Consider the following 139988-nt stretch of genomic DNA (forward strand, 5'->3'; position numbering starts at 1 on the left):
GTGTGCGTGTGTGTGTGTGTGTGTGTTGAGAGGGGGAGCTAGGCTGCTCTGCTATTATGTACTTCAAAGGTCTCTGAAGGCAGGTTAAATGAAAAGCAAATGTGTTGCCCTGCTGCTCAAATACCTCAAATGTTTTAGCAGGTGCAAGCAATGAAGAGGTGAGCAGTGACAGCGGCGTGCACCTTGCTAGGGAAGCATGGATCCTCCCGATTGGTGGGGCGGGGGTGGGGGGGGCAGATAGTGTACGCCCGGTGAACAGGAGAGACAGGTCCAGCCCGTGAGGTCGAGCTCTGCTTAGCGTTCTCGCCACCAGGACTAAGTGGAAAAGGCAAGAGGATGCAAGTGATGAAGGTGTTAGAGATGGATATGTCTTAAAGTGATAGTTTGGAATTTTGCACTACAACTAACTTGTGTCAATGGATTGTGTCAATGTGTACGCTGTTTGAGTCGACCCAAACTGACCTGAATTATAACCCCAGATCCATTCCGGTGCTTAGATCAGGACTAAATTGTACTCAATAGTCGATTACAGGCCTGTTTTTTTCCGCACTTTTTCCATCTTCAGCGTTTGAGAAATGAACAAAATGTCAACAAATACCTCATCTATCATGGAACTAAATCAAGAAGTTCAGTATCCTGCTTCAAAATCAAATAATTCCAAAGTTCCACCTACCGTTGTTCTACCTTTATAGATATCATACTCGTCATATTACTGATCCTAACCTCCTCCGGAAGATAGATGTTCCTACTCAATGACACTATTAAACATATGGCAGATGTAACAGTTTAGAACTAAATGGCAGTAACATAAACAGGGCCGTGTTTACATGGGTGCTGATGTGCTCGTCCATGGCCTTCCCAGCGCTCTGATTGTGCTTTTGTGTGCATGCCAACGTGATCTCTGTTGCAGATGGTCCAAATCAATCATGTTGAAATTAACCTATTCAATATCTGTAAGGTCCATTACATAACGACAGGGCAGTGATTACGCATCTCCTTCTGGCAGAGCAATTACCTCAGCTTGGTTCATTATCACCTCACAACATCACGAGCTCTCTGCATATCAGCACAGACAACACAGCTGTATGTGTCTTAGTGTTGGGTCACCAAACTAGTCCGCTGTACTAATGCAGTGTAATTTGTTCATTATAAGTGTTAATGTAAAACGTGTGAGCACTGATAAGCACATTTGTGATACCTATTATTAACACGTGTTTGGATTCTGGTTTATTGGCAATCAGACGCATGGAAGAGATTTCACAAAGCACAGGGGCTTCGGCTTTACAGTATGTGGAACAGAGTGAAAGCTGGTATGAGGGGACATTTTGTGCGTTTTCTTATTTAACCTCATGTTTATAGTGTTATACAGTAAGTATGTGCTGAAGACTGAGGTTCACACCTACAGAGATGCAACAAGACAAACACAACGGTCTAGACATGCACTGAAAGCATATGTGTTTTGCAGGCCATGGGTGTGGCAAGCTCAGGCTGGAATAAGCTGGCCAATCAGAATGAAGCAGGCATTTTAGGAGCGAGCCTAAATTGAGGCTGTTCCTGAGGCATGTTTTCACCCAGTGTGAACAATGGTGCTTGTAAATCTTTGGGTTTTATTATATGAAAGTATGGTATGATGTTCAAAATCGGCTCTTATAGTTCCTTTTAAGGAAAAACAGTTTTTCAGTGTGTTGCTGAGCAACACATCATTATGACAAATTGTTTTGATTTTCACGTTACGATATCAAGCTGAAATCACATGTTAGAAAGATCTAATTAATGTCCCTCAGCATGGCTTGGCGTTACAATACTACTACAATTTTCCAATTAATTCTCCCCAAATCTTTTTGCATTTATTGTCATATTCAGACAGTTTAAGTACTATTTGTTTTTGGAGTGAACAAAAGAACTGAATAAGGGAACAGAATAATCTATCATCATGTTGACTCAAACTATTTGAAACTACTATTTCATGATTACATTGAAACACAGTGAATTATTGCTCAGCTTGATTCATTTTGTTGTTGTAATGTGTACCTCTGTTGCTTGTATGTCTATTAGATGTTGGTAACCTACTTACAGTTGTTGGCTTTACTTGGCTAAGGAGGAACATTTTCCTGAACAATCAATCAACAATCTCATTCACTAAGCAATTATTACCTCTCCCAGTCCTCTGTACTCATTACTTTTATCTCCTCTAAGGTGTTTTAAGACAAATGACTGGCCAATATGTTTTTATGGTTTCCATTGAAGTCTCTGCCAGGCAGAACAAACGTTATCTATTCCTGATAAATGCTCCGAATGATAAATGCTGAGGTTTTCTTACTCATAGTTTGCACTGTGTCTGAGCCGAGAGCCATTTGTAAAGCCACATCCAAGGTGTACAGGTGTCGATTAATCCTCTCGACATTTTCCCAGAGACGGTGTTTCATTCATATTGACATTCTTGTGAGTGGTATGGAAAGGAAAGAGCGGCCATGGCATTTTGTTAGTGCCCCAGAAGTCAGACTTTGAAGGGCTAGCTGCTGTGTTGGCCTACATTATGGAGTTTATGGCTCCGTCCCTGACCGGGCTCACCACACGGCAGCCTCCTCCAGCTTACGCTCGGTTTGCTCCCCACAGACACAGACGCGCTCACATCACAAGAGCTCGGCTACAGAACAAAACGAACTCGTAAAAATGATTGAAGAGGCTCGTCCAGAGTAAGATACATTGACTGATGTTTCCTTTCTGAGCACGAGCTGCCTCTGCCTGAACCGTGATCGCATTTGTGTAATACCATTTAATATTCTGCAACATTAGACGGAACTAAAAATAGTCCCGGTCCTGAGCCAGCCAGGGAAAAAAAGCCACAGCTCGCCCACTCCTTTCACCCTGGGAGCTGGACACACACACGGTGGCTGCCCCCGCTGCCTGCCCCGGTGGAAAGGCTTGGTTTTATTGTGGTTATGTTCTCGAGCAGAGCGCTAATGAGTTGCATTACTCGGCACTGCAGCTCTGACATGGTGTAAGTGTGTTACACTGCGGTCGACTCCACACTGAGCCAAGAAGAGAATTTCATGGTGGCGGTTCAGCCACAGATAAAGGCTTCTATTCATTAAAAAAATAAACACGGGGAGAAAAAATTCACGTCAACACATTATTGACATAAGCCCCCCTCGCCCACCCCATCTTATTATGACTGCTACAGTGATGTTGTCCTCGGAAACTCAGATGGAGATGAACTGCTAACCAACTAATTTAAAAGTTGTGTCACGTACAGTGGGAGCAGTTTGTACTTTGACAAACTCCCAGCACATCACAGTTAGCGATATAACCAGGCGCGCACACACACACACACACACACACACACACACACACACACACACACACACACACACTATGCATTCAGTATTGATATCTTAGTGCATCAGGTAAACACATCCGACCATTCAGCTGGATTGTTCTGAACAATTTGTGTGATCGATGCCCCTTTATCCTGAGCGAGGGATGTGCAGTGGAGTGTGTGGAATATTATGCAAACAGGCGTCTGCACCAAACATTTTTTTTCCTTTTTTGAGGGTCAGATTGAGCGTTTGTTGATGGAGCATCAAGAGGAATCTTGGCTTCTGCACTTATCTGGTGCGAGGAGTGTGGGGTACTTTCCTCCCGCTTGCCTCCATTTCTCCTCTATCTCTGGCACCAAACTTATCAAAATAATGTGCAGTAAGATCATTTTTGGCTTGCGCCTGACGAACTGATATAAATTTCAATCTGACTCCGACAGAAGTTTTCATTTTGCCAAGAGTGCAGAAAAGAGGCGGGTGTTGTGTGCATGGGTGGGGGTGTGTGTGGGGTGGGGGTGTGTGTGTGTGGGGGGGGGGGGGGGGGGGGGGGGGGTACAGTCCATGTCGTGTGAACACAAGTTAAAACGTTACTGTAGGAAAAAATGGAGCCGGCCAGAAAAGGTTGTTTTCAAAAAGCGTGAGACTCAACAAACATTTGCACCATGAGTCAATCAGTAAACCGTCTTCAGCCAAAGTGTTATCGACAGTCCCAGTTTAAGAATGACTGTAATAAGATTGTTATTATTATTATTATTATCATTCCCACCTGTTGGGAAGCGCTCCAGGTTTTCTGTGAAATTACCACGAAAGTAACTTGGACCCGAGCTCCTCTCTGACACGACTCTGCGTTTATCAGCCATCCGCCATGCAGAGGCGGAGACGAAGGTGGCACCATTCTCCGGCTGAGGATGAGTCTCCGCGGCGTGCCATCGGGCACCCAGGTCCAGTTTGGCACCGCGTCAGGAGCCGGAATCTTGCACCCTCATTACACCTCAGCCACTCTAATTACAACCTGCTCAAGAGCTGTTATCCTACACCCGACGGTGACAATGACAGCGCCTCCTCTTAGAGGCCTGGCCGGTTTTCTGAACCGAGGTCCAATGGGCAACACAACACCCCTGTAAATAAATGAAGGTGCTGCTGCAAAGACACAAACCAATTACGCTCTAAAACCTGTGATCTGTCCAACACAAACATTTGCCTCTACGCGGGCGCTTATGAGGACAGGGAATCTGCTTCCTCTTGTATCCCGATGAAGATGGCGATCACGGTGATGATGTTTGAATGCCGTATATTCCACTGGAAGATGATGAAACCGAGCCGAATTCTTTTTGGCCCCTCGCTCGTTTTCATGGAGGAGAAATCCATTTACACAACAGGCAATGAATGCTGCTGTGAATGTGTTCCACCGCGTCCTATCACACACACATTATTGTTTGAGATCCTGTGTTATGCTGACAAATCCTCTCGTGGCAGCAATCACCTAAGCGTCTTCCATGAAAGGGATGTACATATTCCTCCACTTATTTCAGAATTTATTGTGTTCGTCGTTAATCCAAAGATGGGTTCCTGGTGTAATACCCGCCATCTAATCATTCTTAGCACTCTGAGGGCTTGTTAGACAAGATCCTGCAGACTGTAATTGTTTTGTCAGTTGATCCCATAGAGAGCGGGAGACAGTGGAATGTTATTTTAGCATCAATAATATTAATTATAGCTATATAAAATTGCTAGATTGGTGCATTCAGGATGTAGAATTTGGATCAATGCAGACGTCTTGCTCGTTCATGATAATAATGATGGTACTGAATAAGCGTATTGTTGTGACCCAGGAGCCCTGTGACTGCCTGCCTGCCTGCCTGCCTGCCTGCCTTGGGTCCTCGCCGAACCTAAACATATTACACAGCATAATGCCTTTATGGAGGTCCATATTAGGCTGTGCAGAATCTTAAAAGGTTTATGACGACCATTTAGCATCACGAGAGCGAAGCTTAACATGGCCATGTCAAGATAACATGGAAGCATCCGTGTTGTTTTCATTGGCTGTCAGCACAGATTTTACACCGGCTGCAGGGAAAAAAGGGGGCATGTGCGCTTAAGATGTTCCTGCACAGAGCTGTCACTGTGGGAGAGAACGGCTGAGGACGGCAGCGGCAAGAAATAGAATACTAGAGACAGAGAGCTCTCCTGTCCAAAAGGATGAGAAGGAAGAATGGAGCAGAGTGGATAATTTGACTGGAGTAGGGGGATAATACAGGAGCAGTATTTTATTTGATGTGGCAGATCGTCTTCTTACGCGAGCCTCATTCACTCTCTCTCTCTCTCTCTCTCTGCTCTCTGCTTTGGGAATGAGTGCAACGGGTGAGAGCGGCGCTGCAGAAACTAGGTGGAGCTATTGCTTACATCTGCATCCGCTGTGCAGAGGAGCCGGGGCCAGCAGAGGGGAAGGGAAGGGAAGGGAAGGGAGGGGAGGGGAGACGACAATGTTTAGGAAATGAATGCAGTGCAGGGCTGGGTCACAGCCTGGAATAACACCTCCGGAGTTCTACAGTGAGCTGTGCACCTGTCACACGGGATCTAGAGGGTCTCAGACCTACAGCTTTAGGCCTGAAGGAGGTAAAATATGAGAAAATATCAGCTCGGGTTTGTTCTCTTTTATCGAATGGTTTGCGCCTCCACTCCCCTAAAGATGACACCCAAAAGGAATTAATCTATAGGGAGATTGTGTTGCAGTAATGCTGAGTTGAAATTTGCAGACTAAATTACTCGTTGGCCCTATCTCCCCCATCGCCCATGCATCATAAAAGCAGGGTTTAGTGTGAGATGAATAATCTCGCTCCAGCATGCCTCTCTTCTGCTGCTCCCCCTCACACCATAATCGTCAGAAGGCGAGCCAGCTTAGTCAACCCTGTGCTACGGGCCAGGATAATAATTGCTGTATTAATTGGTGTTGTCCAGGCTAGACAGAATATAAGAGATCCCACTGGGGCTAATAATTAATGTTTTTTACCCTCTCTTTCCTCCTGCTCTACCTCCACCGCCCACATATCCTCTGTACTTCTCTGTCTCTCTCTCCTTCTCTGTCTCACTGTGAGTTGCGAGATGGTGATGAATCAGAGGAGTATTTTTAGATAAGGCAGTGGTCAACAGCGGTATCGCCAGTGCTTATTATGTTTATTTAGGTTCTGTAATCTGTTGCTGCTACAGGATCTGGATACCATGTCTTCCTGGTGATTCACAGGGATGAGTGATCATGATGAGGCCTGTTCCAAACCGAGACAGAGACCTGGAAGGTGCTCATTAGAGAGCATACACCCATTGGATTTATGATGTTAGTATTATTTTAGTATGACTTTGGAAGAAACTGACAACAGTATCAGGAAAAGACCCTAAAATGTAATGAGTTCTTTCCTGGGCCGTCCATCAAGTTCTGTTCAAGTCGATCAGATTCACATTTTTAGCAATGCTGCCAATACGCAAACATAAGAAGACGCTGGCAGTCTGGTCGGTTATACAATATTGAGTAAAGTAAATAATACAGCGTGTAACGTACAGTACAGTCTGCACTATATATTAGTTGTCTCTCTCTCAACCAGATGGCTGGTGTACAGCTGCCCCTCCTGGTGTGAACCTGCTTGGGTTTCCTGTCAAAGGCCAGTGACTCAGTGTGTGTGAGCGGAGAGGAAAGCGTAGTATGAAAGGCGCACAGGAGCTCATGACACTTTTATGCAGCCATCCACCTTCAGGAAACAGATAATTACAGGCTGCAGCATGAGCTGTAGTATCATGTCAGAAAGTACAGTGACTGCACAGGAGGGCTGAATGCGCCATTACAGCATGTGTTCCAATTGTAAAATGATGATTATACTCTGCGAGCCTTTTAATGACAGATATGGGGATTTTTAGTTTTGCTCAGCCGGTATTTAGCACATATCTCAGTGTGGCGCTTTCAAACGCATCTCACAATTTAGCAGGAAGGGATCATTTTGGAAGTAGTTTAGAGAAAATAACCTAATAGGAATCTCATAGAGGTATTTTGACAAACTCCACCACATGCTGTGCCACAGCTTTCCCTCCTTTCTGTCCTTCTTTCCACTTGCATACAAAAAGAAAATATTGAATGGTAAATGAAATGACCCTTCCTTTTTTGGGGCTTGATTGAAGGTCATTCAGACATGAGTACCTGTGCTGTGGAGATTAGGCAGCTCTGTATTAAGAGGCTTCATTACAAGTCATTTAAGGTCATATCTGGCATGTTACAGAGACCGTCGCTTAAACAACCTCCCTGTTGTCCTCTGCCGACTCTATTTACCATACGCCTTAATTGTAGCCTCCGTCTTAATAAGACCCAAACCAACTGGAAAAAACAACTCCTCTGTAACGACGTGCAGAGGGAATTGGCCAGGCCGCAGCTTGGCTTCACAAACGGGCAGGGAATTAAGACTTTGTATGGGCCTGGCTTTAACAGCCATGAAAGGGTTATTTGACCATCTGCTTTAATTACAGGTACTGACACACTCACAGGCTAACGCCTATGTGTCAGCCGTGCAAAGGTGCAAATTAGGCTCTACTTGAGATGGATCAGAACGCCCCAAATCAAACTAATGACATCAGTTGGTCCCCATCAGGCACAATCAACTGAAGTGTTTGCTCTAATCAGCGTAAGCAGTACTCTCATCTTTCTTTAAATGTTCTCGTTTACAAAAACAAACGGTGGTTCTTGAATATTTTTTCGTGTCCCTTTTTATATTGAGGAGAGTCTTGAGTTAGAAATTATATAAAAATTTAAAGAGAAGTTTGAAACCTTTGATCCCTGGTCCTATAAATACTAAACACTTGATGTGTTTTCCCTAAATGTGAGCTCACTTTCTTTACACCCCTTCATCCGCCTACGCTGCATGAGGAACGCTTGGCGCTACATTACATGTGTACACATGTAGACTCCGTCGGACAGAATGTTGCCACCATGATTGGTATTTCAAAGGCAAAGGTTTATGAAGCCTGCAGGGCAAATTAAACAGCTGCATTCCCGACATGCCTTGTTTTGCAAACGTACTGGCAGTTAAGTTAATGGGAGCCTCACGTTCGAGAGAGTTCCCGGTTTTCAGCTTCCTGGTTTCACTTGATCTCGGTCAGAGTCAAACTGCATCCAGTTCGACTGACAGTTTTGGCCCCCATAATGCACCTCACTCTCTCCGCGCTACAGCGGCGAAGACTTCCTCGCGTTCCATCTTCAACATCTGCAGCCGAGCCGCCACCTCTGCAGAGGGCACGACACAGGGGAAACCTACAGTATTACTTTTCACTTTTCACCCGTGCTCACCTCTGACTCATGGGTGTTACCGGCAGTGAACTATCAACTAATCAGCTTTCCACACATATCTGCCTAACGTCGACAGTTTGTCGTCTTCTGAGTCCGAGGAGAATGGAGTGAACTCTGCCGCACTTAAATCAAGCCGTCATTAGTGGAACAGATTGTCTTTTCTTCCAGAGCCTCTGTCCTCCAGATAAACAGGCCTGAGTGCTGACATATGATCCCTTCAACTAACACAGTCCATCCTGACCAACTGATGGGGGGAATAGTAATCAGGCGGGCAGTCACGTGGACGACACATTATACTACCCATAGGATATATACGTCTCCCAACACCCGGGTGGAACTCAAAATCTGCTATTTGTGGCGAAAATGTTGAAAGAATATTGACTACAGGAGCTGAGATTAAACTAAGCAGCAAAAACGACCGGGTGTGTTTGGTCGTCTCTCACCGAAAACTTTGTAATGCGATTTCTCGACTAACAGAGCGGGAAATCAAAAGGGTGGGGGGGTAGCGGCGGCGGCGGTGGGTGGGTGAGGGGGGGGTGGCTCTTGTTCTTGGCAAACGCTTCCTAATGGTGTGTTTTGATCCAAGTCAACGTCTGTCTTTGTGATCTGTTCCTGCAGGAGCCCGGTGTTCTGTCAGCCGCCCAGCCCAGGCAATAACTGTCATTAATTAGTCTGATAAATTACGTCCAAAACAATGACGTGTTTAAACGGTCCAATTTAGCTCAAATCCTAAATGAGATATTACATCAAAAGGCAGCCGTTTCTCTCTTTTAGCCCATTTAAAGAGGCATGCTGCCTTCCTGAAAGCATTTTAAAGGTTATGATTTCCTCAGATGATAAAGCAGTACCTTTTAATGAAATTCTAATTAGTAATTTCATGGACTTTGTTACTAAGCATATCTGATTAGTGCACATTTTCACAGCCCACTTTAATTAAGCACACTTACAGTACAGTTTCAAACATTCCCCCACTTGAAGATGGAGCTTAGTGCATCAAAAAACTCACTTTGTAAATACAAATGTTGCAATTTACGGATTTAATTAGATGGCATATAAATCATTTTGTGTGTGTTTAGGGAGGAATTTGTTCCACTTCTTTTGCACGTGCCCTTGAAGACAAAACATTGCGGGAAGATAGTGTTCATATTACCTGAGAACATTTAAGGTTATTATGACACAATTAGTCCACAAAGCAATGCAGAGGTATTTTGTATTTTCCACAGAAACACATAGAAGGAGGCGTCATGGGTTTATCCCCCTGACATGTTTCCAAGCAATATGTACAATATAATCACATTACACTTTTCTCAAGAAGGTTCCATGTCTCCCATCCCATTTTGTCAAAGTCAATTACACACTGTTGGTGTGTTGCAGCTTAGGGACCGTTGAGCAAAGAGCCCCGAGACATAATCTGATTTCACTTTCATTCAAATCGTTTTCCACTTTGAGATCTAATCCTGGTTTCATAATATGAACTCTGACCTCGAATATCGACCGGACTGCAGTCAGTATTTAATGTTCATCACAGCTCAATGTGGGAGTCTTCCCCTCACACTGGAGTGCTTTTGACATAGCCTTCACCCAGCTGCCCCCACACCGGGCCCCTGTGGACCCTCTCAGGTCCCTAACCACACAAGTGTTTCCACGGTGGCGAAACAGTTTCAGTCTGACTGACATCCCGGTGTTGGGGAACACAGTTAAAAAAGTGCACGGAGCGTGACAGACCACCTTGGCCCTACCTCCTCGCCCCATCTCCCCTTTTAAACACGGAGTCCACCCTGTCAAGTCACATGCCGGAGCCGTAATTTAGACTAATAATTACCAGACATCACCACAATGAAACATCAGTGTCTGAACTTCTTTGGAGCAAACTGAATTTTAATACATTTGGAAAAGGTTGGCCGGAGGCAGGAACCCCGCACACTGGGAAAAGGCAGCGAACATGTGGAAGCACTTTGGGAAGTGATAAATGATTTGAAATCCACAGCGTCCCCGAAAATGGAAATTAGGGCGAACAGGTGTTAAATGGGAACCACTGGTGCATTTAGAACAGGGAAAGAAAACGTCCCGGGTCTTCGGGGCCAGATGTGACAGGGGCCGGGCCGGGCCAGGGAGGGCGTTGGTGAGTGGTCATGGCCTGGGGTGTGTGATGTGTGGAGGCCCCATGTGCCTGACCTCCCCTCCATGGAATAACGGCTCACTTGTGTCAGCTGTTCTGGTTAAGGGGGGGGAAACATTAAGCTCAGGCCCCCCAACGTCCTTACGAACAAACTGCAGGACAGCAATTCCCCCGCGTGGTATAAATAGCAACATTATCAATTTAGCTTTAATTTGCCTTATAGATAATATGTGTAGAGCAAATTTAGCTTTGATCTGCTGTACTTGTGAGGTATTGGAGCGTTAGAAGATGATAATAGCAGCTTCACTTGGCACAATCTCATCACCTCTGGCATTATTGCTAATTTGTATGGGTGCCGTCTTTAACATGGTAATTGCCATAAATTGGAGCTTTATTCACAGTGGGTCAGGAAATGGCCAAGTATAACAGCCATCAAGCGGGGAAGACTAATTTTCCCACTGTTGTGCCGTTCTCCAACTGGAATTTTCGGGCCAAGTGAGCCGGGCCATAAACCTAAATGCCCATGATTTCATTCACATCATGCCTGGGGTCTGTTCACCTTAGGGAGCCATTTTAAATGTGATGAGTCATTTACATTGTCAGAGATAATGAATGAATAACAGAAACGCGAAATGTTGCCTGCTCGACTGAAAATAACTCTGATTCCAGTCGGTAAGAGGAACGCCGGGTCAGGTTTCATTGTTGGAGGGACAATGAGTTTTTCTCTAATTTTGGACCTCAGTCTTAAGCACTGACGCAGCTGACAGCGAGACACACACCTCCTCGTCTAACCTCACGCTCACACACAAACACACACGCACACACACACACACACACACACACACACACACACACACACACACTGGCACAGAGCAACACACAGCTTTTTCCTCTGTCCCTGTCAGTCTCACTTTCACTATATTGATTTTACGGAAAGTTTCTCAGACTTTCGCTGAATCGTCCACTTGTTTTAGCTCGAACCCCTTGGATTGTTTTGTCCCAGCTGTCAAAACAAGAGGAGTCAATATTAGGCACGTTTGCGGTCCCCGGTGATGTGGATGATGTGCTATGTATTGCCTTAACCTGAGACGCTCCCAGAATGCATCGCTCCAAGGAGCCACACAGAGCCGGAGAATGGACAGCTGTTGGGACTCGTGGTATTTCAAATGTATAGACTTCATACTAATGGAGTGGCATACTGCCCAGATGGAGCTTAATCCTATCTGTAGATCAGCATAAGTTAACCATTTCATTAACCCTGTACTAACCAGTGCTGTGGGAAGGCTGCGAGGCTGCATTATTTTGCCATGACACCACTGTATGGGAGTTTAATTGGCTATTCCATTAATAACACGGCAAACTAATTTAGCAGAACCTGTCCTCTTTAAACCGCAGGAACAAAGAGTAGGAGGGTGGAAATCAATCTCAGCTTTGTGCCTGAGCCACTGACCCGTTCACGCTTTGAAGATTGTTGCTGTAGAAAAAAAAAAGCATCTGAGAAGTTATTTAACTACAAACAGAGCCTACCTTCCCCATTCCAGCTGCATAATCAGGCATAATAAGTGACTGCAAAGGTCCACTTAATGTATTTCTAACACTGGAGACCTGCTAATCCTGTCAGGGGGAATGAAATGGAGGGGGGAAACCGTGTAGGAGCCCAGCCATGGAGCTGAGCATTTAACTCCATAACCATGCAGGCAAATGCCTGGGCGCCTTTCACACAAAAAGAGAAAGAGAGGGAGAATAAGCCCAGCTTCATATTTCAACCCAAAGTGGGGATCCATTTTTCCGCTTTAGTGGCCATCGAGGAACAGTGGGAATAACAACAACAGCAGCTACGGCAGAAACAGCCTGTCTCACTGGGCTGAGTCCTCATAAACCTGCGCCATTATCACTCTCTTTATGGGCCTTTAAATAGAGAGCCCTTCAGATCAGCCGTGTGTGCTGGGCGAGGTGCGCATAGCCCCCCCGCTCTCCTCACACATTGGTTGCAGGCCCTTTAATGCTTTTTGGATGGGAGGCTTTTTGTCGATAAATTTGACATTGGGTTTCTTCCAGGAATCAAGCGTTTTTACAGCAGCTATCTGTCCTTGCTCATCTCCAGAGCTGGCTGTTCCATCGCTGCTCTAATCCTCATATATGGAGAACACCCACTTTTAACGCCAGCGCGTCGACGCTGTGCTCGCAAATGGCAGGGAAACAATCAGACGGAACCAGAGGAAAATGTTTGAGCCTTCAAGCAAGAACGCGCTGTGAATAATAGAAGCATAAAAGGGGAGGAAAAACAAACAAAGAACCCCGCATCAACGAACACACTGCGACTCATCAGATAGGCCATTTTCCCCAGCTCTGTTTGTAAAAACACCTTTTATGCTCGTCTTTGAAATTCAGGGCCCCATTAACAGTTCAAGCATATAATCACATCTCCGTAATGAGGTATTAATTAAGCGAGGGGCATCTATTGGCCCACTAAACAGCCCCATAAACAATTGACAGGAGATTTGTGATTTTTGACTCCCTGACACCATTAAACAAATCAATATTGGGTTTTGCAGACATGCTCTCCGGCTGGCTCTCCCTGGTCTTTGCCAATCAGCTCTGTGGAATACTAATGAGGGAATTAACTGCCTCATATTCTGCATGTGTCCCATCAAACAGATCCTTATCAAGTGAGTCTCATTTGCATGGAAGAAGACTGCTTTGTAGGTAAAGATTTCACAATATGTCACTCATTATGCCAGCGCACCCCACCCAAACTCCTTCTCCTGCCCCTCCACTTGTCTCCTTGAATACCCCGCACAAACAGACACACACACACTCAGCCATACGAGTCATATGCATTTGTGTTTATCCTCTTTTTTTCCGTGTGATATTTGTCGAGCCGCTCTTACACCGTGTTCGTCTCTGAGATGAAGGCTTCCATGTTGTCCTCCTTGTGAGCGCTGCATTAATCTTGTTTGATGAATATTACTAACGATGGTTTCTTGTTATGCTGATTCGTCCAAATCTGCTTTTCTCTACACTCTTATTCACTCTAAAATAACAGGAACGGCTGTGATGACAGCTAGGTTGACCAAGAATAAAGCTTTGCACATGCGTAGGGATTTGACATAGTCGGTACCACATGTGCTTCAGCTAAGGGAATATTGTGTTTGTATTGTGTTTAGAAATAAAACTTGTTTAACAATTTAGACTTATGCTTTCAATGATTTTAGAGTTTAGAGCAAATTTGAGAAACAGAAATCCCCCCTAACCCTAAATTCTTAAAATCACAAAATGATTCATTCATGGTCCTTTAACATGAAATTATTTATTGTTAATCATTATTTACAGTCAGTGTTTGTGTTTATGGCGTGAACACAGTTCAGCATCCAGTAAGCATGAGGTCCCTAATGAGGCTGGCATGTTGGGTTGTTAGATTGGAAACATGAACTTATCTCTGGTTTTTAGAAAAACTTGTTATATTGTTATATATGTTCCATGATGATTCTGTAAGAACAAGCCTTGTGATGTTAAATGTGTAAGTGGTTCCAATAATAGAGATGTTCAGTGCTTTGCTGCGCTCACTATGGTCACATGATCAAATGGCAAACAGCTTCATTAGCATGCTTGCGTCCCACTTCCTTAGGTATGAGCAGGTGAGTCCATAGGGACAGAGTGTCTAATTTAATCCATCTCAGGAGTGCTCTCCACTCGGCTCAGCCCACTGGAGTGAGTGACAGGGGATGGCCTGTTGTCTCTGCGCCGCGTGTGTGTGGCCGCGAGGCGGTGAGTTAATGCAGGAGATTGACTCTTAATTGCGGCGGGGAACGTTCATCTTTTCTCATTAATGAGACAGAGCCAGGGCCTGGAGATTTTCCCTCATCACACAAACACACTCCTCCACCAACCAGGTTAAGTGCTGTTTGGATTGCTGGCCTCCCTGCATGGGATTTCTCTGGGCACTATGTCTCAGGCTGGGAACATGAGAAAAAGAGGAGACGAGAGTGAAGGCGGAATTAGGGGAAGAGGTTTGCATGAGTGTTTGTGCATGTGTGTGTTTGCTGGAGTTGGGGGTGGGGGGATTCTCTGAAGTGAGGCAGTCACATGTGTGATATGAGTCCAGAAGAGGCAGATCTCCAACCAAGGGGCTGGCGAAACCTCTTCATGGCGTCTAACGAGGCAGATGAGAAGAGCATTTATGGGATCATGTTTCATTTGCATTTTGTCCAGCCTCCAGATCAAAAGACATTCTTAATTTGAGGGCTGCACCAATAGAAAGTGAGTGTTTCCTGATGGATACAGATGTTGTGGGTAAAAGCAAAGCGGAGCAGAGGGAGGAGAGGACTGGAGCAGAGCTCCAAGTCTGTCTAGCTGTCTGTCTGTCTAGAGGTGGGGGTTAACCTCCACCTAAAGAACGACCACTGGTTCCCCATGATGCATAACCGTGGGGGATTAGAGAGCACAAAGCAGCAGACTGTTTGGTGGAGCACTAAAATGTGCTCCTCTGGGGCTCATTGAAAAATGATTGCCGATTAAGTGTTTGAAGTCTGCCAAAGACGAGTGTGCGTTTTTAGTGGGATGACGATGAAACTCTATCTTTCCTGCTTATGCAGGCAATTTTCCCTCTCTTTTTCCACTAACTGTACCATGATGTGTGTTCTCTTGTCGCGCCTGGAGTTGAGGTTGCCAAACTCATTTCACCTCTAGGACCCCAGCTTGACTGGAAGCCAGACAACCCAAAGTGATAAGAGTGAATTAAGCTGTTACTCTCCAGCAGGAATGTTATTATACCTCCAGAGAGAGGCATTGATTTCCTTATGAGAACAACAGGTGAGCCAGTAGAAAATAACTGGAGTTTATACCTAAATAACAGGTAATACTGAGTCTAAAGATAAAATTATGTGTATGGTAATGAGGCGGATAAGCTTTCATAACTCAGCTCACACATGATAAATTGGGTCAAGTCCTAATCCCATATTTAGTTCACTGTAATAGTAATGATTTCTAGTAAGTTTTACTTAAGGATTGGGCTTGTTACAATATTTATTTTTGGATATGATTTACTGTACATGCTGTTTCATATTTACAAAGGCTAGAAAACGGTACATATGATTATTTCCTACATCCAGCTACATCATGATAAAGTACAGCTTTGTTCTAAGTGAGCAGTGATGCTGGGGTCAGTCAAAGTTGCCCTCCAAAGGCATATGGAACTGTGCTTCCTTTGATTAATTGAACCTCTAAGAAGACTAATACACCCGAGTGAACTGGAGGAAATAATTTGTGCGCGAGACAATGTAGAGAGTGATGACAAACATAGCTTAGTGTTTCCCTGGTTGCACCTCAATTCCCTGCAATGTCAGCTTTGAAACTCCGGCACTCCTCAATATATTATCATGTTACACTCATTTGTTTTCATTATTGCATCAAAGAGGATCTGGTCATGCAGCGGCCATTTTCTGCTGTAAGGAGGCCTAGAGAACAAATGTGACTCTGGAGGCACTTTGGGGTTATATAAACAATAAGGAATCTGCAGTTTAATAAAGGGTTAGACTCACATTCTTATGTTACTACCTAAAGAGAGGAACAGCCACTGGACTGCAGGGTGAAAAAAAGGCTCTGATGAGGGTTAACATTTGCATTTCCACATGAAGTTTAAGTTCATTCAAAGCTACATGCACTTCCTGTTCCTTAGTATTTCTGCCACACTTGAAAGCAGCGCGCTCCCCTCAGCTGTGTTGGTAAACAAAGGCAGATTTTCCATTTAAAAGCTGTAAAAGGAGCTGAGCGGGTTATGTTAAGTAGTCTCTCAGAGAGGCTGGAGGGCGAGGGGTGAAGGGAGATGCCGGCCCCAGCGGACAGGTGGAGGTAAGCTGAGCTCCATACCACCCAAGGGGAGGATGAACTTGAGACGTGTCCCCGACCGTCCTGCGAAGGTGGAGGTCAGCAGACAGCCACGCTGATCAGCAGTGATGCCCCAATCAGCAGGAGGGTCCTCCTTCTGCTTTCTCCCCCAGATGAAATGAAGCCCCGCAGCAGGCCGGGTCAGACACAATTAGGACTCATAAAATATAATCAAATCCTCAAACGCTGGGCTGCAGTACTCGGGTGGTCAGGACAGAACAGAGCTCATCTTTGTGCTTGAGCTTTTCCTCATGCGTGAAACAGACACACGTTGTTCCTGTGACAATCGAACCGACCCATCCTCCCTCGGCTCTGGAGAAACAACCACCTTCATACTTATTGCCTCCTTCGCTGTTCACCGTTGCAATTAACACAAAGTATTGAACAGGAGGAAAGTATTAGGCACATATGTTTTTTTTTAAGTGTCACAACCCCTGCGTAGGCTCACTTCCACAACGTAGGAGATGTGGGCTTTACGTGCTAATCTCTGTAAGGCATCGGAATATGGGCGATAACCATCTGTAAGCCCAGAGGTTATTTGTTTTCCAGCAGCATCTCTATCTAAGGCCCATTTATTGTTTGTTGTTGAAATCCGGTAATTAAGACAGCTGCAAATTTGTATTTCTGTTGTCTGAGGCCTCAGGCCAGGATTAGCAGCATTTAGCATTGTGGAATGTACCACCCCCCCCTCAAATAGGGAAGATAAAGAAAAACATGGAAAGATGAGCATGTGTAGTTTACACACAGCAGAAAATGCCGCTTGATGTATTTATGTCACCAGTCAAAATGAAATAATAATTATTTTGACAATGTTGCGTATAATGTAGGATACATGTAACAGTGTGTACATGCTGTATGTGTGTGTATAAGAATATGGTTAGGTATTCAGTTACGGAAGAATCATTCACACCCTTAAGTAAAAGTACTGATATCACTGTGAGAATACTTCCTCACATAGCTCCTGTCAAAACTTTACTCAGGTAATCTTTCATTTGTCATGGGAAAATCCTGTATCTCCAGTTTGGGAATTCACCTCAGTTAAGAATTGAAACCCTAATTTGCAAAGTATCTCATTAAACTCTGAAATGAGCTGAAGTAAAAAATGGAAATACTCCCAAGCTGCAGGAGTATCTTGATAGAGTTGTGTTATGCTTAAAACACCACTAGATAATGAACGTATTGATGTGGAAACGACAGAGAGGAAATATTCACACTTCCTTCACTTCAAAGCGTAAAACTGTCATGAATCACCGTGAATCTTCAGTGAAACAGTAACAGCTTCACCTGTGCCTGGATTGTGGTTTTGACACCAAAGTGACAGATGATGCCACAAGGTATTTGGAACGGCCTGTGCATTTTTACACCCATTACCTCGGTATTTACAAGAGCACGTCAAGCATGAACATATTTCCCATTTCTGCCGTACAACTTGAACAAAGAGTTACATTATGGCTCAGGAATCTTTTAGACGTTCATGAGGCCTTATTTGCCCAAGGCTGCACCCATGGGTGACATCTCAACTCCCTGGATTATTACACCTGCCCGTCAAGCCTCAGTTCTTTGCCTCTTGCACAATGACAAACACAATACCGGCCGTCTTCGGCTACGACCCGCGGCACAATCGAGCTTGCCGAGAGGAAGTTTACTCTTAAAAGGCGGCGCGTTTGAAAGCAGATGGAGGCGATAAGGCAAATCTGAGCAGGTAATAAGTCATTTTAACTGATTCATCATTAAACTAGCTCTGACATACTGATATCCACACTGATAATATCTGCTACAAATTATAGGCTGTCTAAAGATCAACTTTATGGGTTCACTGATGTGACAGTTAAAAGATGATGAGGCTTCAACTCTTCGTCTGTGTGATCCCCCAAGCTGCACGCCGGTGAATTATCATATTTTTCAGCCACTGCCCCCGAGCTGTTAGTCCAGTTATGGTAACTATGTACTCAATTTGTACTGTTTGTGCAGGCAATTTAACCTAGTTTTTTTTTACCTGTCATGCTTTTTCAGACTAACAAGGACAAATGCTTTAATGCTTTAAACGCTTTCAAACCCATAGGTAGAATTACATTTGATCCTACCTTTACCCCTAATAATCAATTTTAAGTAGGGTGTCTTCACTTCCTGGACGTCCTGTAGATGCAGTGGTTCTTCTGCATTGGTTACAGGCGCCTGCGTGTCAGAATACAGGCAGGAAGGAGGAATAACGCATGTTTACCAGCTTCTGCTATAATTGTAGTGAAAGTAAAAGTCTGAATGGCCGTGTTGGCTGGGCGCTGAGTCGTCCTTGGTGCAGCTGGAGGCCTTTCCAATATGAGATGAATGGAAGATTGCAGGCAGTGGGAGTCAAAGCTTGGCACGCTCCGATAGCCACATACAGTTGACGCACTGTAGCAACTTGAGCAGGTCAACTGTGACGAGAGATGACGCAACACAAGAGAAACCTGAGATCAAACAATATCCAGAACACAGATATACAGTTTACAATTGCAACACTCAGTTTACGTCCAAAATGCATCTTTATATGATCTCTAAAATCAAAATGATACTAATTAGAATGATGCATTTGAAATGACTGCAAGAAATGACATACGTGATCTCAGGGCAGCAGAAGGGGAAGACTGGTTGCAGTTTGTGTCTCATGTGAGCAGATGAGCGCATGCATGCAAGGTAGAGGGTGTGAGTCAGAGGAAAAGTTTATTTTTCCTGCTACATTCCTCCACCTTAGCTCTGTCACAAGCTATTTTCTGCTCCACTGCAAATCCTAATTGATCGAGCTCAATCTTAGCTTTACATTACATGGGGAGATGACATCATTTGATACTGATATTTTGCAGCGCTCTTGCCGGCTAATGTTGTTTTGCCAGCTTTGTGGCAGCACACTGTCTAGACAAAAGCATATGTACACAGAAATAGCGAGTATAAATGTTTAGACAATCATTATTTTAATTTAAAAATTTTAAGGTTGACTTACCTTGGGGTTGGAAGGTGCCAGTCATTGTTCAATAGTGTCAGTGTGTGTGTGTGTTATGCTAAGGCCTCGGTGATTTCGTCTCTCTCTCTCTGTCTCTCTCTCCAGGCGCTCACATGCTTGAGGAGATTAAGTCAAATGCGAGGAGACAATAGTGTAATATATTAGATAGGTAAAGATCAGGCCCAAGCCGTCAGCTCTGGCGTGCCTCAAAGCGTATTGTTTCAGTTCTGAAGCAGGGATGAGAGTCATTTGGCACGTTTTCATCTCTGTGTGTGCGTATCTGTCATTTCTGACAGTTGGCTCACTCATCGCATAATCTCGGGTCAGGTTTGAGACGAGTGTAGCCGTTTTTTTATCACACTAGAAGCAACACTTATTCAAGACAAACATGTAAACACCTTCTGCACAGTTTGTTTGCCTTCATGTTAAAAACTTCAATTCTACAATCATTTCTTTTCAAACATGTTCACACCATTATCAGATTGACATCCGTGACACAAACTGACATCGTATTTAAAGTAACAGACCTTTATTTTGTGATTTTCAGTCGATTTATTCAAGCATGAAAAACACTCGCTTTGCATTCTTCTCTTTTTTTAAGCAAATTAAACAGGTTGTGTATATTCAGCAAACAGACTCCTATTAATTCCCTGCACGTGTAAGTTAAAGCAGAGTACGGCACGCATGTAAACACGCCGACGCAACAGCAACATGCTCAAAAGGTTACTGTGACCTTACTCATTACGGGCTCATTACGTGAGTTCTGATAGTGTACACATCTCTGCAGGAAACTAAATACTGAGGATACTATGAGGATAAACCTAACTTCAGCTGAATGTATGTTTTTGTAAAGACGCTATGGACCTACAGATTCTTCAGTCTTTGTTTTCACTTCACCACTTCTTCATCCCAGAGAGATAAAAAGTTGAAAATAGTAGAAAACATATTTCCTCTAGATTAAAATACAATTTTGAGGTTAGAGGCTTGAATTTTCTATCTATTCTGCTACATTTAATAGGGAAATGTACTTTTTGTTACATTATTGGTACATTAACATTTAACAGGTTAGTACCTCAATAACCATTATTCCCAATAAGTGAGTTGACTTAGAAGCTCAGTGAGTTCACCTCCTTTCCTTATCTCCATTTTAACACTTTAGTTTTGAGCACATCGTAACGTGTTGAACTGTTGCTTCCAACATACCGCAGTCTGTCTCTCTTTTTTAACAAGACAATTAAGACGCCGTCAGACATCGGTCACTGCAGGCTTTATTGGCGCTCATGTCCGCGGGCTCGTCCTGCAGCATCCCAGAGGGGACGCTAAATCAACCTTAAGACCTGAGACTAGTGCTTTAACCCCTCCACTACCTCTCCCTGCGGCTCCGCCCCCTCTCCCAGCTTTGTGCTTTAGACATTCACTAATAAACAACAGGTCAGCACCTGTAATGGCAGGTGATTTATTTGACCCCGAGCTGAGGGAAGGAGTGAAGGGGGGGTGGGGTGGGGGGGTGATCTCCTCAGCCCTGGAGGCCTGGAAGTTAACGCCCCCACCCCTGCCCTCCACTGTAAAGCACTTACGACTCACTTCATTCTGCCTCTCGTTTGACTGTTTTCTTTATTCCCCCAGTAAAGACGACAGAGTCATCCCCCCCTCCCACACACACACACACCCCCCGTTTATCACCATGAGCTCATAAAAAGCCCGGAGGATGAAATAATCACTTATATTGGCGGAGGGGAGGGGCGGAGGACGGTTTGGGTGTACGTCCCCAGTGTGTGACATCACTGCTGCTGACTGCGCCGTCCCTTCAGCGGGCCAATCGCAGGTGACCTCCACCTCGCCCGGGCCAATGATAAAGGATTAAAGCGCGTTTCCCCTGCGTTTGTCCAGTGGATCGGGCTGATCAGACAAGGTACAGCGCAGGATGTTGTCCAACGACCTAACGAGAGCAGAATTATTGAGTAACAGGAAATTAAAAAATTCCTGCAATGCCGATCCACCACTCGGAGCAACTCTTTCACAATCTGGCCTGTCCCCTCTCTGAACTCAAGCAAAACATCGGGGTTTCCATTTTTTTGTTGTTGTCCGACATATTTCCAAGTCGGGAGGAAGGATGGAAACAATAGCAAAGTGCCTTCACACTCTTATTGTTCCTCGCATCACGACAGACTCTCATTTCTACTTGCGGTATCGCAACACACACAAACAAACACTGAAACAAAACCCACCTCAGCCACAGCAGACCTCCCAAAAAGACAATGGAATGATTGCGTTTAGTTAAATTCCAGACTCTGTGGTTCATCCATGTTAGGTATTTACTTCCTTCTTCCTTCTCTCTTTTTCCAAATACAGATTCTGTAGCTCTCCCGCTGTTAATTCCCTGCATAATAGACAGGATAAAGACTTTAATGTTCTATTGCCCCAAATCTCTGCTGTACAATTTCGCTGAAATTTCATTCAGCGTCTTCCTCGTCTGCTTATACAATCACAGAGACAGAACCAGTGTGCCACTTAACAAATTTAGACCTTCATCATACTTCTAAATTAGCTTCTGTAGTCGCTGAAGGCCGCCCAGGGACATCCACAACCTATAAATACACACTGAATGTTGTGTTATTTTACTCTCAGTTCATCAAAAGCAGTAAACCTCCATTTTACGTGAATGAAATCAGACAAAGAAAATGAAACACACCCTGAAATGACCTCTGAGTGAGACCGCACGCTTTCATGTGGGCGTAAGTGTGAATTAGCTAGACGCATTACGTAACCACCTTTAAGTCAGAGCGGTCGGCGTCTGTGAGAGTGTAAGCAGGTGTGACTGTAAGCGGAACAGAAGCGTCAAACCGCCACCGCAAAAAGCCGTGTGTTAGAGTCCGGGACGCTGAGCTTTAAAGCTGCACGTAAAATATTAACCTACGGGAGGACAAATTAAAGGTGCATTACTTTAGATTTCAGCAGCATGTGGGAACGGTTAATGCGGCGCCGCTAATGTTCTCGTTAACGCGGCGACCGGGGAGCGAGACGATGGAGAACACGGAGGTCTATTTGTTAAAGACGTCGCTAGGTTGCAGCCGGGGGTTCGTACGCGTTCCATCAACTCCGCATCGCCTCAGTCTAACCCCAAACAGATCAGGGTCAAACAGAGCCGGTAAATATTTCCCAGCGTTTGTTTTAACCCCGGCCTGAAGCGCCAGATGGAGTTTTGCTCCAAGTGAGACAATCCAGACAGCATCACATCGCAGGAAAGTGTTTAATTTAAAACCGTTTCCTGTGATAGTCGACATGCGATAGGAATAATCGTGTTGTTTCCTTGTTGTGTCTTTGACATTATACACATCAGTACGTATCACTTCATTTGCCTTTTGAAAGGAAACTAAATAATTGGGCTTTTTGACCAGATATGTGTCTGAACATTGTTCCCATGCAGCACCTTCTCCCGTCTCCCAGCTCCCAAACATCCAAGCACTTTTTCAGGAAAGGAACGTTCTGGGGACTTAACAGCAACGTGAGCGTCTTTGTTGTTCTGACAGTGTGGGAATCTGATGACCTCATCCAGGAGCTCATCAAACTGAATCATTCAATGGCCCCATTTTGTCCATCGCATCGGCTAAAGCTCATACCAACTAGTGAAAGTAAATCCAACCCTAAGCTGTGATATAAGTAGCTAAACTCAAAACAAGCAGCGCTCTACCTACTGTTGCAGTACATTTAATAGAACCGCTACATGCTGTGCTTTATAACAAATATAGCCGCGTTTAGCTCTTGCACGGACATTACATCATCATCGGCATAATTCAGTTCCATCCAGATAATCACATAATTTCTCCAAGAGGGTCTCAGAACAAGTCGCCACAGTGAACTCCTGACCCCAGCACCCTCCCTGTGTGAGTATTATGGACGTAACACACCGATGTTTCCCTCCGTTACAAGCGTGCGAGTTGTGTTTGAAAAGGTAACAAACCTGCTGAGGCTTTAATTCCACCGCTCTCTCTCTCTTTCTCTCTCTCTCTCTCTCTCCCTCTATCCCCTTTCCCGCCGCCTCTTCATCTGCGTGAGCGATGGTTCAAAGGGTGACTCTCTGACACGGCATGTGATCTCTCCTCCGTCCTTTATCTGCCTCCCCACATTAGCACGTAAATGAGGCTGCACTTTGGGTTTGGGGAGCTGAAGCGTGCTCAGTGTAAACAGGAGTTGTTCTCTTATCGTTATTGGACAGATTTCTGACACCCAGCACCTCAGTTTCATTAACATTCAAAAGGGCTCCGGTTTTGACACCGCCTCTGTTTATACAGATTTCTGAATACTTTGCAGTGGGGATTGTATACGAAACACTGTAGACATAGTATCTCTGGCGAGTGAAGTTACGCACTTCCATTTTGTTGACCTAAGGATCATGGTATAGGCAGGATGATTGTCCCTCTCATGCTGAGTGTTACATTACCGTTTAAAAGCGTAGGAGCGTATTCCTGCTACATAACTTAAGAGGGGACAGTGCAACTCTGAAGATCGTTCGCAATAAACGATCACATTAAAAACCAAGCTTTGAGTCGAAGTAGGATGCTACATTGTAGGTCTAATTAGCTACAGTGCTATATTTCAATGTGGCTCGCATATCGGTGTTGATGTGTATGCTGGAGTGTGTTCTCAGGCCTACAGTGGGGTGACTGCAGGGTCCTGAAACTCCATTGTGATTCAAGCAGAGCTTATCGCATGGGAGAGAACTGGCAGCCTCTTAAAAGGTATTATATGTGCTCTCCTTCTCCTTCCCTCTGTCTGACAGGAGCCCTTGGGATGAAAGGGAAAAGCAGTGGAAAAAGAGACATCGGTTCCCGACATGGGGAAGTCTTTGTTTCTATTCTCTCCATCCCAAGTCTCTCCAGGAATCCTAATTTCCACCATTCACCTACGTATCGGCAGATAAAAGCTGGTTGAAGGGGGGGATTTCCTCAATTGAGACAGCTTGTAACCAGTCTGCATAAGGGGAGCAGCACAAAGCTCTGGAGTGAGAGGAGGTTGGAGCACAGATTTCGAATCGCTTTGAATTTGAACACACTGGCGAGCGACGCTTGTTCTAAAGGACGTTTTCACAGAGGCTGATCCGGAGAACCTAACCGGGAATCACAGAGCGGTGACACATGACTTAAGAATCTCCACGAATCCCAGATTATTCCCAGGAAACATCCACGGCCGGGGTGATGTGAGACTGAGAGCTCGATAGCCTTCTGTCTCACTATTTTTGTTTCTTGAAACCGCTCTTATTAAGGCTGCGGTCTTTCCAGGGTGGGGGTGGGGGCGTCGCTCGGTTGGTGATGTCCAAGTTCAGGCGATGCCAGGCTTGGCAGCTGACATCCTTAATGCAACCGCTTGGCATCCGAATGAAGGGGGGGGGGGGGGGGGGCGTCCATGCCAGTCTCTGGGGAGCGGGAGGTGTTAACTTCTAATGGCTTTCTCTGCCACAGGCCTGACATCTGCAGGGCTTCCAGAAAAGAGAGCGAGGCCTTTTTGAAAAATTAATGGAGCTGAATGCATCTCACAGCAAGGAGAGGGCTGGATTAATCAGCACATTAAGGGCTAGCTCCGGATTGGAAATAATTATGGAAGCTGACAAGGTGCAGAGGTGCCGGTGCCAGCTCCTTTCAGGAATGCATTTTAAAAAGCAGTTTAAAAAGCCTTCAGATGTTGGCATTATCTTGCGTGACCAAATTAGGAGCAAATGAGAAAAGTTTATCTGGCATTTTGGAGTATTGAAAGAGCTTAGGCTTTATAAATTATACAGTGTGTGTTTGTGTATGCGTGTGTGTGTGTGTGTGTGTGCGGGCGTGTAAGTCTGCAGGCGTGTGTGCGCAAGCGAGCAGATGCGGCGGGAGGGGGTGGGGGGCGGGTGGGGGGGTTTGCAATTGGGGGAAGGGATGCAGGCAATGAGAATTATGGGTAAATCCTTTTTTTGCTAGAAACACCATAGGTTTCAGATAAAAAGTGGGTGGTTTGTTTTTTTCTAGAGGGACTGCACAAAACTTTAAGGGGGATTAATTTAAATGGGTGCTTGAAACTATCATACTGTTTGTGCAAAATGAAAAGTGGATGTCTTAACAGGCTGAAAGAGCCCAGACGGTAAACTGATTACCGTTGACCACCCATGAAAAGCATGAAGCGAGGGGAGGGAGGGGAGGGAGGGGGGGGGATAAATGATTTAATAAGCGGCATGTTTTTTTCTGCCTTTCAGAAATAATCCTGTATAATTTCCTGAGGAAGTGATAGGCCCCGCCGCGCATTACAGTTATCATTAATATTCACCACATTCAGACACATTTAACGTCTGTTTCAATCTAAATAGTATCAAGGTGATGCAAGCCGTGTCAAAGACCAGACCTGCTTCTGTCAAAATTGTGGAACCCGCCGACGTTTTTTTAATTTCCATTTATGCAGAATGTGATCGCACAGAAACGACTTATTTTTCTCGAGTGAAGGAGAAAGCGTCGGATGAGAATCGGAGCCATTATGGAAACGTGAAGAGAATTAGCGTGAACACAAAGGCATGAATGCAAACTGTGGCCATTTGATGAGTTTATTATCTGGACCAAGGAGTTGTGCTGTTTGTTTTGATTAGCATCTGCTTGTTTGTTTGTTTGTTTGGGTCCTTGCAGCATCACTCAAACAGAAATTAGTAGATTATTACATACAGTATGGGTGCCGATCCAGTTTTCAAAGTGATTTAACATAATATTATAAAATCAGGCCCATCTCATGATCGACTAGCTTGTTCTAGCTCTGAAGAAAGACCTAGTAAAGGGCTGAAACATGCCACATATTTGACATATAGCAGAGTTTTGTGCTTCAGTGTGTTTGAATATCGAATAAGGTCCATTGCAGGCGACGACGTGTTTTCTTCTAACCTAAACGATATCAAGCGTGATTGGTCTTGGTTTTTATTCTGCATAAAACGGTTGAGTCTCCGTCCTGAAAGCAATCAGCATACGACTAAATCGATTAAGGACTGGTAATGTTTACATCTCCATGGCGGTACGAAGACAATACCTTTTGAAGAGAGGCAGTCGGCCACATCAAAAGAGCCGGCGTGTGGAATGCCGAGCGTTTGGGCTCATTGTTTGATCTTTAAAGCCCCTTGATCAGATATGTAACATCGGATAAAGATCTCCATTATGGCTGTTATTCCCTTTTAGCACAACAGCTCTCCAGGTAATGGCCACACACTCAGTAGCAAATTGGAGGGGCTCAGCGGCAGCAATCATCTCAACGATCTCTGTTACGCCGCAATGAAAGCGTCGCAAACTCCAGGCGGCGGGAGAAACTCTGACAAACAGTCCAAACTTGCTAAACTGTGAGCGAGCAATTACTTGAGCCAATATCGCTGTGATTCCATCGTCACGGTGAGGACGCGCGTCGGGCGTCTCGTCAAATGTCGCCGGCGTCCTCGGCCATGTAATTACACAAAAGCGTGACCGACGTCGAGCCCAGTCAATAGGTGGATTTGCAGGTTGGTGAGCTACGAAATTCAACGGATATTCTGATTTAACTATTTCTCTGGGTGATGTATAGGAGGAAAAAAAACGTACGTAAAAGAAGCACGTAAATTGAAAAAATAAATGGGAAGGAGATCATCTTAATTACCTTGAAATTAGACTCATATTACATGGTCTAGATATCAGAAATTGACATAGGTTAGAGATTTGAGTTGTTTATCCTCCGGTTGCCGTCGGTGATTGGCACAGATTGCGTGTCACACCGCGTTACTCCACGTGGCGTGTCAGCAAAATTGTATTTGTTTGCAGATGGAGGAGATAATCCAAACAAAAAAAGTGTGGAAAAAGTGGAAAACTCAATTGCTTGATTTTGAATGCTAAACCGCCTCCATTATAAGTGTGTTTGTGTGTGTGTGAGAGAGAGAGACAGAGAGAGGGAGAGAGGTAGAGAGAACATCCCCGCCCTGTTGCCCGTGGGTGTAATGCTTAAGCTTTTACATTCGTGAAATCTAACAGGATATTTACCACATGTAAATGCTTACTTTTACGTGGAACTCTAATTTCCCCAAATCCGCGTGCGTATGATTGTGTTTCTGAGACCTCACCTCGGCTCCCTCGCCTCCCTCGCCTCGGGGCTCGTGACCGGAGCAGAGCCGCTTTCTTCCCTCACACTCAAACTACTGAAACTAAACTGGCTCTGACTGACTTCTTGTCTCTTTAACACGCTTACTTATCGGGGAGCCACGCTGTAAAATGTGCTCAGTGTTTCCTCCAGGTACAGATATGCACGGCTGTTTTCTCACCATGTCTGCCTCTCATTTGCTCCCCGAAAATAAGTCCAAACCAAATCAAACTCGGACCTTAAACGTCGGAGGAATTCCTAATGCGACTAAACTGAGTGTGTGTGTGTGTGTGTGTGTGTGTGTGTGTGTGTGTGTGTGTGTGTGTAGAGCTGTGTTTGCCTCCGGGATATGACAAACTTCACAAAGAGGGGCGTTTTCCAGAAGACATGTCGAGCTTGTCATTACTGCCCGTCCCACCTACTATTTCCCCTCTGTCTGCAGAGGAACTCATTACTGCCCCTCAGCCAAGGCCTCAGGCACGGCATTGTGGGTAGTGTTTGAACACACCTCTGTCTCCCCTGTTCAAAAGCTGTTTAGATCCCTGGAATATTTATGGGTTCCTTTTTATATCGCACCATGCAGCTTGGCCCACGTGCACACACACACTCTTTATTTCCTCACACATCTATGCTTGGACGTTGGATTCATTTTGTAATCAATCGTGAATGAACATACTGTCCTTTGGCTGTACTTATTATATTAGAGCAACAAGAAGAGCTGAGCCAGGAGACCAACAAGGCAGCATCTGGCTGAGTACGGCACTAAACACAGTCTTGAATACACACCAGTAGGACAGCATTCCATGCAGGACGGCGAAAAAGCAACCGAACAACCTGCTGTACATGTTTCTGTAAGAGCAGAACATTTCAAAACACAGTAAATCTACACTAAATATATATTTTTGTAAAGCTGCAGCGTTTGTATTTGTCTTGCAGAGCATATAAAAGAAGTCAGTGTGATGTTGAGAACAGCCTGTAATTAAGCTTCCTTGAAGCTGGTGACAGAGATTTCATGAAGGGGAGGTTAAGGGTCCTAGACTGGCACTGTGGGTGCCGCGAGGGTGCTGATGGTGCAGCACAGTGGCAGAGGCGAGCTGCGATCAAGGGCAGCTGCTGAGGATTTAATGAGGGAGCAGGAGATGTGGCCCCCCCATGGCAACTCATTGCCACTTAATGGCACGACTAATCCCTGCAGAGATGGTGCTGTACACACAATTGGTCTTCCCTCCATGTGGTGAAATATCCCAGCAACACTTTCTCACACCCAGTTAGCTGTCCACAATCACTGTGATTGAGTGTGCAGGAGGAAGGCTGCTCTGGCCTCAAAGGTGAACACGGGCTTTCAGTGTTGTTTGGTGCTAAATCTGTCATTTAATCCAGTTTAGAAGTGAAGACAAGGCTCACGGCTGCAAAAGGCTTGAGGGTGCACAGGTATACCTTTTATTTTTCACCACAAGCCTTTTGTTTTTAAATGTTCAAGAACATTGTTGACCACATGCTGGCTAAATAGCTGCACAATAAGAATGCATTCTTTGGTGCATTAATGTGAAAGGTTAAGTCGAGTCCGTCACTAAGCAGCAGCGGCGCTCACATAGCTAGTTGACATTCTTCCAGGTGATCTTAATTGGCCTCGAGCGTGAAATGCGATCTGAGTGCCGCTCGCGTTCACTTTTTTTTCACAACAATATGTCATTATAAAGTGGACAGTCGGTGAACCGTCAACTTGGCTTGGAATTCCCAAACTTCATCTGCTCTTGCAAAATTCAGCAACAGCCTGGAGCCACAGGTTAACACCAGCCTGCACTCCTGCCTCAGCACAGCCAACAGCACAGCAATCTCACAGGTTCTCTTTCATTCTCTTGTCTATTTGTAAGTAAAACAGAAAACTGCTTCACCCAGAACTTGAAATACACGGACCACTTAGCACCTAACATCTGACCTTCTGGTGACGCCCCTCAGCCACTCTCTCTGCAAACAAACCTTGCAGAGTTTTCCGTACGACAGTCGATAAATAAGCTTACCTGCACTTGGATGAAGTGTATACATCTTAATGTGATCGATTTTGCAACTGTAAATCGATTTATTGAGGAATGTAAACATTATTTAGAAATGCCGGCTGTCTGCCTGGGGAAGCTGGCGTTCCTGAAACCCTCAGCGAGCAGGGAACTAAAAATGTTTCCAGGTTTCCCAGCTGCACAAGTTCCCAATATGCTGGAAAGGTTGTTGCGACACAGACGAGGCTCCGATTAGAACGGACGCCATTAAGAACAGGATTCGCACTTAAATACTCTACATCCGCCCTCTAAACTCCTGCTCCGGCCGAACATATGGAAATAGATTTGCAAGTCCCAATTCAAAAGCATGAAAATTCAAAACTGCGCTCACACAAAAACATTCCAGGTTTGAGTTTGGCGCTCTCTCTCTCTCTCTCTCTCTCTCTCTCTCTCTCTTTCACTCTCTCTCTCTCTCTCTCTCTCAGCGTCGCAGATGAAGCTAATGCATTCAGCAGGAATGTCAAAAAGCGCATGTTTCACTCGGAAAAACATCTCGGAAATGTTAACACGGGTTCACGATTAACGTGACCCGTTTAAAATACGTGCGCCTACAACACAATCAGTGGGATTCCCAGCAGGGAGCCTGTCTCGTTCTTCTGGAGAAGAGATACTTATTCCCCATGTCTGGATAATAATTCACAGATTTTGCTGTATCATAGAATACGTTTGACTCCGGGAGCAACGGCAACTAAATCTTTACGAGTCTTCACCCTCCATATGTTTGTGTTTATGAGCCGCTACCTCTACCTGGGAATTCACCCCCGTCATGTTGGGACACAGAGAGCGTTTACCTTTTCTATATGCCCGTACATGCAGCCCCACCCACCTGCACCCCGCGCACAAGCCCCACGTCTAATATACATGCACACACACTTACCGGCGATCACGTGCATGTGTGTTTTCTGACTGGGCCTCCTGCGGCCTCGGATCCAGATGTGCGGCCAGCTGAGGCGCAGAGCAGAAAGGACAAACACACAGCGAGCGACAAGGGGAACGATCCTACAAACCAGCGCCTTACTGACGTCGGTGATAAACACTCTGGATGCCTTTCCAAAACTCCCAAATGTGTGATATTTTTGTCCTGCACCTGCCCACAGAGATGAGCTATGGGTCCGATTACTTAGAGTTAGACACCGGGGTCATCGTCCCTTTAAACATGATGAAGCTTTAGGGTTAAATCATAGAGGCTCCAGACAAATTATTGAAAGTGCTCAGTAAAGTAAAAGTACTTATGATGACCAACGGCTCCTGCAGTGTTAAATTACTGAAGTAATGAAACGATTGGAGCTAAAAGGTTTGGGATCCATATTTATCTCAAGTTTGGACTTCGTTAGGACACACTTCTCTTTTGTCTTTCACTCTCTGAAACCTGCGAAACCTTGAAAAAAGCAACGTGTATCACAAGTACAGGCGTCTCCCTCTGAAACGTGGAGGATTAGAAGTAGAAAGAAGCACAAATTACCTGCAAAGTGTACTTAAGTGAACTTAAGTGTAGTGCCTGAGTCAATGTTCTGTAGCGTGTACTGCAATTAGTGACTTAGACGCCACATCACAACACCCATTGTGGCTGTAAATGATCGGCGATGTCCCCGCGGCGGCGAGGTCAACGGGCGGCGCGTTAGGAGTTGATTGACGAATGCGGACAAGCGTTGTGGAGCGTGACAGGGAGACGCAGGTCAGCGACGGCCAACCTCAAGGGGGCGCTGCTTCATACGTCCCTCCAAAGAGGATTATGGGGGATTGCTTGGACGGTAGAAAATAGTGAGCTTCAATTTCCCTCTGGTGTGTTTGTGCTCTTCACCGCAGTGTAATCGCCTAAGAATAAAATGATGACAGAATGTAGTAAAGCTCTTCTTTGTCCAGATGTTTGCTTTTGAAGGTTTGTTTTGTTCTGTAAAAGCCACATAAGCACGAGGACAAATCAATGTGATCTTTATGCGGCCGGCAAACGGAGTGAAGCTCTCTATGGCCGGCCATCGTTTCTTCCCCCTTCCTCTTCCCCCCCTCCCCATCATCATCATCCTTGACAAATGGAGCGGCGGCAGAAAGGCCCCTTTGAGTGAGTTGTAACTTTCGGCAGCCCCTCGCAGGTGTGGGTGATCTTTCATCCTCCCCGAGCCTTTTCCTCCTCCTCCTCCCCCCTCTTCCTCCTCCTCCTCGCTGTCCTATCTCTGGCCTCCATCAAAAGTGAACGTGCTGCCCCGGGTTCAGATTAACTCCCCTCTGACAGACCAAAGGGCCCCCCCCCCCCCCCCCTCCTCCTCCTCCTCTTCCTCCTCCCCCTGCCCCTTTCCACCTCCACTCACACATCTCCTACAACAGGGGAAATTAGGGCTAGTTTAGCAGATCTTACAGCGCCACTAAACGCCGCCCCAGATCGCTCACTGATTGTGCCCCCCCCCCCCCCCCCCCCCACTCCCCCTACACACACACGCACACACAGCCTCTAACTCCCCCCCGCTTATCTTTCCCTTTGGCCTCGAAAGCAGCTTCTCTACTCTGACCCTGCTTCCCCTCTCTCTCTCTCTCTCTCTCTCTCTCTCTCTTTCTCTCTCGCTCTCTCTCTCTCACTCTCTCTCACACACACACACACACGGCAGAGGAAATATATAACTGACTCATTGTCAATAGATAATATCAGTTGAGACTGTTACCATGTCTCAATGTTTGCTTTGTGGCTCACCAATGAAACCCACGCACACACACACACACAAACACACACACAGTTAATGTTTCTTTTAATTGCGGATTAAATGGAACGGCTTTGCTGCGGTGAGGACAAACCACAGCAGCTGCCTCAGAGGTGATTGTTCCAGGTTGATCCCGGGCTAGTGAGAGTGGTAACAGATTGACTAAGGTGAGCGCCGCCGTTAGCTAACAAGTGGAAACTCTCATTTAAGTCTGAGAGAATATTCAGAGAAAAGATCCTCCTGAAAATGCAAAAAGTCACACATCCTCTGATATTGAAAGGCTTTTTCTCGTTACGGCTCCCGCTGTAATTACGCATGATGAGCCTTTGTGGCAAAGTGCTTAAAGGCCCGTGGTCGGGTGAGACCTGTCATTTGTCTCTTTTGTCAGTTTCCTGTTTTCCTGAGCAACTCCCCTGACCTGGCTGCCAGGCCTGAAGAGCACTTTCCCTTTTTCCTCATTCTGTGTCAGGCTGGTAGGGAGGGAAGCAAAAGGGGGGCCAGCGTAGGGAGGGGGGGGTCGGGGTCTAACTTAATCTGACCCGTTGCTCAGGTCAGTGAGCTGCTTACCGGGTCTATCCAAACATAGGGGCTTGTTTTGCTAAAGCTGTGGAAAGAAGAAGTACCCTCTTAAATCAATGCTTTACTTAGAGCCGCGCACACGCAATGGTTGTTATGCGTGAAACCGCAGGAGGCCGAGCTGGCACACACTCTTACACACACACACACCAGCGGCGGCGTGCTCCTCTCACTTCTACGCTCCCTCGCCACAGCAACACACAGACAAGCCTTGACCCCAGACAACGTTTCTTCTGGACTATTCCCCCCAACAACTGCACATGTTGTCCTCTGCTCAGTACTTCTGCGACGGCCAGCACACAGTTGTTGAGGAAGTACACAAATCTCTGATTTAAGTTCAAGTAAAAACCCTGATGCTGAAATGGAAAATACGTTGTCCTATATGCAAAATTAAAATGCAGTAAAAGTAAACTACTACGATGTCTAAATATACACAAATATACACAATAAGGCAATAATAACAAAGGATTGTGCATGAATAGTTTGCACATAACTCAATTTTTTAGTAAAGTATGAAGTTAAGTGCAGTACTTGAGCTAATCTACTGGGTTACTTTGTGCGTCTGCTGGTACGTGTTGATCTGCGTTTACATGACGGCCTCACACTGTGTGCACTCCGCTGTAAAACGCATCCAGCTGTGTGTACTTATCTCTCTCTCTCTCTCCTCTCTCCACATATTTCCACCGCAGAGTCCAGCCCTGATTTAATCGTGACTCAGACGGGACAGCGCACGCGTACGTTTGTCGCCCTCGTACATCACACGATGTAAACAGCAACGAAGAAAACACTCCGATGTATTGTTTTGCTGTCGTTTCACCTCCAGGAGGCGTTTAAGCAGCTTTAAAGACTGAATTTCTTCTCTGAAATAGACTTCATCTCCATCTTCTATAGGCAACAAGAAAAGGAATGTATATTATCTCGCGTCTGTTCTCCATTTCTAACTCAAACTGACGTAACACCCCCGACTTAATGAGCGGGGGACGTGAACCCGTGGAGTCACGTTGTCTGTTATACGAGGCGTCTGACAAACACGGCCACTGGTAAAAGGCTCTTGTTGTGACTGTAAACAAAGGCTCTAATTCTCTATAATGGTTCTGTGGGTCCAATACTCTGGGAGATGCTATGGCCAGTCTCAGTAGCTTAATTATCTTTCTAATTTGTATTAGCACTGGCTATCCTCTCAGGGATAATTATGTATCTAGTGTGTGAGCGAGCGTAATGAGGTGAGCGAAAGTCTTTACTCGGAATACGGGTTCAGTCACCTTAAAGAGGAAAAACCTCTCCGCTGTTGATTACTTGGCTGCGGCGTGTTTTTCTCCTATGTGGACGACGGCCATAAAGGAGCCCAGAGTGTTGTGAGTCCCGGCGGAGAGCAGAGGTGCAACTCTCAGGACGCTTTGCTCTGAGCCTTTAACATGCACAGCAGACGCACCGATCTCCACCGCGAAACATCAGCGTTCAAATGCAGAAAATATCAATGCGAATGAAAATGAATCGCAAGTTCTTCAGCTCAGCGTAGAAACTTTGTGTTCTGCATTTCGGTGGCTCACTTTCAATTTGCAACTTCATTTAATCCAATTCAATGCAACTTTAGTCCAGCTCTGACCTCTAATATCAGCTTTACTCGTCCTGGTTAAGTGATCCTAGTTCTAAACCGTTTGAGCTTTTAGCGCTCCACAACAGATCAAAATCAAGGACGTTGCCCTCACATGATTGTCGCTTACTATCAATCACCGCGTCCCCCCCCCTGACATTTCCACCACCGCTTCCTCACCAGGTGCGACCGGCTGAGCGCTGAAGTGAATCGTGTTTAGCAGGTATCGATAAGGCGCCGATAAGAGCTCCAGCTTGCCTCTTGATATCATCTGAATTCCCAAAGTCTTGTGATAATGCCGCGTTTCCCCCTCTCTCTCTCTCGGCCCACACATGATATACCGCCGCACAAAAGACGACATATTTTCTCTCCTGACTGAATGTAATCCGCGGCTAAAGATCCCTCATTTATTTGCCGCACCCCTCCCACTCGCTTGCTCAATACCTCGCTGTTTTTACTGCAGGTTAGGAAGGGAAACCATCTTATCTGTGACTGCGGGGATTTATTAGCGCGAAAAAAGATAATTGCTATTCATAGGCCACTGGGGGCTGATTTACAACCACTAATATTTTGGATTCCTACAGACGTTTTTCCAGCTTTTTTTTTTTATCTCCAGCCGTGCCTGCAGCGCTGAGAGGAGAGAGGTCAGGTTGGATGATGAGGGATGGGCCGGGCAGAGCCTCCACTCCACGCAGCAATTTGGCCAAAGACAAATGTGAGGAAGTGCGGCCTCCCTGCGAAATAGGCCTCGTCCACGTAGGTCTGCCTGGAACTGACAAACACCTGCTCTACTTAACCCCTAATGAGTCTGCAGCCGAGATGGTTTCTCTTAGATGATTAGAAAGATCAAGATAGACAGATTAAAGCTCAGGATGGTCAACAAATTCACCAGTTTCCCCTCTGATTAGAACTAACGAAGCTGTTAAGAGTTTGCAAAGAAAACATTGTGCTCTAGTGTGTGTGTCTGTGTGTGTGTGTGTGGCTGCGACATGTTGTCCTCATGAAGGTCACGTTATGCTGATTATATTACCTGAAAACACAGGTAGCATTTTTCAGCCTGGTTGCAGGCGAAACAGGAAATGAAGAGTCTTGAGGCTTGTCTGTCCGCGCTGATCCCGGAGCTGAGCGCGGGGGCAGCCAGGCTTCAGCCGGTGCACTCTGATGTCAGGTCACGGGTTCAAAGCCCAGGTGTTGTGCCTTGCAGCGGGACACCTCCAGTCTAAACAGTGTGAATCATTTTGGAGAAGGTTAACCAAAGATCAAAGTGCTCCACCTCATAAGAAAGTGTTTCCACTGCGTCCTGCCGCTGTAAACACACTCATCTGCTCCCATCTGGGTGATAACTGAGCTCTAGCTGCCCAATAACATGGAGTTATAGGCACCATAACATGATTGATGCTGTTTTACCATATTTAGGACGATAGGATTCATCTAATTGAATTGCCATGGTGATGTTTTCAGTCTATTTGTTTGTTTGTTTGAACCAATTTTGACCAAACATAGTGGATCGTTGGGATGTGACCCAGGGAAGACCCTCTTAAAATGTGAAATATGAAAACAAATCAGGCACAGACTCTCAATCGGCACAATTTGGTCAGAATCTGCATAATTTCAACATCTATTAGACTAAATTATAAGATCTGACACGGGACACAACTATAGCATGCAAACAATATTCATGTATCTTTAAGTATAGTTACAGAAATATATGCAGTTCATTATAGTCATTTATTTCTCTTTAGGCTCAGCATATTATCAGAAAAAACGTTTTGCAGGCTTGCCCGGCCTTGGCGGAGGTATGAGCTCTGCAAATCTACTTTTTTAATTTGTTGTCTAAATGAAAAGAGCATATCAGCAGTAAAGTAAATGAGTAAATGAGCAAACGAGCGGCTGCAGAATGGAAACGTGCGCTGGCGGAGAATCCCCAGAACGCGTAACCGCCTCTTTGTGTTTCCCAGTTCATTTATTTAATTTCTCCTCCTTAAAAAGATGTCACTTTGTCTGCCAACGTATTCATCCCGCATATCCAGCTCTTAATAACGCTAATCTTTTCGCCAGAGCAGAAATCTCACGGCAGGATAATCTGAGATAAATATAGTTAATTGAGGCCAGGTGAACTTTCTTTATCAGCCGCACAGTCAACCAATCTGAAGTAAATGTGATAATTAGAACGGAGATGTCTTCACCGAGAACAGAGCGCGGCCCTGTCCCTCAGCCATATTCCCTCAAATGATATCTGATTTCGCAAACACAGACACAATCGGAAATCTATAGCGAGTTATTGGCGTAACAAATCCACTGTTTCCATAGATACGCCCGTCATCTATAAGAAGAGAGAGAGAGCGAGAGAGAGAGATGCAAACGTCTCCAAACATCTACAAAACGTGGCTTTAAGAGTTAACGATCGCGCTTTACCATCTAAATTCGAATAGCGCGAAGCGACCGTGCCCCTCCTCTTCCTCTTCGTCTCATGGCGGCGTATGAAAGGGTGCTCTCGCTCTCTCTCTCTCTCTCTCTCTCTTTGGCCGTGCGCACAGCCTGTGCTCCACTGAGCCTGACCACCATTAACACCCCTGAGAAACGGCGTCCTAATTACTCATTCAGCCCTGACAGAATCTCCTTAATTACAAACTTCATTAGCCTGCAGGACTTTGTTTTTCTGCAGGAGAGGAGGGAGCAGGGGGACGGCTCGGGCCAAGGTGCAGCGGGGAGGCGAGGGGAGGGGTGGGCCGCTTTTGCACCTTATTCCTTTTTTTTTCTTAAAGGAGATGTTAAGACCTCAGTCAGAGATCTAATTAGATTCATGGTGGGAATCAGACACCTTTTAACTAGCCTCTAGAGTCGCCCCGTAAAAGGACAGCCAGATCCAGGCTAGGAGAGGTGCCCGGGCTTTAAATGGATCCTACACTGCCTTCGCCTTTCATGTGTGAAGTGGTCTGATGTGCCACGTCCTCACCTTCAAATAGAACATAACCTGAAGCTCTCGCAAGGCCCCGCCGCCGTCGTACCTCACCTATAAACACACGAGGCCGCACCAGGAGGGGCTCCGGCGACCGCGTCTCCTCTTGTCACTTCCGCAACGTGACGGAGGAAATGACGAGAAGGTGAGGACCACCGCATCTCATCGGAGAGGCTTCAAAGTCGCCCCCCTGCCAGTCATTTCTGTGTACACGCTGCATGCAATTACCCGGTGTGAAGCACTTTAGCCAGCCAGCATTACCAGCAGTTAGAGTTAGGTGAAGCACAGATCACTTCTCGGTTGCTGCTTAATGCATAATGGAGTGCGGCGTAACCCCGTCGATGGCGGGGAGCTCCACACCACCGCTGGTTGAACTTCAAAGTCTGGGGCTGCTGCTGGAGAAGCAATCATTTCACCTTCAGCTTACATAAACCGCTCCGCCAGGAAGTTATGCTTCGTTATTAATTAGAAGGCAGCTCTCTGAAAATGTCCACTTGAGATTGTGAGACAGTGTTGGCGTCTCCTCCTCCTCCTCCTCCTCCTCCTCCTGCTGCAATGGCTAAGCTCTGCAGGCACAAGGCGAGGACATCATGAGTGAATGGGAGACGATGATTAACCAGGATCATTTTGGGTTCCTTCCTCCGTGGCAGTGTGCAGGGTGTTCATTGGTCAATAATAGATGTCACAGACTGAATGGTACCAATCATTTACCGCCTGTCAGGCAGAGCAGACACGCTACAGTCCCACCTTTAAGCACGGAACATATAAAACACGTTCTATCCTGTTTTCTTTAAGGTTTAATCATGATGTATGTGTAGGCTGAGGTGCCAGACGCAGAGGTAACTGCTGTACATTTACTCAAGAGCCTCCAGTGACTTCATGCAGTCGTTTAAGGCTCTGGAACATCGCTTCAGTCCATTTTGTGTAACGTGTCCTCTACACTACTTTTCAGAAAGGAAAAACCTTAATCTTAACTTTATGAATCCAGTTTTGAATTTATTTTGTTAGGTCCTCATCGTGTCCGTGCGTTTGTCTGCTTGACTCTTAGCGAGCTTCATGCACCGACAAGCCAAAGCTGAATTTCTCACCTTCATAAACAGGAAGTGCAGACACTCAAGTGGTTTTAAGGCATTTCTGAATTCGAGAAAAACTTCACTTCTCTAAGGTTTCTCTATATTATTTCATTTGAAACTTGACAAGAACTGCAGATCTTTGAGTTTGCCTGCACTGAGTGATAAACACCACATCTCAAACTCAGCTCAGACATCTCTTACCACACTCTCTCTCTCTCTCTTTCCCTCTCTCTATTTCCCTCCCTCTCCATCACTTCCTATTCCTCCAGCTCGTGTTGTATTCCTGCTGCCTCGTGGAGCCTTCAGTCCTTCAGGTTAATGATACGTAACCACTTCTCAGCGAGGTGTTTGTGCTCAATATATAATCAAAATGTTTGTTCCCACAAGCCCGGACATCCAGCGACTTGAAACAAACCCACAGACTCTTTGGTAATACGCGATGAACAGCCATTTTCCACTAAGCAGCACGGAGAATGTTAAGATGCCCACTGCCTGCCCACAAACGCACATATGCACTCATGCACACACACACAGAGACACACACACACACACACAACGCCCCCACAGCAAATATTGTTTGTGAATATTAGTCACGTTAAAACCAACTTAAAGCTTGTATTGTGCAGGAGGAGGGGGGGGAGGACATTATGACATGACCCAACCAGAGACTTGGCACCGCTTCGCTCCGATGCCACAAATAACTGGAAGGTTGCGTGAAAAGCGAATGAAAGCTGGCACGAGAGAGAGAGAGAGAGAGACGAAGGAGCGCTCGCACAGACAATGAGTGTAGTTATAGAACACAGGAACGCCACGAGTTACCATAAGTGTCATTATATCCCTGTGTGTGTGTGTGTGCGTGTGTGTGTGTGTGTGTGTGTGTGTGTGTGTGTGTGTGTGTGTGTGTGTGTGTGTGTGTGTGCGTGTGCGTGTGTGTGTGCGTGCCTGCCCTACACTGCACCTCTAATGGTGTGTGTTGTCATGCGTATCTTCTGTTCTGCTGTTTTAAACTGATGGTCGCGGTAATTTACTGGAAAATACGGCCAAATGTGCCAAAAAGCTAAATTCACTTTTGCGTACAAAATCTTGATCAGAACAGCTGTTAGTCCAACGTCCAAGTCAAGCACCAGGGGAAGAAGTTGACTGAGAAATAACAGGAATAAAACCCTTTTCTCTCACATTTCTGCAAATGGACACGAGGCTCCAGACTGAATAGTTGAGACTCGACGCACTGCAGCAGCTCGAGTCCCCGTCCACTATGAGTTTACACCGCTTGGCTCTCCAGACACTGAGCACTCAGCGGCCATCAGACTCAGCCCACAGTAACTTGATCTTTCATGTTTTTTGGGGGCAGATTTTCCTCTCTCGCAGCGACCAAGAGGGGGAGACACAGGGAGAAACTCACAGACAGGAGGGGTGCACGGCAAGGCCAAGCAGAACAGGTGCCCATAATTTCACCTGTCTGTTCTGCAACCCACACACACACACACACAGGCATGCACACACACTAGAGATTATATTACGTTTCACCTCTAATTGTAGCCACATTTACCGTACTTTTGCAAGAGATGAAAAGAGAGCGAGGGGAGAAACCGGGCTTTTAGTTTTAAAAGCAGAAGATGTGAGCTGATGTCACGGGGGGCTGCGATCACATCCTGACACGGAACGGAACGGAGCGAGAAGCCTTCATGTGGGTGGGTTTATAGCCTGGACAGCAGTGTGTGTGTGTGTGTGTGTGTGTGTGTGTGTGTGTGTGTGTGTGTGTGTGTGTGTGTGTGTGTGTGTGTGTGTGTGTGTGTGTGTGTGTGTGTGTGTGTGTGTGTGTGTGTGTGTGTGTGTGTGTGGATGCTGCACGTATACACCAGACACGAAAAAGCGAACGTATAGACCTGCTAAGCCTTGTTAGCCCGCAGCAGGTAAAAAGCAAGAGCTGGTCAAATCTGTAGTATTACTTCCAAAAGTACCTGCTGCATGGGGCCTGATGAAGAGGGAGGGGACTCGCAGGTCAACAGACACAAAATAGTTCAGCAGGCACATGTGATATATTTAGTGAGGCCATTGTTTGTTTTATTTAGGGAGCGAATTGAGGATTTTCCAAACTGCAGGGCCCCTGAGGTATTTTATCAGGTGTACAGTCGGCCATATGTTAGACATTAGAGCGCTGAGGGGAATGCTGGTTGCAGATATAAGCTATAAAATGTTTGCAGTTTGGAACTTCACATGTGTGGGGAAACAAGCCACTTATATGCAAATGAAACAGCATTACATTACACCAGCCAAAATTCCTCCCTCATTAAAGAAAATAAACCTTAGGAATCTGCAGCCGGGCCAAATGAATATTAATGGGCGCTTTGAGAAAAAAAAAAGATGTTTACCGCCGGAGCCTTATTAAAGCGAGAGCAGGGAGAGAGAATAGTGAATCAATCCGGCGGAGGTGGTGAGGCCTCCCTGCATGCACGGAGCAGAGGACTGGAGCCTGGAGTGTGTGAGGGACAGGCACACAGACGGAGGGACGAAGGGAGAAAGAGACGTCTGTGCAGGTGGAACAAGTTTAGTGTTTCTTTCTCTGGATGAATATTTCATGGTGAAAAAGCCCATTTGTCTGTGACATCTCCCCGTCCTAATGTTGTCCATGTTGACCCGAGGGCTCAGGGGTGGAACTCTACACAGGCCTGAGAGAGCTGCTTGTTATGTCGCTCTGGGCTTCATTAATCTGTTAACAATAACATTTTGGTGCCAGGCTCTTTGGTTTGTGTCCACAACTCTAACCTCTGTCACAATTCATTCATTTTGATACCGGGGACAATAAGAAATGGACACTATGGATGTTTCACTCTGATTATATGTATCTATCATACAGGCTTTTTTTCTGTTTCAAAACAACCCAGCACTTCTTCATTTTCCAATAAATTACAGCACTTGAGGTGATTTCACACCAAATACAGAGTAAATAGTTGCCTAACTTGAAGTTTAGAGTTTAACAGAAACGATCCAATTTACACTAATTAAACCCAACCAACAGGCGCGCGTGTGTGTGCGTGTGTGTGTGTGTGTGTGTGTGTGTGTGTGTGTGTGTGTACATATGAATAAAAGGACGCCAGTGTTAGTAAAAAAAATATCTATCCACTAAAGAAACAGAGGATTTAAATTCATGTAGCATTCGCGCAGTTTCAGCAGAAAGTCAGTGGACTCGTTCAAGTCAATAAGTGCTGACAGTCGCCGATGGCAAATAGAAAATTGCTGCGTTCGGAAAACATAATCATCCCCGCACATCATGGCTCCAAACTCCTCCCTCGTTATTAATAAAGAAAGAAAGAAACTGAATCCAAGGCAGCGATGTTTAATTTATTATGATGTAAGCCATTTGGAGGGTGATTGTATGGTAATTGCTCATTAGGGTTGTATATTTATCGCTGCACCTTATGTCAAGGCCAAGGGAATAGTGTGTAAGGCTTCATTCTCCCGTTTCAAGGATCAATTTCAGAGGTAATTTGTGAAACAGGACAGATCAAGTTTATCCTGACGTGCTTTTATTTTGAAGGCGGGGCGTCAAGTGCCCCCAATAGAGTTTCAAAACAAGCGTATTTGCGTTACCTGATGGAGGAGTGATGATGATGGTGCGCTGTGGTTGCGTTAAGGCCTCCGAGGATCCACGTTGCGCGTCCGCATCTCCATCATCCAACCCAGAGGAGGTTCACTCCCTCACTCCCTTCCTCACTCGCTCCCTCACTCGCCCCCCGCTCACTTCTCGCTTCCCAACTGCAAAGATTTCAAACGCGATCAATAATTGACTCAAACACACACTCGCCTGTCTTCTAGCTGTTGCCTTCCTGAGCCGCCATTCACATTAGCGGTGTCAGCGGACGTAATTATAGCTACTAATTGCAGATTAGAGGTTTTGGGTCAGTGGGGTCACTTGATAGGGGTTGACTACTCTTTTCAATGACGGATAATCATTTCAGGTTGCAGACTAAATGTTTAATGCAACGAGGGAGAGGGGGGACATCAAATTTGTTGAACTGGCTCGTTTGTTGATATCTATGATCAGATCTGTTTTTTGGGGAGCGCGTCGATAAGTTTATAGTTGATTTATGATGATTTATGGGGGTTTTTATGGCCCGTGAACGCAGCAGAGAAGCTTAAGTTTAGATAAGCGGGTCACCAGAGGTCCCCATGTTGGCACTTAACGCACAGCACGGCCGCCCAGGAGAAGAATCTGATACAGCAGGAGCCGCTTCACGCCATTTCACTCACACACACACGCACACACACCATTTTAATTTTGTCCAAACCGATTATATTCCTATCAAATTGCGCTTGATTGACCCTCAGTACAGTGCATTTAATTTTGAAGGACCCGTAAAAGTATAATACATATTACGCAACATGCACGGTTTCCTATGTTGTTGTTGTTTTTTTACTACGTTTTTAAGTGTAAATATATTAACTACAACGATGAAAATAATGATTAAATAGAAAAATAAAAAGGAGAAAAGTTTGAAATGTAATTTAAAAACAATTCGCATTCACCAGCAAAATTCTTACATCCTCAGAAATTAAGTTATTTCCTAAAGACATAAAAGAGACTGAATTAAAAAAAAACAAAAAAAAAAACATCAACAACAAAAAAAAAACAATTCCGGGTTCAAATCAAGACGCGTAAAAGCCTTAATAAAGCGCGGCTGAGCCCTAATGAGGGTGTCTGCTGCTTATGTGCGCGTCCATAAAGGCGCACAGAGGGGGAGAGAGAGAGAGGGAGAGAGAGAGAGAGAGAGACTGTGCGCCACATTTGTTTGCGGCGGATCAAGGCTCACCGCCTCCACTGCACTTTCTTTATCTTAATTCCAACTTGAAAAGATATAATTATCTAGTTTGAACAGGGCCGCTATCAAATCCTTCTTTCCAGGCAGGGTTGGGGAAAGGCTCGAGTGGATTGTGAGGCTCTGAGCCGCTCGGTGTTGCCCGAGATAGGAGTAATGAAGTTGTGGAGTCCGGAGATACAAAGGGCATTAACCTCATTAGCATGAAACCTTTTCTTCTAACTATTGTGGGACCCTTTCAGGCCTCTAATCCCCCCGATTTCAAAGCTGGGTTTGTAATAAAGCTTTTAGGGTTTTTTTCTCTCTTCTTCTTACTCTAAAGCTAATGGTATTCTCTAAAGATTTTTATTGCTGTTATAATCTATGGACCGATTAAGAATTCCCTGTATAGTTTTAGTCTAACAACAACAAGGAAAAAAGGCTGTTTCTTACGTCACCAAACAACACAACACACACATCCGCACCTCACACCACCAACAAGGCAGAAGTTGTTCTTCTATATTCTCCACAAAAAAAAGACCAGAAAAATCATAATCCAGTTCGCATTTGTCTGATTTTAAACTCGGAGTTCTTTGTCTTTCCTCCTCTGCGTGTGTGTGTGTGTTTGTGGGTAAATATGGAATCATTTTCCTGCCTGTGTCCATCTTTTTTTTACTTTTTGCCCTCAGCTCTTCTCCTCTTTTTTTTGGCTAAACAAGTCCCGTTATGTTTCCCTTCAGCAGCGTGATGGAGCCTACAAGACAAGATTTGGGGGGACAAAGATCCCATTTTGCGGCGCGTTGCACCCTTCCCTTATCGCGTCGTGAGCGGTAGTCAGATTGTACTAAATTATGTCCAACCAAGCCCCTTTGGATCCGTGGATTAAGAGATTAAAGTGGACCACTGGGCACCGCAGCCCCTCTCCCCCTCATATTACCCGCATGATAATTGGCTAAACTGATTTGCACTTTCACAAAAGCTTGTATGGACTCTTTGTAGCCGGAGCGGAGCAGACGCAGCCCCCCCCCCCCCCAAAAAAAAATCAAACTAATGCCATCTCTATCAGACACACACACACACACACACACACACACACACACACACACACACACACACACGCAGACAACACAATGGCTAATTATAGGCTGCAGCATTTTCCTCTCTTTTCAACCCAAGCGCCAAATCACCAAACGTCACTGTACTTTACTTTGAAATGATGGCACAATGATATAAGACTCTGCTCTGTCCGTACGCGCATGCGCAAGAGGGCCTACCAATTAAAAAAAATCGTATTCTTTTACTGCGCGCGACATTATGATAAAACTTTATTGACAAAATATTGACAATTACATACTTCTTGGAAGTATACTTTGTGTTAAAATTGTAGCAAACTTAACACAAACACAAAAATTATTTACATTCTGTAAAAGGGGTTTAACAGAAACATTAACTTTTAGCATTTCTGTACATGGAATACGCTCAGTGCTTGAAGTTTGCTCAATTCTTGCCTTTAGTCCTTCGTGGCAGCTTTGACTGGAGGGTCACATCCGGACCAGACCGGAACCACAGAGAGCGACAGTAAAGCTTCCGGTTAAGGGAATGTCGTCACCTTCCCTTTAACTACTTTATCTGTGGCCGGATCCATTTTTAGAATGTGTTGTTTTCCAAATTCACTTTGTTCTCTTTTCTTTAAAAAACAAAAATAAAACACTATAACGCAGCACCGCTACTTCATATGTTTTCACAATCACTTTTACACGAGAATCATTAATTAAAGACTGCACACTTTTTTTTTAAAGGAAAAAAAAAAAAGCACGACATCTCTGTTTGAAAATAGAATTAAAAACAAATTTGATTTTTGTTGGGGTTTTTTTTTCCTTTGAGAAAGCAAAGACTATACCATGCAGTTCAAGTTATACAAAAACAGTTTGGAGTTTTGGTATCTTCAGTGGAAACGTTGATTTAAAAAAACAAAATCTGAAGTGCAAACGTCCAATGTGAATTGGGGGGGGGGGGGGAAGAAAAAATGAGGGGGGGGGGGGGTGATGGGTTTGTAGTGGTGGTGGTTGGTGCGTGGAAGGGGGTCAGGTACAATTGAGACACTGTCAATCACATTGTCCCGGGTCGTTTGGACGCGGATTGACGGACCCACGGTGACAGCGGAGCCACCAGTCGGGTTTCTCTCACCCTCAGCTGCCGATCTCCGGAGTTCTGAAATGTGACATTGGCTTGTTACCCTCTCACTGTCTCTACACGGCGGCCTGTGTCCATGTCCTCCTTCACTCAGACGCACACAAGGTCTTTTTTTCTTTTCTTTTAATCGTCCGAGGTGACATCGATTTCCTCCGGGCTCGACTGTTTCGTCGCCAGTCTCCACCGGTTTATGTGATGCGATCCCTTCTTCTTCGACTGAGATTCCGAGCCCTCCTCCTCCAACTTCTGCCGTTTGAACTTCGTCCTCCGGTTCTGAAACCACACTTTTACCTGAACGACACAAAGCAAACAAAACAAAAACAAAACAAAAGACTTGGATCAGTATCACGCGATAAACAGGGATTGGCTTGCGCGTAAAAGCCGCGCGTAAAAAGGGGGAAAAAGGAGACATTGTTTGGACAGCAGGGCTCCAAACAGCAGGCAGTGGTGCAGTGGAAATAAAAAAGGTAAACTGTGACCTCCAGCCGGTGATCATCACACAGCAAACAAACGCCAAAATCAACACTAATCTACTATATTTGAAAGAAAGCTTGAATCCATGGCTGTGTTTCCTCCATCGACCCTGCACTCCTGTTACTCACACCCCTTTGACACTTTAATGTTATTTTTTTAACGGTACAAAGAGCAAAGAACCCATTAAAGGGCCAGAAAACTCAATTCTAATAACAATAAAAACACGAATACCTCCTCGACACTCTCAAACACTCCCTCCTAAAATCGAATAGAATATAAATGATCGAATACCAGGAGCAAATATGAATTTTACAACCAAAATATTTGGTGTCTGGATACACTTTGAACAAAAGTAGGTCAGATCTTTAAGTACATCATCTTTTTTTTCTTACTCCCATCCTGGCCTGTGAGTGGAGAATAAATATAGATATATCATTTGATTCCACGTGTTTAAACCCGTCCACGCACTCGACTAAATCGTCTCCGTGGGGGATACACGACGTCTTAAATCGATCAATTGTCTGTCGCTGCTTTGTCACCCGCAGCCTTTTTATAGCATCTTTAAATGGCAGTTGAGGTGCGTTTAATTTGCCTTCAGTGAACTAATTGAAGGAGGCGATGCTTCATTTCTCCCCTCAGCTCCTCCAAAAGGCCCCGCGTCCAAAGGAGACGTGGGGACAAAAGGCAGCGGCTACACGGGCTCCGACAGCATCTTAAATATGGCAAAGGGACTCTCGATGAATCCTCGTTCTTTGTATCGGCCGAGCCCATAAAACGGTTAACTGGTTAATTTACCCTCGCTTCGAAAGGCAACATTCACCCCCCAAAACAAAGTAATCCAACCCCTCCTGAAATGAGGTTAGGCCTATACAATGACGGTGGATTTGATCCAACAGAAAGCCTCTGTCCTCCCCTGACAACATTTTAGCGCCTACAAACACTATCTGATTATTTTAAATTAATCGTTAAGATCTGTGGCACTCCTTAAATATAATCGTTAACACTGTTTTATTAGTATTAATTGGAAGCTCTGGGGCACATCATGGCATGTTAGAAATCACAATAATTATAATAACATATATTTCAAATGCATATTTGGTGAGGAGGAATCCATTTATAGTGTCGATTAATCGAATTAAAACAACATTTAGGACATTGAGGTTTCTACAAAAACGATACAATTCAGTGAGGTGCATTATTATTCGACTTTAAATAACAGGTTAATGTGAAATAAAGGGGAAAAACGGGTCTTACCTGAGTTTCTGTGAGGCTAAGGCTGTGGGCGAGCTGCTTCCTCTCCGCTCCCACCACGTAATGGTTTTTCTCGAATGCGTGCTCGAGCCGCAGGAGTTGCGAGGGCGAAAACGCTGTCCGGATTCTTTTGGGCTTTCTGGCCAGCGCGTTGTGCAAAAGGAAGCTCTCTGGACTCGTTTCATTACCTGCAAACCAGCACAAGAGGAGCATCTGTCACTGTCTGTTTCATGTCTTTTTTCTTTTTTTTGTGTCATTTTGTATTGAAGGAGGCATGCAAACATTTCCACAGCAACTTTTCCAGGCCTGCGTGCCAGCATAACAATGACGGCGAGACTGAAAATGTCTTATTATGTCTGAGAGGTTGGTTATTATCGACACAGAGAGGTAGAATAATCGAGAATGTGTGTATATTCAAAAATCCCTGCGATTATTATTTTTACAGCCTCACAACCTTTAGCAGAGCCGAGAGAAAGAACCCAAAGGTGCCTGAGCAGAGGAATAACCTCTCACCCTGCACGGGCCTGGCTTCAATTAGCCCCCAAACTAACCCCAGCAAACACTAAGAAGTCATCAAATTCAAGCAACATTTTCATTTAAATTGCAAATACAAGCAACGTTAATCTCTTTGGATTTCCCCTCACTAGATTCCTTTAAAATAGCAGCAACGTGCTCTAATTGGTCAGAATACGAAGGCAAAAACAAACACTCTAAAAATGCCCAAACCAGCTAATTAAAAACAACGTTTAAAGATTACAAAACGTTTGGAGTTTATATATTAGAAATTAAATGAACAAATATTTGCCTCGGTTGAACTGAAAAAAATAACAGTGTGCAAGACAAATAATTACCCAAATATTTAAATTTCTCTCTCCCTTAAATTAAAAAAAAAGCAACCAAAGCATCTCTGCAATTAAACCGCAATTTATCGCAAATAAACGAAATATTCTGAATTCAATTGACGTTTATTTTCATTTTTTCTGCTCCTCCATCAGCGGAGCATCATTCCCAAATTTGGACTCCAATTTTTTTCTCTCCCTTCAGCAGAAACTGCAGAGGCGAGACGAATATTATTTCCTATTTCAAGATATTTTTTTCGAACGGGCTTCAACAATCAAATGGATCAACTTTAAACGAAATATCTCAACGCTACATTACAGTTATTGCACCGACAGCTTCACACACGTCAACTCCATCTTACAGCTGCTCTCGGTGGACGAATGAAACCGTTTTCCCCTGCGCATTTTCTGCGTCAAAATGATCCCAAACGGACTTACCTTGAAATCTGTGTCCCAAGTATCTATATCTGTGTAATAACCAGGGGTAGAACGTTGACGGGTCTCTTTGCTGGCTGGCGAAAAGCGGGTGCGGACTGTGCGAGGAGGACAGCGGGTGAGCCAGCGCGTGCTGCGGCACCGAGTGCACCGGGACGGAGTTGGGCGGATGAGACACCGCCTCGGCGAACACCAAGTCCGGGTTCGAGTAGACGCTCCTGCCGCCGGGGTGAAACCCGTTGAGAAAGGGGTTCATCTGGCCGGTGTTTGCATAGCTGAGAGCCGCCGGCCTGATGGGCTCCTCGGACCGGGACACCGGGACGGGATTATCCTTCGCCACCAAAGACTCTATAGTGAAACACCGCTTGGGTGTAGGCTGAAACATGGTTTGATAGTCCGGATTCCCCAGCTTCAGTTGAAGTTGTCGCGGATCGCTCTCGCTTAGAAAATACTCCACACCCAAGCAGGGGGAAAGTTTCTGCTCGGTAAAGAAGTTTAGGGAAGGGGGGGCAAACGGCGGCGAAAGCTCGTCTGGAAAGCCCCAAAAAATAAAAAGCGCTCGTCTTCGTCCCGGACTAATCCATGAATGTGATCGCTTTCCTCGCCGCTTTCCGTGCAGGCAGATTTGTTAGTTCATGAGCCTAATTAGCGCCGCGGTCCCGTAAACAGCTTCCTCTGAAGGCCGGGGTGGCATGGTGATTGGCTCGCTGCTGCCGCCGCGGCTCGCCTTAAGGTGGGGAGCGGGGTGGTGGTGGAGGGAGGGAGGGAGGGAGGAGGGTGGGTGGGTGGAGGGGGGAGAGAGAGAGAGAGTAGAGAGAGAGAGACGCTGAAAAAGTGCGTCAATGGGAAACAGGGGCACGGAGAGGCGGACTCGGAACGCGCAACACGGAACGGATTCGTCCAGGGAGAGAGAGAGACAGCGAAAACGACAGAGAGAGAGAGAGAGAGAGAGAGAGTGTGTGTGTGTGTGTGTGTCTCCGCGCACACGCACACACGCACATGTCTCCAGGACATTTAACACACTCGTTTGCAGCGGGAGAAACGCGGTCGTTCACGGGGCTAAATGATGGAAATGTGGCCCGTGCCTTGTTAGTTAGTTACATCAGCTGATTGTGTTAAAATGACAACAACACAACAACACTGCAAAACATCCAATCAGATTCATTAGGAGTCTATTTAGAGACAATAAAGCTCGTTTAGCTGCAGCTTCATTGGCGCTATGAGGCTTCAGACACTTATTTCCTCCTTTGACTCTTCTATCGGTTTTCTGATGGGGGTCATGAGTACAAACTGTTCCTCTCTGCGTGCTTCCACTCTTTCTTTAGGTTAGAAATGGAGGACGTCTTTTAATTCCAGCTGGATTGGGAAAGTATGGAGACACAAACAAGCTTTAAGGCAGACAAGATCTTCAAAAATTGAACTGAGACATTTGCTATTATGACAGAGTTGTGATTTAAGAGCAGATGTGCAGGTGTTTTGTGGAGGAGCTCGTAGCTGTGGGACTATGCGGATGTGTGAGCAGAGCAAAGGGCCCCGCAGAGAGAGAGAGAGAGGGAACACACAGCTGTATGCGCGCACCGGGCATCTTCGACTAGAGAGGTTACAAAGTATAGAAGAATGATCAATCAACAGCAATACGTGTGCTATAACGGCAGTGATGGTAGAACCCGTACATAAGGGTTAGATCGTCTAATTTGACATAGAAGGGATAAAGAGGTCTGCTCACACTATTTGCTTTATTACTATTATTATAATTATTAAATCAAAACGTTGACTACATTTATTATTATTATTATTATTATTATTATTATTATTATTATTATTATTATTATTATTATTTCCATTAACGCCCGTCGCTGTTTAGTCTATATCCATAATTACTGGTTAAGCAAAATGTACGTTATGTATTATTTTTAAACCGTTGAATAAAATACAGAGAATGATTGTGAAGGCAAGTGTGTGAAACGGCTTTTCAAACGTCTCACAGAAATTGTGCAACACACACATACACACACACAGACACACACGAGGAAAGCCGGATTTGGCACAGTGAGAATATCCTGATTCCAGCATCTGTATCATCAGTGACATGATCGACACGAAGGAATTACGGATGTTTGAAGTTGAAATGTTTTTTTTTTATTATGGCGGCGTCAAATATTTATTTAAGGTAGTCCGTTATTTTGGATGAGTTGCCAGGTAAATATCAATCAAGTTTGTCACACATAATAATAATAAATAAGTAATATAACATTAGCTATAAAACTCTTAATGGTCGGTTACTATTAGAGACCAGAATAACTTATGTTGACATGTAATCACTGTAGCTGAGTTTTTTTGTTTGTTTTATTAACAAACCAAACAGCGTGTTAATTGTTTGTAATTGTTTGCATACTCACCACTTCCTGCATGTTTGTGTTCTTTACTTGGACTCTCTCAGCAACACTGGCAGCTTCCATCCTCGTTGGGCTCGGCGGTGTTCTCAGCGATACGTTACCGACCTCTAGTGGCTGAAATGTAGAACTGCAGCGGGGTTTCACGTCTCAGACTGCACGACACGTTGACAGAGATCCGGTAGGTCCCGCAACAAATGCCTGCATTGCTTTGTCACTTGAGATTCAAAATTTCACTCTGGAGATCTATGATGTAAACAAACATATCTATTCAATACATCCTAAATCTTAATTGGAGCTTTTTATTGTTGCGTTACAAACACATCCAGCTAAATTTGGGTGTGCTTTATCTTTTACAATATAGAATTTTAGAATGAAAAAAACCCAAACAAGAACTTGGTGATCAAACGTCTTTATTAGTAAAGGCTTTATCTGTACACACGCAAACTGATTTCACACAGCTGAATGTGGCGAGATAGAACCACTCACTCGATATCAAGGGAGGCCAATTGAATACTCTATGCATGCACATCAAAATGGAGATTCCACTATTCCAACAGGTTTAAGAAGCAACTAAAATATTAGATGTCACCGTCGTCACCAGAGAAGTTGATGTGTGTGGCATTTGGTCACATAGAGGCAGAGGTAAACCATTGAAAAGAGTGAGTCATACCGTGTTACCATGTTGTTAAATGGAAAGGTGAGGCCAGTGCAGGAGGTCTAGGCCCAATAACTGTATAAACTTTGTGTAATAACATTCCTTACCACTGGTGGCAGTCAAGTTTCATATTACAGGTTGCATGAGGTGCAAATGCACTAAAGGTCATAGGTCGATTGAATGGAGCTCCTGGTTTAACTGCGCACAGCTTAATCTGAAAATAAGGATAAAAGGAAAATAAAATCCCCGGAAAAATTTGTGATCTAGAAATATTTTAAGTAATAATGATGCATGTGAACCTCAGAGGCGTTTCCCTCCCATCGGTTCACCACTGTCACTAGTTGGCTATTGGAGATTACTTTGCAAAACCAATTTATCAAATGTGTGAGCCGGTCAGGAGGCAGAGATGTGGGCTTAGCGACGCACGGTGGTCCAGCCGTCGTCGTCGGGTTCGTTCTTGATGGTGCGGGCTTTGTCGGTACGCCACTTATCCCCTTCACCTTCGCCCTCCCTCTCCCTTGGCTGGTCCCTGTCACGCTCCTCGTGCTTTTCATCGCCGCCGCCGCCGCTGCCGCCACCACGACGCCAAGAGCCACCTGTGGAGAAGAACTCAATTACTCAGAGGGCCAGAGGTACGTTTCTTACATGAAATGATCAGTACAGGATTTCAGAAGTTCACTTTTGCTCGACTTTTTGGAGCGTCTTTGTACTTCATCTGCCATCAAGAAGGTAAATGGTGACATCTGCTGGCCTGAATCAATACAACACCTCATCTGTCCATATTCAAAAAATATGCCATCTCAAGTCAACTAAACTTTGAGGCACTCAAACCTTCTTACTATCCTACATCATGGCCCTCATATCTGTGCAGGGATGTTTCCATCTTGAATCAGACTCTCACCTTCATCGTTGTCTCTGGGTGGGGCTCGTTGTTCGCGACGCTCACCGCGGTCAGCTTCCTCTCGCCTGGGCTCCTCTCGGCGAGGTTCCTCTCGCCTGGGCTCCTCCCGCCGAGGCTCCTCCCGCCGAGGCTCCTCCCGCCGAGGCTCCTCTCGGCGAGATTCCCTCCAGCTGCTTCCTCCTTCTTCTGTCCCTCCTCTCCTCCAGGGATTGTCCTCCCTGTGAACAGTCTCACAGATTAACATATTTTCAACAGCTACCACAGCAATTCCACATTGTGAGGGCGTAACTGTTAACCCCCGCCTGAAACTTAATGATGCAAGCATGAAGGTTTTGAGTGAGGAACATCAACAAAACATGAAGGACTGCAAGAAACAAATGAACCGTGCAGACTGAACTGCTCTCACCTTGGTGGTGGTGGGCGGCGGTCTCTGAGGCTTGTTCTGTCGTCTTCCCCACCATCACCGTCTTCATCATCATCGCCACCGCGCGGAGGGCCCCAGCTCTCCTCGCGGGCCTTCTCCCGCTCACGCCAGCCACCGCCAGATGTGCCTGTAATATGTAAGTATACATTTGATCCAGCTTTCTTTGCTGATATACTGAGGATTACTCATATATTGTGTATAGCACATAGAGACACACCTGGTTTGCTGACGGGTTTCCATGGTTTAAGGTCATCACCACCGCGACGTGGTCCATCGTCCATGCCTCTACGGGGGGCTCTGTCGTCATCTGCTCCTCTTCTGGGGCCCCAGTCATCATCCACGCCACGCCTTGACCCTCTGGAGTCGTCCATGCCTCTGCGGGCACCTCTGTCATCATCGAAGCCACGGCGGGGGGCGCGGTCATCGTCGAATCCGCGTCTGGAGCCACGGTCGTCATCTCTATCCCTCCTTGGGCCGCGGTCGTCATCAAAACCTCTGCGTGGGCCGCCGCGGTCGTCATCAAAACCTCTGCGTGGGGCGCGGTCGTCGTCACGACGCATGGGTCTGTCATCGTCGAAGCCCCGGCGGGGTCCTCTGTCGTCTGCGCCTCTGCGGGGGGCGTCTCCTCGTCTGTCTTCTTTGTCATCTTCTTTGCCCTCTTGTCTCCAGTCCCTAGACGGAAGGCAAGAGTCATTACAGCGTCCCAGTTACGTTAACAGCGCTGAGAACAAACATGCTGCTCAACCGAGTTATGAGACGCCAACACACACAACACACCTGTCAGGCACAGGACGGCGCCATTCGCTCGGGGCAGCTTCACCACGAGCAGATTCACCACGGCCAGATTCAGCACGGCCAGATTCACCACGGCCGGATTCACCACGGCCAGATTCACCACGAGCAGATTCAGCCTCTGTGCGTCTTCTCCATCCTCCCTCTTCCTTTTCAGCCGGTTCCTGTTAGAGCAAAATTATAGATTAGGACATGAGGTTTTGTTATTACAATAATGGAGTCAGCGCTGACACAATGAGGGCCACATGTATGCACGTTTAAGACTGAATAACAGACGATTCTTACTTTGGGTCTCTCCTCGGGAGCCTTCCTCTCCTCTTCACGGCGGCGCTCTCGCTCCTCAATCTCCTGTTGACGGGCGCGCTGCTTCCGCTCCTGCTCTTCCAGCTTGCGCAGGCGCTCTTGGTATTCCCTCTCCTCTTCCTCGCGCTGCTCTTGCTCCACACGCTCGCGATCCTCTCGTTCTGCGACAAAGAAAGGAAAACAAACTTGAGCCACCGTCTAAACTTTTGTGACCTTTGCCACAGAAAAATTGACTCTCTTGCCTAAAATCAACATCTCTACATCTTTCTACACTAAACTCTACTCAGGGGTCACTCCTTCACCTTTCTTGAGCTGCTCCTCGTGGATACGCTGTTCGTCTTCCTCTTTCTGGCGGTAGAAAGTGTTACGCCGGTCCTCTTTGCGCTGCTTCTTCCTTTCTTCCAGACGCTTCTTCCTTTCCTCCACCAGGCGCTCCTCGAAAGTTTTCAGCTTTTCCTGTGAAAAGAATACAAGGTTGTTTTTGAAGTCATCACGATATCAAGCATAAACTACCCGGTAAACCACGGCGGAGAGACTGAAAGGCGTCGTCGTACCTCATAGATGACGCTGCGGGCCGCTGTTATTTCAGACAAAAAGTTCTCTTTGTCCTCCATCATTCTGGACATGCGCTGCTTGTGCTCCAGTGCCTTCTCCCGCTCAACCTTCATGTTGCTGATCTACAAAACAAATGGCTCATTTTACATTGTGGATCCATGGGAGTTTGAATGTGTTAAGTATTCAGTCATTAGTGTGTTATGGTTCAGGCAAAGCGCTCCTTCCTTACCCTGTCCTCCTCCTGGAGCTCCCACAGCTCCATGTCCTTGACACGCTGCTCCTCATAAGCCTGTTTGATGAGTGGAATCTCTTCGAGGCGTTTTGCCCTTTCAAAGTAGTCGATCTGTCCAAAGAATAATTTGAATATGATGAGGATCCAACATGGGTAAGAGCACATACAGCAGATCTATGATGATGAGTTTCTTACCTTCTTCTCTTGGTTCTTGAGACGTTCCTGAAGTTCTTTCTTCTCCTTTTCTAACTGCTCCACCTGTTTGGCCATGATGAAGTCAGGGTCCAGCTCCTCCAGGTCCTGTTCAAAACACAGTGATTAGTATCATTTTATAACAGTGTCACTGACTCATGTGAACAGTGTGGACTTCTACATAATAACTTTAGACATTTTACCTCAATATCAATGTCCTTGAAGGCTTTTGCTCCAAGTTCAGTCTTCTTAATCTGCTCCAGCCGCTCACGCACTGTCTTCTTCTTGATCTGCTCGTGTTCCTGCATGATGCGCTCCTTCTCCCTCTCTTTGGCCTCCTGGCGCAGACGCTCCTCCTCGGCCTTGCGAACCTTCTGCATCTCGGCCTCCCTCTGCTCTAGCTCCTCCTTCTCGCGCTGAATGTTGAGGCTCTCCAGGCGCTCCTTGCGCTCTTCGATGGTCTGCCGACGAGCCAGGATGCGCTGGTGATCCTTGCGGGCATTTTTCAGATAGGCAGCAATGGCCTGCTGACTGTGCTCCTCACGCTCTTGCTGAAAAGGGACAAATAAGACCAAATCAGTTTATATCTGAAGGACAAACAAATTCACCTGTACCAAAACCATGAATGGGCTTTAGTACAATTTGTACCTGCAGTTATGGAGTTTTAAGTATTAGAAAAACTTTTTTAAGTATTTAAAACCGTCTTAGAATATGGAGTCGGGGTAACTTACCAGGATGGAGACGGGTTTGATGACATAGATGGCCTTGGCCAGAGAAGCAGACATGGCGGTCAGCTGGTTCCTGATCTGTGCTGAGGGCATGTTCTGTAGGAAGGGACCAACTGGAGCATCCTCTTTAGTGGAGTAGTTCAGGTCAGAGCCAAAGCTGAGCGTTCGAGACGTGTGGTCTATTCTCACCTGCAGGGGGAAAGTGAAGTCGTGTAAAAAAGTAAGATCCAAAAGCACTTTGTTTCACGCATTCCATTCATCGTTCAAGAATTATCCACAAATGTTTCCTCATAACTGAATGAAACGGGTTTGTTAAGTGTCAGTAGTGTGAGATCACCCGGCCGTACCTGCAGGTCACAGTGTCGGGCAGCGTCCACGATGGAGCGCTCCAGCTGGAAGGCATCGACAAAGGGGACCAGGGAGGCCAGACGGCTGAACTCGATGCTCTGATAGATCTGTGCAACCTAATGAGTGGAGGCAGAAAGGCGACACGTTAGTGCTGTAACAGTGAGGATGGGATTGGAACCATTCCAGGGAGAGAAAAATGCAACGACTGGGACAGGTTTTACACTGAAAGGTATACATTACCTGCTGCAACAGCCGGAGGATGGTGTTATTCTGCAGGTGAGGGACGTAATGCTGGAGGTCAGACTCTTTCTCGGCTTGTTCTCTCACCCAGTTCAGCACCTTGGGGGAGAGCAGGTATGTTAGCATGTGCTGAAGAAGGGAAGAAAGGTCAACTTAAAGAGGCAGGTAAAATATGTAAGAGTTGCTTGTTTGTTTACATTTGTCACTCTTCCGCTCAGCTTCAGAGGGTGGAAGTCCACTTCAAGCCAGTTGTACAGCTCTTTCACATCAGGCACGACGTACTGGAGCAGGTTAAATCTCACCTAAAGGAAATGACATCACGAGACCCAATCATACAGTGAAGAGCATTGCTGATAAGTAGGAAAGTTTCTTCCTGGTGTGTGTGTGATTGTACCATATCATTGATGAGGCTCTGGCGGGTTGGTGGAGACTGTAGGCCCAGCAGGGTGGCCAGCCTGCGGTGCTTCTCCACAATGATGCCGTCCATGTCCAGCAGCCGGGCGATGTCGGTGCGCTCGGGGGTGATGGGGATGGACAGTGTGGCCAGGAGGACACGGGTGGACATCCTGGAGATTCAAAGCCATGGTTACCATCTGGTCTGTACAGCAGTGCAACTCGAGTGTGTCTTTCTTTCTCCGCAGGTCACTTGTAAACGTACCTCTGCATCTCCTCTTGGGTGAGATTTTTGCGCATCTCCCTGGAGAGGTGATAGAGCCGGTGAAGGGTGCAGGCGTGGAAAAGAGCGTTGCCAGACTTCCAGAACACAGTGGACACCTTGTTGTAATAGTTGGCCATCAGCTGGGGTTTGGGGGGCTTCTTGGAAAGAGCAAACAGGCCGTGGATGTCTTCAACAGCCTTGAATGCTTCCTGGAGAAAAACACAAGACAACCCAGTTTGAGCATTTTCACTTCACAAGTTTAATTTTAATCGCCGAGCACAAGAAGATGAGTGTAAACACAGAGTTGGATGAACAGACCTGCCAGAGTTCCATGCTTATGGCACTGTCCAGCTGCACCAGGCGAGTCTCCAGGTGCATGGACTGACTCTCTGGGTTGTTCAGGTTGATGGCGGTGCTTTGGTTGTGGTGCCGCTGGATCTGACCCAGGTGCATCCGCAGGTTATCGCACAGCTTACGGAACTCGGCTTTGCGGGTGTACTGAAGGCAGAACTTGAACGCTGCAGAGATGAGGAAAAAGTGTTAACGGCAATATTGAGAGTGACGTCTGACCTTCCGACTGTTGAGCCACATCTCTCCATCAGAGCGTTCAGGGTGTGTCAGTACCTTGCTGGGCGATGTCATGGTACAGACGCTCCACCTTGGAGTTGTTTCGCAGCAGGTCCAGGCACTGGCGGTAGGACTCCCACAGGAACTTCACCCAGGGAGTGAGCAGCAGGCGATCCGTACGGTCCTGAGTGTCCTCACCACTCACAGCGCTCAGGAGCACACTGAGGACACAAAGCAAAGTCAGAGTCCATTCAGAAGCGTGGATAGTGATAGTTTGCAATGTGCCGTCCAGACGTGTATCTTCACCTTTCTGGAGTCTGGATGTTGTCCAAATCCTCAATGTCCAGGACCATCTGCTGAGACTCCCCCTTGGCTGTCTCCGTCTTGTCCTCAGCCAGCTTCAGGTAAGCTCTGACCACATCCTCCAGAGATTTGATGTTCACCTGAAAGCAAAAGGTAAATGTTAGGACTTTAACATTACTAACCACCTGATCTGTACATGCGTGGCAGCCTCTCCCTCACAGACCTGCTGGCAGATGTTCTTGTACTGGTAGAGACCCTCCTTGGCCAGGTGGCTCTTGCGAAGATCCACGCAGAGCTCCAGGTACTTGAGCATGATGGGCTCGTGGATCTTCTGCCATGTTCGATGTTTCTTGCTCTTGATGACATCGTACAAAACATCCAAGGCTGGCTGCTTCTTGCCCACCTCCAAAAACTCTGTAAATACACATCACAAAGACCAGATCAGCTTAGATGGTTCAGCTCAGCTCATCTCATTAACATTCTTTCACATTCTGAGGTCTAAAGACAATTTGTATTAGAAACGTGGCTATAATCTCACAGCATCGCACAGGTCGACTTTTTCCCCCCTCAAACAAAGAAAATCAGACATCTAGACAATAACGCTTATCGCTTCTCCATGCACATCTGTGTTTATTTACAAAAACGACAAAGCAGCTTTTACAGAAACATTCCGATATGAGAGTTGATCCGCAACCTCCTGATTAGGCGGCAGGTTTAGCCTCATTTCAACATAAGGTACGAGTGCTGACTGAGTACGCCGGTAAGCATCGGCAGCGTGGGGGGGGTTAAAGCGATTTGTGTGCAAGGTGACGAATAAATAAAGAACAGTAACACACACACAGTCTATAAAGACCCGATCGGGATTCACACCAATCTATCGACCTGTTGACTCACTTCGCAACAATGCTATCGCCGGTAAAGTACGGGCGCGTGGCGGGCCCTCTAACGTGAGCCCGGCCTGCTGTTACGGTGTGCTCCGGCGCCATCACAGCTAGTAGCCATTAGCTTCTTTAGCCACTGTAGCAGCGCCGGCGCTATAAAAATGACGAGGCAAAGCTAACAGCAGCTAGCTACCCCGTTTAGTCCGCGCGAGGACGTTAAAACTGCGGCGTTTTCACTCACCGTTCGCCCGCTTCAGGGCATTCTCGGGCCGCTGGAAATACGCCGGCATCTTGGTGGCTTTCTAGTAACACTTAAGACTGCGTGACTTAGGTGAATTTGGGCAGATTTTACCACTCCATTCGAGCCACGCACACTCCCGCTGCGACGGCGCTGGCTGAAAGGATGAACCTCGTGAGCGGCCTAGCTTGGGTTGCCAGGTCTGTGAGCTGCAACCCCCACCGGACACGTCACTGACACTGAGATTCCTGAAAACCCAATGAGAAATTAAAAAAATTAAGTTTATGCTTAAATGTTTCTTCTTCAGCGTAGATGTGTCACTTCTTAGGGTAAGTCTTTTCCACATGGACAAGGAGAATGGTTAACTTTCTTTCAAATGTTTAATTAGAAAACAAAAAATTAAAACGTCTTACAATGTTGCTTACAACAGTGTCAGTCTCAGAAGCATTTTAATGGAATAGAACAATAGTGATGTCATCGAACTAGCAGAGTTTCTCAAACTACAATGATGTCAAACGTAAAAGTTCTTATTATCTTAGTTCCAAATCTCAGTGTTGCACCATTGATGCCATCCAAACAATGTTACATCAGGGATGTCATGCAAACCTAACAAAAGTTACAAAAATGATGGCGCTTCCATTTCATGTCACTTGTGTTATTGTTTTGTTTCCCCCCTGTGTCTCCCCCTTTCTTCTCTTGCCATTGTAGAATGCTGTCATCCTGTTTAAAAGTGCACATGTGAGATCAAAGTACTAGCAACACTGATGTCATTAGAGTCTCGGTGGTTACATTGTCTTGGCATTTCAACATACAGCATCTTTGCTGGCTGTGGCTAGATAGTTAGCCTGCTGTTGCTCTCTGTTTTTGATCCATTTGCCTTAATTCACATCACACATGTACATCACACATCCTTGCTTGTTTCATTGTTTTAGTTCTCTTCTTTTACTTTTGTGTCTTGTTTTCTTTTCTTTTCTTCCCTTCTGTATGTATGAAATAATCTCAAAAATGGTTCCATAACTGAATGCTTATTGTAATGCCAGATGCTTTCTTTAATAAAAACATTCAGCAAATAAAAAAGATACAATGATATCATACTTCTACATTAATGATAACTAATAGTGAATCTTTTGGCTCTTAAAACGTTGTTAGAGCTATTATATGCAATACACAAATACTCATATACTGTAAACTATTAAGCTTTAATTAATAAATAGTTCATAAGAGTGCAGCTTTTTGGAAAGTAGACGTTCCAAAAGAGTGTTTTCAACAAACCTGGCAGTTTGGGCGTGTGTAAAGTTCCCGTATGGGTTCCCCTGGTGGTGCGTTCGTAAAATCCTCGTAATCGGGCATTCTAATATGTAAAATTGGCGTTCACGACCTGACTTCTGTAATGTGTTGATATTATATGAGGAGTCATATCTTTAAATTGGTCTTTCATGTAACATAGAAACACCAACTGTTTTTACTAATAACAATAAGAATTTATTTTGCAAATTGTTCAATCGTTATTGTGCCTGATACGTCCACACAAGTTTTAGTAACTCTGAACGCACCATCCCAGCTGGCATTTGGAGCAACGTGATTGGTCGATAGAGCGTCGTCCCCTCCTGTCCCGGAAGAAGGAAGCCGAGATTTCTGAGCTCAAAGTGTGTTGACGCCACACATCCCTGACAGGGTTTCACACATTCCCCGTCCATTAAGTTTGTCCAGCATCGTATCTGGACTTCTGACACTCCGTAGGAACTCCTAAAGGTATGCAGAGCCGCCCTTGTGTGTTCCGCGGGGTCTGTCGGTGTTTTCCCAGCAGCTAACTTGTGCTCCTGAACTCTTTCAGGTATGGAAAATGGCAGCGACTGAAACGCATCTTATGTTAAGCGTCGGATTAATCGGTAAGTTGAATGGCGGAGGCTTTTGTGTTTGTTTCGCTAAGTAAAAGTGGCGTCTCGGGCATGCGTGTTGACAATCACATGACACACCGTGATCCCAAAGTCTCACACAAGCGAGTCCCTCTGTCCAGGACTCACTGGTTCACACCCACACACTATGGTGTGGTCTCTGTTAATGGTTTGGTCCACGTCTCCATTTCTGTGTCTTCCAATTCACTAACATACCTCTTCTCCTTCACCCAGAGAGAGATGTGAATGGAGACACTCTGTGGGTGTGGTGTTATCCCTCAGTGGGAACAGAGCTGAGGGAGGTGCTGCTCAGTAAATGCTGTCTGACCAAAGACAGCCTGGACCTTCACCCCTTTGTTTTTGGTCAGTTCTGTCGCACCTGGTACTACGTCACCACAGTGGAGGTCCAGGAACCCTCTCCTTTAAACAAGGTACAGCCGGTAACTATAGCAACACTGTGATCAGAGCTGATGGATGACACAGGTTTTCACGTTTCATCACATTTACTCTTAAGGTCACTCATTTCTCAATCGTTGTCACGGCGAAAGACTTCAACCCTGAGAAGTATGCAGCTCTGAGCCGGATCCTCTGCAGGTACACTTTGAGACTTTCCCAAAATTCCCGACCAGCACCACCAGAGCAGTAGCTGTGTGTGGAGGTCCAACTTTGACTTCACCTCTGTTATGTTCGTCACGCAGGATGTACGTCAAACACGGCAGCCCGGTGAAAATGATGGAGGCGTACATGACCGTGCTCATCAAAGGGATCTGCCAGAGCGATGAGAACGGCTCGTTTCTCATCAAGGACTATGACGCTCGGAAAGCCTACTTAGCCGGATCGATCAAAGGTAAGATCGGAAGTGGTGCCCGGAGTGATTTTCCTTCTGTCCTTCTAACTTCCTCTTCTGTTCCAGATGTTGTGTCTCAGTTTGGCATGGAGACCATCATCCTGTACACAGCCCTCATGCTGAAGAAGAGGATCGTTGTTCATCACCCTCGGATTGAAGCCGTGTTGGAGTTTACAAGGTGAGAATTCAAAATTTAAAAAGTCTGAAAAGTTAATAGTTGACCATCTGCTTTGCTTGGCTCGGGGGGTATTCATGTCCTTCCCCTGCTTGGCTTTAGAGTTCTCCCCGCCCTGACGTGGCACAGGAAGGACTGGTCCATCCTGCACCCGTATGTGCATCTGACCGATGTCGAGCTGGAGGATCTGAAGACGTCCCCGGGTGAGGACACCTGGTCCTTTATTCACTCAGATGGACCTTTTCATCGAATCTCACCTGTTCATTCCGTCTTGCAGGCTACGTAGCCGGATTCGTAGACCCAGAAGTGAGCAACAGATCCGACTTGTTTGACGTGTACGTGAACCTCCCGGACGGCGTCATCACAGTGTCCCAGAGCGCCAAAGGTGAGAGTTCGTCCCATTTCCAAACCATTTCTGCCTGGATGCTGCGTCTGAAAATTTAGCTCTCTGTCTCCTTCCTTGTCCGAGATATGGGCGTTTCAAGTTTTTCTTTAGTTTCAATAATAATAACCGCCACCCGTGTCCGGTTCAGCGTTCCCTCCTGACCGGTGTCTTACTTTCCCACCACAGAGGCCATGGCCATGGGCAAGCTTCACAAGGACGTGGGCCACCTCATCGTCCAGTCAGCCGAGGACCCCGAGAGGACAGACAGTCAGGTGATCAAGGTGAGAATTTGCTCAGTGTTTTAAACGTCATCACTCGCAGCGGAATATTGTTTAATACGACGGCCAACTTTCCCAACAGGACGTCTGCGTCAAGACGAAGGAGATCCTCGCCAACTTGGTGGCTTTGGCCGAAAAGTGCGAAGGCTCGAAACTCACACTGGAAGCTTTAAAGCAGCATCACTTCCCCCCCGCCACCGAGAACTTCCTCTTTCAGTTGGCAGCCGCCGAGCAGCTGTTGAGGATATAAACAACATTTCCTGCACAAAGCGCTCCCACTTGCGGGACCACAAGGCTCAGCGGAGAGGACTCCAGAGTCCAGGCCGCCACTAAACTCTGTCCCGATAGGCTTTGTGCATTTCTCACGGTTGTTATTGCAGCACACACACTTTAACTCCATCTCGCAGAAAAGCCCCCTTAGCATCAAACTGAGTCGGGGATGACGTTGTTACTCAAACATGGAAGACGGAAGAGGTGCAACATCTGTCCTAGAGTAACGGCGCGAGGAAGAGCCTCAGAGGAGAGGTCTGGACGTTACTGTCGCCGTAAAGAAGATAACAGCTCCGTCCAATCATACGACCCTGGTTTATTTGCGTAAAGACGGCGACCTCAAAGGGGCAGCGGGCCGATTTAACACAGCCGGTTCAGTTTATTGGTCACAGGAAGACGACTCATCACGAGACTACAGACGCATAACTGTCCCTAATGACCCTTTAAACATCACAAGGGTTCATCTGTGTCAAACGGGCTGGGAAATACCAACTTTACACCCGCTAGAGTCGTATTTATGGGGTAAATAAACCTGAAAAACCAACTTAGTGTGTTTCTGCTCTTTCTTACAAAAGCAAACTCCTGCATATCAAGTTTTCCCTTTTTTTTGGTCGTCCGTCTTATGTCCACTCCAGTGTCGTCCACGTCCTAACAGTGATCTACACAAACAACCTCCAAACATTTGTTGAATTTTCTTTAACACCACATTTTGTATTTTACTAATGACTGTGTGCTTTTTCAAACTTTTCTATAGCTCATTAGTTTGATTTATTCCGCATTGTGTGTGTGTGTGAGTTACTGTTCTGTATAGTGAGTACATACATAGATACATAGCACTGTTATTTTTATTATGGATAATTGTTTACATTGCCTAAAGAATGAGAGGAATACATACAGATGTAACTTTGTGAAAACTAAATGTATTTTCATGATTTGATGTAATATTTCATATATTTAAAAGCATTTACAAGTACAATTTATGTTTATTTTAATGTTTTAAACATTGCTTCATTCTCATCTTCATTTCCATTATGTTTACTTTTATCCTTATATTTTCTGCTGCAGGAGACAGAAATCGTACACATTGTTTGTTTTGATCACTTTTACTTATCTTATTTAATCTCATCTCACTTCTTTACAGTTAACACATCAGAGTACTTTACAAAACGAAACTTAAAGTGTTATAAATCAACCCTAAAACGATCTTTGTGGCCCCTCACAGTCCTCTGTGGTAGAATAAGTGTCCGTCTGCTGCTGCCGCCTGCAGATGCTCCTCCAAGCTTTCTCTCTTTATCTGTAGAACAACCACAATAACATCAAAGTCCATTGGAAAACATTGGGACTTGGAAGGTTTTCTGGACTCTTACCATTCCCAGCTGTGGGAAGAGGCTGAATGTCACAGGGATCATCAGGCCCAGGGCGTACAAGGCGCTTAAGAGCCGGATCGGACCCACCAGCCTGGAATTCCTCTGGAACAGTCTTGTTCTGTGACGGACAGAAGGAGGAGGAGTGAGTCCAGCTCCAACAGACGGGGATTTAGGGTGAGCAGATTGGTTTTCATCCTAAAGCATTATGAAAATCCACCAAAAACTCAAACTAGAATGTAAACATCACCTCTGTAGGAGCCAAACCAGGAGACTGGGAGCTGCAGCAGATGTTCCGAACAATGCTGCTCTGGACAGTGCAGTGTCCCTCACGGCCTGAACACGCAAAGACACAAAACAAAAGCTGTCAAACACTGCAAGCTCAGAGCAACGAGCAAAGATGCCCCCCTGCCACCCAATGAATGCTCTTTATTACCTTTGCTCCTGCTGCTTTAGAGACGCCAACAGGATTTCCGTTAGAATCAAACACCTGGATTCCATTTTCCGACTCTTCGTTTCGGACAGTGAACACGTTAAAGGCAGCCAGAGCAGCTAGAGGGCACAACAGGTAAGATTGGACACATGTAGATCCATTATGTATCATTATGTGTCTGCATGCACCTATACTCCTAACTACAGTACCTACGAGTTTGCACTGAGCATCATTCATTTGTGACGTTTGGTATGATGGAATTTTGATTGAGAACTTCAGAGATTAAAAATGTTACATCTGTGTCTGTAATCCTTTTAGTTTACCTGACAGTGGGATTGGTAATAAGGACCTAAAGAAAGTCTGGAGCGGCACACTCCTGACCCCGAGTCTGGAAATGATTATTTGAGGAAGAGCCTGAAACATAAGTCACAGCAAATTGATTTTTATAGTCGATTCTCTGCGCTCTTCTCTTTCAAAAGGCACAAAGACAATTCAGTTGGAACACGGCGACAGTATCAGACTGTACACACCCCTGCACACGTCACATAGGCCACTGATCCGCCCGTCATCAGAAGCTGCTTCAAAGACATTTTCTTCCCCTGCTGGTGAGAGATAAAGACGAGAGGAGGAGGTCAGGTCAAACTGAAATCTGGAGGATGGAGATTAAAGCCCCCTAAAAGCTGCCGTTCTCTCCTTCTAAATGTCCATTACCCCGCTACAGTGACAACACTAGTCTCCCATTATTCATCTGAACATATCCGTGGGCTTGTATAGTTACATGTTAGTGCTTTACCTGCTCTGCTGACGAGTTTCTGTTGGCGTAGTTGAACCCAGCGTTGTACGTCTGCAGCAGAAACTGCAAGAATACGGTTTTGCTTCCTCATTAACTTTGAGATTGGTGTTAAATGTGAGTATAAATGAGTTACAATGGCAACACTACCTGCCAAAACAGAGCCGGTGTGACGCGGGCGTGTGGCAAAAAGCTGCCAATGACCTGAGAAAGTTGAGGTCTATCAGTGTTACTATGACAACCAACACAGTGTCACGAGAATATCTGTCTTTAATTGATGACAGACTCACCATAGGAGCTGATATGGGCAAGAAAGCTGGAGGGACAAAGAGAGAAATGAGGGAATCACATGTTAATGTTCACCATAAAGTACAAATAGGTTTCTAAGATTTCCAAGGGCAAAGTTCTGATTTATACTATATGACAGCTTTTTTAATAAAAAAATTCCCATGTACTATTCCCTTAATGGTTGCAAACTGGAGTTCATCTGTTATAAACGTTAAGGTCTTATGTACCTGGAGGGCGGAACACTAGTGGAAGCACTTCTCCAGAATCAGCATGGACAGACGACTGCAAACAAAGAGAGATTATGAAATCAGCTGTTTTGTCGTTTGTAGTTTGATTCAATTAAGCTGAGAGATAACTGAGTTTCAGAGGTAGAGAGTGTATGTTGAAGAATTTAGGATTTGGAAGAGATGTCAGAGTTAAATCCTTCTGTGCTAGGATCAAGACTTATCAATCAACCCTTTAATGTAGGTAGGTGGGTAGTATTATTTGTAATACTTACAAGTGAGAGGATTGGTGCATGTTTATCCTGGAGAAGGAAACGGAAAATACATCTGGAGGTTCATGAGGTTGATGTTCTGCTTTAAGACTTTGCATCATCATCATCATCTCACCTTTATGCTCAGGTTATCTCCCTCTCCAATGAGAACACGGGCTTTCTGTATTTCAGCCTGGAGGGGAGAAGAAAGTGTCAATCACTCTTTGTGTTCTACTCATCTGACAGCTTAGCATCACTGCAGTGTGTGTGGGTGAGTGAGTGAGTGAGAGAGAGAGAGACTCACATCAGAGCAGAGCAGAGAACTTGGATCAAGCAGATCGACCCAGATCCGTAACCGACTGATGAAAGACTGAAGAAGAAGAAGAGAAGCGCAGTTCACATAAACACACACAGAGTCTGAACTTCACTGACTGGTGTTGTTATGATGCTTTGTGTTCACCTCGCCATGAGCCTTCCAGTACAGCAGGTTAGGATCCATTACGACAACGAACAAGTTTACAACGTCTCAAAAACACAACGATCAGTCGTTTACATTAAGAGAAAATAATACGACACTACACATTTTATCATCAGGCATTTCTCATGCTTCCTGAGGTCAAATGCAGTTTGAAAATCACTTCCGCTTTCAACCACGTGTTCAGTGCTGCATTCGGAAATATCTGTATTCGGATGTATGTAAAGCGCTAGACTCGCAAATAACTAAAGTAATGAGTTATTGCTTTTTAACTCTAATATATTTCCATAGAAAAATGCTTGTCCAACTATATGTGAACTTGAAAATAACTCAATAAATCATGATTAATTCACAAGCAATGAAATTGTCGTATTACGAGGAACACATGAAGGCAGCACTGCGGTGTATTGTGGAGCGTCATCCAGCGCAAACGTTACGCAGATTCACAGTCCTGCAACATTATTCTGACGCCCTTATAAACACACTGCACACATATTGATTCGCATAATGCCCACTTAAGCATTTTATAGTATTTTTAAGTATAATCATTCATTCGGACACCCGTTTTGCGCATTGCGGGTATGCGGTGCTTTCTGCGTAAATGTCGTGCGTAAATTGCGCACACTCGTAACTCCCCTGATCCAAAATGGCAGCGACCGTTTGCAGACTGCTCCGGAGCTCGGTGAGTGACACTCAAACGCAACGATATAAAGTTATATTTGGAAATAGTTTGTCGTGTAGGTTGAGGTAATATGTAACCATCGGTCACCCAACCGGAGATCAGGTTCATTCTAACTGTTTGAATCAACGAAACGTGAACTTGACCCTGACCTCAACGCTGCTGCGAGGCTGAAGCGTTCACACAGGAATTGTATTATTATTATTATTAATATTAATATGAGTTGTTTTATGGAGGAGTGGATGTAATGTTTGCTAGAGGAAGAGGACGAGTTATGACGTGGTGCGTTCACTTAAAGGAACCGCAACGAATCAATTTTAATCGTTAAAGTTGTATAAAATTGATGTGTAGATTTTGTATTTTTGAAATTAATGAAAAACAACACACCTGCATGTCAACATCTTTATGAGAGCTTTAGTGGGCAGGTAAGGATGTGTTAACAGGTGTTTGAGCTTTGGTAATTAACTAATCAGAGTGCTAACGGTAATAAGTGATTTTTGCTAGTCCAGTAGTCACAATAAGTGTGTGTGTGTCACATCATGTGGGAATCAGAATCAGAATCACTTTATTTGCCAATTAAGTTTGCACTTAAGAGGAATTTGCTGTGGTTCTGGGTGCAACGTGTTACATATAGAAAGGTATTAAAATTTTAAGGTATTTAAATCACTGATGCCATATTGAGATTTTGTCGGAGGAAGAACAGAAGTGATTTATAAGCACACCAGGAATGTCTGCATGTCATTTTGGGCTGCAGGTTCTTCAGGTTTGAAGCGCCGCATGGTGCAAAGAGCTCAGAGAGGCAATGATGTTTCCTTCAAACAAAATGTCTTAACAACTGTCAGGCACAGCAATGACTTCATTCAGCCTGATGGGGGCGCTGTAATCACCACTTTGACTTTCCCTTTTAGAATAGAACTTTTCCTCCATTCATATTGGCTCCTTAGATTTGTCTCCATTCAGAATTTTTGAGATTTTTTTCAGGTTTTGAAGTTGATTTTGTTGTTTTGGTATTTTACCTTTTTGCTTCAATTTGCTGCCAACATTGTGTGTATGTGAGGTGTCTCGTGAATGAATGACTTTATTGTCTCACCTCCAAACATTGACAGACTAACAGTCAGTAACCTTTGCAGTGAAGCAATCTGACACTGGGAGAGAACAAAGGAGGTTTGATCTGCAGAGCGAACGCTGAGGAAAGCTCAGAGAGCAAAAGACTCTTATCTTTGATGTGTGGATATGGAATGTGATCTAATGAACATACACGGGCCTAGAGGAGAGGACGGAAGGTTGTTAGATTACAGATGAAGGAAGGGAGAGACAGCAGTGGTTAGAGTGACCTTGCTGTCTGGTCACGTCTGAGTTCTAGGCATTGTTGTGTAATGTAGGTCAGTGACTAGGCAAGTGAAATCAAGATAATGAGGTCAGTGTTACTGGAGTCTCTTGCTGCTGTCATATTGAAGCCCTATGTGTCAGTTATTAGCCATATTGATTCTTATAATGCTCTTATGTTTGTAGGCACGCGTTGCATCAGGAGTCGCAGCTTCCTGTCGTCATGGCGCCTCAGGAGCACAGATCCTCTCTGCTCCGGCTCTTCAGAGGGCCTCGTTCTCAACAAGTAGGTACAAACCAAAGGTCACAGTGTAACGCCTCCATTGTCTCTGTGTGGATTTCACAACAGTCAACCATTTTGATCATGACACCATGTTGGGTGTGTTGAGGATGAATTTAAGACAAAGAGTATTTGTTTGTGTAATACTGCAAGACTGCAGTTTATTACAAGAAAGAGTTGTAAACTGATTGCATGAATGAATCCATTTTGCCTGTGTAGGCGCCTCCAGGTTTGCCGCTGCTGTCACTCAACCTGCTCCGGCCTTTAAGGGCACAGCTGTCCACAATGGAGACTTCAAAGAAATGAGTCTGGATGACTTCAAGGGCAAATATCTGGTGCTCTTCTTCTACCCACTGGATTTGTGAGTACTGTTATGATATATACTGTGTGGTTTTGATATAAAGGAGATTCTGAGCCTGTATGAATGTTGTCGGTGTTGCCAATCCTGAGGTCCACATCTATAGAAATGCACCCAGTTCAGTTAACCCCGTATGTCCTGAACTGACCTGGGAGCTTCATCTTTGATTCGTCCTTTAAGTCTGTAGATCAACATGGAGCACATTTGGGTAGACACGCCCACAAAACAGTCGGATAGTGAGCAGATGATTAGTCAGCAAAACACGGCCTTAAAGAGACAGAACTTAAAAAATGTACATAGATTCAAAATAGACCCCTGGATGAAAATAGTAATGTATAAATCTGTATTTTTCTGTCTGTCCTGCTTACAGGTGCACTACATTACAACATTAAGCCTCTGCAGACATGTTGAGGTTTAGTCTTTAATCTCTCTGCCCTTGTGTCCTTCTTGCAGCACCTTTGTTTGCCCCACAGAGATCATCTCCTTCAGCGACAAAGCCAACGAGTTCCACGACGTCAACTGTGAAGTGGTGGGCGTGTCTGTGGACTCTCACTTCACTCACCTGGCCTGGATCAACACCCCGCGCAAGGTGCAGTGAAATAACTCCACAACCTGTAACTTCTACATTCATGATGGCTGTGTCAGCGTTATGGGTGTGACACATGCATCACAGTCTCTCTCTCTTGTTGTTCAGGCTGGAGGCTTGGGAAACATACACATCCCTCTGCTCTCAGACCTCAACAAGCAGATCTCCAGGGACTACGGGGTCCTACTGGAGGGTCCAGGCATCGCACTGAGGTAACTACTGGAATTATTGTTGTGTTGCTACAGTCACTGTAAATACTATTTTCTCATGTGACATCAGCAGATTACAGCTGCAGTTTAGCCTCCAGTATTGATTCAGATCTGCATTTAAACCTCAGTGTGTATTGTTATTATTATTATTACTACTACTACTAGTTAGCTTTATTTATTTAGCAACAATATAAACCTGGCCCAGAAGGTGTTTCCCAGCATGCTCCTGGGTCTGCTTCTTGAGAATGGTAGTTACATTAGATTATGAAATGATTTCCCATGTTGGTTCTTAGTGTTGTGTGTTAATGCTTACTGATGTCAGGAACACATTTCCAGTGTTGGGGTGCATGAACAAACATGGCTATCAAACTGCTGTATGAAATGGTTTTAGACACTTTGAACAGGTCCCGATGTCCTCCAGTGACCTGATTTAGTCAAGTGGCTTTACTTTGGCAGAAAAGTTAACTCTGATAATTACAACTTCTTTCACGACTCCTCCAGGGGCCTGTTCATCCTTGATCCCAACGGCGTGGTGAAGCACATGAGCGTTAACGACCTTCCAGTGGGCCGATGTGTGGAGGAGACCCTTCGTCTGGTGAAGGCCTTCCAGTATGTGGAGACTCACGGTGAGGTGTGTCCTGCCAGCTGGACCCCACACTCTCCAACGGTGAGGTTTCTTCCTGTTAAGAGCTCCACAGATACATTTCCCCTCATTCAACGTTACTACAGTAGAAAGTCACTGCAAACTTGTTTTTCCCCAAAGTTAAACATTACTGAACTATTTGACTTGCAGATCAAACCAACCCCAGAAGGATCCAAAGAGTACTTTGAGAAAGTCAACTGAGGACAACAAAGACAGAAGAGGATCCAGGTCTGAATAAGAGTACAGTACAGATAAACCCGTTTGTGGATCGTTTACAGTTAAAGTTTGATTTACTCACACACAGCTCACTCATTAAAGAAGCTATATTTATAAATGAGTCTTATTAATCTCTTGGCTTCAGCAGTACAAGTACTTGTTCGAGTTGTTTTCCTTATGAAGTGAATTAAAATGACCTCCCACGAGAACCTGCATGTGAGACCTGGGCAAGAAAGGTTTGCTTCATATTAATCCAGTAAATGGAGCTTAATTCCTACCACAGTTGCACTGTGTTAGGTTGGAGAAGGGTTAACCTGCAGAGGCAGAACCACACTTATAATAACCCTGTACATAAACATGTTTATTTTCTCTTTTTACAGCAAGTTAATATGCAGGTTCAAAATGTCTAGTCAGACATTGATACACAACATGAGGTGCCAAAATCAACTTCAGAGGGGGAACTGGAAATTAGAAAAAGGCATTGCCACTTCTCATACAAGTAAGGTACATACTGTATTTACACAAAATGGGGGGAAAAAGCATCTGAAACACTGTGATGTGGTTAAGAAAACATCTAGTTCAGTGTACATAAACTTTACTTTTTACAGTATGTTTGCGGAAACAAAGCAATTGTCCGATTCCGTCTGACATTCAACGACTCAGTTTCAGGTTAGGCAACGGAAAGAACGTGAGGGGAAATGGCTTACCAGAAGATGTAGAGCCTTTTTAAAGCTTTAAATAATATGAAAGCGGAAAAACAAAACAAACAAATAAAACCTGCTTCTCTCTACACGTCATCAAAATATACCTTTTACATTTTGAGGTGCTCGCGATCCGAAGAAAACAGAAAAGACAGCGCCGACTGAAGTGGGATTCAGAGAAATAGATGGTTTGGTGAGAACGTTCATGCAATTTCAGGCAAAGATGTAACAGCGCCGCCAGCCCCGCCCCCTCCCAGCCCAAACCCCGCCCCCCCCCAAAGCACCAAACAAAAGGAAAATCATTTTTTTGTGTGAACTGATTCTTAAAAAAAACACCCTGTAGTAAATCTGTACAACGAAAATACATTTGGGATCTACATCTAAAGGTACATTAAGGTTATATACACTCCCCCCATCCATATATTATCTTTACAAGTAGACTTCATTCAAACCCAAAACATTAAGAAAATGTAAGACTAAATGGGGGAAAACGAGATCACGTCAAACATCCATTTAAAAATCTGTTCTTACTGTACCTCGACCACGAGTCAGTCCCTCGCCCCCTCCCCTCTCTCTCTCTCTCGTCTGTACAGTAAACTACAGCAGGACTAAAACATGGCTCATGGACTGGATGGATTCTTACTGTAACAGGGATTTAAACTTCTCACAACAAGGGAATGATTCGACAAGATTCGTGTAGGATTTCAGCTTTTTTTTTTTTTTTTGTCTGCCGGTGGATATAAATTTGAAACATCCTACTATACTGTGTAGTAACGCATTTAGTGACTTTGGGGGAATACAAAAGACGTCAAATCAAAAAGATCATTAACCCCCCCGCTCTCCGTTATTCTGACGCAATAGAACAAAAGGCTTTCCTTTACACTTCGGCCTCTTCACTGAAGAGAGCTACACCGTTCCATCCGTAAACGTTTCTGTTCTCTGGTCTCAGGTGGGACTGGGTCAGACGAGACTAGGGGAGGGGAGAGAGGGGCGGGGTGAGGGGGGCGTCGCCGTCCTTTAACGTTTGCCCTCCCCGGCGTTTGTTTGAAAGCTACTGATAAAAACAGAACCTGTGTGTTTGATTTCTTTTTCCGCGCCTTTTGCTCTCGCTCACCTTGTTGTTTTTCGCGGCGTTAATTCTTTCGGAAACATGGAAGAAAACAAACAAAACTACATTGTACAAAGTGAGATTCCGTAAAATCTCTTTGCAGGAAAGAAAAGTAATAAAGAATGACTTGTGCCGCCGCCTTCTGGATACGCTTAGGCAGATCCATTAATATCCCTGTGCTGCTGCTGCTGCTGCTTCAGCTTCACGTCTAGTCAATTTTCACATTTGTGTAGATCTTCCTCACAAAGGCACTTGTTCCCATGTATCCAACGGCGCCTGTGGAGAGAAATGTTATGTGAGGTTCTTTAGAAAGGGAACTGGCAACTCGGAACAGGCAAAGGAAAATCGTGATGCAACATCTCCTAAGTGTCGGTCAGACAGCTCCGGGGGCGGATCGATTTAAAGCGGGAGACACCAAGCAGCGGCGCTCTGAGCCTTCACATATTAAGTCTCCAAACTGACGGATGACTTTGGTTTGGAGCCAGCGAGGAAACTGGCTGTTTACATTTCCGCCCTCCAAACACAATCAGAGAGCCTGGATCAGAATAGTAAAGTGCTGCTGCCTCCGAGCCCATAAAGTCTAACATCAGGAGCCTTCAGTCTGTCAGCCAAACAAGGTGACTTCTTGTTTGGGGCATTTCCATTGTTTTCACATCACTGTCTGTTTGATATTAACTTGGTCACTTGAACGCATCGCTGTATATGCAGTTTTCTGTCAAACACACGTATTTGCAGAGTTTTGAGCCTTGACTTTAAAGTGAAGGCGTTGCATTGTTTTAACAAGAGGACGAGCAGAATTGTGCGAATGATTGTAAAGTTTCACAACAACCCTCAAAAGATTAGATTCAGTACTCACCACACATGATCCCTAGGGCAGTACTGAACACGGCCATGTAGCCAAAGTAGAAGGACGTCTGGAACAGTCCATACATCCTGAAACACCGCAAAGAAGACACGATTAAGGGACCCGTTTCATTCATTTAAGCTCTTATTGCACTGAGGGGAGGTCAAAACGGAAACTCACTTGGTTTTGAAGAAGTAGTAGTAAAAGGAGTACATGTAAACATAAACAGCGGTGGATGCGGCAGAGAGGAAGCTTGTCCATTGCCTGTGGAGGAGGAAAATGGAGAAAGTGAAGGTAAGTCAGCGATGAATGGAGCTCTTTGAGGAGCTGAGGGAGACGAACATCAGGTGTGAAGTTGCTGGTCTTCTACTCACCATCTGTAGTCCTCAGCGTTGAGCAGGAAGTACGTACACACGATGGTGACGCACACGGTCACGATGCACAGGATCACCAGGACCAGCATCATGAAGCCGTACACGTAGTAGATTTTGTACGCCCAAAAGGATGTAAAGATGAAATACCTGCGGGGCCGAGGGAACACGAGGGAACACATAAGCTGCTGAGCCGATCTCCTTACCGGACAGAAATCTGTGAGTATCAGAGCACCGACTTACATTTCAATGAAAATGGAACCGAATGGAAGGATTCCTCCAAGGCAGACGATGACAGCCGGCTCCATGAACCTAAGAGGACACAAGGTAACAATAAATTGGTCTGACGTTATGATCATCCTCAGATTCCTGCCCCCGGGGGCTGTGGACACAAGGCTTATTGTGTAATGAGACGGCGAGAGGAAAAGGTGGATGCAAAGTGGAAAATCAAGTCTATCGGCGACCTAAAGTCACATCTGCACTCCATTCCATTCCAGCCGGTTCTTCCTCATAGTAAATGGGTTTGGTCACCATTTACTATGACTACATCCGTTCAGACACATTCCCTTCTCATTGAGGCCACGTACCATTTCTTCTCGGGGATCGGCCGCGGCACGGCGTTAACTCGGCAGGGGAAGTTGGGCTGGCCGGACAGATTTCTCCCCAGAATCGTCCCCACCAGGTTCAGCGGCAGGATTACAAAGAAGCAGATACAGCAAACGGCAACCTGCAGACAAATGGGGGGGGGGGGGGGGGGGGATTATTCATGCGTTCGGAGGCTAAAGTGTTTACAGTAAACAAACCGGCTGATGAATCCTCCCATCTTTGTGGCTTAACCGGCCTCTGTTGATGTTTTGGCACTGTTGACTCGTTTCGGCTCGGTGACATTTGATTAACTGTTTGCTCGGCCTGTTCAAACCCATTTCGCCGTTTTAGCCGGATTTAAAATTTCCCTGGCAAGTTTGTGCGGAAACAGAGATCAAATAATGAACACAGGTTTGTTAAAATAACCGCCGCTCTGTGCCGCGGACTCCAAACACACAGCTCTACACGGCACAATGCTTCCAGGATGTTTACGCCGCACTGATGACAGATAATAGATGGGACATTAAGTTTCCACGAAGCCAAACAAATAACTTTTTTAATAACGACATCATGGAGTTTAGGAATCGGCCAACAAACTGTCAGCTCCATACGGAAAACACTGGAATTATCTTCCCCCCGTTTTCTTACACAGGAAAGTCAAAAAGCAACGGTGTTAGAAGTGAGGATGATGATAAAATGATCAGACGTTTAAATTCCAAACAAACACTTCTCCGACACCCTGGACTGTGTATGTTATCTGAAGAATGTGGACTCAGACTACAACCACACACAGATATCCCAAGGGCGTACACATGCATGCCAGGCACTTTGGATACTTGTGGCTGCATATTTGCAACATTACAGCAAGTGATGAGTGCAGCTGTGTGTGTGTGTGTGTGTGTGTGTGTGTGTAAAAATGATTACTCTGCATCATATCAATGAGCGAAGTGCAAGCGTGCAGATAAAGTGAAGCTGCGGGGTCGTGGAGGCGTGATTATGTACGGTGTGATCTCGGGTGTTTAAACTCACCATGGTGCCGAACGGGATGGCCCTGGACGCGTGGTAATAGATGGCAATGAAGTTGATGAAGAACGCCGTCCCGCACACCATGGCGGGAATCAGGAAGGCCCCGATGAACATCTGCTTAATCCATCTTCTGCCTGCGTTAATGGAAGGAGATCAAACGGCATTATTCAAGGAGGCCAAACGCGTTCTGCATTGACATTCAAATATTCCACCCGTAAAACTCGATACGATAGATGAGAGGATTTATTTCCCTTTACCTCCTTGTTTTGCATACAAGCTTCCTCCGAAGTATCCATTGACGGGGGAGGTGGCGGCGTACACAAATATGGCCGTGCTGAGCATGGATCCTCTCCTGCAGGGACAGACAGAGCAGCGTTAGAAACTCGGCCGACTCCTCCGATGTTTACTCTCTCTAGTGTCCAGATCACGTTTCAAACTTTCCCCGCCGGGCCGGTTTATACTGACGCCGTCTGCGAGGGTCCACGTGACAGATTTCCATAGAATTTACCATACAAAGCGCGCCAACTCCGCACATGCTACGAGAGCAAAGATCACGCTCGGTGCGATGAGACTCCCGGGTTCATACTGTTACAGCAAGACAATGTGGAGAAGTGAGCGCCGAGACAGAAACACCATGGTGACACCGGCTTCATTACACACTTCTCATTTTGTGTTCTGCAGGTGTGCGGGTGTGTTTGCTTCCACAGGCCGAACACGTGCAGCCTGAGTAAATTGGAAATTGCCTGTAGGTGTGAATCTCTGAGTGTGAGCGCGTTTCTCTGTGGGTGCGACAGCTCAGTGACAGACCGGTGATTAGAGAGAGACGCTATGGGGAGAAGAAACAGGAGAGCTGGTTGGGCAGACGGATGCATGTGTGCCTGTGTGGAACTCTTGTGTATGCAAACATGTCTCCGCTGCTCTCTACATTCATTTGGAAGTACAAACTGGCCTCTGGTCCACACAATAGTCTCTATTAGAATCCCACACATATCCCATTGTGACAACATGGCCGCAGTCTGAGCCGTCAGATTGGGACTGAGAACTTTAACTTCATTCCAACACAACATTTGTCATCATTTTGAGCTCCTGAGAAAGACGGAGCACAGCGGGGATGCAGAGTTTAACACAATGAGGTTGGAGAACTAGTAAGCATTTGGGCCGATATTATACTTTGTGAAACGTTATTGAATGCTATTTCTAACAATGTAAAAGGAAGCAGGAAGTTGGGCCGTGTTCTGGAAGGAAAACAACAACAACGTCTCCGGTGGTTACCACTTTGTCACACTGGACAGTTCGTTGGAGAAGCAAGAACATGCAGTAATAAAGCAATGAAGGTTCACGAATAAAACAGCAATGTGAGGAATAATTGTCTGTGTGCTTCTTCAGTTTATAAAGTCCTTATAAGAGTTAAACCCAGCAGTCAGTGGATCTGGGCCATCTGACTTACGGACTTCGGCAGCTTGTTTTCAAACACGAGAGCGTTACTCACTCTGTGTAAAGGTCCTCCAGCATGGCGACGATGATGACGATGAGGGAGACGGAGAAGATCTGGCACCCGGAGCCGATGAGCGAAGAGAAAATGAGCGGATGGCTGGACGGCCTGAACACGTCACCGTGGACCTGCTTCCACCCGTACTCATCTCCAAGGTCTCGGTCCTGTAGCAACACAGGGACGAGATCCAATAAACACAATGGGGAGGAAACTAAAAACTTAGATAATAACAAAACCTGGAGAGGTTTAAAAAGCTTCATAATACGATCAAGGAAGTCAAATTAGTCAGTGACTGAAAGAAAATGTACCATGTCGTCCATTTCCTCCTCTTTGCTGTATCTGGCATAATCCTTCCTCAGCGTCCTCATCAGGATCATGGACACCAGACCCACCAAGAAGATGACCATCATAAAGGAATTGAAGATGGAGAACCAGTGAATCTAGAAACAGAACAAATTAGATTAGATTCATATCCACAAATCTGCCCTTTACTCCTTTTTTCACTCAGAACTAAATCTGCAGAACAGTACAGATATCTCCCTGCGCTCTATTCAAACAGGTAATAAATCACTCAGATGCTTCAGCCACACGCTCCCTGTGGGCTCAACGTCACCGGACAAGTCAGGACAGGTAACAAATGTTCCCTGCTCTCGCTGACACCGCAGATGGATTCTAAAATTCAGACACTTTTACTCTTTGACTACCGGAACAGTCGGCAAACAGCCGAATGAAGAACGAGCCGCTGGGTTTTTTTTTGCCACGATGAAGACGATAATACTGTTACGTACTCTGTGCTGGAAGAAGGACGGGTCCAGGTATTTGTCGAATCTGTCTTCAAACTTCACATCAGACTTCTTCCACTTCACCTGTGAGGGGGAAAAGCTTTCATTAAACTCCGAGACCACACACTAGGCGTCATTTCACTTTTTGGGAGCACGGAAGTCACATCACGAGCTACCCGAGAGATTAGATAAACACTTAGTACAAACATGAGGGAGAACATCAATTAGAGCGGCGGGTGGATCGTTCAGGACTCACAGAGTAAGACATTGCGATTCTGGTGTTTGGCACCAGCTTGACTTTGCCTTCGCTGGTCAGGTTCACGTCCACGATTCGGTTGCCGTTGAAACCAATTTCCAGCTTCTTGTAGGTCCACAGGTAGTGATCCTCTCCGTTCTCATCCGCCTCACCGACAATACCTGGAGAAGGGACACACAGAGAAGTGATGGAACCATTCAGGCCATTATTACAACATAATCAATCAGCAAACTGACAAACGGCTTTTGTATTCCTCTATTCTGAAACTGTCCCGAGTGACTACAGTGTGGCACAAAACATGAGCTGTGTATCAAACAGGCTCAGGCTAAAACCTTAGTGAAGCAGTTTGAAAGGCTGCAAAGTTCATCCTGTTTGGAGTTTGATTGACAAGCTAAAGTAGTCAAGCTTAAGTAGTAAAAGTTGTGGCGCCAAATAACACACGATGCTATCAAAAAGAAAAGGGAATTTAGCAATCTAATCATCAAAAAACAGTTTGAGATCTGCACTACTTTCTCAAGTTTGATTGTGATAAACTTTACCCAATACATGATTATAGATTATAGCGCTATAAACAGGAGGTTAGGTTAATGCTCTGAAACAAACGCTTGTACAATATTTTAGTTTGCAAATAAACTGTATATCAGCAGGAACCTTCCAGATGTTAATTTCAGATAATGTTGTGATGTGATTAGAGGCTGATGAGGTTGAGGTCTGCTGTGAATAAGCGACCCGCCTTCTTTCTGACACATCGGCTACCACGCTGGCATGCACACAGGAAACAGGATGCGAGGCCAAAGTCTATATTTATTTATTGTGATTAATCCACGACGACGTCCTGTACGACACGTTAAATTATTTGGGTAAACACCAAAACCCCACCCACTGTCCACAACATGGCATCGCACAGACGATTGTTTGACCAAATTTGGGAGAGGCTCCGCTGTGCAAACTTCTACAGAGCATGCGCCGGATCGCACGGGACGCTGATTGAAACAACTCCACAGAGGAGATTTCTTTAATTACAGCCAAATACGAACATCCTACTCGGCTCAGACGACAACAGAGGAGCACTGTCTGGTTAAGGTGACACTCTGCGGTTGGGACACAATGACTTGAACCAGTTTACGGGGGACACCTGTGTAATCTGAGACGATCCCGTGCAACAGGCCGGCAGAAATCATGCATACTTCAGTTTGCACTGTATCAGGTGGTGTTTATGAGAGCTTTCACAGAGTTTATTCGACAGCTCGTCAACACAATGCACAATACAAGTTTAGGACTATAGACGGACAATAGGATATATTGCACGACTGGACTGGAGTGTGTTATATTAGTTTGCACAGCTGTGAATATTAAGTTGGTAACTACACAAGCTGGTATTGTAAACAAAATGCAAGGTGAAGTATTCAACACACCCCATGCTCTGGCTTGTGTTGTACTAAACGTCATAGTATGTGATGTAGTCATACTTATACCACAGCAAGTTGGCTACGGATAAAGATACACGCCAACTTCTCCAAAATCGGGTGAAACAAACCGATTAACTTATTGCCAATGTGGGTCAAAACCTTCCTGACGGGCGAATGACAGCTAAGATCCCAAGTTTTGGAATCTTAAGTTCAACCAGGAAGGACTACAGGACGAACACACAACAACCCAGACCTATTCCAGTCGGGCGAGTTCTCATATTAGAATCAAGTAGAGTCTCACTTACCCCAGATTGGCAGGTCATCAATGTACATTTGGTACCAGTAGTGATTCTTTATAGCGTAGACAAAGGCGTCCCGCTTGGCTTTGTCCAGGTCTATTTCGCAGTATGTCGTCTGCAGGACTTCATCTAAAGACATTTCAAACACAATATCATATCCGTTAGCTCAAAGTAGATCCTCAATTAGACCCGGAAACTATTCAATACTCTCCTGAAGCAGGCGACAGGTGAACCAATACCTTTGAACTTTATGTCCAGGCCGCTGAATTCCAACTCCACTCCCTGCAGAGCCTCTCCCAGTGTCTCATGGTAATGGCTGATGGTCTTCTTGGAGCCCGCGCAGAAGGGCAAAGAGAAATACTTGTACGTCTCCTGTCGGTTGTGGTACGGTCCAACTGTGTTCATCCATAAAACTACCTCCTCCTTATCCATGTACTGCAAAGGAAACACACACACACACGATCTTAAGGAGCTCCAACTCTGCTGCACCTCTTCTCTTTCTCCTATGGGTGTCATATTGTTGCTCATCTGATTTTCCTTCCAACAGATGACACACAAGTTACTCTGCTGCAAACTTTAGTGACGTCACAGTTACAGCAAATTTGGATTTTGACACTAGAGTTTAAAAAAGATGGACGGCTTGTCAAAGGCATCCTGTTTGAAACACGGTTGAATTGGACCCTTCCCTACGTATCGCTGCGTCAATTTGCAACATTAACGTCCTTGTCACGGCCATTGCAGCCACAGCCACATTTACAGATTTAGCTTGTGACATAGGCCGTATAACGCAGCTTAATGTCGTAAAATACAGTTGGAACAAGAGCGTTTTCGTCGACTACGGTGCCAAACAAGATCCCCCACACAGGCCCCAATGATACACCGGCGTCTCTGCATCAAAGCAAGATAACATGTCACCATATTAGAGCCACTGCAACCGGTACAACAAGCAGCGTAGCCTCCAGAACATTAAACGTCTTTGTTTAGGTTTACCGGGGGGACACATTTCAGTCCTTGCTCGCGGTGTTACAGTCGGCTAGCATAACTTATGTGCAGTTACCGCCGGTGCTTAAGGAAACCAAGACAACTCAGCGTGCAAGCGAAGCTAACGCGCTAACAGGGAAACGTTAGCCACCGGCGCTTAAGTTGCTCAGTCTTAGTACTTCAGCGAGTTAATTTGAGCTAAATATGTAGCGTAGCTCAGTAGTTATTAAACACATAAAGCTACAGGTCGAGCTACGCGCCGTGACATGTCCTACGTCCCGTCTGCCCCCCCGTATGCAGCTACTAGCCACCGCGACTAGTTAGCAGGTTACACAGAGCACAAACGTCCATTATTTCCAGGCTCCCCCGTTTTCAATCGGCCTCCAAACCCGCTCGTCTCACCAAATGTTCGTGTTCGTCTGCGTCGACAGGTAATGAAGAGCCCACAACAGCGAGAATCACCGCCACTGCTACCTTCCACCTGCAGGACCCCATTATTTTCGGCGAAACTATGCAGAAAGATTGGGGATGTTAGCTTTGTAGGGCTATCCCACCTTCTTCCTGGTTGTATGACAGAAGCAATTTTTTAGGGATGCTCTCGTACGCATATGGCGTAAGGCGCCTCACGACTGTTCATCGCACGCGGCGCGGATTGGCTCTTTTGTGTCACGTGGATCCAAGCAACCAACCAGGCCTGAGCGCGGTGGGCGGTTTGGTGAATAGGGAAACTGTCGGCGCAGCGTCCGCAACCTTCAGCCACGTCATCTGCCTGACAAGCTTCACCTCTGACACGCTGATATATGAAACATGAGCCTGAACTGCTCGGTTTTTCTGTCTGATAGAGACATTAAGGGCACCCAGATAGTCTCAATGAACTCTAGATAAGTTTTCATGCTGGGAAATTGACACAGTCACTCAAACCGTTCACGTTATCTGTTGACAGAGCTACTTAAGATCGTTTAACTAAGATTTCAAACCAAGTAAAAGACAGTGAGAATATTATCCATAACAAAACAAACACAATGACATGGCTTTGCAACACCTTTAATAATGTTGATCATGAAGTTACCAGGACATGGCCAGGACGGGGCTGTATGGATTATGTATCGTTGTATTATGTATTGTTTTTATTGAAGCAAACATTTTACATGACATTGCACATACAATTATAGGATATTTTGGAGATAATTTTTTTATACAGAAAGAGGGGGGAAAGGAGAGAGAAGGAGAGAGAGAGAAGGAAGGTTGTATTATTATTACTATTGTTGTTGTTAAACTTTATACGTAGACCCTGAGGAAGAATAGGCAATATGAGGTAGATTGAAATTGAAACAGCCTGAGGCCACTGCCACTGGTGGTTGTAAGAACATGGCACAGTAGTGTGGACAGGATGGCATCAGTGTTGTTGATCCGATGATCTCATAGGTTAAATACAGTTTTTACAGGATGATGTCAAACAGCACTGTAGGCTTGTACGCGTATAGGCTATGGTAAAGAGAAGGAGAGAAGACAGAAAAAAACAAAGAGAGGACAATGTCCGCGCGAGTGCGCGCTTCGAAATTTGCAATCAGCCAGTCTGTCTCGCAGGCCGGCCCACCGGATCGGCTCGTGGACTAATTAAGTGAAGTTGGATAATTTCCCACGGCACACCTGACAATCTCTCACGGCACACCTGACAATCTCTCACGGCACACCGGTTGAAAAACACGGCCTTAGAGTGAATCAATTACCCCGTTATGTACGTGTATGTAGTGTCTGGCTATTGTAATTCTGAAGAAACTACCCAAGGACATAAAAGTGTCATAATGTCATTGATCCGGGAAGTAATAGCACAGGTTGAGCAAATACTGCAATCTTTTTTTTTTTTAAACAATCGGTGGTCTTCAAGACTGCTGCGTATGTTTTAGAGCAATAATCATCACATGTTCTAATATAATATCAAAAACTTTGTGCTCAGCATCTTTTTAGTCATCTTTCAGTGACAGCGCAAACTGCCTGCAGAGGAGACATAAAGACATACACAGCACATGTTATAGATTTAACAGATAATTTTCTGACAGATATGCACCTTGTAATTGCTAAAATCGTTATCTGTGAAAATGATTTCTGCTCACTTGATAATGCCGGGTGTTTGGGGGTCTTTATATAAGCCGTTGTGCAGATAACCTAGAGACCCACTGAAGGACACCATCTTGACTCGCTCTGAATTCTGAATACTCAGAGCCATCTCGTAAAGCTGGGAGAGAAAAGCCATGAAAGTTTAGCCTGTGTTTAATATTCTCCAGATTCATTCAGAGATGGATGTTAGGAAAATGCCTCCTCAGTTTACTTGTCAGGTAAAAAAAATGATAGATTGTTGGCGTCAGTAAAACTACCTGCTGAACGTCTTGAATGGGAGTTAGGTGATCGTCCTCCGAATGAAGGAAGAGCAGAGGGCTCCTCATTTTCTTCAGGCTGTACAATAATGAGAAAACATGCACATTATCATTTGATTTTACTTGGATTTGTACAACATTATAAGCAAAGTGTTTTATATGTAAGCAGAATTTCATTAAAACTCACTTTTCATCATTAGGAAAGGCAATCTTCTTTACTGCCATTTGGTCTGAGAAGAAATACTTCAAGACTGGAAATTGCCAGTAAAACTTCCATCAGAAAGACAGTTAAAGATGTTAAGTATCGGTGCTTCATGGTAAGAGCTGCATTTGATACATACTGAAAATATCATTGTTGAGTTACATTAGTGAGTTTACCCAATCAAATGCATTCTGGTATGCATCATGCTTGAATGTACCCTCAAGGATTACACCATCAAGAACAACACCTGAGAGAAGAGGAGATTGCCACTTTGTCAACAAATATCAGATTGAAAGTGTTGTCATGCTGAGATCTTGAAATCTATTGTAGGTACACACACCTTGCTCCATCAGTTTGACTGCACTGTTGGTGGTCACTCTGCGGAGAGACACAAATGGAAACATCATTTAGTGTCTGTTTTCTCAGTATGGGTTTGGTTTGATTGTTTGTGTTTCCATCTTTCACGGTTTCCTAATGATAGCAGTGATGTATGTAATAGCTCAGGGCCGCTCAAACACTTGATTTATTGTTCTTGTGCTTGAAGTGATATCTTTGCTTCTTTTCTGTGGAAAGTTATTTCCACTATGCTGATTTTTGTTGAAGAAGCTCATAATGATCATCATAATGTCCCTGTATAAACAAACTAGGCAGAATTACTGTTGTGTTGTTTTTTTAGGTACGACATCTGCAATATAATAAGGGAAAATATTGCAGATTGCTTTAACTTTCAAATCTGAAGGGCCTTGTGGATTTTACAGCCCATTAAACACATAAATAACAGTCACTACTATGGGACCAGAGTAGATGTTCCTGCTTTAGTAAAATGCTGTAGATCTGCCCTCTTTCCTTACTGACCCAGTGCCCAAAGAATGTCCCCAGAAGACAACCAGGCTGCTTCCACTGCGTGCTTTCACCCAGTTGTACAGGTAGAGGGCGTCCGTGGTCACACCGGCCTCCGTCGGTTGCCCAGTGGAATCTCCAAACCCTGCCAGAGATCTTCACATGAACTGCTGCACACTGACATATTTCAGAGCTACTCATCACTACCACAAGATGGCAGTCCCTTATAGGAAAACATGCACTAGTGGTTGACCTAAAGATGAACCGCCTCTTTTGACTGTCTTAATAGCAGATTATATTGCAACTGCATCACTCTGCAGCAACCATTACGACATTGGTATATCATGTTCATATGAAAAGGCTATGTGTGATGGAGAAAGTGCTATGTAGCTTAGTAAGTATACATTTGTACCAACCTCTATAGTCCATGACCAGAGCATGGTAACCAAGTGAGCTCAACATCTGTAGACAAAATACACTAATGACCATCAGAACGGCTAGAGAGACATTAGTATATTCATCAGGCCTCCAAAAGATTAATATGCATGTGGGGGCGATCACTCACATTTGCCACTCCCACACGATGACTGGCTGCCCTGTTGTAATGATTTCCAGACGTTAATACTGCCAATACATTGTTGTTTTACCCCCCACATAAAAACACGAATAAAAACATCAAGTTGAATAGAACTTTTTGTTTCTTCAAGGGCCAGATTCAATACACATGCATTATTTATCTCACCTTGTTCCTGTATCCCCATGAAGATATATAAAAATGGGGCTTCCATTGCCTAAAGACTTCTGGTACCATGTCAAGTCTTTCCCTTGAGACTCCTTCCACTGATTTTCAGGGACCGTGTGCCTTGAACACATGAAAACAATTCACCAATTTGAAGCAACCATTGATAATTGGATGATTAAGTAGTCTTCTATCTTAAGGCTTTTATATCCCTACTTGAAAAGCCACTGAAATTCCAAACTTAGCTCATACTTACCAAACACCAAGGGAGATGCCTTCCTCTGATGTCAAGTACATGTTGATGGTGTGATTAAGGGAGAGGTCAGCAGGTCGACTGAGGTCAAGAAAGAAAGGCACTCTGACTGCAAAGAAGAACAGAAGGGAAGTAGAATCTCTTTTATAACTGCAGGACTTGAGGCACTTTGAAATGTTTAGGGAGTTCACTCACTTCTGCGAACATAAACAAGGTGCTTGATTAGGTGGGAGGATATTGTGGGCATGAAAGGCACCAAAATGTAAATAACAAGGGTCACCAATAAGCCTCTTTTCAGCCAAAGCCACCATGGGGACCTGAGAGACAGAAGGAGAGACATAAAAACAACCTGACCATGTGGTTCTCAAAGTGAACCATTAATTTTTCAGGAGGCCTTAAGAAATCTCCAGATGGTCCAGATATAAATACTGTACTGGCAGCTGTTTTTCATTTACAGGGGAGAAAATAAAATGGTACTTAAAAAAAATAACTGTGATACAATATCAATTAATACAGAATATTACCCACTTTTACACTGCCATCAAAGGGCAAGTGTAGAAATATTTAGACATGTAATTGCATCAATAATGAATTCCGATTACATACACAAATAAATATAAACAACAATAATCAAACAACCAATTTTAGGATGATTGTAAAAATTCCCCAAACTTCATAAAACATTCCTGTCTGTCCACTTTTCCTTGGTCAAACTCTCCTTAGAAGTACAATGTTTAAGGAATTCAGTTACTTTCAATGTCTGACACTGCAAAATTTTACTTTCACCCCTTCGTACGTCCTTCCTGTTCACACTCGGTTCATCTAGTTCAACTGCAGAAGTTTTGGGCTGACTCAGCAAAAACACTATGCATCAGGGGAGGAGGAAGCAGGAGAAGAGCAGCAGTGAACTGAATAAATGCTGGAGTGGCGCATAAGCAACCACCTGCAGCTCCAAGCAGACAAAAGCAAGGAGCTGCTGGTGAACTTTAGGAATAAGACCTCCCTGGCAACCATACGAAATGAGAAGCTCCATGGCGGAAAACTGGTGCAACAGACGTGTTAACACTTGGCGTACACAAGACAACAAAGCCTGGGAAAGACTGTGCATGCGGCAGTGAAAGGGCAGAGCTGAATGGAGAGAAAGCTCAAGGTCCCTCTGCATGTCCTGCCAGGCAGTGATTGCTGTGGTTTGATGAGACAGCAGCATTAATATGGCAGACAAGAAGAGGATGAATAAGCTAATCAAGGAGGCGGCTCTGTCACTGGAGTCATTCTTAACTCCCCAGAGGCAAAGGCAGAAAAGAGGATGCTATTCAGACTATTGGCAATTAATGGACAATACATCCCACCCCTTCCATTAGCACTCTAATCAGCTGGAAGAAGCTTTTAACCAGACTGATTTCTTCACATCGCTGAGGGGAATCATACAGGAGGTCATTTCTCTGTTGTCTGTCCAGATTTTCAGTTCATTTCATACAATCTTTTACATTTCCTGATGTTAACACTTGCTATGTGCAATTTGTTTTGCTGCACGCTCACAACAGCTCTGCCCAATTTCATGTCACCCTGTTCATTTTGATCTTACTTTAATTAACTGCCCTTGGAACAATGTTTAGTAATATTGTTACGTATTCTACATATTTACATTCTATTCATAGGGAATAGATGTTCAGATCAGATGGCATATTTACAATATTGAGTGTATTGTCTTTTGAGTGTCGCATCATGTTCTATGTTTGTGTGCCTGATTTTGCTTGTCTTGTCTTGCCCTGCACGTCATGAGAACGGGTCTTGGCAGATGAGGGTCCTGGGGGCTCTCGCCTGGGGCAACACGTCACCCCGTTGACTACATGCCACTCATAGTTTGAGCTCAGCAGTGATCAGCATGAAGCCCTCAGTTGTACAGGCTGCAGGTACCCAGCTAATCTCACACAGGGGGGGGCTGGGCATGATCAGCTGCTGTATGTGTTCAGATTCCTGGCATTGATTTAATTGAATTTATGCTACTCACTGTGTTTCATTCCCCCTCTGGACTCTCTCTTTCCTCACATCTGAAGATGAATCGCCCGGTTCAACGTTCCTCTTCCTCATTTTAAGGGCTCCGTATTAACTGCGACAAACTTCCGGGTTACTTTTTTTTTTGTAAACACAGAGGTTGAAGTACAGGATACTTCACTTTAGACGGGAAGAGGGGTGGGCCAAAAAATGTAAGGTGGGCCGGGATGTATCAAACTAATACAGCAACACAATGACGTGTTCCACCTTAAACACGCTGCTCTGGAATGAACTCCTTATCAAACTTTAACGTATCATACTTCGGACTTTGTATGGCGTCACAATAGATAGATAGACTTTATTGATCCAAAACTGTGAAAAAAATAATATGCTCCCGTGATTATGGCTTAATTTTGATTAAACTAAGTCGTAATTGAAAAAGAAATTATAAATAAATAAACCCAAAGAAAGGATTATTGAATTAAAATACTACAAATTCCCATATTTTCACGTGAATAAAATCTTCCATGATTTCTTCTGATGACAGTGAATGTGTGCTGGTCTCTTCTTCTGCAGCGGTTAGCTCAAAGCTGACAGCATGAGGTTTGAGCACCAGTTATTAGTGTATTTCAATCGCTCATGAAAACATTTTATTTCATCACTTGTATATTATTTTTCACAAAAAAACAAGAAGGCCACAGGTTCTTACAGAAACATTCATTTTCTGTCCTTCCACCCAACCAGGCAGATTACATCAACAACACTCTAAAATGACAGCAGTATTTGAGAGGATAAAGGCCACCAGAGCTACACAAAACACACAGCACCTCTTATAGTATCTCGAACTTCACAGAAACTTCTAGAGGGCAGATTTCACAGTATCTCCCATATTCTGGCCTGGTAAATGACAACTCATAGGACAAAAAGTTATCACCAAAACAAATAAAAGAGGGTGTTGAAGATGACCGCTTTAAGAGCTGCAGGGCTCCGGTGTTATCAGAGATCCAGCAGAGATTGTGCAGCCTGTAGAGGAGCCTCCTGGTAGATGATGGCTCAGATAAACACCAAATGTCACCTAGATATTTACAAAGTAACAGGCAAAATAAATGGTCTTTTCATATGCTTTCACCCACATGATACTACACACACACACAACTATCTATGTGGTTTGAGCAGCAGTTGCTCTGACTGACCTTCCCAGAGCGACAGGCAGAGAGAGACAGTAATGGCTCCTTTGTTTTGGTCCCTGTGTCCTGGTCAACGCCGACCATCTGGCATCTTCCACACTGGCCTGAAACCTTTGGGTTAATCCCACAGCGGACACATTAACATTTTTGAGGCCATTTCAGTGCATTTGAAGTTTTCATCATCTATCTCCCAGTGTCAACTCACCACAAATCGTGTGCTGCCAATAATCAAGTGCGACCAATTATCTTCCTCAAATGGCTCTCCTCCAGCGACGACTAAATTGGCTCGGAAGCGACTAATGACATTCTGTGTGTCAAGGAGCTGATCATCTTCCGGATACTCCTGCCTGAAAATAAGAATGTGGATCTTGTGTGTTGTTTTTGTTTTGTGTAAAATATCTACTGCAATGGTAATAATGGACTGGCATAATCCCATTCTGTCATTCTATATATTTTTCAGACCTGCAACTCATTAGTTTCTGTATCAGGTCCACACTGGCACGGTTGATCATGAGATACTGAGCTTCATTCACCAAGGAGAGGCTTGCGGGGGAGGAAGCTGGAATGGAAATACTACATATTACTCACAATTCCATTTACAAAAGAAGCTGACATTTCTGCAAAATGCAAAAATGCCTGTCAAACAGGAAGGCAGGGTCATAGCCACATAGTCAATATTTATAACAACTGTCACTCTGCAGTGCTGGCATATGACAGACAAGCCCTGGGTAAGGCAATAAGACCTAAGGGGGAAAGGTAAATGCTTATGTAGCCACCTCCACTATGCTTCGCTTTCATGTCTCGGGTAGAATCAGGACTTTGTCGAATCAGACGACAAGGCTGCCCAAGGAACTCTGAAAGCCACGACGCAGCGTTGTCTCCACAGTCGACTGTTTCCACTCTGAGGGGGAAGAGGAGAGGGAGGATTATATTCATGAAGCACCAGGGGAAATCTATAGAATTTGATACCACTGTCTGGGTTTACTATTTGGTGCTACATCTAATCCAAGAATCACTGGGAGAATTGGTTTCGTCTGGGACTCGTATGTGTCAGAAGAGATGAATGTCACCCCGTGCACATTGTTGTTCCACCAAACGATAAAAAAACAAACAATTTAATGTGAAATTCAATGGATCTTTATAAAGTCACCACTTCAAAAATGATTCAACCTTTTGACTGAAGAAGCAGGAGAATGGAACTCTAATATTGAGCTCATATACTGGTTAGAGGAACTTAACTCAAACTTGACGAGTGTGTCTGAGAACATCACAGTTAATTTGCTCATTTAAAGAATTTTGGTTTGAGTGCTGAGCCAACCACACTAAACCCAGTAGAGGAGAAAAACACCTTCAAACTCAACAATTACTTTATAGTATATTTAATAAAACCTGAATAGCCTTCTTTTGTGCAGTACACTTATCACTTTGTCTTTAAAAGCCAGAAAAGATTAGATTAGATTAGATAGATAGAATTAATGGATGACATGGGACCACTGAGACAAACTGTGATTAGTCCAGTGGCACATTCCAGACTCTATATCCTCACACGGATACATATGGAATTATGGGATATGGATTATGCCACATATGACGTCTCACTTTAGTTCTGCACGGTTCCAGCTTTTTGAAAATGCCAACTCACCTGTCGCCACACACTTTACCCTGACATACTTTTTGTCTTGTGTGCACTGGAGTGTAGTTTTCTAAGGGAACTGAAATGGTATCCATCCCTGTAGGGCAAGAAAGAAAGAAAGCTCTACCTCAGAGCATTTTTGGCTGACAATCCACTTGATTGAAATGTATTTTAGAAAAGAGTTGTATTTATTTTCAATGAAATATCTGACCTGATGCCTGCAGCAGTAATTTATTTGAGGGCAGGTGAACTTGTGGACGGATGAGGCATAAACGGGGCTCTCTCTTCTGACTCAGGCACACACCGTTCCCATTCACCACCATCCAGCCTCTGTCATAAAGTAAACCCAAGGATCCCACTGGCCAGCTGTGGACCTGCATGTACAATTGATAAACGTTCTATCGAAATATTGAGAGACAAAATGTCAAGGAGAGGGAGATGGAGACAAGATAAGAGTGAGAGAGAGAGAGAGAGAGAGAGGGAGGGGGGAAAGTTGGAGAGAGCGTTCATACCTCATATGCTCCACATGATTTGATGGGATATATATAGATATTGGTCAAAGTATAAGCTCCTTCATGGCTGCTTGCATCCGTGCTGATATCCCTGTGTCCAAATTGCTTATCTGATACTTCTGTAGGCTTATTGTCATCATTCTCATCTCCTTGATGTATTTTGCTATTTCTGACAGGAGAGTCTTCATTCGAAGCCCGGGACGCTGTGGCTGCTTTTAGCTTCTCCAGTCTAACTTGGTCCACTTTCACTGGTTTCTCTACAAAGCAGTCCACCACAAAGTTTAGAAATTTCTGACAATCCTCGAAGGTTGACATGTAGCCAAAAGACACCCGAACAGATCCAGTCGGCTGTCCATTCACAAGGTCTATGGTGTCTCCGCAGACGTGACCGGCCTTAAAGAGAAAAGACTGTATTCATACAAGCACACTCTGGAATAATCTTAACATTATTCTTGTCCGATTGTCACTCACCTGTAGATTTCTCTTCAGCTGCTGATTGGTGATCCCAAGGAAGAACTGGCAGGCCCCTGTGTTACAGAAGCAACCTGTGCGTACATGAATATTGTACAGACTCGCCATTCTGTCCACCTGGGAGGAAAAGAGATACAGCATTGTTGTAATATTGACCGGTGCTGCAGAGACATGCAGTAATTAAAGTGTTTTGAATGAGTAATAAAATCCATTTAGTGAATGCACCTGAGAGTAGCCAATTATATGTCCATGAGAATCCACGAGGTTGAAGTTAAGTACTGCGCCCTGTGTGCTTGGACTCTCAAACTGGCCTTCGGCATATATCTGAGCCACTGGTTGTGCGTTGCCATGGCAAAGACTTGACAGCAGCATGTAAGCGTAGCGTGCTAAGCCAAATGTGTGTAACTGGATGTTGTGCATTCCCCCTGAAGGGCAAAAACAGAGACATAGGAATGCTGTGAATACTTTTCAGGATCTTTTTATCACTGCAATTAAATAGTGCCTATGTGCCTCTGTGTGTTACCTGTGATCCTGTCCAGAGCTTCAAAACCATGATTTAGAGCGATGATGTCCAAGAAAGAAATGGTGCCATCTTCAAATCTTTGTGAAAAGAAAGATATGTGGAGCAATAAGGATGCAGGAGCAATAAGGCATCAAAGATGTTTCAGAAACTATTTAGTTTTAGTCATGCTGATACCGTGTTTCACCTATCAGAAATATTTGCAGCATGCACATAAAAATCCTCCCCGGAAAGGTAAGCTGCTGCGGTGCCTCCTCCAAAATAAGTCTTTTTTAATATTCCAGCAGCGTTGTTATGGACAATGAGAGCTCCCAGACCTGTGGGGAACCCAAACATCTTGTAGAAGGAGATGGGAATGAAATCAGCAGGGCACTCCTGTAAGTTTAGAGGCGAAGAGCTGACATGAGAGGCTGCATCCAGCAGCACAAACCAGCGGCCCTGGTGGTTACATGCTGGGTAAAGGTGTCTCGCCTGGATGCCTTTCACATAGCTGAGAGGATACTTCTTCCCAGAAAAATTGCTCTGGGCTGGATAACAGAAGAGGTGTGGTGTCTGGCAAGTAACATCTTCACCTTGAGCTATATTCTTTGTCCCGTTTTCCACTTCTTGCTGAGAGACTGGTAGGGTAACCACCCCCAGGCTAGAAGTCAGCCCTCTGATGCCAACAACAGAGGTATGGCTGTCGGTGAGGTAGCTGAAGTGACTCCCTGCTTCGTTATCAGTATGCAGCCTCCAGGGGAAGCTCTCAGCCACTAATTTGAGAGCTGCTGTACAGCCAGAGGTGAAAATCACAGAGTACTCCTCAGGGGTGGCATTAAAATGCTGTAATATCCTGTAAGAAAGTATTGTTCTTTTTACTTATTCAATCCAGCAAAGTACCATGCAAAGTAGATTATAACAGCTGCTGTATCAAATACCTGTATCTGACTCCCTCCACTGTGTCATGTGTCAGTCTGCTGCTGGGGCTACGACTATGAGGGTTTCCTATTGATAAAAATGATAATCAATAATTAAAACACCAATTAAAACAGCATTCAACTCAAATGCAGCAAATGTTAGAGCCCAGGTGAATAAATGTGTCATCCCTATGAAACAGTGCCTTTAGGGCGCAGTGACTTGATTAATAAATTATTTTTCCTCATTAGAACAATTTAATTTGAGCGATAACATTTGCAACGGCCATTAACATGTAATAACTCCAATATTCCCTATGAGAAAAACTGTTTTTAATAAATGTTCATTACAAAATTCCCATTTCGTGATCACATGTCCTTTGCTCTTAATTCTATTTAAGCAATTTCTAAATTTGTGAAGTACATGTGTTCACCACATAGAATCAGAACCATGTTGTTTTAATATACAACTAACATAAATGGGGATGACTGATGACAATAGTAGGTAACATGAGTATTTTCCACCCAGTTTGCAGCATGATCTACATTTTACGCAAAATAATGGCAATTACTCCATATCTGAACATATTTGTTCATTGTAGATACTTACAACGAATTTAAACACTTACAAAACGTTGTGCTAAAGTCAACGGCTCTGCTTTAAAACCAGTTTTGATCAATACTACTTTGTTTCTCTCCCTTTAAATTGTGACCATGTAATTACAGTGTATTCCTATGGGGGGCACTGTATCGGTGTGACAGCGATCATTCCTAAAGTATTTACTTTAGGAAACTTTTATTTATTTATTCATTTTGTGACAGTTACACATGCGACACATCACATGTTGCATATAAAGGTTCGGCCTGTAAAACGGGGACAAATCAAAGGCACTGCATTGGACGATAGAGACCAAAATAGCGCATAACTGTCTCACCGTAGACATTGTTGGACATATCCTGGCAGAAGTCTCTGAGCAGAGACTCGGGGTACAGAGTCGCCGCTGCGTGATCCAGATACGTGATTCCTGTTAACAATGAGAGCAGCCATGTCAGCTGTCAGGAGGACGCACAAATAGTTGTCAGCTTAAAACATGACTCGACACAGAAACATTTCCGGGACGTTACCTTTCATCCTGCTGAACTCTTGCGCGACGGTGGCGTCTAAATCCTGCGCATAACCATAGTGACTCCATAGCTGCTGAAAAGTTTCAAAAGCGCAAAGTTTTTGGAAATCCATAGGGAAGCTTCGGGTAAACATACAGGACCGGTCTGCGATCAAAGAGTCCAGGGTCCACAGCCAGTGATCACTAACCGGCTTTACGGGTTTTTAACGACGCGAAACGATTCAGCTCGCATTCTTTAAACATTTCCAAATGTTTACAAGAAGTTGGGTCTATTGTCTCCTCCCACTCAAAGTTTCTTTCAGTTTTTCAGATTTCAACAGCCTTTAGCCGAATGGATGTTGTACACGGATATTATGCACAACATAATATCCGTTACAAGTCAGACATCAATAAACAATGAGTGGGATTAAGTGAACGATCCGAGGTAAACATTAAGGACTCATTGTGAATAATTGATAGAGCATAAAGTAAATACATGTTAACAAAACTGCAGAGAAGAAGAAAGAAGTCTACTGCCTGAGGTCAATTTGAAGAAACACACTTTGTCATGCACACACATTAAACCCTTACTATGCTGCTATACATGTAGTAAATACTTTATTATACTCATGCAAATGTATTTCCACCTGTGCTGAATGGTGAGCAAACACACAAATACATGGATATATAATTATGATCTAATAACAAAGGTGGGGAAAATGTCAGTAACACTATCATTCATACTATGATGAGGATGAGGATGATGAAGCCATGTGAATTACTCTAACTAACTTGTCTTACATTAATTCAAGACATTTGGTATTTTATGTCTACGTATTTAACGCTTTCAGTAATAGCAGCAGATCACAGTAACAGCTCCCAGTAGTCACTTCACAGTAACCACATTACTCGTGATCCCTGCCTCTCTAATCTTATTGACACACAAGGTACAGGAGGGAGAAATGAGTCAGTATCAGTTTGTTTAAAAACTGCCTGATTTGCTCACAGACTCCAATTGGATAGAAACAGTTTCATATGTTCTTTGATGCAGTGCCAATGATAGCTCTGATACACTGGGTGGCTTTGTTGTGGTACTCATTTCAAGGCCAGCACCAGTATGAGCACCCAAACACACACACAGTAAGCGTTATTGCACTTGTCACTTAATTTTAATCATTCCTTAAAACCTGCTCTTATCCCTGTACAACACACACTTAACCTTTAATAATCCTCATTACGAACTATTAAAAAAACTCCCTAAGAAGACCTACGGCGTCCTCACTTTCCAGGTTTTTGTTTCTTCTTCTATTCTTATCAGGACACAGCGCTCCTTTTATTTTTCAAAATACAACATGGGCGTACTCCCTATGTGACTTGTTATCCTTAACTGTGGAGAAGCCATTACACTTGCTCAGATAGGCGGCCATGTGGCTTACAGCAGCCATCATTGTCTCCGTGCAATGCACTGAACAGTAATTAAATTTGCCACTTACGCTTCGCTGATTCATTTGCTTCACAATTTTGAAACTCAGCCGCGTACATTTTTTCCCTGCAGAAGGGCTGTATTGTATCCAGGATGGCCTCATTACAAGGGGCAGAAGGTTTGGTTGGCTTGGTGTGGGGGAGGGCAGAGACAGGGGAAGGGGTTGAAGCACCCCATGAAGACATTGTGCTTAACATCACTAAATACCTCCAACTCCACATTGTCCTTCCCAGCTCTCAATTAGTCGAGTTCCTTGTACACACGCACCGATTTCATAGGCGCCGGTTTATTCTTTGAGAATATCCGGCCCTGTGCAGGCAGGAAGCTCCCTGAGAATCTAATGATGAACACATCAGTCATGCAGAGCTAAGTAACATCAGTTAACAAAGCTCACTTGTCCTCAGTGCCTCTGTGTGTTTTTGATGGTTCTAAAAAGTTAGATCTACCTCTTGGTGCTCAAAGGAGTGACTCCAACCCCCTCTGTCTATGCTGGACAGTGTCTGGCCGAAGAGCCTCTTTGCCCTGCCCTCAGGCCTCTTCAGCTCGTGGATCTCTGCACGGAGGAACGCCTCTTTCATGGCTCTGACAGGGAGAATTAAGCAAGAGATGTGGGTTCACTTGCCTCGCGTAGGGGCTTATCCTGAGCTAAGCTGAGGGACTAATAGCAAAGCCAGCCTCCGATCCAGCCGGGTGAGGGCACAGGGAGCCATCTGTCCACTCTGTGCAATAACTGACAACAAAGGGGGCCAACACTCAACACGGACCATAAACTAACGAGCTGTGCATTCAGAAGATACCAGCAACAAAGAAGAGGAACAACAACTTTTTTATATGTAAGGTCAGTGCTTCTTACTGGTCATTGTTGTTGGCTTTCTGGCCTTTGGTAACATAACAATTTATCATAACGTGAAGGGTCAGGCTCTTCTGCTGAACTTTCCAAAAGGGAGCAATGTTACAGACAACAATGTTTATTGAGGTCCTGCCAGACAGTCAGCACAGTATTTTCATTTGTAACATAATAAACAAATGAAACGATAATATGCAGCTTTATTTTGATGGATCATTCCTCATCCATCATGTTGAGATCTTATTAAGATATCGTTGATTTGAAGTAAATTAGATTTCACGTTAAATGAGATATGTGATGCATCTCAACTCTTCAATGGAGCATAAACTCTATGCTCCATCAGCCCCTGTGCTTACAGTGTGACGAGTCAGGCCTCATTAATCGTAATTATAATATCACATTAGGAAAACAGTTTTTTGCAATTTAAATCAGTTTGACACAAATTATCAACTTTATATTGTTTTCTATCTAAACTGGAGTGCTGCTGAGGATGAAATCATTATCTTGTCATTACCGCTTTCAATGTGTTCAACATTTTGTTTTGTCCTGTAAGGGGAATATATTTCAAATGAGACCCTTCATGTAATCCACTTAGTTATTGTTCTCTATTTCCCTCAAGGATTAATTCTCTGAAGCACATTTCTGCCTGTCAGAGCTCTGGGAGTTGAGTTAGATTATCTGTGTATCATTGTGCACTCTGTGTCTGCTGTTGTGCACCAGTGTTTTGTTCGGAAGTCTTGAGTGGGCGCTGACATGCTAGAGGTGACACAAATGGGTCAAAGGGGTCTTAGCATTAACTAAACAAATCCCAGCCTATAGGATTAGACTGTGATGTTGCTGTGTGTTCAGTGCATTCAGTTTAACTATAGAATGCTATGCTGTTATCTTCACTTTGTGATGTGTGGACATTTTTTCCCCCCAAAATCAATTAAAGTCCTTCGAAATTCAATTTTTGTGGCAAATTGGTCCACACAAAAAAACGTGTTTCTTTATAGAATAGATTCACTATTTAAATTAAAAACTGTAGATATCTGAACATTTCAAATGTGCTTAATAAGTTTTCATACTTTTAAGTGTTTTGGTTTCCTCTGAGAAAAGGTTTGAGAATTCACTGCCTGGACAATTTATGGCTGTAAACTAATCCTAACACTTGGAAAAGCACAGTTTCGCTTGGCCAGTATCACACTGAAATTGCCATATTTCATTTGGTTGAAAGAGAATCTATATAACTACCACGGGTAAGACGCTGGTGTTTAAGCTACACTAATTTTTGGTCTTTTTTAGGTGTGTGATGGCGGCAGAGAGATCTTTATTTACTGGCTTGTGTGAGTATCTCAGCAAGGTGTCTGGGGGATGTCAAAGGTCCTGTATAATATCTGTTATTGTGTGCTCTCTAAAGGTCTGTAGGGGATTGAAGTGAACATTCTCCTGGACATTCACCTCATTTTAACTCACCAAGGGGGCAGCAAGTAAATAAAAAGACATCACTTGCTTTATGTTGACAGGTTTTTAGAGGAGGTCAGTAGTTCCCACTCCTGATCCTTGAATTCCCAGCACTGCATTTTCCACCTCTCTGTGCCCTCCACCCAGGCCTGATGATCTAATTCCCATGTTTTTGGGAAGTTAAGTTGCGTTCAGTTAAGATCTGATCTGTTTTGATCAACACACCTAATTCAGCTAATCAAGAAAAGGAATCAAGGATCAGGATTGAGAGGAACTCAATCTGTTTATATGCATGTTAAATCCTCTGCAGGCTAAATCTTCTACAGGCGGTAAATCACATCTTCTTTCTAGACGTAAACACCAAAATCAGATTGAATTAAGCAGAAATCAGTAATCAAGGTATTCTCTGCATACATTTCCTCACTTGCTCTAATTCACCAATTAAGCAGCGTGTCACATATATTAAGCCACTGACAGAATACTATTGATTCAATCTGTGTATACGTTTTGCTAGACCATTTAGGTCTAATTGCTGTATAGACAAAATTTAGAGTAGTGTGCATGTAAACACTAACTGGTTTAGATTGTCTTTGCTTTGTATTTGCTCTTAGATCCGAACCAAAAGAAAATATCTATATATATAGCTGAGGAACTTCTAAAAAACATGCAAAATGACCTTTGTCTTATACAGTCTCGTCTGCTGCTCTGCCTCTACCGCACCCACAGACATTTTTTATTTGTTCTGCAAATATAACAAATTGTCCATGCAGCCAGAACAGAACAGAGCAGACATTGTGCGCCGTCAGTGTGATATTAAGAGACAGTCACACAGACACCACGTGATCCTCAGGCCTCAATAATACACAAGTGGCTGCCTTCATATATTATCTTATCCATGGGAGTCACACAAGTTGTATTTATCTGGAACTGAGGACTGAGTCCCATGTGATGATTGCACCTAGTGATAGGCTTATCTGCCTCCAGTCACAGCGACAGCATCAGAAGACAAACAACAATGGTCCACTACTCATCTGAGAGCGAGGAGCACCGTGATTGATTCTGCAAAAGGGAATTCAATTCCGTAAAGTGATAGCTTAAAAAATGACTTTGCTATCTTAGCTGCCTTTTTTTCTTTCACTGTATATTTTCCACTGTTAAGGTAATGATCCACTGCATTCTCAATTAGATGTCTATTTTTCCTCTCCTGCGAAACGGATAAAACAATCATTAGGGACCAAGTTTATGAGGTACATATGTACAGTTTAATGCTGTCCAATACAACCACTGATAAAGCTGTTGACTTTGTGTCAAAAAGGGTATTGATTGAATTCTACTGTGATTTGTGAGATTCAATTGATTGATTGTTTAACCTCTTAAATTGTGTCAGACCCTCGAGTGAGTCCATTATTAGGTTACATTCTAGTGGAGATGCCCAAGAGATCTAGTGGAGTCTCCAAAAATACAAACAAATGGAAAACAAGACAACTTTAGCTGTTATATTTGATCGAATGGTCACTGGCTTTACATGTCTTGTTCCAAACTCTCTGTCACTGTCTCTGGTACTTCTTGCCTCGTTAGGCATCAGGAGTGGTGCATCACATGGTTCCTGCAGCAGAAGCAGTTTGATGGTGATCAATAAAAGCAGGATTTGTGATAAGCACCATATCTGAACTGGCAACAGAAAGCTTGAAACCTATAATACTTGCTACAAAACACTAAAAATGTCTGAATCCATTTTGTCTTTCCCTGCAGAGTGTTGTTGTAAAGCTCGGAAACACAGATGTTGTCTGACAAGGAAGAAATGGCTTCCGACGGGAGCCTGAACGTTACACTGACACTCAGGTTGCTTATGCATGGAAAGGTAACAAGCCTCAAGCTGAGCAGCAACAAATCCCATATGAAACTAGTGGATACAATTTCTTTTGGCCTATTCACACTCATTCAATGCCATGATAACGTTTGAAAATGTGTATTTCTGTGGTTGATAACTTAATACAAGAAAAACTCCTCCATGTCCTTGCTATTCAAATTCTAATTTCCTTTTCTGAATGAAAAATGTTGTATAGAAATAAATTTTGTCGCCACATGCTCAAACCTTATCTCGTTCTTTACAGGAAGTCGGCAGCATTATTGGGAAGGTACATTTATTTTTAAGTCCGTCAGCAGTTTTTCATTCATGCACAGTATAATCTCTGACTTGCTTGTTTTCCTCTTCTTGCAAAAGTAATCACACCTAATATTTTATGTTCTACACAATTCCAGAAAGGGGAAACAGTGAAGAAAATGAGAGAGGAGGTGAGCTCCGTCTCTGAATACCATAATATGATAAACACCTGCATCTATTGTGTTCTGGCCAATCAATTATGTCCAATCACAGAAGGAGAATTTGTGTTTTCAGAGTGGCGCACGTATCAACATATCAGAGGGATCGTCTCCTGAGAGAATAGTTACAATTACGGGACCCACGGAGGGCATCTTCAGAGCTTTCTCCATGATTGCACAGAAGTTTGAAGAGGTATACAACTAAACTCCACTGAAACTGAACACAGACCTTCACTAAAAACACTTAAGAAGAGTTTTAAAAGGCAGACCATGTCTCCATTTAACTCTGAAGGCCTTTGAATGCAGAATTTCTCCAACTCAACTTGAAACAGCGAGCATTGATAAGAAACATATTTTTAACCTCTCCCTCAGGATATTACTGCAGCAATGATAAACAGCAACGTGACAAGCAAGCCACCTGTAACACTGCGCCTGGTTTTCCCAGGGAGCCAGTGTGGGTCACTGATTGGCAAAGGAGGCTCAAAAATCAAGGAGATCAGAGAGGTAGGAACCCTCCATTATTATTCCCCCATTTCTGCCTATTCTGTCACGTAGGAAGTTGTATTTAGACTTCCAAATGGGGACAGAAATCATCCCCCATGTATCAAACATTCCAGTCAGATGTGCATGTTTTTCTGGGTTTTCAAATGTATTTTCTGGGTTTCTGCTAAGTTAACTCCCACTGATTATGCCTGTAAAGATCGGCGAAGGCTGAATACCCTTGCTGAATAGACAATATTTGTGGATGCCTCTTCAAATATTGGAGCACACATTGCTATTTGGCTTGCAGCTGCTCCCTGCATGTCAAAATGTGTTGAGGGTAATTTACGGGTGCTCGAAACAGAATTCCAATTTGGGTCGATGGTGTGCACTTTTCAGCAATAAATAACCTTTGTTTTTCTGTTGTCTGGCAATCCAAGACCACAGGCGCCCAGGTTCAAGTGGCAGGAGACATGTTGCCGGACTCTACAGAGAGAGCTGTCACCATCTCCGGCACTCCACAGGCCATCACTCAGTGTGTAAGACACATCTGCTCTGTCATGATGGAGGTAAGCAGCAGATGATGAGCTCATTCAGAAACTCCAATTTGGAGTCGAGTATGTCGCATTTTGTTTAAGCTGCAGTAGGAAGTAACACATTCAGGATGGCACTTTAGACTCAATCTGTCATGATGTGGCGGCAGCAGATGCAAGTGTGGGTAAACTTTGACCTAGTGTTTGTCATCCTCAGGAACAAAATCTAGATTTAAAACATTTATCATCTTGATCAGTTAATTTGAACTTAATGTGAAGGTAACTATTGCCTATATTGGTACTCACACACGGCTTGGGAGCCCTTGACTTAATCTGAGGTTTACCATCCCTCAGTTTTCAGCCTTGTATCTTGAAATAGTATGGCTTTTCTCCAAATTCTCAATTCTTCTTTTTGATTACCTGCCCAGTCACCACCGAAAGGAGCGACCATCCCGTACCGTCCCAAGGGCGTACCAGCAGGAGCCCATGCAGTACTGGCACAGCAGCAGCAGCAAGTAAGTCGCCATTTTGGAGCTAATTTCCCCCCCAAAAAACACAAAAGCAATTTCATTTCATTTTTCATTTTCCTTTTCATTGTGCGAGGTTGAAAAGAAGAGGTAATCGCCATATATGGCATCTGTTCACTCCAGATTGTCATTTACATTCACAATTTCCCACCACTGTAAAACCACAAATATATCATGACTAAGCCTCGTTCCTCCGTCTGTCCTGAGTTTGGCACGCTCTGCTGTGACCTATCAGACATCTGTTAATGCAATTGGATTTCTGAGCATGGTCGAAGAGGAGGGAAAAAATCAGATGACATTTAGATGAAATTCCATTAAATCTATACACACTGCAGCTATGGAAAGTGGAAGGGCAGTGCTGAGTGGATTTTTCAGAATGCAGTCTGGCCTCCAGAGAAACTTTGTGAAGGTTTTATTTGATTCTTTTTACACCTGGTGCTTTGTGACAAAATTCATTTCTTTTTCAAGTGTTATGATACAGCATGTCTGTGCTGGGGCAGGAAAACAACACATCTCTTTTCCTTTTCCTCCCAGGCTTTTGCACTTCCAGGGCAGTATGCTTTCGCTCATCCAGATGTAAGTGCCCGTGCGTGTGTGTGTGTGTGGATGTTGACATTTGCTCTTAATGACCTGTACTGTTCTCCTGCCCACTCCCCTCCAAGCCACCACTATGCCCTGTGTGAACCCCCACTCAGCTAAGACGTTCAATAACCTTGATCTGTTGACAGCACTAACACTAACAGACTGCAGCAGCATGCTTTCATTGAACTGAATCAGTGGAGATCATAAACTAGCCCGTTCCGATCAATGATGACCTCCTTATAGCCAGAGATGTTACTGTGCTATTTATAGACCAGAAGCCAGAATGCTTTTGAAGGAGACAAATTGCTCCACACTGACACTGTCTGTGATGTTTGTGAATTTAAGATTGGCTCTGTATTGTAGTTGTCAGCTCCTCTGAAATAATCCAGTTTGATTGGTTAGCTCTAACTTCCTTCCTACCCTGCAGTTGACCAAGCTTCACCAGTTGGCTATGCAGCATATCCCCCTCCCTTCCCTTGGGCAGAGCAACCCTACCTTCCCTGGTACGTACCCAAGGCTCCCCAGGGAAGTCCATCTATCCCTCTGTCGTCATTCCTCCACCCATCACACCATCAAAACACTCTTTTGGCCTCAGAGAGGATCAAAGTCGTCTCAGAGCTCATGCAGTCTCTCGCAGGTTGAAACGGTTTGCTATAAGGTGGATTTCTCAGAGAGCAGCGAGCGTGATTTTGAACTGGCATTCCTATCTGCTTTGTACCAGAATAAAGCAGTTTGTAGCCACCGTTCAGTTTTACTATCAGCGTTCTTGACACTTGAGTCTCTGAAATATTTAACGCCCTAAAAGAACGATATGTGACTCAACTGCAGTCAGAAACGAAAAGAGAAAACAAAGCAGAGATCTCTGAGAGGGAAATGTGAGAAATGACAGCAATATTTACACCCTTGTGAATATTTAACCATTTCTCGCTATTTCTCAAAGCTTCCTAAATTCCTCCTCTGCCTGTCCAGTTTTCCTCTCCAAAAAACAAATCTAAAAGCTAAATCCCCATCCTTCACCTCTGCAACGATTCTCCTCCAATTCTAACATTGTCTCGGCCAGACCACCCCTGACCTCAACCACCCCATGTACTCATTACACCACAACTAACTGTGCGCAAACAATGAAAACATTGTGTGTCATGCTGTCACTATTGATAATACCATAAATAATGATTGATTTACTGAGGATGATCTGTAATTGTAATGTAATGATGCATAGCAGTGATGTAGAATACTTCAGATACTGTCTGTGTGTGTGTGCATGCAGAAAGAGCTTGCTATCTATTTTCACATTCTTATTTTAGCAGTGCATACAGTGATAAAGCAGATAAAGTAGGGCAACTTGTCATGCTATAAAAGTGGAAGCCATTAGTGCCTTTGCTTTGTTAGCATTCCTTGTCCTACTTTGCAGGATTGGATGCGTCTGCGCCCACAAGTTCACAAGAGCTGGCGATACCTAATGATGTGAGTGTCACTTTGTTTGTGTGAGTGTGTGAGAGTGTGTGTTTGTGTTCTTGCGGCTCTCACACTCTCACTGGCACCTTCACGCCTCTAACCTTATTAACACGTTCTCAGAGGACAACAGGAAGAAATGGTGCTGTGGAGGTTACACGACATGTTTCGCTGAATGTAATTTATTCATCTTTTTTAGGCTGACACCAGTTTTTGCATAAATCATATGCCTCATTGCGAGTGCTTTTGATCGCTCAAATATTACACATTATCTACAGCACCAAAGAACTTTAATGACAGTAATAACTATGTTTTAAAGTCTCTATAATGCTTTAAACTAGTGGATTGGGTATACTTTTTTAGAGTTATATGCTGTAGTTTGGTTTTATCTGCTCAATCATTTTAGGATGGACAAAGTAATAAAGTCAGTTGTAGGCGAAATGTAAGTCAAAACTGCAAAACCTGATATACTATGAAGCTTCTTAAACGTCTATATATGATTTAACATAACTTGGCTTTACCTCTAATATACCACTAATGTGAAATAATCGAGGAGCAAAGGCTGCAGGATCATAATTACACTGTTGTGACCTTCCATTACTTGTGACCTTTTAATAATAATGTCTTTTATGGATGTAACGCATAATAAAGTTATTTTATACAACAACCAATTTTACTGGCATCATAGGGGCTGGAATCGGTGCTGTTATTTCCACCCTGAAATTACATTTCAGGAACACATGTTTTGTTATTTACATGTTTTCTCTCTCCCCTTTCAAGTTCATCGGCTGCATAATTGGAAGACAAGGCACAAAGATCAATGAGATCCGCCAGGTCTCTGGAGCTCACATCAAAATTGCCAGTGCCATTGATGGCTCAGCCATGCGCCAAGTCACGATCACGGGCTCGCCGACCAGCATCAGCGTAGCCCAGTACCTCATCAACGCCAGGTAAGCCATTACTCAGGGCAACCACGTACCACAGGGCCTCACAACGCAGTGGCTTGTTGATAAGAAAGCCAGAAAATGCTGTAGTATAAGGCCAGACTTACTGTGCCCAGGGTGAGGGTTGGATTTGTTCCAACTCACTGCTCCATTCTCTTGACAGCACAAAATTCCTTATTCTCTGTGCTTTTTAACACATTCCTTCTTTGATTCTTATGTTTTCTCTTTTCTCTCGTCTCCCTCTTTCTTTCTCTCACCACCTTCTCTATCTATGTCCTATCTTAACCCATCGCCTCCTCTTCCTCTTCCTCTTCTTCTTCCTCTTCCTCCTCCTCCTCCCCCTCCCCCATCATCGCCATTCCAGCTTAGAGATGGCTAAATACACCATGCAGGCTGCTTCCTCCGTGACCCCAGTTGACCTCAACCTGAGCTTCTCTCAATCTGCTCCCACTGCCTCCACTGCTACCACTATGGCCGTCCTGGCGGCCGCCAACGCCGCCCCCACCACCATTAATGTCCACTCTCCTTCTACCTTCCCAACCATCCAACACCCACATTACGCCGTCCCCATGTCCAGTCTGCTTGGCATGAAAACTCTCCCTGTTCTGGCCGTCCACCCTGCAGCTGCTTCCAGTCTAACACAAGGTTTAACCCCTTACACTGCAAAAATGCCAAACACCGGCATGAAAAAGGCTGAGCGGCAGAAATTTGCTCCTTATTAATCTTCGCCTGTAAAGTCTAGGCTAGCCACTGGTAAGACTTAATTATTAATACCATGGCCACAGTAATACTTTGATATCACAACACCTCAAACATCATTCTAGTAACAGTTTAACCACAATTGTATATCAGTATAAAAGGTTACTAGAAATGCACTCAGGGAGAAGCTCTGCACCAATTGTGCGACTTTATTGTGTCAGGTTCCGAAGTTATTGACAAAATGACACTGTTGTTGTTATAGCACCACCATCAGGTCGACTAAGATGTAGCACTTTTTGTAGAATGAGCTATGCTCTTTGGCAGCAAATTGTGGTACAACGTTGAGGTATATCTAACTACTAAATTTGGAGCTGACATTCTACATTTTATTGTAATTAATACCTCATTTTGGGACAAATGTAAGGAGGAGGAATGTGGATGTGATGTGAAAAACGTTTTGAGGAAAATTCAAAATGGCAGAAAATGTAGTCAGGCGCAGGCAGATGGCAATTCGTGGAACATGAAACGTGGAATACAGGGAATTTGGTACAAAAACTCACGGTTCAGAAGCTATAATGCATAAAACATTCTTACAAAAACCATCCAAACCACCAGGCTGAACGAAAAATCCCTGCATACAGACAGACTCAGGATCTCTATATGAGTTCAACTGACTTAAACCCTCATGCAAACAACAACAAGAAATACAATAACATCAACATCTTATACGTTTATTGCAAGTCACACTGTATAATAAAATGTTAGGCATGATCAATGTCTACTATATTAAGTCTGATCCACGTCAGGTTGTACAGTGACTGTTTGGTGTTAAGTCCAAGAAAAAATCAATATCTCTTCTGATTAGTTTGTAGTCGTGGGTCATTGCTGTAAAAACAGGCTTTTAAAAGTGTAAGATGACTGACCAGTTTTCTTGATGCCTAATACAAGTTTCTGTGGTATGAGAGGCGATAATACACTCTGAGGTGCTCTGATTTCTGCCGTAATGGACTCAGTGGACAACATCATTCTTTATTATCACTCACATAAAGGCAGTGATTAAGAACCCGGAATAAACAAGCTTTATGTGTCACCACAACCATCAAGCATCATTACATCACAGCATATCCTCTTTAACTAGTAATTAAGACAAACAGCTAAAATATGATCTCAGATGATAACATACACAGATAACTCAGGCTTGTATTAGTAATTTTTCATGTTGAGCAGCTTTCTATGAAGATTTATCCCAAGAGATGTATTTTCCATGATGCAAAAATGCTTAGGTTTGTATGTGTATGAATAGTTTTACAGGCAGTTGTAGTTACACAATACAAACTGGCAGGAGCAGGCAGGTGAAGTTGTTTTGTACAGCAGAATTCAATGCTTGACTTGTCTCTTTAAACCAGGATTGCTCCACTCTCTTGTTTTCCTGTCACATTTCCTCCTTTCCCTCACCAGGCTCTCATCAATGGTAACAGGTTTGGGTGTTCTGTAGGTTCTGATTGGATTATCCGAAAGCCGCATTGGATTCTAGTGGATTTCCCTCTACACAGTAATCCTGTAGCACAGGACTGGCCCGACGCTGTCATTTGTTGTTCAGTTTTTTTGCTGTTTCCTGTTCATTCTGATACCTAAAAGAGTGGAATGCTTCAACTTTTGGTCTCTGAAATTGGTGCTGACAAATGTTTTATTCATGTGTTCCCGATACCCTCAAACAATGCAGATTTGTAATATTTGTTCATGGAATGACTTTGAAATAAATCGACGTTTTTATGAAGACAAATCAGTTGTTTTGTTTGTAATTGTGTCAGAGTCAAATTACTTATGATTATTCTGGTCCCTCAATATATACTCTGAGGATTTATATATTGTTTGCTTTGCACTTCTCATTACTTAAAAGGCTTTGAGTTTTAATTGTACATAAATTAGTTTTTAATTGCTGTGTGCAACCAAACACTCCCACCCTCAAATTTGTCAACAAACTCAGAGGACGTTGAAGTCTGTTAAAAAATAACCTGTAAGTGAACAAACTGCTATTTACCATAGTTCCTAAAAGCTTTAATGTAGTGATTAAATAATTAAGGTCTTATGACTGAATATTATATGCATTTAACAAGACAAATATACCAATGTCCTGTGGTATTTGCTCATTTTCTATACTTATTTATGAGTATTGCCTCTGCCAATGAGGTCATGTCTTCACCCGATTGCTTGTTCATGTATTCGTTACCCAGATTACTAAAGATATTTGCAAAAATTTGCTTTAAGGGTGTTGTGGCGCAGGAAAAAGCCCATTAAAATTTGATGCTGATCTGGCTCCAGACATTTTTGTTCAGTTTACCAGATGATATTGTGTTGTTCTATAATTTTTGGATTTGTTTTCAATGGCAGTTCTCCACTCTCAACTAAAGCAACGACCTATAGATCAGAATAACATCAGATCCATATAGATTTTTGAAAAGGTGCACATTCCAATGACAAATAAAATGAGTTAAGTATCGAACTACGACTAAAGTAATTTATTTCTCCTTTGGACAACAAGCTGGCAGTTCTATCAGCAGCTGTAGCTCCATGCCAGCCACGGTCGTTTCTGTATCGGCTGTCCATGTGCTGGGTGTGTATCCTCCCCACTTGACCCACACAAAATGTATGTTTGGTTAGATCTCCTGCCATTGCACTCGGCCAAAGATCAATTCCTCTGGGCTTGTTTGGCTTTGGTTGATGTAAGTGCTTGGGCACCCTTCCAATGTATTCTTTTGTCTAATCCTTCAATAAATGCAGGCCTTGCAGACAGAAAGTTGTCACAGTAAACAGAGAGACGCTGTATAAACTGCACAAAGATACTTCACCAAAACCACAGAGGCAATGTGCTTCACAGTCTGCACACATAAAATATGAATGAGCATTTTCCTCTATCATAGTATGGAAAACAATGGATAACTGTCGCTGCTGATATTAATAATTTGCAGCAAGGAGATGTATAGACTTTAAAGAGGCTTTACAAACACAACTCTTGTGGTCTATATTTAGGATTCAGTTGGTTGAAGTCTGTGGTGGTATGGGGCACAGAGCTCCTGCCAAAACAAACAGTTGTACTTTCTCGGAAAACTAGAGGCAAACTTCGACTAACCTTGCAGTAAATATTCAACTCATGCTGTGGCAAAATCCTCACTGGTATTGCAAGAACAACTTAACCTCCAGTCGTCCGCTCAAGCATAGTCTGGACTAATGGACATGTGGAGCACAGAGCAGTCAGTCCACAGTACTCTGTGTCCCTGCTGCCCTGTCCCCCTTTCCCCTCCCAACTCCACTACCAAACTAACATCTTCTAATTTTTTCCTCTGTGCAAAAAAACCAGGAGGTGGGCGCTTCTGGTCGGAGCCATGTGGGCCATTACCACAGCAGGGCTTGAAATAGTGAAGTGGAGATAATCAATAGTTAATGGGGGCAGGAATGTAATGACAGTGAAAGATGACATTTCAACCTGAGGGAAGGTGTAGCAGCAGTGGCGGAGGGCAGTGCTGCGCCTATGCTGATGTGAGCCCAGGGCAGTTATGGGTTCACAGCCAGCCTTTAATGCTATATTAATGATTTCCTTTTATAACCCGACACAGGCTGGAGTGAGAGGACCATTTTTGGAGCTTGCTGCCATCCGGCAATTTTCTAAAAAGCAATTTAGAGGTAAACAAAACAAAACAAAAACTATATAAATAAATAAATAAATAAATTTGGGGCTTCCAAGTAATTTAAAAGTTTACTGTAGTTGTTTGTTTGTTGGCACTCCTGTCAGCCAGTCCATGACAAAAATAAAATTCATATATATAAAAATTATTCCAGTCTAGACCTTCAGTAGTGTGCAGTGCCTAATGGTATCTCACTGTGGCTCCAGGTATTCCTACTGTATATCTCCATGGTAGGATACTTACATAGATATATAATGAGTATTTGATGAACTTGTCCTATTATCTTCGTTATTTTCCGTCTATAGTTAAATGATTTAACACGTAGTAACACCTCTCATCTCATCTGTTATGATGTCACAATCGTTTTCTGACAGGGCTTTGTTGGTGTGTTGTTGTCACAGTAGAGGATTTGTGGATTCCGTGGTGACAACATAACATGAATCTCGTAGTTTCTATCAGTGCATGGTGTAAAGCAACAGATCAGCTTGGCAATGAGTGGATGCTGCTTGAGTCCAAGGGGTTCCTGATCATATCCCAGTGGCCATGCAGGCTTCAGTCAAACTCTTTAAGTACACAAGCTGCTCTCTCCTTGTTTATCAGATCAAGGTACTCCATCAGCCAGCTGTCTACTGCAGAACAGCATACTCAGTATCCATGTTTTTACAGAGACTTAAACCAGTATTAAGAAGCGGTTTACAGCAGAGAAATATATATTTTCAGAGTCCTGACCAAACAAGCACTTAACAGGGCATATAGGGATATTGACCTGAACAATCTCTGATAGCACTGAGATTACCTCAGCCCATAATGTCTGACATTCCATTATTATGTGTAGTAAAGAACCACGGCTACCCGAGGCTATGCCAGCACAAATCAGACTGATTCCCTGCCATGTTAGAGAGCTTAACAGGGGTATTGTGAGCTCTACACTGAATCGTGCACCGAATTATCCTGATCAATCACATCTAGATGACATCATGGCTGATTTCCATATCATTTCTCATTAGGAGCTGTGAGGGTGGTATCTTACGTGTATAGCAGGACACATGCCTCTCCGAGAGGAAGAACTCTCTGAAATCTTGATCCAGCTCAGGGCATGAGGGCAGCACATTCTCTGAGTCAATTATTTATTATTACTGTCAGTTTGGCATAAACAATGAGTCAGTCAGACCAACGACTTTCTTCTTGATTTGCTCAAATGCTCAACTGTTGTCCTTCAATATTTGACCAATTGTTTCAGTTCCCTGATGCTGCCACTGCCTGTTACTCAGTGAATCTCTCCTGCTGTATTGTATGGTGAAAACAACAACCACTACTACTAACATGGAGAAAAAATAATACTATTATCACTACTACTACTACTACTACTACAGAACCTACCGCATTTACTGCAATAAGAACTATTAAAACCACTACTGCTAATACTACTTCTTGGAAAACAAATTACAACAACCTAAAACCACTCCTTCGTCTACTACTACTATTCCTACCTCTCACACACGTAGTAAGATGAAAAAAGATGCCATACTAATGACTCTACAGTTGTGGCATCTGCAGGTTTATGGTGATCTTTTTATAGCTTCTCTGTGTTTTTGTTTCTCTGTATAGGACAGTTGGTCCTGCAGTGACATTCGCATACATTTGTAACTCTTTTTGCACTGGCCTCCAGTCTTATCTCGGTTGATAAAAAAATACTTAGTGACCAAACTGTGTCATGGAAACGACTCTCTGATTTAAGATCATTAACTACACTCGTTAATCACAACGGTGCACGGGCCCTATGCTCCTGACCTGTGAAACGTCTAATTAGACCAGAGCTGATTGAGTGCGCTCGGTCTCTGCTCACTGCGCCATCTAGCGGCGGATCGCCCGAACGTGACGTCGGCAGCAAGCGCTCCTGCTTCTTTTCCTTTTTTTCTCCCTTGTTTTTTTTCTGTCACTGTGACAAATAAGTGGCGTGTGTGAGCGAGGACATCAGCACTTGCTGCTCTTCCACGGACTCACTGTAACGATTAAAGTTGCTCGCCGGTGAGCTACGTGCGTCCTCCGCGGGGGGAAACTGTGTGCGTCTGAGCGGCGTAACGAGCACCAGTTCCCATCTCCTCAACCACAGATCATTTGTTGCTGCCTTGGTCTCCGCGGGTCCGCACAGTCCAGAGGCTCCTGTTCCTACCCAGCGCACGGCTGACGGACGCGGACACACTCCGGGGATCACAGGTGAATCCATCACTGTTACCGAGGAGGAATGCTGCCTTTGATTTCTTCATTTCACTCTGAATTGCCTCATTTCTCAGGTATCACATCAACTTAGTTCACTGGGATTGGAAGTGTTATATACTGGGACTGGTGTTAGTGTGTTTGTTCTCTTAACGGGGTTACAGTAAAGCCACCGTACATGCACAGCAACCACGACAATACAGTATATGCAGATGAGCTTCATGAGGGAAATGAATGCAGGCAGTTTATCCCCCCCGCATTGAAACAGAAGAAGCTTTTGTGTGCGTGTGGACGCGCCATCCAGTTGCAGTAAAGGTGAGATGTCTTTGGCATGTTCATGTAAATAGGTCTGACACAGGCTGAGGCTGTGGTAGGGAGCATGTGAGGGGTTTCAGTGCCCACACAAAGACGCTCTGCCTCAGGTTGCAGCATCCAGCCAACACAGCCTGTGAAACAACAGCAGGGATCCTAAACTCAGAGATTTTGCACATCCTTTCTGACTGACATGCATCCTGAATTCACGCCGTGCACCAAAGTAACTGGTGGTAAGTTCTTCTAAGGCGAAAAGCAAGAATGTGTTGTTTTCCTTATCTGAGAGTGCGGTGTATGATTTTTGTTTTCCACTGGTGGTTATTCTGGGTATAAATGAGAAGAGTTTTTGCTTATAGGCTCGAGCTGAGTCAGAATGGCTACTGGTCCATCAGCATCATCAATCTGCTTTCTCTCATTCTTCTTCTTGCTACATCCATTTATGTAATGAGCAATATCCCGAATCAAACTGATTTACACACAGGGCCTTATATTTCCTGCTGCTGTCCTGATGTTTGCCTGGCTGGGCTTTGTGTTCCAGCAAATTGTTGCCTTTTTTCGTGCACTTCCTGTTCAAGATTCAAGACAGGGATGCAGGGGCTGTTTGGATTTGCATTTTTGTTTGAGGCAACTTTCTTTTGATTCACATCTGTAAAACTTACAGTTAAAGGACAAATGCAATTAGATACCCCCACAGCAATCTATACTCCCTGGCAGATGGCTTCCTGGATTGTGCTTTACCGTCCTTTATTGCTGTAATTGGATTTTATCATTTCACACAGTTTGCCTGGATAAAAAAGCGATACATTTCGAGCGTGACATCATTAATTCAATACTTTCCCTTACCCTGTCAGATCCAAGCCCACTAGTCACTCCTGTCTCAACGCATCTCATCTCTCATGATCTGCCGTGTCATAAATTGAAACAGAGCTCAGAGTAAATTGTTGCATTCCCCATGTGCAGCTCATGGTATTTTGAGGATGTTGAAGCTATCTATTGTATGCAATAATTGAAGTGCACACAGTGGTAAGGGCATATTTTCAGTTTGTATTAATTCTAGCCCAGAGATTCAGTGGCTTCCCTCTCAATGACATCCAGTGACTTCACACAGAGTTTTATCCTTTTAGACGTCACAGAAATGATGTTTGTGAACGGCTTGAGTTGGCGATGATGCTCATGTACGCGGCATACATTCTGAGCAAACCCCACAGACAGGAAAACTGGAGGGATGCTTCACGGTTGCATTATCGCTTCATCACTGATCTGAATCATTTCCCACATTTTCCATTTGCGTGCTGAAAATTGGACCATAAATTGGAATTGGATAAAAAACAAAGAGACAAAACATCTTTTTTTGCCCATGTGAGGAAAGATTCTTGGAAATGAGAGCTGTGCTTCAGTACATTTGTACCTATTTATAGCAGTATTGTGCGAGTGAAATAGCTATCAACCACCCTGGAAGAAACCTTTGAGTGACACAGGAGAAAGGGGGAGGCAGGTTAACCTTAACTGCCATCCTTTGTCTTATAGTGAACCCTCGCCAAGCCAATCTTTATAAATAATAAGACCTTGTTAGAAATGGTAGTTCTTAAATTTCTCTTCGAGTTGAAGTTGTAATTCAGAGTAATGAAAACAACAATAATTTATGACTGATAAATCAATACAACGGTGAGCATCAGTGAACCTGAAGGCAGGGAGCTTGGATCGCAGCTTGATTAATCTTTGTTTGCCGCGCCTCAGTGGTCAAATAGGCTATGTTCAATATTCTGAGGTGTAAACAGAAATCTGGCCTTTGACAGAGGGAGTTCCGTGTTCATCGGTGATAATGACTGAATGTGCTCCTCCTGCCAGACATTGAGTGTAATATTGAGTTCAGTCTTTCTAGAGCAGGAAACCACTGTCACAGTTAAACCTATTGTCAGTCCTAAGCAACCTTACATTGGTGTGCGGGGCTGTGGAATACATGATTTCTGGTGTCAGGCAATAACACAATGCAACTTTATTATTGTGAAATCACCCATGCAGAGAGGAAAATTGTAATTTTCCACTGCTGCACGCTTGTTATTCCAAGGAAGCGTTTATATACTGTGTGACACTCAGTTCTCAGCGTATGCAGTAAATTAAAATGTAGACTGGCTCTAACGCCAAAGTAGGTTTCAGCATATAGATCCACAGCTGAGGAGCAGAGCAGTTCATCTTTTCTTGACAGTGGCTGGTACCAGTAGTGATGTCTATACACTGAAAAAGCTTCAAAGCCATATTTGGTGCAACCGTCCTTTTGAATCTGACCTCTTTCCAGCTAAAACTATTCTATTATTCCCCTTTTGTCCCAAAATGTGATTCTTGTCAGGGTCTAAATGCTCCCCAGGCAGCATTTAGACCATCAAAGGTCTCTTCAGCTGCATTTACACCTAGATGTCTTGATGCTCAATGATTCTTGCCTTTATGTGATTATTTTTGATGGCCTCTTTACATCTTTGTTTTGAAGCCACCCATTGGTAATAGCTGTCTGCATGATTTAGACCTGAATCAACCCACACGCACAAACAGGGTTTGAGTCTGGAAGAGCAAGGTAAACAAAATGCTGCAAAGGAGGCAAGTGTGACAGAACTAATTAGGCAAGCGATTGCTTTCTTTTAAGGTGTGCAACAAATTCATTTTAGTAAAAGAAGACGTAGAACTTGTTGTAGTTTGAGCATGTTCAGCAATGATGCCTGCTCGATTACAACGATTACATACAAGATAGAGGTTAAGGTACATGTTATTAATTCCTGCATTTAACAGGAGAGGACAGCCACAGCACAGTGCAGTGCCCAAGGACCATGTACATGTCTGTAGCCTGTAGTGCCTTGATCAAAGGCAATGGCAGGGTCATTACCTTAGACACAATTTTGATAGTATCCAGAGGAAACCCACCCACACACACACAAACAGGGAGATGCCAAGTCCACACAGAAAGCACCAGGGCCGCCACGGGATTGGAGCCAAGAACCTTCTTCCAAGGATATTCTACTCTGTGTTTACTTGATAGTTGCATTGGAAAATGTCCAATAAGTATCTGACTTATGTCCACATACAGTATGAATGTCTCCCAAAGCAGCTCGGAGGATATGCGGTGCCATGTGCTTCGCTCTGCTGTATAAAGGTTTGCAACCAATACCAATAATTCAACAATTAGAGTATAATGGCGTGTGACATTTAATAGAAAGCTTTTGTAGGGCCAATACATCAGTGTTTATAACTCTAGTTGACACATGGGTCACCACAGGTTATTTTGTTCAGTGGTATAGCATTATGGGTCTATTGATGTAAATTTGTATTTCACAGTGATCGCTTTCCTCTGCTGTTCTGAGCTCCGCTGTTGCTGCGGTTCTGCCAGTCGGGTCTGAGCTTTGAACTGACAACTTTCACCTTCTGCTTCACGAGCTCATCAGAGGCCTCTGACTCAGTAGCAAGAGCATTACAAAATGAAAGTGAGTTAATTTAAAGAGTTCTGCAGCTCCATCATTAAACTTTAATGGCACGGGCAGAGATGTTTTAGGAATGCCATTTAAGCTATTTACTCCTGGGTGGTCTGGCTTGTTTTCCACTTTATGTATATTGTAGATCAGTGCTCAGAGGTTCTGCTTGCATGTTTGTTTTTTTGTGGCGATCAGCAATCAATATGAGCTCGTAAAGACATTTTTATGTTACAGGTCAGTAGTATGGTAAACACAAGTGGCGCTTTTGGATTTGTTAGAAGCATGAATTTAGATAAGTACTGCATACAGCACACACACACACACACACACACACATATATATATATACTGTATATATGTAGCACTGTGCTCATAAATAACCTGCACTGCACAATGTCCTTTTATTATCTGCTGAGTAAATATGAAACACTTTTCTTCACACAGAACCATGGGTGGGTGGGTTCTTATTTGACCAACAGCTGCGTTCTGCCACCATTCAACAACAAAAACAATAAAAAGGATCATTGACTTAAGGTTTGCCACAGACACAATTCAGCTTGGATAGACATAACTTCATCGACTATGATACTCAGAATATTCGGAGAGAGGAAATCAGTGACAACAGCCCAAAGAGAGGCGATAAAAAGTCATAATTAGAAGCAAGTCAACACAAAGGCATTTCTGTAAACTGGATTAAAACACTTTTTTGCAGACCACAAGGCCACTAATGTTTCCTTTCTTTTTTGTAGCGTTTCATTGTGTTGAAAATCTGAGCCAAAAATCATTACTTTTGCAGCAGAATGTTCACTCCTCTTGCCTCGGGGCAAGAAAGTCCAGATTTACAGTAGAATAGATCTATCTTGAAAAGTGAAATATGTTGTTTACCTCTTCACACTGCGTGGGTAAACAAAGAGAGCTGGACACCTTAAAGCATGAATCCTTCAACATAGGGGTGGAATTAGGAGCCAAGATGAGATTTGTCATGTGGCCAGACATTTTAATTTATCTGGCTGTGCTACATGCTTCCTGAAGTGTCAGTGTTGATGTTATTCATCCTCCAAGGGAACACAGGGAATAAAAATGTGTCCTATACGGTAACATATTGGATTTATAGTCTCCAAACTCAAAGTCCTGAAGGTCCAACGGCACAATCCTCACTTGACAACACAAATGTTCATGTCAGTGGGCAAAACTGATCTGAAAATCATGTGGCCACTCGGCTGTGTACAGTTAAAGTAGAGTGTGCTTCAAGTTAAAAATACAGAGCCAATTTTCCAGTGTTAAAAGAGTTTCTATTCAAGAGATATTTGGAACCGGGCAGGCGTTAATTGGAGAGTTGCTTTTCCACTTACAGAGCTGATTTGGCTCTGCAGATTGTATTCAAAACAATCACAAGTGCGAAGGCGTGTAGGGCTTATAGAAACTTTACTGTTGATTGAAAGGAACTATCAGAGGCCACTGGAAGTAGTTGTTGTGTTCAAAATCAAGCGTCGGAGAGCCCCTGCAGTCACAATGAGCCGGACTGCTGTGCTGCTGTCCACAAGCCTTTGTCGCGCTAGTGAATGACGAAGAAACGTACAGATATTGTGTTGCATCTTGATGTCTTATCTTGCGTGCATCCACCCAACATATCTGTGTAAGTGCTGAAGACAAAGCAGTGAAGCAATAAACGAAGAAAAGAAAAGACAGTTGAATTCTCTGCAGGGCTGTGTGGGAAAGATAAACCCATGACCTTTCACTAAATGTCTGATATGCAATTATATACTGTATGTTTAGCCTATAGGAGAGTTGCCCTTTGCTATAAACCTGGAAGACACCATAAATATTCAGGATGCCTTAGCAGAAAGCAAATACGTGTCAATCAGCTTCCAAATAATGGGAGCGTATACGTAAGCTTGAGTCAGCCGGGGGGAGGGGACTGGTGTCTGTCTTAATCGGCTCGCTCTTTGCAGTGCATTATGGGTATTCTTAAAAAGGTATTTTTTAGATTTAACAAACCAACCTTACAATAACCAGTCGTTGTAAGGAGTTAACAGCATTAAAAGAGTCTAACTGCAACTTTACTTTCGCGTTTTTTGACTTGTTTGTACAATTAAGACTGAATATTGCCATTCCAAGTTGAATCATATTAACATTTCTTCAAGTACATTTGCATTTCATATGCAAATAAAGTATCTGTATTCAGTCACATCACGTGCATATTCTTATATGTGGTTAAGAATTAAACAGGTTTGTAACACGTCAGTGATAATGGGAATCAGAACCTGGTGCAGTGGATGTGATCCTGTTACTTGTACCTGGCTTATTTACGCAAAGCCTTATTTGTATTAAAATGCAAGATCGTATGGGGGTGTGATGGTTTTATTAAACAAATTAGCAGGGGAAAAACAAATCCAGGCAAGCTACAAAAGGTGTTAGAAATGTGTTTGCGGGTTAGAATGGTACATTTTTAAGGCTAATATTAAAGTGATGTTGTGTTGTGTAGTTTGTAGCCAGCTGACAAGTGCAGCCTGAGGGCCACGCTGTGTTTGCTCCTGCAGGAGAGAACAGCAGCATTAAAGCCGAGACAGCTCCTAACAGCTGTTAAGGTGGAGAGGTGAAGCTGCGAAAAGCCAAATGAGGTCCTTTTACTAATGAGGCTTTGGCTCATCCTCCCTCTCTCTCTCTCTCTCTCTCTCTCTCTCTCTCTCTCTCTCTCTCTCTCTCTCTCTCTCTCTCTTTCTCTCTCTCTCAGCTGCAGCATTATCGGTATGCACCTCATTCTGCTTCCTCTCAGTTGCACAGCAGCTCCAAGGATTCCGCCTCAACATGGCAATTCAGCTCAAATGACGCTCAAACACCGCTGGTGTGCCAGCAGACAATTTCAGCCTTCTTCCCCTCCGAATGAAATCAGAATTCATGAATTTCAAAACATACGGGGAGGCATTCACTTTGTTGTGAGTGAGTTGGTCAGAATTAATGTGATTACTCCTGGTTTCAAGTTATTTTTTCTGTTTAGGACTCAGCCTGTTGTAAATGAGCTGTGTTCACTGAGATGGACACTTTAATCAATAGCCTGAACTATTCTTAAGCAATCCAGGCAGGCAATTGTTCAATTGGTCAATATTGGGTAATCTCCGCTTTCTTTCTATAAATGTCATCATCGTGCAGCTTTGCTAAATGGGGCTCAACATACACACCAAACAGGAAATGAATGCAAGTAAGACCCGGACAGCAAAGCATCACAGCAGATATTTGAATGCCAAGATGCTGCCGTAAGTCAAGAGGAAGACACAAACAAAAACATTTATTATGGCTCAACATAAATGAGCCACAATGTGATTCGTCCACTCTGCCTGCATGGAAAGAAAGTTTTGTGCGATTACTTTCAAAGCAGAACTATTCAGAAGATCATTTGAGGTTTCAAGGATACGTTTCTCCTGCCACTCCATTCTTTGGAGCAGATCCGTCCTCATATCGAAATTGATAGGGGCTGCTTCTTTCAGCTATAGTGAATTCATGGCTCCGGAGTGGAATTATGTTCTATTTTCAAATCAATTGCTCGCTGTGATTCATTTAAAAAAAGCTGCCATTGATCCGGGTTCTTTGTTCTGTAACAGGGGCCAGAGCTTAAGAGTGTTACATTCGGGTCCTTTTTTGGCTATTTTCTTTTCACTCTGTCACTGCTGGAACCAATTGATGCAGGGAAGTGTTACAGTTTGAGACTGTATTGATTTACTGACACGGCCCCATGAATGCTCCCCATCCTGCCCATCCAATTCACTGATCCCACAGGCTTGCATCACACTCTGCGGGGTGTTTGCTTGACATGATAGAACTGCTCTCATCTCATCCAAATATCTCGCAGCATTCTGCAGGCTAAGTGAGACAATCTGGGGGGAAAAAAGACAAGACACAGAGCGCGTAACCCCAGTTTAATTTTCTCTTTCCAGATGGACTGGCTCACACCTGAGATGTGAAGTGTGTTATGTGAGGCAAGGTGTTTCCCACCTCGCTGGTGGAGGGGAGAGATACTACACTGCGTTGCCATGACAGCGCAAGTTCTCTTTGTTCTTGGCTTCCTGATGAGTGGTGCTCAGTGTAATCCTATAGCGAACTTACCGGCGAGCAGAGGCCGTCTGGAGAGGGTGTTGACCCAGTCCAGGGAGGACAAACATCAGGACAAACAAGTCCCCAAAGACCTGCTCGGTTATGGCGGCGGTGAACTGAACGCCCTGATTATGCCGGGCCCTAACAGAACTGCCACAAACCGGGCTCGACCGAACCTCGGCTCTCAGATAGGAGGATCTAATGGCGGTATCTCCCAGGAGCTGTTGAATGAACAAGACACCCTCAAACAAATCGACGAGGGTCCCACCACTGACGTCACCCTCTCCCTGGAGGCCATCGACGAGTACGCCTACCCTGATTACAGGGGCAAAGGTTGCATGGATGAGAGCGGCTTTGTTTTTGCCATCGGCGAACAGTTCACCCCTGGACCGTCCACGTGCCCTTGCCTCTGCACGGATGAAGGTCCCCTCTGCACCAAGCCAGAGTGTCCCAGGGTCCATCCTCGCTGCATTAAGGTGGACACTAGCCAATGCTGCCCGCAGTGCAAGGAGAAAAAGAACTACTGCGAGTTTCGAGACAAGATCTACTCCTCGTTAGAAGAGTTTAAGGTAAGCCAATTAAGTGCATTCACTCATCTCTGACACGCTCACACCTGAAAGGGCTGCTGATGGAACAGCCCTCACCCCTGAATGGAATTCATCAGAGGCTCTGCACAGAAAGTAGTTACCTTCCTCACAGCAAGCTAGCAGGCAGATTTATAAAGACAAAGGTCAGCACTTGACTTTTCCCACACAACACTTGAATATTACCACAGGCTGTTTTATTTTTGCAACACAGCTGCAGCTGCAGTGTTTCAAAATTCATTGTGTTGGTATTTAATTTGGTAGAGTAAGTGGCAAAAGAATCTTACAGCTCTATAGTGCATCGAGTGTGTGTTTGTGAGGAGTCAGACAGAGAGACGGACAGACAGAGAGAGAGAGAGAGAGAGAGAGAGAGAAACAGACAGACAGACATGCAGAGAGGGGGAGTTTCTTTTATCTTCTGACAGTTCTTTGAAAGGATCAGCTACAGATTGCAACACTGTCTTGATGTTAACATCTTTTTTTTGGTGGCATTACTTTTATCGGAGCCTAATGCTTCTCTTTCTGTCTTTGAGTCTCACAGCAGGGGGTCACAGCTAATATAGGATCTAGTGCTTCCAAGTCTCAGTGTTGCCGGCAGCTCTTTGTCAGGTTTCTGAAATTCCTGAGGGAAATCTACAAAAAGCCTCGCTTTTACATGCGGAAATGGACGTCATCCTTTGTGCCGTGTGGTGGTGGGGCTTTCAAACCAACCAATAGGCAGGTTTTTTTGCTTGATTGCTAAGTTCTGGGACATTATAGTAAGTGCTGCCTCACTCCATTTTTCACAGCAGAGTGCCACACCGAGTCACAAGTTCCTGCAATCTGCAGCAGTGCAGTTAGAATCAACCTTCCTGCCATTTTGCCAAGACTGAAGGTGCACTGCTTTACACAAGCAGCTTCTAAATGAGCCATTTACTGCAAAGGTAGTTAGGATGTTATTCAGAGCGTCAAGCTTTTGTTCCACATTTGCTCTACTCAGACATAATTTGATATATGAGCCATTTCACAGGCCGTTCATCCAGCAGGAAAATTGGAAGCAACTTACTTTTGTACCATTTTTATTGATCCTTTCATATCCCCTGATTGTTTTGATGAAATTCAATTCTTGTCTCAGCTTCCCTTAAATGAAACAACCATTGCCAATAAAGTTTAAAAAGATAAGACTTCCCGAGAGTGTCGTTCTCATATTGCATATGTCTTAAACTGGCCATGCAGACAGTGACTTTTGTGGGCGCATAAGCTTGAGTGTGTGGCTGTGTGAGTGTGTGTGACACAAGCAACGATAGCCAGAGATTTAGAGAAACAAAGAACCTGAGACAAAGATAGGGAGAAGTTCATTAAGAGGATAAGAAAGCTTGGTTGCGCTAATTAAAATTTCTTCCCCGCCCTCCAGGTGTCTCCGTGTGAGAAATGCCGATGTGAGCCAAGTGGGGAGGTTTTGTGCTCGGTGGCAGCCTGCCCACAGACGGAGTGTGTGGACCCCGAGTACGAGCCTGACCAGTGCTGTCCCATCTGCAAGAGCGGTGAGTGGCGACAACTTCTTCCAACTTTTTTGCTATTAAAGTTTAAAGACAGCCGCAGTTCTTTCGGGGTAGCATTCTGTTTCATACACACACACATCGTATAAACATTCACACAGAGAATAGTCGCTGGTGAGAAGCTCAACCGGGCTGCAGTACTGTGAAATGTTTGGCTCAAGGGTACTTCAATTGGACTTGTGGAGTTGTCAATTGCAGTGTAGTGCATCACTCAGCGCACTGACAGGATCCTGCACTGCCGCTTGCCCAACATGTAGTGATTCCGCTCAGAGTTTGTGGGAAAATGTTTGAGTGATTTTATCATCACATTACTCTGCCCATCTGATGGCGTCTGCTGCAGAAGTTCCAAATCTGTCACTGCTGTCTGCCATGCTGCCATGTTTGTATCTAATCGCGCATTATGTGCTTTTAGGGGTTCTGTTCAAAATCCAATTGGTTTGAGAATATTGCCCAATCTGAGAAGCAATTCTGTGGGTCACAGTCGATTATCTGGAGTTGTTTCCAATGATATCAGACAGCATGTCCTAGATTATGTCCCCTTGTTTTCTCTGTGTGACTCTAATGCAGCACGGCAACGTCAGCAACATTGCTTCCTTCAGCAAAAAGAATGATGACTTGCGATATATATCTGAGTGGGAATCTTAAAGTGGTGCAGGCTGTCTGCTATAAGCAAGAGAAATGCCTCCGACATAGACAAGATATACTCTCCACATAAAAACGCAATGTCTATATAAGCCAATTCAACTGAGTCAGTGTATTATTTTATAGCAAACATTCAAGCGGGTTGCTGCAAGCTGCTTGTTGACAGTGAAGCTGTAGAATTTATTTATCTACACCAGAAAATTTGAGATATGCAGCTGAAATGACATCAACTCCCAGATTTAATCTAAGAAAAATCATGCAAACAAGAAATAGAGGATAAACAAAAAGGAGGAGGCAAACCAACAAACAAATACTCAACAAGTAGCTGCAACACATGCAGTGCACGACTTCCATATCCCTAACGTCACTCACAGTGACTTATGCTGTAATCCTGAGATCACATGGCCATGCAACGATATTCATATAATGTAATTGGGGGAATGTTTTAGAAGGCCTCAAACACATGTAGATACTGTGTAAGCATGGGCATCTAATGAATGATTCCAACTAGCAATCAATCCAAGGTATCCCACAGAGACTGAAAGCCTCTTTGACAACCTGTGTACTGATAATTAGTCCAAAACATTAGTAGTCATTAGGTGTTGCCCACTCTATTAATATTTGCTTGCTGTCTTCTTGGGAGACACATGCAGTTCTTTGTTCCCATTTTTGCTGTTCACCCACATTTTATTATGCACATATTGATCACGCCCAGAGTGCTTTGTGCAGGCTTTGGGCACGGCTCCATTATTTCCCCCCTCGCAAAAATGCCCAGTGGATTTCCGCGTTGCATTCACAGGCATATCAATCTGCGAGACAGATGCAGATAGAGCATGTGTAGACGTGGCTGTGCACAAGCAGAGATGGTGTCAGACGGAGACGGGGCTGAGCCTGTGCATTCAGAAATTTGCAACAAATCCATGTGCTTGTTGGGGCGGTAAGGATTTGTGGTTTTAAGATGGCATCAGCCTTGATTACCATAAGATTACCACACATTACTATACACTTGTACTATAAATAGCGCAGACTGTGTGCAAGATACTGTGTTACCTGGTCAGACATGGGTTAATTGAGACCACTGGATGCTTGTGGTTAACCTGGTTTTGTTGTTACCCTTTACTCATACCACATGGACTTTGCTCAAATTTAATTGGCTCCACCTACAGCGAACAACTACCGTCATGTCAGTTTGCATCCATATTCAGGCTTTTATCTCATTTTCAGTCATCTACAGGTGCACACCGGTACTTAGAAAGGTGCTGAAATAGCCTTCGGCAACATTTATGCCTCATTTGTGTTGTATTCAGGCTACAGTGCTTTTAAAGCCGCACTGGGTGATACTTTTATGCAAAATACTGTATATATATTTTAAACCTACAGTGATCAATATTTGTTTTATCAGCATTTAATCAAGGGGCCGTGTAATGCGAAAAGGTGGCTTGTACTGATTAATCCACGCAGCACCAACGTTAGATTTAGATTTAAAAGTGTTTCCGATCGATAGGGAAGTGGCTTGCTTTAATTTCCCACTGAAACCACAGTGGTGCAGTGGCACAGTGTTGAAATGCCAGTAGTTTGAGGTATTTCTAACAATCATTTAATGTAACTTTAAATGAAATAGATTTAGATTTAGGGATGTGTCAATCATTTAGGCCTCACATATTTGTTTCTGTGCTCCTCGTCTACATCTGCTGTGTTGCTCAAATACTCACTTGTATACCTTCAAGCAGATACGATATCCTACAGAGGACAACATGAGGGTTTTAAAATAAGAATCCAACTACAATTAGCCAAATTTAGATGCAATTAGATTTATAATTTGTATTGTACTTGTTCTTTGACCTTTATTTTGACATTTCGTGTGTGGATAAACAGCAGCAATTACTCACAGTGTGCAGTCTGTTTATTGTTGAAACATTTTACATTATCCCACATGTTCTATTGTCTATAGGCATATTATTCTCCTTTTCCTTCCTAATAAGTAACTTTACTGCAAGACATTTCTAAAGTAACCCTGCCCTAACCTGATGCTCCACCTGATGACACTTGACAGAAGTTGACATTACTGCCCTTATGGTTATTTTAAGCATTGTGCATATCCCACGCAGAATATTATTCAGTCCTGCGTCCATGCAAACGTACGTGCAAGTTTTATCTGTGCACTTCTGTAACAGCTGCATGTCTCCATCGGGGATGAATGAAATGCACATCGCAATATGGACGGCGGAGATTAATGTCTTATTAAATGATTAGAGGAAACATTAAGCACAAGTAATCACCAATAAAAGGGCCATTCCCTGCAATTGGCGTAACGGATCGTCCTTCCGGGTTTATCAATATCAAAAAATTAAACAGAAGTACACATTGGATTTCACTTTGTCTGTTATTCATGATGCCCCTCTGCCAACGAGTGAAGAGGCTGCAATTTAAATGATAAGGATCAGTGATTGTCAAATCCCATCACACCGCTGTTGATCACACAGTGCTCTGTATTACACTGTGCAGCAGCTCGAGCTCCATGATGAAATACTGATGATTGAAAATAAAGTTGGAGGTCGTCACTGAGTTCCTACAGGGGAGTTGTGCTTTTTCCTTTTTTTTTCGGGTCTACAGATGCTGCTTGAAGCGTAAACAGATGTTGAGATCTCATAGGAAGTGTGATACACCTGAGGTGTCACATCAAAGACCAGCCTCTCCTCTCATTAATGGGGAAAGACTCAATAGTCATCCAGATGTGTAACACTGTATTTATTTTTAATATTCAGACTTTCTATACTGTACAATCTTAACCTGCAAATATGTTGCACATCACAGATATGTCTATCCGTTTGTCTATCTTGTATTTATCCACAATAACGATATGGACTCTATTGTATCTACCTAAGTATCATTTCAAACTTGGTATCAATTGGTAACCAGCAACCAGGATGGCCGAGTGGTTAAGGCGTTGGACTTAAGTTCCAATGGACAGATGTCCACGTGGGTTCGAACCCCACTCCTGGTATATCTTGCTGATCAACTATTTAATAGTGGACATTTTATGTGGCTCTGTAAGGTAGACCGGCCGTCGAGGGATCGGTACGTTGCTCGTTTGATGCTGTGCTCCTCCTAAGGAGCCTCTCAAAGTGTTGTTGAGCAAGACACTGAACTCTGCAAACTGCAGCTTGGTGTCTCCCATCAGTACATGAATGGGTGAATGCGAGCTACATGTTTTGCTATATAAGTATCGTCCATTTACTTATGACAAATAAGCTGGAGAAAATGGGGGACTCTTGATAACCCTAAAGTGCAGACCTTCTGGTTCAAGTATCTGCTTGCACAATGGATTATAACATCTCTTCCAGTGTTTATTGAACCAATGAAATTATCTTATAATTATGCTCATGTTGTCCTGTTTAGCCTCGTAAATTATAAGAGCAAGAGAAAGGGAGAGAGAGCTTAGAAGGGAGAGAAAGCTCACCTGCTCTTTGGGTCCGACTCAAGAGCTCATCAATGTTGTATTCATTGTTCTCCTTTGCTAAACAGCAAGGGAAGTATCGCCTCAACCGCTGCATCCAGGTCTGAGTCGTCCCCACTTCAGTGCCGGCGACATGCTTCCTTCAGTCTGCAGAGAGAAGGAGAAGTGTGTGTTGAAGTTTGGTAAACGAGTGATGCATAGCAGCAAACTGACGAATTTTCATTTGTTAAAAATAATCAACTCATCAGTGGTACCGTTCTAGAATAGGGACTAAATGGACACACAGGTTAGATCTAAGTCAGGTTATTAGTTTTCTCAGCCTGTATATGAAACATTTGAATGTTTGATAAGTTCCTCAATTATACCCCGACATTATCTTGGCCTTTTCAGACATGCAAAATCAATGCTCATGGCAGTGCGCCCCGTGTCAGATGTATTATTCGGTCTGTATGTGAGGAGACACTTGGGGAAGAGCCAGGGGAGAAAGATGAAAGTGAGAGGTATCGCTAACATCCACCCCAGACAGTTGGTCATGAATATCAAAGACCAGCTGTGAAAGGAGGCAGGTTTCTCATCATTTTTTACTCATTATCTTAAAGCACTAGAACACATTGCAATTAAATGGTTTCTTACCCTCTAAAGTTTGTTACTGCTGTTGGCTCCCCGCTATAAAGTTTAATTAAACAATATTGATTCATGCAAAGAAAGCCCAGTCAATACAAGTCAGACAAGAAAAACACGTTTTCTATACTTGATTGTGCTCTCAGTGCTGTCAGCATTCTGACATGTTATTTTTGTCTCTTTGAGAAAGCATCCAGTTTAATAATATTGATGTCAAAATATGGAAGCCTATATTTTAGATAACTATAAGTTCTCTCTGTCAGCGCTGGCGTGCGAGAATGCTTGGAGAGAAAAAAGATCGATGCAGGAGAAGCCTCTCTTCTCAGCACCTCGGCAGTGACCCCCTCCCTCTTGTCCTTTGCTCTTGCAGGGTATTGCCTTGGCAACGCATGAGGAAACAAGTGGTGCTCTTCAAGACTCAGACATTAGGGTCAACACTAATCTGGGCTGGATGTGATAAACAGTCTGAATGGGAGCCAAACTGACTTCAAATAGAGCAACACAAGACATGGAAGCCCGGTTGCCTAGAGGAATAGGATGCATTTAAATTAAAAAGAGGTGTGATAGAGACCACATTAAAGGATGTTTTATTATAAAATACTTCAAAAAGAAAAAAAATTGGAAATTGAGTCATTTGTCCTTTAGAAGCAGCTTTCATCTCATCCTGATAAGATGCAACATTCAACGTTTTCCTTCCCTGACAGACCCTCTATTTGAAAATGAAACAAAAAGTAATGACAAATTCTAGATTAAGAAAAAGAAGGAAAATAAGACATTTGACTGAATCATGTGTGATAGTAAATGGTTAGCATGATGCTTTGTACATTTACTCCAATGGGTTTCATCACAGCTCTATAATTATCCTCAGGCCATTTTCCATTGCTGGACCTTCAGAGCTCACAATTATGAAAGCTAATGGTTAGTCTCAATCATTAGGGGGGGCACAGTGAAGATGAGCCTTTTGTAGCTCTCGCTCTGTTATCGCTTATTTTCTTTCCCTTATTTTTTACAATTTAAAATATAATTTAATTGGACTTCCCAATAATGAAACACCGATTAGAAAATGACACCAAAGCACTGCGCAGTGACGTGTCACCTGGGCTGTGCTGTGTTGTGCTGACGGTTCTGCAGCTCTGTCCCCCATGAAGGACATTGGTTATGACAGTGCAGCCAGGCTGTTTGGCCAAATGATTAGCAGTGGCTGCACAGCGGCTGGATGCAACGTATGTAAACAAATACCCACATGTGGCGGCACCTCCCTAAATACCCTCTCTCTTCAGCTTTAATGCGAATCACATCATATTTAAAAGTCTAAACTTGTTTCATGCAATATGACAAAGAAATTATTCATATGGTTGGAAAATCATCGCACCACTATTCACCCCTCCCCCCCAAAAAGTCCTCCCACCTCCTATCTTCACAAAGCAAGGTCATTTTTTCGGCATTTATAATGCAAATGTACTAAAGAAGTGCATTAAGATGAGTGATTTCTGCTATTCTTCTGTTTCCATTAACTTATAATGGAGCTCTCTGGGTTTCGAACATTTCCAAATTAGGGAGTGCAATAATCAGGATATGTCCTCGTTTCCCTGTCCATTATCTGGTGCTGCTACTGAGCCAAAAGCCACAGGTGCTAATGGCTATCTTTTTCACACACTGCCCATGCCAAGTTCTTATACACTCGAGAGACAGTTTGGGTCCAACTGTTCATGCACATGCACAGCCCATTTGTCTCTGCCTCTCAGGGTTTTGGTGAAAAGCTCTTGTAGAGCCGGATGTGCCTATAAAAAGAGGGAGAGCGGGAGGGAGAGATAATGAAGGAGAGGGAGAGAGGAGCAGAGAATGATGGAGAGGCGAGGATATGTTGTATTAATGAAGCAGCGACAAAAAGGTGGGTGTGATATGAACTGCAGAATAATAGAGTGACAGTCATAAGTAAGCACTGTGGTGCTGCATTCATGCATTAATTAACAGAGATAAGTGTGATGCAGCTGTGAATGACAGGCTTTGGTGTAATCCCAGCTCCAGGAGGAAGCTGTCTGATTTATTTTGCAAAGTGCATGATTATTTACACATTTTGCTCTCATAGCATATCCTCAACATATGGGTCTTTTTATTGCAGAATGTGTGTTCTAAATGCTGCTAATGATGATGAATCAGTAGCGACAGCAGCCTGGGCCACAGGATGAGTTGTTATTCAGATAGGGTGTGTGCGTGTTCATCTGAAGACTTATAAATGTGTTGGAGCTGACATTTTGACAGGCCTAGGCAAACTGTTCACATTGATTGATGTGCCAGTGTGCTCCTTCTGGGTTCTGCCGTTCAATGAAATGTTGAGGCAGCAGGCGAAGAACTCCCCATTTATCAGTATCTTAATTATACAACAGTGGCTCAAGACCTTGTTAGTCTAAGGGAAACGGCCATTGTTATGCTACACCTGATGGTGGAAGCAATTCCTGCAGTGTTTATATTTTGCCATGTAGCTGGAGAGATAATGGATGATTTATGAGGAGTTTTTCCTCCTGCCGTTTGTTGAGGACAGAGACACTTTCCACAAAACAAAAGCCTTCTCATCACACTTAGAGGCACCGAGTGGAATTTGTGTGCAATACAATGAGGGCATTTATGTTCTGTATTATGGATTTGGCAAGTAGATTTCTGTTTACGCAATTTAGAATGAAAGCAGCACCATCAGAAGCCGTTGATGTTGCTGGTTAGAGTCGCTCATTTTCTTGGATGTCTCTGGGCCACTTTCATGGGCTCAGTTCTTAATCCATTAGTGAGATCCTATTTCCTCCCAGAAAAATACGAACACCCTCAGTCCCGTGGGGCGCACTTCAAAACTTTTCATTTCAAAACTATTAAAGCACTGTATAACGCTGCTTAATTTGTTTTGTGTTTTTTTTACCCCCACAATTCCCACTGCCACTGCTGCGTTCCAACCTTGAAGCCACTGTATGTATGGAGCTGTGGAGCTGTGGAGATGTGTGCTTGATGTGAATCCAGACTGATCGGCATCACATAAAATGTTGATGAATAAAGGCGGAATTCTCAATGTCATCTCTCATTCCCATGTCAATCGGGTCCTTAACTGTTCTGTGTAATCACGCCTGTCCCATGATGATAGGAGCGCTGTCCGACCATCTTCTGCAAGTGGTTCTCTCTATAAACGATGAGTGGTCAGTCAGTGGGCTGAAGAGCATGGTAATGACAGCCTGCGGAAAATCCATTTTGATTAGCATATGCACTACTATAGGTGATTCAGGAAAATGTTTGAAGCCACATTATCCACCTACACCATGCAGATGTACAGACTGATCATTAGGGTTGAAATTATTCATCATTGGTCTCATCATGTAGAAAGTGACTGAATCACTTGACCACGCCACATCCTCACTCTACATCCTCATGATTGGTTATTCATTATATCTTCTGTGCCTCGTACAGGCCCCTCACCAGAACACTATTTTGGGAAACAATCAATGAAAACCTAGAAGTGAGAGCCTATTTTCCACAGAGAGAAACGAAGGGCAGTGCATTTGATCCCGTGTGTTCATTCTCGTCTTAGACTGACTCAGGTTCAATGGGAGGTCATGAAACTATCATACACGAGCAAAATAAGATGGAATGTTACTGATGTCATGTGGAAGTTTGGGCAAAAGCAGGAAGCTACAATATAAAACTATAATATCAAACACATCCACAATAACTGTATATGATATGATATGATACTATATATTAGTTAGATGTCAAATTAAAAACAAGGACATGATTATTTACATGCAATTATTTCCCTTGTTTTCTTTTATAGTAAATTATCTCATAGGGAATATGGGTTTATTTCATATCAATAGAAATCTGCCTTCACTGCCATGTATGAGTATTTTACTTCCACCACATGTTGACATCAACATGTAATTGGTTTGACACGCCCATGAAGTTCAATGATAGTGAATAGGAGTCCGATTCAGAGTTGGTGACATCAGTTGGACTGCTGAAGTAAAAAATGATTAGCACTTATCTCCATTTCTGGGCGTCACATCCAGATTATTCAAATCAGCTGTGTCCTGGCCACGCATCTGAGGGTGCCAGGATCTCCAGCTGTTCAGCTCTCTAGGATTGAGACTTTTCTCCTGTCCCTCCCTTTAAAACAAGCACCTGCCTCTAATCTTGCCCAGACCTGCATGATGGGAAAAGCTCATTGATCTAACAATCTGCAATCTTCAATATGTGCTATTTTATCTTTGTCATTTATAGGAAGGATGATGTGATAAACATTAAAAACCCCACAACAAATACCACAGTGTGATTTTGAATATTGAGAATGCAAAGTAATGAGTAAACACTGCAATATACAGTATATTCTATGTTTTACCCTACCTGGGATTAACACAGAGTAACATTTTCAGTGTGTGCTGATGGTCTCATGTGTGCAAAGGCACCGATCACATTCACATGGGATCACATGGGAAACCAGCAATACCAAAATAACAACCCACTTTTTATGCACCACGTCTTCTTTTTTGCTTTGTGCCTTATAAAGTCGCTGAAGGCCCGGGACACTGACGCCTATGACAGGCCAGAGAGCTCACAGGTGATGGAGAACAGAGAGGGAATAGGGATTTTTTTGCTAAATTTGCCAGATAACATTTCTCATAATATATTTGTCTTTAATAACTATTACATTAACTGAAGCTGTGTGTTAACTTTTCAGTCCGCTGTTCAGAATACTGTCCTTAGAATTTCCCTGTTGTCTCTGTGCATGAGTTGTCATATGAACGTGGCTTTCAGGCAAAGTGTTTCCCAGACAGACAGTTTCACAGGACTACAGCCCCGTCTGGAGAGGACCAGGCGCGATGAAAAACAACTTAAGTCCCCTGTCTGATCCCCTGCAGACGCTCCTCTGTTAGGGGAAACTCTGCCCTTTCGTGTAATTCACCTGAGGGGTGCTTAAGTGAATCCAATGTGGAAAAGCGGAAATTTGGGTATTGAATCCCACTTGTGCAACGGGTATCTGATCTCTGAATTGGGCCCTTAGTGTTTCGGCTGGCACTTGTATTTTGCGGTGGTGCCAGCTCAGGCGTGGTGCAGCTGGCCAATCTGGACAGCACAAGATTTTTGGAAAAGGGCTTCAGAGATACAACACCCACTGTAAAATGACATGTTTTCATGCAGTGTGCACGGTTGTGTGGCAGCAAGTGAGATTAGAAACAGATTGGTGTGTTTTTACACAATAAAGCATTGCAAATGTTTCAGAACAGATGATATGGAAATTGGATGAACATGAACCTTCAGTAACGTATTATCAGTGTGCTGCACAACTGCTGGTTATGTGATGTGATGCACTTAAAGGAAAAGCAGGAATATTCTTAACGATCCATTTAAAGGTTTGTGTGTCAAGGACAGTGTGTTGATTCCTATTGTGCAGCTTCAAAAACTACAAGTGTTTGTCTCTTAAATTTCAAATTGATGTTGAACCTTGGAGCAGCACAGAGCTGCACAGAGCAGAGTCTGACTTGAATACACTGCACGTTCAGCCCTTGAACACTTTTCACAATATACATTTTACACATTGCACCGTGACATTGGAGGGTCAGATAGCAGAGAAATAACTTAATAACACAGATCATTTCACCTTAACAAAGATTATATCTCTAGTCTGTGGTGACATGCAGCTTTAATTTGGAACAATGAAACACCGCCTGACCTGTCGCTGACTCAATGATATGGTGTGACGATGACAAAGTGCAAATGAATTTTATTACAGAATTGTGGTCAGCATTGATCTGATTTGATTTTCTCACATCTCCTCTAACTCTACTCCTTTTTCTCACTTCCCATAGGGCCAAATTGCTACGCTGACACGTCTGTGATTCCCGCTGGGCGAGAGGTGAAGATTGATGAGTGTACAATCTGTTACTGCACATACGAGGAAGGCACATGGCAGATTGAGCGTCAGGCCACCTGCAGTAAGAACGAGTGCCAGCGAAGTTAGAGACTGGCTTTGATACGTAACGCCAGTGCCAGTCCGCATGTAAACCCTCGGCCTTTCACCAAGTTACCGGACATCAGGGTCAGACGGCAGCGCTCAACCATTTCAGAATTTATAATCACTCCTGTGTTACTGGAAAAAAAAGCTTTTATGAAGATTTATAATCCACAGACAGAATATCTATTTATCTATGTATTAAGTTATTTATGAATATACACAAATCTAGGAGTTATTAATACTGAATTAGTGACAAATATTTTTTATAGACTGTATTTTAATAAGTAATGTACTGGACCATAACAGAATGTATAGAGCACCCGCAGCTGTCTTTGGAGATGCAAACCTCCATGTTTTGACATGTGACTCTGGTCCTTCTACCACCAAAGTGCAGACTAGATGTGCTGTTTGGGTACACATTTACTGTGTAGGATGATTGAGTGAAGAATCAACAATAAAAATTACAACAAGACTGAAGAAAACTCAAGAGGACTTGACTGTTTCCCCATTTCTTTTTCGATGTTCAAATGTGCTTTGATTTCATAGTGCTTTTTGTATTGCAATTTCCTTTGTACTCTGTGTTTGTGTTTGAAATAAATGGCAATCCGTGCTCTGTAAATGCACAAATGGTACTTTCAGCTGTACATTTCATGTTTAAGATTTACCGAAACAGCACTTGATGTTGTCTTTATAATGGTGCTTTCAATTGATTGACTTCAAAGCTAATAAAATGTTCACAGTTTCACTTGAATCAGAATGCTGGGATGAAATGATGAATGCTGGGATGAAATGATGAATTTGGCATAATGTGTATTTTTTGTAATAACCGGGGAGTCTTACAATGCAACAAATGCTCCTTAGATGTGAGCATCATGCTGCCTGTGTTTGCAGTTATAGAACTGTTTCAGTAGCAGGGTGAGAGCAGTCTGCGTGGGTGCTACAGGTTAATATTTAATGGGTAGTCAAGTGCATAATAACTTACTTAGTAATGGAGCAATTTAATTTAAAATTGCTATAGGCATCAAAGTGGAGATGTGGGGAATACAGAATTCCCACTGCGATTTCCATATTTGCCTCCTACAACATTAATAAGGGCCAAAATGGACATGCCAGCTACACTGATCCCAATTCCCACTTCCGGGATTTGAAATCTGTGAAGGTTGTCTGAAATGAACATGATTATGTGGATTAATATGGGATTTCTAATCATCTTACTTTTGCTTCAGTCCGTCTTCCATCCATTTGAGGAGGAGGAGGCATGATAAATGCATGTCCTGGCAGAAGTACAGCCACAAGGTTTCTGTGCCAAGAGATCAGAATGATGATTAATAATTCAAGTCCATCTTATGAGCACTGACAGGGAGAAGCTAACAAAGAGATGTAGATCTTTCCTCTGTTATCTTTTGTATTAGTGGTGCGGCACTCTCTGTGTCCCCCTTTGCACAAAGTGCTGGGCACTCTGCAACAATCTTTGATCACAGGGGTTGCCAGACAACAATGTCACACCTCCAGCAGTGAGACGTGACTGTCAGCCAGCCGGCAGGATCGAGGTAAATAGGCCTAAATGCATGTACATGCGTGACAGGCTTCTCTGGCAGCAGCAGCAGGGGATCTGTGGCGCAGACCTATTAAGGGTGCTGGTCGGACTTAACTCCTCTCTTTCGATGACGGCGACGATCCTCTCAAACCACACTCGATTCATTCAGTAAAAAGGGAAATGTGCTGCAGCATACAAGAGGGAAATGAGAGCGGCATTTTCTCCTCTCCACCCCTCGCCTCACTTTTATGTATGGTCTTTTTCCCCCTCAGGCTTCTACTTACTGGAATTGCTGTCATGTTCTCATTGTGTTTTTTTTCCATTTGAAAAAGCTAATACTTCTTTACGTCTAATTTCCCGAGCTGTGCACCTGCTGTGTATGAGCCGGTAATGAGATATAAGTAATGAGTACGACCAGGGATGTTCTCTGTGACCCACAACGTTTCTATTCTAGGCCATTAACATTCACAATTGGCTTTGGATGATCACATATTTCCAGCAGTTGCATATTCAGAATCGGCTATTATTGGACAGGAGAAAGTGGGTTATAAAGCCCATCCAGTGGAAAAGAGTCAGTACTTTTACTTTGAAATGAAATTCCCTCAGTATTATGCTTCCTCTTTCACAGACGGGACATTAATTGGACACATCTGTTGGAGAAAACCCATAAGAGATTAGAGTGATCTCCCGAACGCCGTAACCACATAACGAGACATCTGACCCGTTCTGGACAATGTGGACTGCGGCGCTGAGATGAGACGTGTTCATATTACAGAAGGTGATGAAATTCATTACGGAGTTATGGCAATCAGCCTGCTCTGTCTTTTAAAATTAAAGTGTCCTAGGGTTTAACGACTCAGAGGAAGACACGAGCACATCGTCAGCGTAGACTATCACACACACACAAAGAGTTCTCCCAAAGTTTGAAATTCTCTTGTTTCAGATCCATGTTATGATGCAATTCCTGTCAGGGAGACTGTAGGATGCTAGATGATTCAAAATATTGTACCAATTTTGATGAGGCTCGGTTGTTGAATGGGACAGGAATTCATCCAGTGTAGTTTTGTCACAGTGACACCTGTCTGTGTTGTCTCTGGTAATCAGAATTCATCTACATAACTTGCCAGGTTCCTGTTTACTAATATCGCTGCCATTTCAGAGGCTGCCATCGTCCTCCTCCTCCTCCTCCCCCGCGCTGCCACAGCCTGTCACCTCATCCACACACACCTGAGCTTAATTTCCTCCTCAGCCTGTCCTGTGCAGTATGTATACCTGTCCGTTCCCTCTCAACTCGCTCAACAGCATTTCCCCACATTATCTCTGTCGCCTCGAACCAGTTGGTAATCAGAAGTTTAATATAGAACCAACGTCACGTGAACGGAGGCGGCGCCACGTTTGATTAAGACCCGTCCTGCACTTTTTGAAATCTTTAATGAGTTTCTCAAGCAATAATTAAAAAGCTTACAATTACCCGAGGTTACTCATTAAAGGGGGGATTTGATATGAATACTTCCAAGTTATCAAATTGCTGGTTGAAATGAATTAAGTCGCTAAAACCCCTGGGCCTGTTGGGCGGTATTGAAATGATAATGCACGCCCACTTATTGTTTTAGCTGGCATTCTGAAATAACAGAAAAACAAGCACAAGTGCCCCATGGTTTTATGATTCTAAAGAAGCTATTGTGAATTATTATTGCTGCTTGTTCCCTACAAGACCAGAATGAAAGACATTTGATGGAAGTTTTAGATCAAACTACTTTGCTGTTAATTCTAGTCAGAAGTTTGGAATTCACAGGTTTATTCTTTCTCATATTGGGGTATAAGCTGAAGAGATCTAGTCTATCTGTCTGCACTCTTGTGAAATGCATAAAAAGCTTTGTTAGACAATAATATGGCAGAGGTGAAATGCTCCCGGGGCTGAGACGGAAAAATAAGCAAAGGTTCACAATCCTGCATCACCCGTCTGAAATAATAAAGCCAGTGCGTATATTTCTGCTTTAACCATCTGACTGCATCCACGCCGAGGAAGTGTTAAGGCACTTTGCTAAATAATGTCTTAAGATAGCGTCTGAATATCACCTTACGCTAACATATCTAAGATTCAGCCGAGGCCCATTATGCTTCCGCTCTGTGATGATCTACATTTCTCACTCTTTTCTGTTAGAGGTGAATAAACGTGTGAGATTTTAGGGGGTTTTTTTTGCAGCACAAATTACATTTTGTGCAAAGAAAGAAAATAGCAGTTCAAGGCTCGGAAGCAGGGTTTATTTCAATTTGTGAGGGAGCGCTGAGCTGTCATAAGAACGAATTCATTTACGGGCTTGTTATCTGTAAGTGCATTTATGCTTTCTGCTGATTATGGGACTGCATGTACATTAGTGTTTTTCCAAATAGTTTTGACTAAAGAGGCAGTTTGCTGGATTCTGCAGTGAGAATACTGACTGGATTCTCATCTGCTCCTCTGATGGCAAACTCTTTCTCCCAAATTCTATTCTTCTGGACATGGATTTCACTGGACAGCGGTTAAATGTTGGTAAAATGCTTTGAGAATTCTTCTTGCACCTTCTGAAACGCATTAACTCCTGCTTTGAATCTCCTGACAGTTTTACGTGTCTTGCTCTGAGCCTCTTGTAACATTCCCACATGATTATAATGGTCCTTGATCAATATGAGTGAATCGCTTCATGATTGAGCTCTTTGGCTCTCCAGAGTCTGAGCCTGAAATTGTCCTTTATAGATTTGGTATTATATCTCCAGCTCTCCGCCTCAACCATTAGTGAGACATTCACATTTTCAATTTCACCTCTCTGACTTGTCTTGCCCTCAGACGCAGATGACGCTCGCCATTCAAGTTGTGACTTTTGCTTCCGTCCTTATCCGTACATCTGTAGATCTCACAGTGACGGATGTGCTTCAATTAAATTTGACTGAACAGGGACTCAGTATCAGCGGGGCGGCATCCGGGAATCAAACACCTATCTTGCCTCTGTGTTGGTGTTAAGAAGTCCAAAACAACAGATCTGAACCCGAGAGAAAACACATTCTCCATTTTGTCCAAATGACACGGCTCGGAGAGGCCACTGCAGGTTCAATCTGGCCCCATCCATCACAGGCTGTTATAGGCGAGGAAGGTGAGTAATAAAGCTCCGAGCATCTCGGACGACAGCATCTCAGCATTTCATCCACAACAGGCAACAGCAATGTGACCTGTTTGCTGAACAATTTTCAAGGGGGTTCAGTTCAGTCGAGCACTGCTGTGATACATACAACTGTATAAGTTACTGTCAGGCAGCCGAAGGGACAGTGGGTCGTCTTATCATACAGGAAGCAGCATTTGTCTGATCCCTGTTGAATACCAAGTGTTTTTGTGTGCAACACAACATTCATCTTGAGCTGTTTATTCCCTTTTTTTGTTTTTCTGTGGTCTTGTGTAGTAATTTATCATCTACTGTATGTCTTGATATATATTGGGAGAGTGTCCAGGGGCAGTCTCCCTCCATACTCACTGGCCAGTGAATGAATTACCAGTGGGGCTGTATAAACAGGGGCTCACACACTGCTATGGTTTCCGATGGGATTTCTTAATAAGAACATTATCAGTATCCCAGAACTCCAAACAAAGCTGTTTTCCATAAAACTGCAGTAGAAGATGATCAGAGACCTCTACAGCCTGCAGAGGTGGAGAGCAGCTAGATACCTGAGTGCTGGTTAGTCGAGTACTATACGTTACGTTGTGACATTATCCTAAAAATTATACAAAAGGGGACAGTGAATGCATCTATGTGTAGGGATCATGCAACTGATCTCAAAGCAGGAAAGTTGAAGAGATTTGGTCCAATTTTTTTATCTTCATAATTTCATTACAGAATTACCATTTTTTCACTCCAAACTCTCCTAGTTCCAATTTTAAGGATTTATTTTATCATGATAGATGTCTTAACAAAGTTGTTGTCTAACTTCAGTCCATGTACCACTTGTGGTACCCGAAGCACCTTCACCTTGAAGTGAACTTTAATGAAGTTTAATAATCCTTCTCCTTTGATTTAGAGCTGATTTCTTGTGTAAACTGGCTCCAGCTCACACTGTGTGCATACTAAGAGTCAATAGGAGATTCAGTAGCTTTTCTTCATTCTGTACAGCACACACACATATGAGATTTATATTATGTTGTGTTATTTTCATCAGTGAATGGCTTGTTGTTGAGATTGAACTTTTTGGTTTTGGTTGACAACAAAGCGCTTATTTTATATACTTGAGTACATTTAACTCCTACCACTTATTTACACTTGAGAGAATTTTGAAAGCAGACTTTTTGACCATTGTAGTATCTGTCGTCAAACTTGTGGAACATCTAGAGTGCTTCTTTCACCAGCAGACAGCAAACAGAGCATCAGACTGTAGCGACCGCTCCATAAGGTTGCGTGGCTCCTGTGAGTTTCTAAAGCAGGTAATTATACTTTGCTCTGACAGAATGGAAAAGGCCACAGTGGGCAATGTGGCGTGGGTTTAATAACAGAAACGAAGGTCTCAGAGGACAAGTCCATCTTTCTTATCAACAGACACAGTCCATTTCTTTTTTGCGTGTCTAAGCCTAACGCAACATCTTGTTCGAAATTGAAAATCAGAGGTGTATTCTTGTGCACGGAAAAAAGTAATAAAGTGGAGTTGTCTCCAATACGCCACACTAAGACGAGGCAAAGAAGCAAAGAAGAGAAAAAAAGGCACAATAGCATTTTATTTTATTATATTGGTGAAGTGCTTCCAGAAGACATTCCTTCACTTTGAATTGTTGCCAACACGCCAAAACCCTGCCTACATTATTTAGCTAATTAGTCTTTTGTTGATTGTCTGCTTTCTTCATATTCATGTATCTTTGAGTCATTGTGCCTCCCTTTCATAGCTAACAGTCTGCTATATTTGGGGGCTCGTGAGTGTATTTATGTGATAACTAATTAATTACTGTAATGATATCAAACCTGAGAAGGTGACTCAGTAGAGCACAACTTTCCCCACTGGTTATTTGTGTAAGCTGCACACTCGCCGTCTTCTTCGCAGAGCAGGACGTTAAGCGTTATCCAAACTTCCCCCATGATTTACAGCTGCTTGTATCCGCTGCAGCTGACGGATTCATCACCCAAAGTGACATAGCATTATGTGCACTGTCCCTTGGGGAATTTTAACATTAAACATCGCGCTCATGCCGCATCACGATTGCCTGCAGCCTTCTTTGAGGGGTCCAGTGTGTGTGTGTCTCTGTGTGTGTGTGAGAAAAGTTCCATATTAAAAGCATTTGAAAGAGCAGATTTTTTTTATTCCCTTCCCTCCACCTCCCTCATGAAAAATGTACAGCGGCATATTCATTACTTCACTGAGCTAACTGAGTGTGACAAGCGGAGGGGCTACAGACACCGAGCGCAGGGGGGCAGGACGACAATAAAGCCCCAGGCTGCTCTCTGAGGACATGGCTACCCCTGCTGCTCACCAAACACAGCACGAGACCGACTTCACTTCAACCAATCTGCCCTCTATACTAATGCATGGTCATCAGGCAACAATCAATTCATCGCCTTTACACTATGATGAATATGGACCTCAGGGCTCTGAGCTATAAATAAGGTTATGCATTTTCATCACTTTACAAGACATATGGACATAACCCAAGCAGCGGGTGCATTAAGGCATGAGGCATGGAAGTGGCTTTTGTGTGTGAATTGTATTGTATGTCATACAAAGATGATGGATTGGAAGGGAAAGATGGAGGTGTGACTTTCACGAGAGAACATCTACTCACCTTAATGTATTAAAGATTAATACAGGAATAACAATGAGTATGAGAAACAAAAATATTCATCAGTTTCTGGAAGCTCTGACATCTCCCCGACATCCTTATTTTTGGATGACCCTGCTCCATTTGCCTGCTGACGGTACCACCTCCTCGACTCTGCCTGTCTCATCCTGAGGTGCCATTCCGGGTCACCCTCACCCCAGCTGCATGATTAACAAAAATAATCCTCTGCCCACAGCAGCCTCAGCCCATATTGTCTGCAGCCACAGCAGTAAAATTGTGACTTTGCTTTGATGACCGTCCGCAATAACAACAGCAGCAGCAGCAGCAGCTGCCACAGCAACAGCAAGACCACCTTCACTCTGCAGGCTCAGGCATTCAACTGTGGCAGAATTGGGTTTGAATCTTATTGACTAAGATTCTTTTTATGAAAACTATCACGATCCGTACAAGATTATGGGAGTCTTTCCAATACAAATCAGCTTGTTCAGGGATTCAGATTTTCAGTGCCAGTCAGTGAAGTTGACCACATATCAGAGAAAAAAAAACAAGAAAATGATTAGATTCTTGATTGAAGATTCCACATCTGTAGAGTGGTTTGTGTTCTGTAATCCATTTCTGATTGAACCTTTCACACCGACATACAGGTTTTTCATTCCTGGCTTGGAAGAACATGGAAAATTTCCATTGTGTTGTTAAAATACATTTTTTCCTTGATACAGTAAAAATGGATGTATAATTTCCCATCCGTGACCTTTGCCAACAATGTGAAGCATCGATCTAGAACAGAAGCCTCTTTCAAATGAGTGCATGTTGCTCAAATTAGCAACGACTGCACTGCAGCTCTATGGCCGGATCCATGGGCAGATTTAAATAATTTCTGAAAAGAGTGGAGGAGTTTGGAGAATGGCAGACAAGCTGACTAATAACACAACTCTGTAACAAGGGGAGCTCATGGTAATGACTCCTCACTCCAGAAATATTGGATTTCTTGTGAAAAATATGGCCATGTTGAACAGTGGCCGGGATTTAATTTCCCACAGCTACAGGAGAAAAAACATTTTTTATCTCTAACATACAGGAATATGCTTTATGGAGCGGTTTCTAATATGGGCATAATTAATGCACCCAAATGCAATAA

At 43.9% G+C, this 139988-nt stretch overlaps 10 protein-coding genes and 1 non-coding gene across 12 annotated transcripts; 5 read left to right on the forward strand and 6 right to left on the reverse strand.

The window, feature by feature from the left end:
- Positions 1–45728: 45728 nt before the first annotated feature.
- emx2 (empty spiracles homeobox 2) lies at positions 45729–49047 on the reverse strand. Its single transcript, XM_076169329.1, has 3 exons — positions 48666–49047; positions 47392–47576; positions 45729–45954 (listed from the first exon to the last, which is right to left on the reverse strand). The coding sequence occupies exons 1-3, from the start codon at positions 49045–49047 to the stop codon at positions 45787–45789; spliced, it is 735 nt and encodes a 244-aa protein (XP_076025444.1). The 3' UTR covers positions 45729–45786.
- Positions 49048–51899: 2852 nt separating this feature from the next.
- eif3s10 (eukaryotic translation initiation factor 3, subunit 10 (theta)) lies at positions 51900–59251 on the reverse strand. The gene is made up of 22 exons (XM_076169239.1): positions 59079–59251; positions 58180–58370; positions 57960–58096; positions 57711–57874; positions 57405–57604; positions 57087–57295; positions 56823–56994; positions 56626–56730; positions 56429–56527; positions 56188–56304; positions 55844–56029; positions 55316–55663; positions 55116–55220; positions 54918–55031; positions 54688–54810; positions 54436–54589; positions 54116–54294; positions 53816–53994; positions 53256–53710; positions 53021–53165; positions 52615–52832; positions 51900–52309 (listed from the first exon to the last, which is right to left on the reverse strand). Exons 1-22 carry the CDS (start codon positions 59125–59127, stop codon positions 52128–52130), a joined length of 3831 nt encoding a protein of 1276 aa, XP_076025354.1. The 5' UTR covers positions 59128–59251; the 3' UTR covers positions 51900–52127.
- Positions 59252–60682: 1431 nt separating this feature from the next.
- dennd10 (DENN domain containing 10) lies at positions 60683–63465 on the forward strand. The gene is made up of 10 exons (XM_076169321.1): positions 60683–60827; positions 60910–60964; positions 61205–61401; positions 61485–61564; positions 61669–61817; positions 61884–61995; positions 62095–62195; positions 62270–62377; positions 62564–62658; positions 62738–63465. The coding sequence occupies exons 2-10, from the start codon at positions 60919–60921 to the stop codon at positions 62903–62905; spliced, it is 1056 nt and encodes a 351-aa protein (XP_076025436.1). The 5' UTR covers positions 60683–60827; positions 60910–60918; the 3' UTR covers positions 62906–63465.
- A 287-nt stretch (positions 63466–63752) lies between these two features.
- On the reverse strand, positions 63753–66913 carry sfxn4 (sideroflexin 4). 2 transcript variants are annotated; one of them, XM_076169323.1, is made up of 14 exons: positions 66736–66913; positions 66580–66645; positions 66412–66468; positions 66300–66326; positions 66028–66082; positions 65803–65828; positions 65663–65716; positions 65516–65578; positions 65253–65321; positions 65046–65136; positions 64726–64841; positions 64540–64625; positions 64293–64410; positions 63753–64219 (listed from the first exon to the last, which is right to left on the reverse strand). In XM_076169323.1, the coding sequence occupies exons 1-14, from the start codon at positions 66772–66774 to the stop codon at positions 64142–64144; spliced, it is 945 nt and encodes a 314-aa protein (XP_076025438.1). In that variant the 5' UTR covers positions 66775–66913; the 3' UTR covers positions 63753–64141. The 2 variants fall into 2 exon arrangements, with proteins under 2 accessions (XP_076025438.1, XP_076025437.1); XM_076169322.1 differs by having other exon boundaries at positions 65253–65324.
- A 466-nt stretch (positions 66914–67379) lies between these two features.
- prdx3 (peroxiredoxin 3) lies at positions 67380–71165 on the forward strand. Its single transcript, XM_076169249.1, has 7 exons — positions 67380–67432; positions 68942–69041; positions 69255–69396; positions 69847–69982; positions 70088–70191; positions 70690–70855; positions 70982–71165. The coding sequence occupies exons 1-7, from the start codon at positions 67397–67399 to the stop codon at positions 71030–71032; spliced, it is 735 nt and encodes a 244-aa protein (XP_076025364.1). The 5' UTR covers positions 67380–67396; the 3' UTR covers positions 71033–71165.
- Positions 71166–71387: 222 nt separating this feature from the next.
- On the reverse strand, positions 71388–81499 carry tm9sf3 (transmembrane 9 superfamily member 3). The gene is made up of 15 exons (XM_076169248.1): positions 81304–81499; positions 80160–80355; positions 79927–80049; positions 78213–78373; positions 77963–78040; positions 77483–77614; positions 77172–77338; positions 75940–76034; positions 75686–75816; positions 74659–74798; positions 74315–74383; positions 74075–74221; positions 73881–73964; positions 73713–73789; positions 71388–73132 (listed from the first exon to the last, which is right to left on the reverse strand). Exons 1-15 carry the CDS (start codon positions 81394–81396, stop codon positions 73065–73067), a joined length of 1761 nt encoding a protein of 586 aa, XP_076025363.1. The 5' UTR covers positions 81397–81499; the 3' UTR covers positions 71388–73064.
- A 430-nt stretch (positions 81500–81929) lies between these two features.
- Positions 81930–87474, reverse strand: LOC143015377 (lysophosphatidylserine lipase ABHD12). The gene is made up of 13 exons (XM_076169342.1): positions 87322–87474; positions 85506–85627; positions 85314–85419; positions 85061–85180; positions 84884–84914; positions 84735–84780; positions 84334–84463; positions 83819–83856; positions 83655–83725; positions 83464–83546; positions 83277–83355; positions 83016–83137; positions 81930–82896 (listed from the first exon to the last, which is right to left on the reverse strand). Exons 1-13 carry the CDS (start codon positions 87399–87401, stop codon positions 82866–82868), a joined length of 1059 nt encoding a protein of 352 aa, XP_076025457.1. The 5' UTR covers positions 87402–87474; the 3' UTR covers positions 81930–82865.
- Positions 87475–88016: 542 nt separating this feature from the next.
- On the reverse strand, positions 88017–93983 carry mocos (molybdenum cofactor sulfurase). The gene is made up of 15 exons (XM_076169326.1): positions 93647–93983; positions 93457–93546; positions 92546–92612; positions 91816–92460; positions 91632–91708; positions 91334–91533; positions 91109–91225; positions 90638–91030; positions 90337–90499; positions 90135–90222; positions 89269–89393; positions 88955–89051; positions 88698–88839; positions 88499–88603; positions 88017–88380 (listed from the first exon to the last, which is right to left on the reverse strand). The coding sequence occupies exons 1-15, from the start codon at positions 93777–93779 to the stop codon at positions 88276–88278; spliced, it is 2547 nt and encodes an 848-aa protein (XP_076025441.1). The 5' UTR covers positions 93780–93983; the 3' UTR covers positions 88017–88275.
- Positions 93984–99198: 5215 nt separating this feature from the next.
- Positions 99199–106431, forward strand: LOC143015355 (poly(rC)-binding protein 3). The gene is made up of 12 exons (XM_076169315.1): positions 99199–99258; positions 99512–99535; positions 99660–99692; positions 99796–99912; positions 100092–100223; positions 100640–100768; positions 101161–101247; positions 101794–101835; positions 102269–102344; positions 103253–103305; positions 104074–104243; positions 106395–106431. Exons 1-12 carry the CDS (start codon positions 99199–99201, stop codon positions 106429–106431), a joined length of 960 nt encoding a protein of 319 aa, XP_076025430.1.
- Positions 106432–117851: 11420 nt separating this feature from the next.
- Positions 117852–131531, forward strand: vwc2 (von Willebrand factor C domain containing 2). The gene is made up of 4 exons (XM_076169278.1): positions 117852–117859; positions 118585–119263; positions 120672–120801; positions 131380–131531. Exons 1-4 carry the CDS (start codon positions 117852–117854, stop codon positions 131529–131531), a joined length of 969 nt encoding a protein of 322 aa, XP_076025393.1.
- trnal-uaa (transfer RNA leucine (anticodon UAA)) lies at positions 124380–124462 on the forward strand. Its single transcript has one exon. It is a non-coding gene; the product is annotated as a tRNA-Leu (tRNA).
- Positions 131532–139988: the final 8457 nt, after the last annotated feature.

This window comes from Genypterus blacodes, unplaced genomic scaffold (genome assembly GCF_046128005.1).
Source record: "Genypterus blacodes isolate CSIRO-AG114 ecotype Tasmania unplaced genomic scaffold, CSIRO-AGI_Gbla_v1 ptg000195l_1, whole genome shotgun sequence".
NCBI classification, from domain to species: domain Eukaryota; kingdom Metazoa; phylum Chordata; class Actinopteri; order Ophidiiformes; family Ophidiidae; genus Genypterus; species Genypterus blacodes.

Bases quoted from the DNA above. Each gene is read 5' to 3' on its own strand.
- emx2 (XM_076169329.1), bottom strand. From the start codon at position 49,047: ATGTTTCAGCCTACACCCAAGCGGTGTTTCACTATAGAGTCTTTGGTG. The intron at 47,577-48,665 runs GTAAGTCCGTTT...GCTGGTTTGCAG, and splicing joins CTTGGGACACAGATTTCAAG to GTAATGAAACGAGTCCAGAG. The intron at 45,955-47,391 runs GTAAGACCCGTT...TGTGTCGTTCAG, and splicing joins TTAGCCTCACAGAAACTCAG to GTAAAAGTGTGGTTTCAGAA.
- LOC143015355 (XM_076169315.1), top strand. From the start codon at position 99,199: ATGGCTTCCGACGGGAGCCTGAACGTTACACTGACACTCAGGTTGCTT. The intron at 99,693-99,795 runs GTGAGCTCCGTC...TTGTGTTTTCAG, and splicing joins TGAAGAAAATGAGAGAGGAG to AGTGGCGCACGTATCAACAT. The intron at 101,836-102,268 runs GTAAGTGCCCGT...CCTACCCTGCAG, and splicing joins ATGCTTTCGCTCATCCAGAT to TTGACCAAGCTTCACCAGTT.
- mocos (XM_076169326.1), bottom strand. From the start codon at position 93,779: ATGTTTACCCGAAGCTTCCCTATGGATTTCCAAAAACTTTGCGCTTTT. The intron at 92,613-93,456 runs GTGAGACAGTTA...TTTTATCAATAG, and splicing joins TATGTCCAACAATGTCTACG to GAAACCCTCATAGTCGTAGC. The intron at 90,500-90,637 runs GTATGAACGCTC...TTGTACATGCAG, and splicing joins AATCATGTGGAGCATATGAG to GTCCACAGCTGGCCAGTGGG.
- prdx3 (XM_076169249.1), top strand. From the start codon at position 67,397: ATGGCAGCGACCGTTTGCAGACTGCTCCGGAGCTCG. The intron at 69,042-69,254 runs GTAGGTACAAAC...TTGCCTGTGTAG, and splicing joins GAGGGCCTCGTTCTCAACAA to GCGCCTCCAGGTTTGCCGCT. The intron at 70,856-70,981 runs GTGAGGTTTCTT...TTTGACTTGCAG, and splicing joins GGACCCCACACTCTCCAACG to ATCAAACCAACCCCAGAAGG.
- dennd10 (XM_076169321.1), top strand. From the start codon at position 60,919: ATGGCAGCGACTGAAACGCATCTTATGTTAAGCGTCGGATTAATCG. The intron at 60,965-61,204 runs GTAAGTTGAATG...TCCTTCACCCAG, and splicing joins GTTAAGCGTCGGATTAATCG to AGAGAGATGTGAATGGAGAC. The intron at 62,659-62,737 runs GTGAGAATTTGC...CTTTCCCAACAG, and splicing joins CAGACAGTCAGGTGATCAAG to GACGTCTGCGTCAAGACGAA.
- tm9sf3 (XM_076169248.1), bottom strand. From the start codon at position 81,396: ATGGGGTCCTGCAGGTGGAAGGTAGCAGTGGCGGTGATTCTCGCTGTT. The intron at 80,356-81,303 runs GTGAGACGAGCG...TTTCCTTTGCAG, and splicing joins CAGACGAACACGAACATTTG to TACATGGATAAGGAGGAGGT. The intron at 74,222-74,314 runs GTAAGTCGGTGC...TCGGCCCCGCAG, and splicing joins GGTTCCATTTTCATTGAAAT to GTATTTCATCTTTACATCCT.
- vwc2 (XM_076169278.1), top strand. The intron at 119,264-120,671 runs GTAAGCCAATTA...CCCGCCCTCCAG, and splicing joins CCTCGTTAGAAGAGTTTAAG to GTGTCTCCGTGTGAGAAATG. The intron at 120,802-131,379 runs GTGAGTGGCGAC...CACTTCCCATAG, and splicing joins CTGTCCCATCTGCAAGAGCG to GGCCAAATTGCTACGCTGAC.
- LOC143015377 (XM_076169342.1), bottom strand. From the start codon at position 87,401: ATGAGGAAGAGGAACGTTGAACCGGGCGATTCATCTTCAGATGTGAGG. The intron at 83,138-83,276 runs GTAGTTTTACTG...TTTCTCTCCCAG, and splicing joins CCATTCAAGACGTTCAGCAG to CTTTACGAGATGGCTCTGAG. The intron at 82,897-83,015 runs GTGAGCAGAAAT...TCTCCTCTGCAG, and splicing joins CAAACACCCGGCATTATCAA to GCAGTTTGCGCTGTCACTGA.
- eif3s10 (XM_076169239.1), bottom strand. From the start codon at position 59,127: ATGCCGGCGTATTTCCAGCGGCCCGAGAATGCCCTGAAGCGGGCGAAC. The intron at 56,305-56,428 runs GTAATGTATACC...TCCACTCATTAG, and splicing joins TCCTCCGGCTGTTGCAGCAG to GTTGCACAGATCTATCAGAG. The intron at 53,711-53,815 runs GTGTGTTGTGTG...CCTTCCGTCTAG, and splicing joins CGCCGTCCTGTGCCTGACAG to GGACTGGAGACAAGAGGGCA.
- sfxn4 (XM_076169322.1), bottom strand. From the start codon at position 66,774: ATGGATCCTAACCTGCTGTACTGGAAGGCTCATGGCGAG. The intron at 66,646-66,735 runs GTGAACACAAAG...CTTCTTCTTCAG, and splicing joins ACTGGAAGGCTCATGGCGAG to TCTTTCATCAGTCGGTTACG. The intron at 65,829-66,027 runs GTACATAAGACC...TTGTCCCTCCAG, and splicing joins ACTAGTGTTCCGCCCTCCAG to CTTTCTTGCCCATATCAGCT.